The sequence below is a fragment of the Xyrauchen texanus genome, chromosome 23, assembly GCF_025860055.1.
Source record: "Xyrauchen texanus isolate HMW12.3.18 chromosome 23, RBS_HiC_50CHRs, whole genome shotgun sequence".
NCBI lineage: Eukaryota > Metazoa > Chordata > Actinopteri > Cypriniformes > Catostomidae > Xyrauchen > Xyrauchen texanus.
Window position 1 is genome coordinate 36,150,237 of NC_068298.1, and position 125,100 is coordinate 36,275,336.

Here is a 125,100-nt window from a genome sequence, read left to right on the forward strand (position 1 = left end):
AACGCACGTTTCAAAATCTGCACTGACCTCTCTGCAGCTCCATTTGATGCAGGATGGTATGCAGGTACAGCAGTGTGTTTGATACCGTTTCCCTCCAGAAACTGTGTAAACTCCCTCGACACCAGCTGTGGACCATTATCTGAGACCAACTCTTCTGGCAGTCCATACGCAGAGAACAGGCTTCGCAGCACTACAATGGTGTTTTGAGATGTGGTGGAAGACATGGGGAAAACTTCTAACCACTTTGAATGGCTATCAATAACCACCAAAAAATACTGTTTATCCTTCTCTGCAAAATCAATGTGAATTCTCTGCCGCACTCTTTCCGGCCACCTCCAGTGGTGCAGCGGTGCGACTGCTGGCATTTTCTGAACAGCTTGGCAGATAGAACAACCTTTCACCAGCTCTTCAATTTCCCCATCACAGCCAGGCCACCACATGTAACTGCGAGCGAGAGCTTTCATGCGGCAGATACCTGGGTGCACATGATGAAGGTCTTCCAGTAAACGCTGTCGATAACCTGGGGGTATGATGACTCGCTGGCCCCAAAGAATGCAACCTTGTTCCGCTGACAACTCCTGCCTGCGTATGAAAAAAGGCTGCAGTGCTTCCTCCTGAACATGACTGGGCCATCCATTCGTTGTGTAGCTCCACACTTTGTTCAGTGTAGGATCTTTTAAAGTAGCTCTCTCAATGTCTTTCGCACCCACTGGTAGTTCCTCCATGTGTGAGAAGTAAAAAATACCTCCCTCTTCTCCTGTGTTGTCGAATGAGGCAGTGGGTAGGCGAGACAGAGCATCAGCGGATCTCCTGTACTCAATATCATAGCTGTATGCCATGAGGATGAGAGCCCAGCGTTGCATCCTTAATGCTGCCAACGTTGGAACTGCTGACTTTGGTCCAAGGATAGTTAACAGCGGTTTGTGATCTGTAATCAGTGTGAACTTCCTCCCATAGAGGTATTTATGGAATTTCTTAACTCCAAAGATGATAGCCAGTGCCTCTTTCTCGATTTGGGCATATTTTCTTTCAGCCTCCGTTAACGTCCTTGATACAAAAGCTACCGGCCGTTCCTCTCCATTGTCCATGACATGGGAAATTACCGCCCCTACTCCATAGGGTGACGCATCACAGGCAATCCGGAGTGGCAACCGTGTGTTGTAATGCACCAACACCCTACTTTGCTGTAATAGCTGCTTTGCATCTTCAAATGCCTTAGCACACTCCGAAGTCCAAACCCACTTTGCTTCTTTTCTCAACAAGTTGTGTAGAGGGTGGAGTAAGGTGGAGGAATTTTGCAGGAAACGGCTGTAGTAGTTAAGAAGCCCTAAGAAAGACTTCAGTTCTGTGACATTAGTTGGCTCAGGCGCTTTGTTTATGGCTGCCACCTTTTCATCTGTGGGGTGCAAGCCATCCTGGTGAATGCGATGTCCCAGATACTCCACACTGCTCTGAAAAAACTGACATTTTGACAATTTCACATGAACACCATGATTTTCCAAACGTGTGAGCACTTCATCCAGTTTTCTCAAATGATTTTCCTCAGATGAAGCAGTGATGAGAATATCATCCAGAAAACATGTCACATGGTCCAGCCCTTGTAAAATCTGGTCCATTACAGACTGAAAAATCGCAGGTGCACTGGAAACACCATAGCTGAGGCGATGAAATTTGTATAGGCCCTTATGAGTGTTGATCGTCAGACACTTCTCTGATTCCTTATCTAACATCAGCTGCTGGTAAGCATGAGACAGGTCAAGCTTACTGAATGATGTTCCTCCTGCTAAAGTAGCAAACAGATCTTCGGTGTTAGGCAGTGGATATGTCTGCTCTTCTATACACCGATTAATACTGACCTTGTAATCGCCACAAATCCTAATTGTTTTGTCTGCTTTTGGCACAGTTACAATCGGAGAGGCCCACTCACTCTTGAAATCACCTCCATTTTCTCCAACCTGTCCAACTCCTTCTCTACTGCTTCCTTTAATGCGTAAGGAACAGGGCGAGCTTTGCAAAGGATTGGTGTAGTGCCTGGTTTTATGCGGATTTTGGCTTTAAAACCCTCTATGCAGCCTTGTTTCTCAGAGAAAACTGCCTTGTGGCGCTGTAACACCTCGTTGACTCCTGGGGTCCACTCTGCCTGTGTGAACACCCTGTGCACTGTGAAAATCTGTTTCCAGTCCAGGTGTAGTTCCTTAAGCCAGTTCCTACCAATCAGAGCTGGTCTACTTCCCTTCACAACAACAAGAGGTAAGGTAACTTTCTGTGTTTCATACTGCACTGGTATCTTGATGTATCCTAGAACAGCGATACATTGGCCTGAATATGATTTCAGCTTTAACTTGGGGGCTGGTTTTAACAGGAAATGGTTCAGATTTGTCTGGTAGTAATCCTCTGAGATCACTGACACAGCTGACCCTGTATCCAGCATACACTCCAAAAAGTTCAGCCTCTTCATCCCCTCTGGATGTATTTCCTTCTTTGAGAAATGGCTTTTCCTTTTCTACATGCACGTGCTATGTGTCCAATTTTGGAGCAGGAATGACACTTTTCATTTTTGAATCTGCAGTCACGTGCTGAGTGTCTTCCACCACATCGGTAGCATGTCTGTGATGTCCCAAAATTACTTTTTTCTCCTTTTTGGCCTTTGCTTTGAGCTTTATTATCATTATGTCGTCTAAACTGTCCTTTTCTCCCCTTTTCAGAAAACCCTGCACTTGACAAGGCATTTACCTGATGAGCCTGGCTGTGTCCAGAAAACTCCATCGATTTCTTTGACGCCAGCTCCATTGCTACTGCAATCTCACAAGCTTTTGGGAAAGTCAGATCCTTTTCAGACAGCAATCTGCGCTGCACTGCATCCGAGCGTAATCCACTCACGAAACGATCTCTCAGCGCATCATCCAAATACTGTCCAAACACACAAGTAGCTGATAACTGCTTCAAAGCTACCACATAATCAGAGACAGTTTCCCTCTCTCTGGTTACACTTTTGGAACCGAAAACGTTCCGCGATTACAATCGGTGCTGGCTTGTAATGTGTGCTCAGTGCTCTCACCAGATCAGAATACTCCATAGTACTCGGTACGGTCGGCGACACCACATTTTTCAGCAATTTATAAGCATCCGCCCCAATCACAGAGAGAAACACACACACCTTCTTTTCATCCTTGATTTCGTTTGCCAACATCCACTGTTCCAGACGTTCCAGATATGACTCAAAATCCTCCTTCGCGTCATTGTATTCATCCACGCGACCGACTGGCACAGCCATTTTAGATTTTTTTTTTTCGAGGCTAACTGCTAACTGTTAATCCACACATGCCTGGTTCCTTCGAAAAAAACTTATTTTCCTTTTTCCACGACCAGTGTACGGTTCCTTTTACAATGCAGTGCCGCAATGGCATTCGTTTAATATCCTCGTCGCCATTTGTAGTGTTTTGTGTTCGGGACAATAATCAGACCAAGGAAGAAGTTCTCAAACGTCTTTACTCTTCAACATCCTAATACAGACTTCCAAACTACCGAAGCCGGTTCGCTCAGGAAACGTCAAAACTCGTTTCTATAATAAACCGTAATATAATTACTGCATTTGCAATACTGAGCCACGAGATGGCAATCTCTACCTGTTAATTACACCAATCTATTACACAGCAGAACAGTAAACAAAGTTTAATGGTAAACTTAAAACCAATATAAACAAACATACAATGTGACTGCGTGTGTCTCTCTCTCTCAAACCAGCATCTATGGCCACCTCTTTATCTGTCTCTCCCGCTGATTCAGCACCGGCCGTGCTCCATCATGGCCTGGCCACGCCCTCCTCCTTGTCACAATCTGCTAAAAGGAAAAACTGGTTAGTGTCCACATACCGATTTCTTGCTTCAAAAATATTTCATTAGCTTACACTTCCTTGCAACGTTTAGACCATTAAGTATTTGTCAGGCCAAAAATTTTAATAAATAAATTATAATTTTTCTGCTTTCAACAACTTGTGCAGGTCTGTGACTTAATTAAAAAAATTATTAAGCTTAAGAAAACAAGCAACAAACATACTTTGGAAATCTCAAAACTGCAACAATATAAAAACACTCAGAAGTCATGAATATTAATAAACATGTTACAGTAACTTCACCTGACAAATTAAGCTTATAAATACATCGCGATCCATACACATGACAACTGTTTGATTCATTAAAGCATGACAACCAATATAAGCTTAAACAACCCTACCAGAAAACATATCCAAGCATTATAGCAGGTAAACATCAACATTTCACCAAATAGTTCAAAAGAGTTAGAAATCCATTAGGAGATTGATTTCAAACATCAATATCATTATTGAGTGTGTACAAAAAAAATCCATGTTCAAAACGCTGTCCTTGTCTTACTAAGCCTACAATAATGATTTTTTTTTTAGAGCAGTCGGGCAGATTTGGCAAGAAATCGCAGTCATGTCTGTAAGTTCAGAAAGAGGGTCCAGCTGTGTCTTGTCTCACATGAGTGTCGGGGAAGTGGGAAATTAGTGCAACAACTGTTAAGCAGCGGCATGAAATAAATCTCCAAATTGATTTTTTAACTTTTGTTTTACTTTTTGGTGAAGATGTTTACCTGCTATAATGCTTGGATATGTTTTCTGGTAGGGTTGTTGAAGCTTATATTGGTTGTCATGCTTTAATGAATCAAACAGTGAAGCAGAGACTAATGAAGCAGAGCTGGAACTACAAGCCTGTGTTGTCTGCATTGATTGGAGTGTTTTTGAGGCTGAAGGTTCCAATCTGGACAAGCTCACAGATACTGTTGCATTCCTACTAGGACTTATTTAACATTCAACATTGACAAACCATGGTTTACAGCAGAACTCAGGCAGCTTTGTCAGGCCAAAGAGGATGTTTACAGAGGTGGGGGTAAAGTCTTGTACATTCAGGCCAGGAACACACTGAATAAGGAAATCAGAGTGGCTAAAATAAGCTACTCTGAGAAGCTGAAAAACACATTTTCAAATAATGACCCTGCATCAGTTTGGAGTTGCCTGAAAGACATTACTTACTTCAAGAGACCTTCCCCCAACACTGTAGGGAACCAACAACTGGCTGATGACTTGATTGTGTTTTACTGTAGATTTGAAAGGTCCAATCTCACACCCCACACCCGCTCTGACCTTCACTTCACACAAACACCAACACCTCCTGCAACCCCCTCCTGCAACCCCCTCCTGCTACTCAACCTGCACTTAAGGTCTGTGAAGAAGAGGTGTGCCATGTCTTACAAAAAAAAAAGACAAGGAAAGCACAGGGCCCATTTGGTGTTTCGCCTGCTTGTCTTAGATCCTGTGCTGACCAGCTGGCCCAGATCTTCGCACAGATCTTCAATAGATTACTGGAGCAGTGTGAAGTCCCATGCTGCTTCAAATACTCAATCATCATTCCTGTCCAAAAGAAACCAAAAATCACAGGACTTAATGACTACAGACCCGTCGCATTGATGTTTGTGGTCATGAAATCATTTGAGAGAGTGGTGCTGAAGGACATCATCTAGACCCTTTCTAGATTCCCTTCAATTTGCTTATCGAGCAAACAGGTCTGTGGAGGATGCAGTCAAAATGGGATTGCATCATATCCTGCAACATCTGGACAGACCAGGGACAAAAGCAAGGATACTTTTTGTGGACTTCAGTTCAGCTTTCAACACCATCATCCCAGCTATTCTCCAGACTAAATTACACCAACTCTCTGTTCCCACGTCTATCTGTCAGTGGATCACCAGCTTTCTGACGGACAGGCAGAAGCTAGTGAGACAGGGGAAATTTACTTTCAGCACCTGTACAAGCAGCACAGGTGCCCCCAGAGATGTGTGCTATCCCCACTTCTCTTCTCCCTGTATACAAATGACTGCATCACCAAGGACCCCTCTGTCAAGTTCCTGAAGTCTGCAGATGACACTCTTCCAGCCCAGGTTTTCCCCGACTTCTCGGACCTGTGAGGGAGACAAGGGGGAGGGAAAATAAAAAGAAAGAAAGAAAGGGAAAGGCCAACATGGATCGACAGCGGGAGACAAAGAGAAGAAAGTGAAAAAAAAAACGTACTCGCCGGTTCTCTGATACACCATAGCCTGCCTCTAGTGGATGACAGCCACTCCTCCCTGGATGGATCGGAGGTAGTCCTCTGGCCCCTGGCAGACGGAATGCCCCACAGATTTTTAGTGGATGGTGGGGGTCTCCTCCACCCCTGGCAGCGGCCTGACCACTGCAAGCGGTCAGTAAGGAGCCCCTTCTCCCCTCGCGGTCGACGGTCTTTCCTCCGCTTTCAGGTGGCCGTTCCCCGGCAGATGGCCGCAGCTGCTCCTTTGGGATGGATGGTAGTGGCAAGGACTCTACTACGGCACATCCCTCTTCCTTTCCGGGTTTCGGCACCAATGTAACAAGGTAAAACGGGCAAGGATGAGGGGAGAACCGGACGAGGCATCAAATTAATATTTAATTAAATAAAAACACACAAACATAAATACATACAGGGCAGCTGCCTTTAGTACTTTCTCTTAGTGCAAAGAAGATGCTTTTTGTTGCTGTTAGATAATTTTGTCATCCATTGTATTTAATTTATTTGTTGATCTGCAATCCCTGTCTCGATACGGCTCAGCTGAGGGAAGAAAGAAATGACACAAACTCGACGTTTATTGTGTCAGCATTCTGTTATATGGTCCACAAAACCACATTCCACTGGACCCTCACCAATGAAATAGTTATTTACCTTATATGGGGGTGACATACATGTTTCAGTTACATGTGAAATGTGAGAGACAAGAAACAGATTCCTTAGAACATCTTTAGAACAGGGAGCAGCTGTAGCTACCCAACAAAAGAAGTGTAAAAGAGGCCTTCATTATTCCACATTACATCACCAGAGAAGTTGTTGAGAAGCATTAATTATTCCACAGTTGCTATTTAGACATATTGTCTATCTATCAATTGGCAACGAAAAGTTTGAAAACCCCTGATTTAGATTTAGATCACTGTAGTTTCACACCCCAAACTGCAGGAGGCAGCAAACACCTCTTAAGTTTCCGCCTCAAACCAGTAAAGAGCGCCGTTTATCGTGCAGGTTGAGACGAGTTCATCTTGGCGTATTTTGTAATTCAATGACATACTGTTAACAATTCTGCCAACAATTAAATTAGTAATACCGTGAAATATTTGGTTAAGGATACATCACGTGACTTTGCTTCGGTTGATCTAACGAAGTGTCTTTTGGGATTTTTATCAGAAGGTATGTGAGTTGGCTAGCTGGCTAAGCTAGCAGCATCACAGCTGTTTCGTTTTCTTTAGTTACGCAAAATAGTTTCTCCCCATTTCTTATGTAGACACACTTACTTAATTTACATATTTAACCTTTGCACATTGAAGCCCATTGGGGTTGACAGTTTTTTGTCATTCGTTTTGACACATGACTAGGAAGAAATGAACTGATCGTAGATTGTAATGGCTTTAAATGTGTCGTTTTATCACACATTTCAGTATAAAGCGTACTGAGCTCATGTCTAAACGTTAAAACTATGCAAGTAGTGTTGATAGGACATTTACTGCATGCATACTCGATTTCAGATATAATCAACAGCAGAAGAGGGACTGTAATTCAGATCACATAAGAAAAGAAAGAATACGATGTTAAAATGCAGTCTAAGTACAATATAGTGTAATACTGAAAGATTGATCAACGCATCCTGTATTTCCCCTCTAAACAGGGTCATCTCCAGTATGGCAGATGGAGAGGGGTTTGTGGTAAGAGTCAGAGGACTGCCCTGGTCCTGCTCTGTAGATGAAGTTCAGAGGTTTTTCTCAGGTATAAGTCCACCTGCAGAGCTTTAAGCTCCATATTTCTCATGCAAGTCTCATTTCTCATTTTTTTATTCATTCCCTCTCAATTTCATTACAGAGTGCAAAATTGCAAACAATGGGACAAGCATACATTTTACGTACACGAAGGAAGGGCGACCAAGTGGAGAGGCGTTTGTTGAGTTTGAATCAGAGGAGGATCTTAAAATTGCTGTCAAGAAAGATCGTGAAACCATGGGTCACCGCTATGTGGAAGGTAGACAGCAGGGTTTGCTTAAGTTACAGCAGGTAATTAGACATCAGTAATAATTCACAAACACTAATAAATGGTTTTGTGGTTGTAGTATTCAAATCCAACAATGTTGAGATGGACTGGGTTCTGAAGCACACTGGACCAAACTGCCCAGACACAGGAGGAGATGGTCTGGTTAGGCTTCGTGGTCTGCCCTTCGGATGCAGCAAGGAGGAGATTGTCCAGTTTTTTGCAGGTATGTGTCTTGGGTAGTTTGAATTCCCCTTCTTTAAATAATATACAAACATCTAAGGTTTGTAATAGATATTCCCATAGTTATGCTTATATTTAATTTTTCCAAATGAGATTGATCTCAAGTGAATTATGATTTGGTGAAATTATTTTGAAGCTTTGATATTGGACCAACTTGGAGGACCAAGATGGGGGTCACTGTTTTGTCCCAATAAATATGTTAAAAATGTAGATATAATCTCTTCAATTATACTGACTCAGCCCTTTTGGCATTTCATAAAATACCTTAGAAAGAAACAGTATAATGCGCTTATTGGGGCTCACTAAGCAAACAGACATGGGTTGAAATTAATGACCAATAAGCATTTGATATAAATGGTTAGTTCAACCAAAAGTGAAAATGCTCCCATTGTGCCATCCCAGATGTGTATGACTTGCTTTCTTCTGCTGAACACAAATTAAGATTTTTAGAAGACTGTTTCAGCTCTGTAAGTCCATATAACACAAGTGAATGGTGGCCAAAACTTTGAAGCACATAAAAGCAGCATAAAAGTAATTCATACTAGGGATGCACCTGGATCGGTATCGACTTCGATATTGACATGTTTAGACAGATTGGTATTGGTCCGATGAGCCCGATCCAAATCCGATACTGTGTGTTACTCATGTACGCTACTGTCAAGCTCCAAAACTGACATAAAAGAACCATAAAAGCACCATTTAAGTTGTCCATATGACTATGGAATTTTATTTAGTCACTTGAAGACATGCAAAAGCTTTATGAATCGCAAGAGGCTGTGTTTAAAAAGTAAATATACACAGGTATATCACTGTCATGACTGCTATGTTGCTCAGAACTGCACCCAAGATTTTCACCCACTGTTGCACTGTATATGTTTGAGTGAGAATAAAGAGATTACATTTTTTGAGGTAGTATGCATGCGCAGCACTTTAGTGAATGGTGCTGCTCTGTTGACACACAAACATAATGTGCAGACAGGTGGTAAGGAGGTTGCGGCTATTTTTCAGCCCTCAGAGCTCATGGTTATTTTCATAGGTGAGCGGTACTCACAAACGACATCACAGATGTAGATGCAATAATAATAATATGCATTTAGAATGGCACCGGAGCATCATTTTACCAGATTTGAATAAGAATCGACTACTGTGAAGTAGCCCACAAACTAGACAACATACAGGACTTCCTGGAGTGCTAGGGTCGTCAAAATAAAAGCGCAAGACTTTTAAAGTTAAAGGTGCACAACTGAAATATAGTACTTTGTATTTTCAAATTCTAAAAGTTAATAATAATAGCAAAAATGATCATTAATTAATTGTTTACAAATTATAACAATATTTAAGTTGAATGAGTTCCAAAAAAATGTCTTCTGAAGTGATGTGATAGGTGTGGGTAAGGAACAGGTCAATATTTTAAGTCCTATTTTACTATAAAACTTGACATCAGCAATCTCCTTTGTGATGATGATTTCAAGCTCGATTAAACTTCCTATAGCGTCATCTAGTGCTCTGCGCATGCATCAATCACTAGAAAGTGTAATCGAGGCACCATGTACAGTGAAAAAGATACATTTTGGTCTGTTCTAACTCTAAATCATTTGGATCACTTCAGAAGACATTGATTTAACTACTGGAGTCGAATGGAATACTTTTATGCTGCATGTATGTGCTTTTTTTTTAAAGCATCAAAGTTCTGGTCACCATTCACTTGCATTGTATGGACCAACAGAGCTGAAATATTCTTCTAAAAATCTTCATTTGTGTTCTGCAAAAGAAAGTCATACAAATCTGAGATGGCATGAGGGTGAGTAAATGATGAGAGAATTTTCATTTTTGGGTGAACTGTCCCTTTAAGTGACCCTTTTACTTCCTCTTGCAAAAAAGTGTCTGTTGTGTCAGAAAAGGTTCAAGTATATTACGGCTTGGTATGCTTACATAGTATGATGTTTCATTTGCCATAAAGAGACGCCCATAGAGAAATATAAATACTTGTTAATGGGCTTTTGACTTAATTTGTCCCCCACTGGGGTTATCTGTCCTTGGGTTGAAGGGTTGGAAATCGTGCCAAATGGGATAACATTGCCGGTGGACTTCCAGGGGAGGAGTACGGGGGAGGCCTTCGTGCAGTTTGCTTCACAGGATATAGCCGAAAAGGCTCTAAAGAAACACAAGGAAAGAATAGGGCACAGGTGGGGATGGCTGGTTGGTTGCCTGGATACGTTGCTTTTCTTATGGTGTTCACCTCACAAAATCATCCACTGCAGAAATGGCAAGACATTACTGCATAGCAGTCAATAGTGATACTGACCAAAGATAATTTGATGGCATATTTAAAAAACAAAAACAAAATACGAGGAAGATGAAGCCTTGAAAACTCACAGATCAAAGATTATGTGTAGACACCATTAGTGCTGAGTGAACCATAGATGTAGAGAGGAAAATGCAACAAAGCTTAGTCTATTAGGTTTGGGAACCAAGAATGGGCTCTTTAGAACTGGTTCTATTTGGTAAAATTAACAGAACTGAAGGATTTTCATGATGTTTGGTGATAAATTGGTGTAGTTACTGACTGTGTGTTCACAGACAATGTGTAGTTAAAGCTACACATTAAGGCTAAGACCATTTAGCCTTTCAAAGTATGCTTTTTTGACCACATGCCCACACGGACGTGTTTGACGTATGTGCACTACGACAACTTTATGATTCTCTTTTAGTACAGTCAATGCAAGGCATGTGCAGAGTTGACGATGGTTCTATTTAATTTTTTGTATTTTACGTAATGTATATTTAGGACCATTTATTCAATTGCAGTTATACCGCCTTTTAAACTCTGTGAAAAGTCATTCATCGACTGCTGTGGGCTGAAAATGCAATAACATTTCTCTTTTTGCTAATATTCCTTCCTCAAATGCTATAAAAGAATCATTAATGGAACAGGTAAGGAATCGGAATCATTAAATTCCTTACTATTCTCATCTCTATTGGTCTAGATCAGTGTTTCCCATCCAGGGTTAAGGGTTACCCAGTTTGTACTTATGCAGTTTCCAGTAGATAATTGACAAGATTTCGATATTTAAAAACCACATAAATCAGAAATATGGGTGAACTATTCCTTCAAAGCGCCTTGGCTGAGAATGCAAACTGTATACATGGAGAAAGAAAAAGAGAGAATTAATGTAAAAACTTCAACTTTAACCTGTTGATACCCATTTGGGAATGACGTCACTCTGCTTACATTTAATATATAATTTACAGTCTATAAATGTCATTGATGTTAACAAATTATACATCTTTTCAAAGGTCTAGGGTTCAACATTGATTATCGACTTGTTTCTTACATAAACCCATTGATTCGCTTCAGAAAACATTAATTGATCGATTGGAGTCGTGTGGATTACTTTTATGCTTCCTAAATATGACTTTGGACCGTCAAAATGCTGGCACCCATGTACTTTCATTATAAGGATCTACAGAACTCTATCTTCCTCTAAAAATCTTCATTTGTGTTCTGCTGAAGAAAGACAGTCATAAACATCTGGGATGGGATCAGGGTAAGTGAATAATGAGAGAATTTTCATTTTTGGGTGAACCATTCCTTTAAATGCAGAAATAACCCAAACACAAGAAAAAGTAACTAATTGTCTGTCAGACTGACGGATAATGCTAATTATAGCGCAGTCATTATAGCGCAATGTAGAAACCTACGTGCCCACAATTAATACCCATCATTAATACCCACATACAGTGCTGTGAAAGTATTTGCCCACATCCTGATATCTTCTGGTTTTGTGTAAATCTCATACTAAATTGTTTCAAAAATTCAAACAAAATCTAACATAAAACAAAGGCAATCTGAGAACACAAAATACGGTTTTTAAATGATACCAATACCAACAGGGCCTGTGTGAAAAAGTATTTGCACCCTTAGTTACTAAATCCCCAAATTTATGAAACCACATTCAAAATGGGGTTCAGCTGGACTAGACTCACCCAGACCTGATTACTGCTAGCACTGTTCAATCAAATCAACACCTAAATGGAACTTTTTTAGCTGCATGAAGTTGGCTAAAAGGCATAGTGTCACCCAGTAGCACAGTATGCCAAAGGTCAAGAGAAGTTCCAGAAATTATGAGGAAAAAGGTGATTGAATTACGTCAGCTTGGGAAGGTTTACAAAGCTATTTCTAAGGCTCTGGGACTCCACAGATCTACAGTGAAAGCCTTTATCTCCAAATGAAGAAAACTTGGCACAGTAGTGAACCTTCCCAGAAGTGGCCGACCTTCCAAAATTCCTCCAAGAGCACAGCGATAACTCATCTCTCGCATCAGTAAAGGTCTGTTCATGACTTCACAATCAGAAATACAAAAAATGCTATCCATGGAAGAGTGGCGAGGGGAAAACCACTGCTAACCCAGAAAAACATTAAGGCTCTGAATTTTACCAAAACACACCTTGATGATCCTCAAACCTTTTGGAAGAATGTTCTGTGGACTGATGAGTTGAAAGTGGAACTGTTTGGAAGACAGGGGTCCCGCTGGCTTAAATCAAACACAGAATTCCACAAAAAGAACATCACACCTATGGTCAAGGTGGTGTTGTGATGTTGTGGGGATGATTTGCTGCTTCAGCGCCAGAGCGACTTGCATTAATTGAGGGAAACATGAATTCTGCTCTCTACCAGAAAATCCTAAAGGAGAACATCCGGTCATCAGTCCATTAGTTGAAGCTCAAGTGCAATTGGATTATGCAGCAAGAGAATGATCCAAAGCACAGGAGTAAGTCCACCTCTGAATGGCTCAAAGAAGCAAATTTATAGTTTAAGAGTCACCTAGTCAAAGTCCTGACTTGAACCCGATTGAGATGCTGTGGCAGGACCTTCAACAGGCAGTTCATGCTTGAAAACCCTCCAATGTGGCTGAACTAAAGCAGTTCTGCAAAGAAGAGTGAGCCAAACGTCCATCACAGCGTTGTGAAAGACTGATCTCCAGTTATTGGAAGCTTGTGGTTGCAGTTGTTGCTTATAAAGGTGGCACAACCAGCTGTTAAGTTTAAGGGGGAGGTTAGTTTTTCACATGGGTGATATAAGTCTTTGATAAAATGTTTGCTTCAATAAAAAAATATAGATTTGAAAACTATATTCTGTGTTTATACATGTTGCCTTTGTTACATGTTATATCTTGTTTGAAGATCTGAAACAATTTCATATGAAAAATACATAAAAATAGAAGAATCAGGAAGGGGGCAAATCATTTATTCTCATATCACTGTAATCAAGTGCTTTTTGTAGAGGTCGACTGAAAGTGTTTGCAGATATTGGGAACTAAGGTGGTAGAAAAAGCAGATAACTGATTAATTGGCACTTAATTTTTTTAATGGATTTATAGATTGTTAAAAAAAATTCTAAGTATTTACTTAGAATGATGAATACAGACACAGAGGCTACAAAATGAATAAACTACCAGATGCAGTTTGTGCACCCAAAATCCCAATACTAAATAGAAAAAAATGTCGATTTGGTGCATAACATGGGACTTTTAAATATAAACAAGCCAAAAATACACAAGGAACACTCAGATTGAATTGATGGAGGCATGGCTCTATTAAAATGCTTTATATTTAAAGGGAAAATTAAATGAAATGGTTTATTTTTCGCACACATATTGGTGCACTGAGGCGCAGGTCGACTAAAATGCATCAAAACAGTTAAAGACGTCCAGCTAGTGCTTGTTTACATACACCAACAATTAAAAATAGCACAGATGGGCGCAAGAACAAAATGCTGAGCAGCTGAATGGCATCTCCGTTTGTGAATTGTAATTTGATACCACGTCTTTTAAAAGAGGCACGATAAACATGACAATGGTCAAAGACGTCTGTGTTATGTGTGTTATATAGTCCAGATGGGTCTCATTTAATGTTCAAAAATAGTTGGTCTCTCTAGGTCTGTGTCTCTCCATCTTTGTTTACGTTACAAACTGAACGCCAGTGGGCGGGGCTAAGGGTTAGATGACGCATGTTATGGGGCATGTCAATTAAACTGAGCAATATCTCGTGACATTGAGTACACAGATTTCGAAAACGTACGTTTCAAACAGGTGGGAACTATAAATGCTCTTTTTAGACTGGGGAGGAACTTTTGAGTTCTCAAATTTTACAGTATGTTTTTATAGTACAGTTATCTCTTAAATGTCTAAATATGAAGGGAACTTTGATTTTCCATTTCATGACCCCTTTAAGTATTTATCAAATTAAGCTATTTATAGGCTACACAGATTAAGAGTTTTGTGTAAATGTATATTTCAGTAGAAGAGGTTTACATAAGAAGTTGGAGACACAATGTATGTGCTGAAGGGATGTATCCATATAGTCACATTTTTCTGAAGATAAAAGTATGAATAAATGTAGTCAATAATGAACTATTTAGATTTAGCCGCTGTTATACTGTAGAATCCTCCATCGTTGGCCACGGGGAAAAACAGAGGAATAATGATAATAAATCAGTATAGAACAGCTGTATCAGTTAAACCAAAATATCATATACCTGCGATGACCTTTGATTTGGCCCGCTATTCCATATATGACAGTAGGGGTAAAAATATATGACCTTGGCGCAGCTCTTTATCACATTAGTTAAGCCAGTGGTTCTCAACCGGTGGGGCGCGGGTAGGCTACGATGGAAGGGAAAAAAAACTGGAAAAAAATTTTTTGGGGCACATTTTTTTATCACTAAACTACTGTCATAAAAAGTTATAGTTTTGTATATACATAACTCCTGAATAAAAATTAAAATGTGTTTGGACTGATTTAAAAAAAAAAAAAAAGTTTTGAACAAATTTGATTGGTTTGTCGATAGTGAGCGCAAATGCAGGTGATAAGCTTAAGCGAGTCATTGAGTCGTTCATTCAAACGATTCGTTCAAACGGCCGATTCTTCAAGAATGAGACAGATGTTTGTGAATGGGTCATTGAATCTTTGACTCAACCGATTCGTTCACAACACTGAATCATTCAAAACACGATTGAGTATTGCTATGAGATGCGCTATGGCTATGCTGTGATCTTTGTTTGGATTCATCGGATCTATTTTCGCTGCTAAAATAGACCAAAACAGTCATTATTTCGTCTAAAATGTAAGTGACTTAATATTATTAACTTGTTTGTTGAACTGTCATATGAAATCAGTCTCACATTTTCAATCGTGAGGTGATGGTAAATTAAGTGATGGTCAATTGTCAGCTCTCTTGGTCATCAGGTCGTGTGATGTATGTTGCTGAACTGTATTCAAATGTTATAAATATAAAAACACCACATTTTGAAATTTAACTGCAGTATGTCAATTTAGTTTATTTGTGTGTGCTGCACTCATAGACTTTAGAAAACGGCGCTCATTTGTTTGATTTCAACCTGTCTTTGCAAGGCCGCGAAACTCATATTTTGATCCTTGCAGACAAAGTGCACGCCTTCACACAAAAACTAGACCTCTGGCATGTTCCCCAGCCTTGCAGACTTTATCACTGATGCAGGCACGTCACACGATTTCTCCTCCCCATTTCAATCAGCGTCTGAGCACCTGTCAGCAATGAGAAAACAATTTGCGACAATGATTATCGCTCTTTTGCGTGGGTTCGAGATCCTTTTGTGTGCACAGCAAACGAGCTATCAATTGATATGCAGGAACAGCTTATTGAGCTGAAGAGTGACAGTAGACTGAAGGAACTCTTTAGCTCCTGCCCTCTTTCGTCATTCTGGGCAGCATTGATGCAGGAATACCCTGAACTCTGTGACGTCGCCTTGAAGATTCTCCTTCCTTTCGCGTCGACATATTTGTGTGAGGCAGGATTCTCAAAAATGGCTGCACTCAAAACGAAATACCGCAATCGTGCACAAATCGAGGATGATTTGAGGCTATGTTTATCAAACATTGAGCCAAGAATTGAGGATCTTTGCAAGGCAAAGCAGGCTCAGGTCTCACATTAACATCACCTACCAGCAAGCTTTTGTAAAAAATGCAGATGATGCCTACTATTAGGCCTAGTAATAATAACAATAATAAAACATAAATTAATATCAGAGGTCTGGTGCCAATTCCCAATTATAGCAATAGCCTAGTAATGATAATAGGCCTACTGATGATGATAATAATAATAATAATAACAACAATAAAGCATGTAACCTCATATAATTATATAGCAATAGCCTAGTAATGATGATAGGCCTACTACTACTCATATTAATAATAATAATAATAATAATGCCTGCAAGCTCACATTAGAAGTCTGGTGCTACTGCCAATTATTATTATTATTATTATTATAATAATAATAATAACAATAAAGCATGGGGCGGGGCGGGGGGCACTGGGGCCCCAACTGCAATGAACCAGCTTTGGGGGGGCCCAGCTTGCAAAAGGTTGAGAACCCCTGAGTTAAGCCGATTGAAGTTTTTATTTTTTATATTATGAACTCATAAAGGAGGGGAACCAGGGCAACTTTTGTATCAAACTGTTATATTAAAATATAATGCAGTGTTTACTTTCAGCCACGGCACTCAAGCAAGTTAGATATTTGGCCCTTTATAGGAAAAAGCTTGGGCACCTCTGTTCTAAATAATATCAGTAAAAAGGAACACATTTCTGGTTTATCGTCAATGAATGGGACATGAGCCTCATTAATAGATTAAATTACAGTGATGTCACAAAGGCAATCCTCTACAGCTTTCTGTGTAGCATATGAGCAGTGCTGTGATTTATAATAAGCATTGAACAATTTTGTATTATGTACTTTAATATTGCTAAAAGTTATAAAGTTAAGGGATATCTATGGCTAATGGAGAATAAATATATGTATGCTCTTTTCGAACTATTGATAAAACCGGTTTTAAGTTGCATTATATTATTTTGTTGGACATATGGATTCATACAGTAAATAAAGAAAAGAAAAACATATATATACACAACATTTAACCTCCACCATTACCCCTCCCAATCCCCAACCCTCAGCAAACATTCCTGTGGTCACACATGAGTATATACAAAAAACAAAAAAGAATACACTCACCTAAAGGATTATTAGGAACACCTGTTAAATTTCTCATTAATGCAATTATCTAATCAACCAATCGCATGGCAGTTGCTTCAATGCATTTAGGGGTGTGGTCCTGGTCAAGACAATCTCCTGAACTCCAAACTGAATGTCAGAATGGGAAAGAAAGGTGATTTAAGCAATTTTGAGCATGGCATGGTTGTTGGTGCCAGACGGGCCGGTCTGAGTATTTCACAATCTGCTCAGTTACTGGGATTTTCACGCACAACCATTTCTAGGGTTTACAAAGAATGGTGTGAAAAGGGAAAAACATCCAGTATGCGGCAGTCCTGTGGGCAAAATGCCTTGTTGATGCTAGAGGTCAGAGGAGAATGGGCCGACTGATTCAAGCTGATAGAAGAGCAACTTTGCCTGAAATAACCACTCATTACAACCGAGGTATGCAGCAAAGCATTTGGGAAGCCACAACACGCACAACCTTGAGGCAGATGGGCTACAACAGCAGAAGACCCCACCGGGTACCACTCATCTCCACTACAAATAGGAAAAAGAGGCTACAATTTGCAAGAGCTCACCAAAATTGGACAGTTGAAGACTGGAAAAATTTTGCCAGGTCTGAGGAGTCTCGATTTCTATTGAGACATTCAGATGGTAGAGTCAGAATTTGGCGTAAACAGAATGAGAACATGGATCCATCATGCCTTGTTACCACTGTGCAGGCTGGTGGTGGTGGTGTAATGGTGTGGGGGATGTTTTCTTGGCACACTTTAGGCCCCTTAGTGCCAATTGGGCATCGTTTAAATGCCACGGCCTACCTGAGCATTGTTTCTGACCATGTCCATCCCTTTATGGCCACCATGTACCCATGCTCTGATGGCTACTTCCAGCAGGATAATGCACCATGTCACAAAGCTCGAATCATTTCAAATTGGTTTCTTGAACATGACAATGAGTTCACTGTACTAAAATGGCCCCCACAGTCACCAGATCTTAACCCAATAGAGCATCTTTGGGATGTGGTGGAACGGGAGCTTCGTGCCCTGGATGTGCATCCCACAAATCTCCATCAACTGCAAGATGCTATCCTATCAATATGGGCCAACATTTCTAAAGAATGCTTTCAGCACCTTGTTGAATCAATGCCACATAGAATTAAGGCAGTTCTGAAGGCAAAAGGGGGTCAAACACAGTATTAGTATGGTGTTCCTAATAATCCTTTAGGTGAGTGTGTGTGTGTATATATATATATATCTCGCACACATTTATACCTATACCTTTCTCTCCACTGTACCTCCTCGAGAGCTCTCAAAAAACTCCATCTATCTGTTTTCAAAATAAATGCAAAGGCATTTTGGGGTGGTAGCAACTGCACTTTTGTCTCAATCCTTTCAAGAAAATTTCAAATCTACCAACCACTGCTGCGTGCCATTTGGGTCTTATTGGAGCAGACACGTTCATAATAATGGTGATCCGTGAAATAACATAATTTAGGTAAAATCCTGAGTTTGTCCTTATAATTTTTAGGCATTTTCAGCTCAATTTGAATGAAGCGCTCTTTGAAAGCAGTTCTTTTCTGGTTTTAACAGAGCATGGAAGGACCGCAGCCGAGCGTTTGTTTGTAAACTTAATTTATAGGACTTTGGGGTACATAAGACAAAAAGGTTGGGAAACACTGGTCTAGATATCTGAATGTGAGCAGATGCAGGTTTCACATTATGATTTTTCACTGATTAACATTATCAATGAGAACCAAGTGTTTTGGGGTTATCATCGCAGGCAAGGCCTTGATTTAACCAGAATACGCCAAAACCGCCACATCAGCACTAGCTTGGAGACTCTCAAAGATGACTAGGGATTTCTTAATTATAATGATAACCATTATCTAGCAAAAATGAATCTCTTGTCAGATGGCCACTCAGCACTAAGTGTAATGTAATAGGAATCTGTCAGTGTTTCTACCAATGTAAAGACTTGAGATCATGAGGACCCAGTAAAACAGGTAATACTGAGTGCTTTACTCTCTGCTATTACTGTGGTAGTCTAGTAAGACCAGACCACATTAAAACAATACCAACTGCCTTTGGGCGACCATAAGTAAAGTTCTTCATAATAAAGGGTTGAATGAAACTCGATCTGTAAGGGTTCTTTTATTCTTTGTCTCTTTTTTTTTGGAAACTTACATGAAGTCAATGAATGGAAACACTGACAGTAAATTAGTGCCCAGAGTTATTCTGTCTACACCAGTTGAAACTGCCCTTATTTATGCTGCACGCAGGAATGCTTTCGTCTCTTGCTGATAGATCCTGGTGCCATCACGCATCACTCTGCGTTTATGTTCTTAGGTACATAGAGATCTTCAAGAGCAGCCGCGCAGAGGTGCGCACACACTATGAACCGCAACGTAAGGTCATGGGGATGCAGAGACCAGGCCCCTACGACAGGCCGGGAGGAGGCCGGGGGTACAACAGCATGGGCAGAGGAGCCTCCTTTGAGAGAGTGAGGCGTGGAGGATATGGTGGAGGTAAGTAGTGGTGTGCTGAGGCCTAATAGTTAATAGAACTGCTGTAGGTTCAAACCACAGAAGGGGCAATTCATGCACAAGGCACTCCTTCGGAAGAATTGCCCTGTTAGTAAAACTATAGTAAAATATTCTAAAAGCCGTTTTGGATAAAGCATTTGCTTAATGAAGAAATTAACGATGCCTTTTCTGCTGTTCAGACGAATCATTAACAAGCAACACTAAGACTATTGAACACACTTAAGGTTTGATAATTGATAATCAGTAATTTGAATAATGAACTTTGGCATTTAACATGTCCTGCATTATTTGAAGGGTACCTCAAATCGTGTGGCTGATTGATTACTTTTCTAGTGGTTAGACTTGTGATTTTTTTGCATGGTGGTCAATAAATTGAGTAAAATAAAAATGTGTGTGCTTGTTAAGTGAAGTAAATAATGAAAGGTTTATCAGGCAGAATAATTGTTAGAGGCCAAGCACCTAAGGTATGGAGGCACTTATTGCTACTGTTAGTTTTATTATTCCGTTTCCGCTCTTGAAGACAATGGGAGCCCATAGAACCGTATGTAGGAAAATGCTGAAATTTGGCACACTGAAAGGGGTGGGTATGACTAAACCCCACACAAAATTTGGGGTCTCTAAATCAGACAGAGTTTCACTTAAGTTTTGCTTATATCTTTGTCTAGCACTCATGCAGTCCCTCAATGGGTCGCATCGTTTTTAAGTTAAGGCCACTCGATTTTCAGCCTTTTCAAATTCCTCCTATAACGTCTGTCCGATTTGCTCGAAATTTTGCATGTGCCATCTAGAGACACTCATGACTCAAGTTATGAGATTCATGATAGACCAAACCATTCTCATATATCCAATCTACGTATTTTGTTGGTGCAGCACTCCAAAATGGATGTCAGTCTCTATCTTTGAAACGCTTTAGCATATTGACACACAACTTGACAAATGCCATTACAAGCATGACATTGGGGTACCTGTACAGTTTTGGCACAGCACCACCTAGTGGTCAAGAAATATGAAACATATTGCTATTTTTGCTTATGAACTTATGAATAGTTTCACCTAAAATCATATGACTGGTCGCTTTAGATACCTTGGGGCATACCAAGTTGAATGAGATCAGAGACTATTTAGCAGAGAAGGGCCACTTCTATTAAAATGACTGGGAGAAATTGGAACACCCAACCATGGATCTATAGCGCCCAACAGTCAAAGGCTGTTGAAAGGAAGTCCCTGTTTTACAGGTAAAAGAGCCAATCGCATTTTAGATTCAGACATCACCTGTCAATTCATTCGAGAACACGCATACGCATTAGCTATACAAGCCGGGAAAATTTTGTTTTTAAGCTTGATATGAAGTAAAGAAGCAACATTTATTATATAAATTTTGTAAGATTTTACTGCTGATTTAAAATATGCTCTTTGATCGTAATCTTGACCAACCATTTTTGAGATTACGGTGTTCCCCCATTCAAGTAGATAGGAGCTGCACTGGCATGACTGGAAATAGCCACCCGGAATCATTCCAAAGTTGGCCGGCAGTGGAATGGGACTTGCTGGAAAGACTTTGATACCCAATTTGCCATGGTCGGCCATTCTTCCTGTCTGCCATTTTGAATTTCATTGAAAACCTACTGTTTCAAAGTGCTTCTAGGCACATACTATTTGCAAGAAATTTGCCGTGAATCATCTAGGAACACTCATGACAAAAATTTGGAAAAGCTTTTTGATAGACCAAACTATTGTCATGTAATCATAAACTAATTAGATTGCAAGATGTCCATAAGTATCTGAAGCTGTATCTCATGAATGCTTAGGCGTATTGACATAAAACTTTAAATGTGGTATTGTGACCAAGCCCTGACAATACCATAACAATTGGTGACAGCAACACCTATTGGTCATAAGGTGTGAATTCCTTTTCTACATCTGTTGGCCGTTCCAATTTCTCTTATTAATTTTAATAAAAGTGGCCTGTCTCTGCTAAATGGTCTCTGGCTTCGCCCCGTAATTTCTGCTTGCAGCTATAGTTTTAACTTGTTTTGCTCTTGTTTGCTTTCAAGATGGGCGATATGCAGATGGTGGCAGCTCCTTTCAGAGCACAACGGGTCACTGTGTGCACATGAGAGGCCTTCCATACAGAGCCACTGAGACTGACATATACAATGTGAGTCCTTATTCATTCAAAATATTTTATTGATTCATTAATTTGTCTTTTAAAGCAAAACGTGTTTGATTAACCCTTATGCACTGTTCATCATTAAATATCATGTTCCACTTGTTCCCTGTCTAAAGTGACCGTAAACAATATACGTGTGACTTTATTTATTTATTATGAAAGAAATGTAACAACTCCAACTTCAGTCATGTTAAAGCACTAAAGTTGTGCATTTTGGGTATTTAGACATTATTTTAATTTTTTATTGAAATAATCTGTGTGATTCTGTGTGACCTCTGTGATTGCCAACAAGGGTTTTGCCACCAAGTACTATGTCATATTTTGCAGGGGGGGGTCGAATACTTATTTCTCTCATTAAAATGCAATTCAATTTATAACATTTTTGACATGCGTTTTTCTGGACTTTTTTTTGTTGTTATTCTGTCTCTCACTGTTCAAATTAACCTACCATTAAAATTATAGACTGATCATTTTTTGTCAGTGGGCAAACGTACAAAATCAGCAGGTGATCAAATACTTTTTTCCCTCACTGTAACGTTTGAAAGCTTACAGTCTCAGGAATCAAACTGTGCTCTCCATTTCTAAATAAATAAAAACCAGATGAAAGTATAAGCACCAGATGGCTGCAGAGAGCTGCTACTTAATCCCTGATCGAAGAGATGATTTCTAGATTTTGTCACAAGTTCTGCATTTAGATATACACTCACCGGCCACTTTATTAGGTACACCTGTACATCTACTTATTCATGCGATTTATCTGATCAGCCAATCGTGTGGCAGCAGTGTAATGTGTAAAATCATGCAGTTGCAGCTCAGGAGCTTCAGTTAATGTTCACATCAACCATCAGAATGGGGAAAATATTTGAAAGTTCATAGTGCAGAACTTTTGACTTTAAAGGGTGAAATACACCTGGAACTCTTATATTGAAATGTAAGTGCTTCACTGCTTCCAGCTGATCACTCAAACAGATAAGGGAAAAAATAAACATACATGCAATAATCAATAATGTATTACAATATTCAATATTATATCATCATCATCATCATCATCAACAGGTGATCATTAGTGATCGCTTGTCAAATTTTTATATGGCCTAATGATTGCGAACTGCTCAGCAACTGCTGGAAACATTCCATGCGTGGAGAAAATACAGTGACATGTTTTCATTCTGAAAGACGCAGCGCATGCATTTATTTAATTGAATCATACAGTTGAAGTCAGAAGTTTACATACACCTTAGCCAAATACATTTAAACTCCTGAGATTTAATCATTGAAAACATTCCCTGTCTTAGGTCAGTTAGGATCACTATTTAAAGATGTAAAATATCAGATTAATAATAGAGAGAATTATATATTTCAGCTTTTATTTCTTTCATCACATTCCCAGTAGGTCAGAAGTTCACATACACTTTGTTAGTATTTGCTAGCATTGCCTTTAAATTGTTTAACTTGGGTCAAACATTTTGGGTAGACTTACACAAGCTTCTCACAATAAGTTGCTGGAATTTTGGCTCATTTCTCCAGACAGAACTGGTGTAACTGAGTCAGGATGTGTAGACCTCCTTGCTCGCACACGCTTTTTCAGTTCTGCCCACAGATTTTCTATTGGATTGATGTCCAAAAGTGATGCCATTTTTGTGGAATACCCATTTGCAACAGAACTTTAACTGACTTTTAACTGAACTGAATTCACTGATGTCTTGAGATGTTGCTTCAATATATCCACTTAATTTTCTTCATGATGCCATCTATTTTGTGAAGTGCACCAGTCCCTCAGCAAAGCACCCCCACAACATAATGCTACCACCCCCATGCTTTAAAGTTGGGTTGATGTTCTTCGGGTTACAAGCCTCACCCTTTTTCCTCCAAACATAACGTAATTGAACTGTTTGGCCATAATAACCATCATTATGTTTTCCTCCAAACATAACGATGGTTATTATGGCCAAACAGTTCAATTTGTGTTTCATCAGACCAGAGGATATTTCTCCAAAAATTAAGATGTTTGTCCCCATGTGCACTTGCAAACTGTAGTCTGGCTTGTTTTGGAGCAGTGGTTTCTTACTTGCTGGGCAGCCTTTCAGGTTATGTCAATATAGGACTTGTTTTACCGTGGATATAGATACTTGTCTATCTGTTTACTCCAGTATCTTCACAAGGTCCTTTGCTGTTGTTCTAGGATTGATTTGCACTTTCTACACCAAACTATATTCATCTCTAGTAGACAGAATGCGTCTCCCTGAGTGGTATGATGGCTGCGTGATCTCATGGTGTTTATATTTGCGTACTATTGTTTGTACAGATGCACATTGTGCTTTCAGGCATTTTGAAATTGCTCCCAAGGATGAACCAGACTTGAGGAGGTCCACAAATTAATTTTTTGAGGTCTTGGCTGATTTCTTTTGATTTTCACATGATGCCAAACAAAGAGGCACTGAAGGTTGAAGGTAGGCCTTAAAATACATCCACAGGTACACCTCCAGTTGTCTCCAATTAGCCTATCAGAAGCTAATTGTCTAAAGGCTTGACATCATTTTCTGGAATTTTCCAAGATGCTTAAAAGCAGTTAACTTAGTGTATGTAAACTTATGACCCACTGGAATTGTGATACAGTCAATGCAAAGTGAAACTATCTGTCTGTAAACAATTGTTGGAAAAATTACTCATGTCTTGCACAAAGTAGATGTCCTAAATGACTTGCCAAAACTATAGTTTGCTAATATTAAATCTGTGGAGTGGTTAAAAAATGAGTTTTAATGACTGTACTGTAGAAGTGTACTATGTAAACTTCTGACTTCAACTGTATTCTTTTGAAGTTTGATAATCACATTAGGTAATATCATGATTCCCATTTTCTGCCCCCAAATTTATGACCGCTTTAAATAATTAAGACTTTTGTTGTATCATTTAAGACTTTTATGATCTTACATTTTGGAAACTTAATTTAAGACATTAAGACTTCTTTAGGATCCACAGGAACCCTGATATAGAGAAAGCATCACTTATTTATTTCAAAATTCAGTAAATCAATAAAGTAATTCAATATAAATGTTAAGAAAATGAACATGAATGTGCAGTGATAATTCATACAGAAGAATAAACATTTTCATTGTTACAATTCTATATTCAAAAAAGTAAATGAAGTGGACCGCAATAAAGAAAATCAATAAAGTTCAGCAACAAACAAATTCATAAAAATGATCAACAAACAACACGCATATGTGCTTGGACTTGGGATGCAGATTGCTTCCAAAAATTACCTGAAATGTAAATTAAAAATGTATTAAAAATAAAAAACGGGAAAAAATCACATGTACATAAGTATTCACAGCCTTTGCTGTAACACTCAAAATTGAGCTCAGGTGCATCCTGTTTCCACTGATCATCCTTGAGATGTTTCTACAACTTGATTGGATCATGCTGTGGGGATGTTTTTCAATGGCATGAACTGGGATACCAGTCAGGATCGAGGGGAAGATGAATGCAGCGATTTACAGAGACATCCTTGATGTAAACCTGATTCAGAGCGCTCTGGACCTCAGACTGGGGCAAAGGTTTATCTTCCATGAGGACAATGACCCTAAGCACACAGTAAAGATAGCAAAGGGAGCGGCTACGGGACAACTCTGTGAATGTCCTTGAGTGGCCCAGCCAGAGCCCAGACTTGAACCCGATTGAACATCTCTGGAGAGATCTGAAAATGGCTGTGCACCGACACTCCCCATCCAACCTGATGGAGCTTGAGAGGTCCTGCAAAGAAAAATCTGCCCAAAAATAGGTGTGCCAAGCTTGTAGCATCATACACAAAAAGACTTGGCTGTAATTGGTGCCAAAGGTGCTTCAAAGTATTGAGCAAAGGCTGTGAATACTTATGTACATGTGATTTTTAATTTGATTTTGTAATTGGTAAATGGTCTGCACTTATATAGCACCTTTTTAACCTTAGCGGTATTCAAAGTGCTTTACACTGCGTCTCATTCAGACGCACATTCACACACCAATGACGGCAGAGGTGCCATGTAAGGCACTTTTGACCAGGAACAATACAAGTGTAACTTTTTCTACTTGCCACTTAGACTGATCTAATCGACTCCAAATTCTTTGTGTTCAGATATCAAATAGACGAAAAATCACCAAGTCTCGTACCCGTCAGATAAAGGAAACGGTTTTATTGAAGAAATTAAATTGATTTAGTTAAAAAATGACAGAGTGCATGAGGGTTAAGGTTTCTGATTGATTTATCATCACAGCTTGTTTAAAAATAGTGTGCTCTTCAGTTTCCTTGTTTGACCCCATCTGTTGACTGTCTGTCACCATGTTCTCTTTAGTTCTTCTCTCCGCTGAACCCGGTGCGTGTTCACCTGGAGATCGGCCCTGATGGGAGAGTAACAGGCGAGGCGGATGTTGAGTTTGCCACGCATGAGGACGCTGTGGCTGCCATGTCGAAGGACAAAGCCAATATGCGTAAGTGTTAGGGTTGGGAAGCGGCTGGATTTTTATTTTTTAATACTGGAACAATAATGGTTCTTGAATGTTTGCATTGAATGATTCTTATAAGCTAATTATTTTCAATAAATCAAACTCTAGAGGCTGTTTAAAAACACCCTCTCAGTGACTTTGTCACGGTTATGTAGCATAACTATTAGGAATTGCTGACAATGTTTTTTTTAACATGTCTTTAAACATTAGATGAGAGTGCTGCTTACATTTAGGAGCAGTTTACACTTAAGTTGCAGTAGAGGAGTATTCTGGAGTCTGATTGCCACACATAATTCTTATGCAGAGCACCGTTACGTGGAGCTTTTCCTAAACTCAACAGCTGGGGGCGGAAGTGGAGGATATGGTGGTCAAATGATAGGCGGTATGGTTAAAGCCTCCTCATGAGATGAATATCTCTTACAGTGAATACACTAAACCAACTATTTCATGAATGCATTATTATTGCTTTTTAGGCAACCAGTCGTCTTATGGACACAGCAGCCAACAGATGGGCTCTGGCTACAGCAGTGGTTATGGTAACCAGAGTGGCATGGGGGGCTACAGTGACTACAGTGAGTGTCAGCTCTTCCGTAGCTCTGCTAGCCGGTGCCATGCCAAATCCTATCGTCCTTGGACCCCTAGGGGTAGCAGTTTGTAATGCCCGATTAAAAAGCCTTTCGCGTTATCCTGTTGTAGCTGATCAGGTAAATACAATCATAATTAAACAGTACTTCAATAGCAATAATATTATTTTTAATAAAGTTTTTCTGGATATTACATTGATGATAGCAGTATGTTTCTGTTGTGATACCTAAACTTTTATAATAAATGTGTACCCTTTGACAAGTCAACATTATTATGCATTCAGAGGTTTAATGATTTGAGAAGAAAACACTGAGCACCAAACAATCAAAATGTTTGTAGAATTTTTTGTAACTTATGCTGGCTAATCGTTTAGCTTGCTAACTGATATTTAATTTGACCAATTGTACCTTAATTTATATAATGTAATTTGAATACAAGATGTATAATTAAAAAAGAAAAAATTTTTATGCTGGTTAAAACTACATACAAGCAATATTTTGGGATTTCTAATTGGGCACTTAATAGAATACCCAAAGGAAGTTGTTCCAGCTTGTATAAACATTTAGGGGTCCAAGTGGGGTAGAATTTGACACATCACTGAAGACCCTTTCGCATGACTCGAGTCAACGTTCTCCAACCAATGCATTGATTTTTATGAAGCGAAGAGTTAAGCTATAGCAATAAACACCTGAGCTATGTTTTGCTTAGGTTAAGTATTGAAGCGTACAGGGCCTCTTACAGGACAGGGGGGATATTTTTCTGAATTAGTTTTGCATTTCCACATAATAAATTTGACGTTTCCTCGCAATACAGCTATCAATTCCTAATGAAAATTAACCATGCTTTTACTACAGTAACTATAGTTAAACTAGTTGTTCAAAGGTATTGCGAGGGAACCCAAAATAATTGCAAGGAAGGCAAAACTACTGCCATGGAATGCGATGGAATGCAAAACTGAGGGAGCGCAAAACCTATTTCAATGGGAATGCAAGACTTATTTCAAGGAAACGTAAACTGTTGTGAGGGAAGGCAAAATTATTTCAGAAAATAACTTCTTTCCCTGTTCTCTAAGGGGCTTCATAGTAGCAAAGAGTTCAAAGTTGAAACAATTTTACCTTAAACCCTGTTTGCCATTAACCTTTTGACCCCGTTTCCACCAGGTATTAAGATGCGTTTAGGAGATAAGATCACATGTGATCAGTGTTAAATACAGGTTTAAACGGGGTCTAAAACATTTTGTGATCGGATCACAAAAACACATGTATGTGGTGAAAAATGCATTTGACCGCATCACATTGATGTGCAAATGCTAATCCGTCCTATATGTGTCCCAGCATCAGCAAAGCACCTCGCCTGCCAGTCAACCAATGTGCCGAGTTTAAACTTTGCTGGTTGCGAGCAGAAAATAAAACAAAGTGGATTTTATACACTATGTATGTAAGTATGAGAACTTCACAGATCATCTTGATGTGCGTCTGATATCAACGGACATCTGCAGCTCAGGTTAATGCAACTAATCCACTAAAATAACGGACAATTCTGCTCAAAATGTTGCTTTTGTGCTTAAATTTCAGCTGCATCTGGGAGAAATAGCATGCGTTTTTTTTTTCTTCACACTTTGTCTTTTCGGACTTTGTTTTGCGGTTTATCACGCAGAAACACGCCAACATAATGATTGATGTATGTCATCATGAAACAGAGTCCCTTCCCTCCAAATCTGATCACAGGTGGTCACAGGAGACCCATTTAAATGACCAGGTGTAAACAGTGATGTGTCTCACCTGATCACATGCATCTTAATACCAGGTGGATACAGCGTCTTTGATGCACAGCCAGTAATTGCCAAACATGATGTATCATTATGTAGGTAGTGCCGGCACATAAATCAAAATCTAGATAACACTGAGTTCTGAGCATCCCGAGACAGTAAAGTTTTGCGAACAAACGTACAAGTCATTTCTTTTTTGCAATGTTTCAAAGCAATCACCTGGACATTTTGTGTTCTGAGCTCAAGTACCTAACTTCTTTTATTTGTATTCACTATTATCACTTCTCCGCTTTCTAGTAACCTTGTAAAATTGCCATACGCCAACACTTTTGATGTGCAGGTCAAAGTGGCGTGACACTTGTCAAGAGGTGCGTTGAAGCCTTTTGTGTGAAAGGGACTTGAGAGTTGAAGTTGTGATTTTATTCAGCTCATTTATGGTGCACTGAGAACTCCCTGGTTCTTAAATCCATATTTCTCCCTCTTGTCAGGTGATCAGGGCGGAATAGGCAGCAGTTACTATGGCAGAGGCAGCCGTGGATCGATGGGGATGAACAGTCTTAACAGCGGCATGGGGGGAGGCTGGGGCATATAGTCTCAGTATTAAGGGCTGCTGGTTTATAACCTACAACAAACCTTAAGTTGAACAGTGACCTTTTTCATTCATTTTGTTCTTTGTTTCTTTCTACTACAATGTTGGTTGTGTTTGGAGCTGTTCTTTGTATTGTTCACAAGCAAACTTCTTTTGCCTTATTGACACGATTGGGGATACTTAAGAAACTACCCTTCTTTTTGTAAAAAGATTAAGTAAATTACGTTAAAGAGAAACACTTGCTGATATGGTGCCTGTAAATCTCATTTTATATTTAAGAGGTGATCTTTTTTCCCCCACTATGGGCCAATTTATCTATCCCAATCGATAATTAATCCAAAAATGAAAATGTATTTAACACACTCTCTTGGTGTTGCAAACCTGTATGACCGACTTTACGCCATGGAACACAAGATGTTAGGCAGAATGTTAGCGACTCCGAATACAAAGAAAGTGAATGGTGACAGACTGAACATTCTCCATAACGTCTTTTGTGTTCCTCGAATAGTCACCTGTGTTTGGGACAATGACAGAATTTGCATTTTTGGGTGAACTACCCTTTAAAGTACATGTTGACGTTATGTATAAGGAGGTTTCACTGACTCCGTGATTGTAGCTCATAATTTCTCAGTTTTCTCACCAGCAAAGATGTCTTTACATGTACTAAATGCTTAATTCAGACCAATATTTTGAAGAGTGTTATGTTTAGGAAAGACTTTTTGTATTATTCTAAAGCATGGCTTAAAGAGGGGTTTCATTTACATGCATGTTACTGTTGTTTCGCAGCATTTGCTTTTTTCCACGTGATGTACCAAACCTGTGATTTCAGTGTAATGCACAAAGTGAACATTTGTCTGATTCCTCATTTCTTCACACATGGATTTATACTTCTAAGGCAGTGTTTATTAAACAGTACACAATTCTATAAAATCTCCATCTCCAGAATTTTCAAACTTCATTACCACTTGCATCAGAGCAGGAGATGACACATTTTCATACAATCTAAAATATACTTTATATTCATAGAAGTTTAAAAAGCAACATGTAAAACAAAAATCTTTGTTTGACTAGTATGGGAGTGTGAACCTTAAGTTGGAGAAATTACAATCAAGTTGCTCTTTAGTCTTGCAAACTGTCAATACTATAAATATAACTTTTCCAGAAAATGTCAGATTCACCTACTGACTTCCGATATGAATTGGTCCCCATTCTTGACACGTCTGACATGTATGAGCCCTTGCCCAGTTATAGAACAAGCATGTATATGATGCAAGATTAGAATTCAGTTATGTCTCCTTGCATAGGCATCGAGTATGCTCCAATTAGAACTTATAAACCATCATGTTGTGGTTCAGGTGAACACCTGAAAGGCTTAATGTGTTCGTTTTCTCGCTATGTACATAGGCAATCATTTATCTTAACGTTACATTTGCTGTCTGATCTGTCTAACTGAATGTTTGCATATGATTTTGCAGCAAAGTTTTCAATCAGAAGCCAGTGGTGGTCAAAGAAATTAAACAAGTGTTTTCTGTTGGTCTTAAAATAGCAAAAACGGAGATCTTTAGCGTTGGCCTGTAGTTCTGTCCACACATGATGATGTTGTCAGGAGACAGTGGTACTCCTGTGGAGGAGGGAATGGCAGACATCACATACACGGACAGGTCTGGGAAATGATGGTAGAGCCAGCTCATTACTGGAGCAGCTGTTGCAGTAGATGTCTCCACAGTTTCTGCAATGGTGCTTCAATGAGAACGACAAGAATGGAGTTACACACTATAGGCAGAAACTGCATCTGAGCATGGAGTGTTACTTGTAGGGGTAGAAAATTGTATCACGGTGCATCTATTAGAAATTTAAGAATTGATTATTGTATATTAATATACAATGATTTTGTAACGTATGCATCCAGATGGATGCTGCGGAGTTTTGCTTTCTCTGTCATTTTTCAAAACTGTTTGCATCCATTTGATCAACTAAATTGTTGTTGCCTTCTACCCTAATTATATATCTTAATATATTGTTTATATTGCTTTTGTATCTCCATAAAACAGTTTAACCACTAATAGAACTTGCTTAAATGTGATTGGTGGACAGACATTGGCTGTGAAGGAAAACACTCACTAATTAATTCTCTTTATAGTGAACGCTACAGAATAGGGAGTGATTGCAGACTGTTCTGAATGGACCTAACCAGTGGATTACAGCCACCTGTGATTGGTCAATGACCAGCCATAAAAAGATAAAACGTGTATCTTTCGCAGTGTGTTGCAAACAGTCCTGTATAAAAATGCGATTTAATTCTCGTGAACGGCTAGACAGGCAGAGTCGTCTCAGTTTAGCCTTCTGGTGCCTCTTTCCCTATCCCAAAATGTAAAGGGCTCACGGTTACCACATCCGGTGCTACTAATAGACAGTTTTTCATTCTTTGACCCTGCTCGATTAAAACCTGGATCGTATCTGCATCCACATTTCATCTGTAATTACTGGCAGTGTTGTGTGTAATGCATTACTAGGTAATTGGATTACTCTTTCATTTTTCAGTAATTTAGTTACTTCTGATGTAATTGTGTTAAATACTGTATAGACTAAATAATTCTATATAAAACAAAAGTGAATTTAAAATAAAATTTAAAAAATGTATTTCTAATGTTAAAATATATGTTTTGTAATTTAACGCTTCCCCCTTAAATTCTTTGGCCAGTTCATGAATAATTTATTTGATTTTATATGATTCATTTGAAAGACATGAAACTGTACTTTTAATTCTATCTTGTATTTTGTTATCTGGTCGAGGGTGATAAGGGTTTTTAAGAAAGTAATAAGTAATGCAATTACTTTTAAGTACAGTAATCTACACTGTAGATGAAGTAGTTACTTTTAGTAACTTACCCAACACTGATTACTGATTATTTCACGAGGCATTGTGATGCATCGTAATCGTTAGGTAGAGAATCACAATCAAATTGTTGTCAGAGCGAATTGTCACACCCCTAGTTACTTACTTTCCTCCGAGATATTGAGAACTCTTTTTGGCACTGTTTGCACTGTGTGGCTTCATCGTCTTTTAGCCAGGCATGACCCTGAAAAACAGAAAAGAACTTATCAATTACCATTACCTTCATTTTAATACTGCATTGCTGAGAAACATTTGGACAGAATTGGCAAGCTAGGTAAATGCTAGAAATTAACTATGCATCTTAATACATTTTTAATGTAATCTATATTGTAAGACAAGGTTTTGAAACTCTTGTTAAGAAGAGCACAACCTGCTATTCATTAGTTTTGCTGTAACCTCTATTACATTCATGTTTACTGGCATTACTGTGTTAACTACTGGCAAGATTCACTAAAAAGATGCAGCTGATGAAGAGTCATTCGTTTGGTAGGAAGCGCTGTAAAAGAACCAGTTTATAAGAGTAAATTGTATGTTTTGCACTGTGGATAAAAAAAAAAAAACTGCTCATAAGATAAAATAACCAGCAGCCATATCACTCTGCAGCTCTTGCCTAGTTGCCCACTGAATCTAAGCAGTGTTGAGTCTGGTCAGTACCTGGATGAGAGACCTCCTGGGGAAAACTAAGGTTGCTGCTGGAAGAGGTAATAAAGAGGCCAGCAGGGGGAGCTCATCCTGTGGTCTTTGTGGGTCCTAATACCCCAGTATAGTGATGGGGATGCAAAACTGTAAAGGATCCGTATTTTGGATGAGAGGTCCTGACTCTCAGTGTTCATTAAAAATCCCAGGGCACTTCTCATAAAGTGTAGGGGTGTAACCCCAGAGTCCTTACCTAATTTGCATCATCTATTATCCATCCATCAACTATCCATCATGGCTACCTTATAATCCCATTTATGTATAAATTGACTCCATCACTGCACTCTCCTCTCCACCAAAAGCGTTCTGGTGCGCTATGTGTGCCGTTGCATCATCCTGTTGGATACTGCACATTGTTGGTGGTTGAAGAGAGTCCCCCAATACTATGTAAAGAGCTTTAAGTACCTAGAAAAGCGCTATATAAATGCACAAATTAACATTATGAAGGTTACATTTATATAGCACTTTTCTGACACTGCTCTCAAAGTGCATTACACAGGAAACAGGGAACTCTCCTCCACCACCACCAGTGTGCAACATCCACCTGGATGATGTGATGGCAGCCATAGTGCACCAGTATGCTCACCACACACCAGCTGTTGGTGGAAAGGAGATAGTAGAGTGATCGAGCCAGTTCACGCATGGGGATTATTAGGAGGCCATGACTGATTAAAGAGCAACATGCAGGTTGAATTTATAACTGAATTAATACTTTATATTGTCTGCAGAGGTCTTTTAAAAACACATATGTAGAAATTACTAATGAAATCTCAGTTGATGTAGAGATTTTGATGAAAATGTGCTAGGCTCTGGAATACGCCTTTCCCGCTATAGCAACTCGTCATATGACGTACGGCGAGGCAAATAAAAGAGCTCGCGGTCAGCTCTCATTGTGGGTGTTGATGTAGTTAGAGCAGTACAGAAAGTTTTAGAGAAGCCACAATGGTAAATTATTGTGTTTGTGCTGGTTGCACGAATTCCAGCCTGTCAGGACATCGTGTCCATCATTTTCCTTCTAGGAAAAACAAGGCTTTTCGGTCTTGGGTGCGTTTTGTGCAGGTGAAGAGAACAGACTTCACTGCCGCGTCTGTTACCACACACTCGGTCGTTTGTGGCGCACATTTCACTCCGGAGAATTATCGACCTGGAGATTTGTTGGAGTCTCGGATGGGATTTCGGAGTAAGGACCACGTGAGGCTGATTACTGATGCTGTTCCCTCGGTGCACTCGATGGAATCAAGTCCACCGTCAAAGTTTACACCGGATTTTGGCGCGGGCGGGATTGGAGGACCAAGTGCTAACGTTAGCAGAGATTCTTTGCAACGAAAACGAGCACTTAGCAGAGTAAGTCTTACTTTTAATTATATTAACTCTTAATTTGTGTAATTTCGTAATAATAGTATAATATTTTTATATAATATATTTTTTATAATATTAAATATTTTATATTTATTAGTATAATAATACAGAGAGAGGGAGAGAGACTGAGCTTTAGGACAGGTTGTCATAACGTAATTGTCTGCCTTCTGAAATGAATTTAGTAGTTTATTGGCAGGAAGCTAGCCCAACTCTCCCGTTTCCCCCGCATTTCAATTCAAACTGTTCTCCCGCCGCCCTCCCGTCTGATTTTGTATCCCCGTAGGCTAACTTTATACTCTCCAGTAAATTACTGCGGTCAAGCCAGCCGCCACTTCGAAATGAGCGGTCAAACTAGCCGCACCTATATTTCGCGGTGCGCGTATACACTGGTTATTGCGGTATGACCGTCAGAACTACTAGAGACACCTTCTCAAGGTGTGAACCACAATGTTTCAGGACATTCTGATGTTGAATTCCAAAATAAGAGCCCCCCAAACTCGAATATTAGATGTTTTGTTTACACATTCAGAAAATCATAAAAATAAAAGTCCTAGTTTCCACAGACCAATTTCACCTCAGGTGGGGAGGACACCTTCTCAAGGTGTGAACTACAATGTTTCAGGACATTCTGATGTTGAATTCCAAAATAAGAGCCCCCCCAAAACTCATATATTACCTTTTTTGTCCATACATTCAGAAAATCATAAAAATAAAAGTCCTAGTTTCCACAGACCAATTTCACCTCAGGTGGGGAGGACACCTTCTCGAGGTGTGAACTACAATGTTTCAGGACATTCTGATGTTGAATTCCAAAATAAGAGCCCCCCCAAACTCGAATATTAGATGTTTTGTTTACACATTCAGAAAATCATAAAAATAAAAGTCCTAGTTTCCACAGACCAATTTCACCTCAGGTGGGGAGGACACCTTCTCAAGGTGTGAACTACAATGTTTCAGGACATTCTGATGTTGAATTCCAAAATAAGAGCCCCCCAAAAGTCATATATTACCTTTTTTGTCCATACATTCAGAAAATCATAAAAATAAAAGTCCTAGTTTCCACAGACCAATTTCACCTCAGGTAGGGAGGACACCTTCTCAAGGTGTGAACTACAATGTTTCAGGACATTCTGATGTTGAATTCCAAAATAAAAGCCCCCCCTAAACTCGAATATTAGATGTTTTGTTTACACATTCAGAAAATCATAAAAATAAAAGTCCTAGCTTCCACAGACCAATTTTACCTCAGATGGGGAGGACACCTTCTCAAGGTGTGAACTACAATGTTTCAGGACATTCTGATGTTGAATTCCAAAATAAGAGCCCCCCAAACTCGAATATTAGATGTTCCCCTTCTGTCGCTCTCTCCACGCTTAACTAGGGGTCTCTCGAGCGCCGATATCCACCTCTGATCTATGAAAAAAGGCCAATGAGAGTTGGCAGTCAGTATTTGCATGTCCCGCCCCCGGACATACGGGTATTAAATACGGGAGTTCATTCAGGATTGTTCTGAGGAGCCAGAAATGGTCTGGCTCAGCGACGTGGCGGGGGAGACACAACGTCTCGTTCCCTCCATCAGGGAACGGAGGTTACATACATAACCTAGACGTTCCCCTTCTGTCGCACTCTCCACGTTGTGTCAGAGAAGCAACACTAGGGGTCCACTTATAAAGTGCCATGCGCTGAGCCGTGTACGTGAACTGCTGATACAGCAGCGAGCAGGTATTTTTACGTGCAGGACGACCAACTGCATCAGGCTGCACTTACCCTTCCCCAATGCCCCATTCAAGCCATCAGACTCCTTATCCTACCCTGGAGGGGGGAACAAGGTGATGGCCGCCAACCTGGGAACGGGCCAGCCTGGCTGGGCCTCTTTTCTCTCTATGTTTCTCGCATAGAGCAACTACGGCCGGGGCCCTTACACGCATTGAGGGAAGGGGGTCTTAGCCCTTCTTTCAGGGCGGAGAAGACCCTGCGGAGGCCACACCTACCCGGCAGGGGAGGCAAAAAGTGGCAAATACATCAGATGGCCTAACTTAGGACCTATGTGGAAAAGTTGGTGCCCAACCTCGTGGGGGCGTGGGTAGCGAACAGCACGGCGACCGAGGCAGCTGTAACTGCCTAAGGGAGACACGGGGGTCCGCTCGTGAGGGGACAGTACCGTGGCATTACACACAGGGGGAGTCCGAACAGAAGGCCTTATCTGTGGAGCACCTATACCAGTACAGGGTAACTTGAGGTACCCGCAGTGGCTTGGGTCGGCGAGTTCCTCCGCTGAACTGCGGACCCACGAGGGCTAGGGAGGAGTCAACCAGCGACCCGAAGATGGGATCTCCTGGGAACGGAGGCGCACTGTTTTCCCTCGGTTGTGGGAAAGGGCGCTAGGCGCAAGCGATTCACCCGGTCAGATCGTCAGCGTGCTACCGAGTTCTACGGGCTCGGACCTCAGAAAACACGGGACGATACTGACTCAACTCGGAGATTGCAGAATCTCGAAAAAGTGTTAGGTGTTGCCCAGCCCGCTACTCTACAGATGTCTGCTAGGGAGGTGCCCCTGGCCAGTGCCCACGAGGACGCAACACCCCTGGTGGAGTGAGCTCGAACCCGCAAGGGGGGGCACAGCCTGGGTGTGATAAGCCAATGAAATGGCGTCGACAACCCAGTGGGCGAACCTCTGTTTGGAGACAGCGTTCCCTTTCCGCTGTCCCCCGAAGCAGACAAAGAGCTGCTCAGAGCGTCTAGTGATAGATACGCAAAGCACATACTGGACACAGCAATGAAAGGGCTGGGTCTGCCTCCTCCCGGGGCAGCACTTGCAGGTTCACTACCTGATCCCTGAAGGGTGTGGTAGGAACCTTGGGCACATAGCCCGGTCGTGGTCTTAGGATCACGTAAGTGTCTGCCGGATCGAACTCCAGGCAAGTGTCGCTAACAGAGAACGCTTGCAGGTCCCTGACCCTCTTGATGGAGGCGAGCGCGATCAGCAGGGCGGTCTTGAGAGAGAGGGCCCTGAGTCCAGCTGAATCTAGCGGCTCGAAGGGGGGTCTCTGGAGGCCTGTGAGGACGACCGAGATATCCCAGGAGGGGAACAGGTTAGGCCGGGAGGGAGTCAGCCTCCGGGCACCTTTGAGGAACCTGACAATTAAATCGTGCTTACCAAGAGACTTGCCATCTACCATGTCGTGGTTAGCCGCGATGGCGGCGACATACATCTTGAGGGTGGAGGGGGACAGCCTCCTCTCAGCCTCTCCTGTTGAAACACGAGCACTGACCTAACCGCGCACTTCTGTGGGTCTTCGGCTCGGGAAGAACACCAGTATGCGGACAGATGCCACTTTAGGGCGTAAAGATGCCTGGTCGAGGGGGCTCTGGCTTGGTTGATAGTATCTATGACAGTCTGTTGTAGGCCGGCTAGATCTTCCGCGTCCCATCCAGGGGCCAGACGTGGAGGTTCCAGAGGTCTGGGTGCGGGTTCCAGAGCGTGCCCCATCCCTGAGAAAGAAGATCCTTCCTCAGGGGAATTCGCCAGGGAGGGGCTGTCGTGAGGAGCGTGAGGTCCGAGAATCAAGTCCGGGTGGGCCAGTAGGGGGCCACCAGAGTGACTTGCTCTTCGTCCTCTCTGACCTTGCATAGCACCTGTGCAAGAAGGCTCACTGGGGGAAATGCGTACTTGCGCAGCCCCGCGGGCCAGCTGTGCGCCAGAGCATCTGCCCCGAGGGGAGCCTCTGTCAGGGCATACCAGAGCGGGCAGTGGGAGGTTTCCTGGGAGGCAAACAGGTCTACCTGGGCCTTGCTGAACCTGTCCCAAATCAGCTGAACTGACTGGGGGTGGAGCCTCCACTCTCCGCCGAGCAAGCTCTGTCTTGACAGCGCATCCGCTACCGCATTGAGGTTGCGAGTTGCGAGCAGTGACTTGAGTCGCTGCTGGCTCCAAAGGAGGAGACGACGGGCGAGCTGTGACACGTGGAGGGAGCGTACTCCGCCTTGGCGGTTTATGTAGGCTACCACCGTGGTGTTGTCTGTCCTGACTAGGACGTGCTTGCCCCGAATTAACGGGAGAAACCTCTTCAGGGCAAGAAAAACAGCCAGCAGCTCTAGGCAGTTGATGTGCCAGCGCAGCGGGCCTTGGTTCCACCGGCCTGCGGCTGCGCGCCCGTTGCGCACGGTGCCCCAACCCAGTTGGAGGCGTCGGCTGTAACCAGAACACGTCGGGACACCTGCTGCAAGGGTACTCCTGCCCGTAGAAAGCAGAGGTCTGTCCAGGGTTTGAAGGCTTGGCGGCAGGCAGTGGTAACTTTCGCGGCGCCATGCTCGTCTCGGGACTCGAGTCTGGAGCCAGTGCTGAAGTGGTCTCATATGCATCAACCCCAGCGGCGCGGCCGCCGCGGAGGATGCCATATGCCCCAGGAGCTGTTGGAAACGTTTTAGAGGGACCACGGCGCCTGGCTTGAAGGAAGTGAGGCATTTCAGCACTGACTGAGCACGCTCGTTGGAGAGACGTGCTGTCATTGAGACTGAGTCTAACTCCAAACTGAGAAAAGAGATGCTCTGGACCGGGGTGAGCTTGCTCTTCTCCCAGTTGACCTGAAACCCCAAACGGCTGAGGTGCTTGAGCACCTGGTCTCTGTGCGCGCATAGTAACTCTCGCGAGGGGGCCAGAATGAGCCAGTCGTCGAGGTAATTGAGTATGCGTATGTCAGCTCCTCGGAGCGGGGCAAGAGCCGCCTCTGCGACTTTCGTGAAGAAGCGAGGGGACAGAGACAGGCCGAAGGGGAGGACTTTGTACCGATACGCCTGGCCGTCGAACGCGAACTGCAGGAATGGAAGTACGCGTCCTTTAGGTCTACCGCTGCAAACCAATTTAGATGCCGGACGGCAGATAGAATTTGTTTCTGCGCTTCGCAGCGGTGCGGAACAGGTAACATGGCGTCGATAAGCAACGTAGGCCCCGAGGGGGGGGCGGGTTCGTGACTGAGGAGGTGGTCTGATGCTGGCGTCCTCTGGACTCGTCTGAACCGGCCGGCCGGGGGAACAGTCGTGGGGCTGAGGGCGGGGGCACCGCGTCCAGGGAGCTGGGACTGTTGAGGCCTGAAAGTAGAGTGCCGTGAGAACGGCATTTGAGGGCCACATGACCCAGAGACAAAGGAAATAGCTCTTTTATTGAGAATTTGGGTACCGCAGCCCCTGTTGAGGGGTGCGGCAAATGAAAAAACACAAGATTCTCCTCCTGGCCCTCCACCGGGGGACGGAGCGGTCTTACCACCTCCGGAGCTAACTTCTTGAACTCTGGGTACGTTGTCTAAACGCCTGGGAGCCTTCCGGGTCCTCGAGGGGGTCCGTGAGAGGTTTGCTCGACGCTGGGGCTGAGAGCTGGGCCCGGGTTGATGCGGAGCGGAAGGTCTTCTGGCCACGGGAGGACGCCCTCGGCGAGCAAACGGGGCATGGGCCGTGGCGGCAGGCTTGCGGCGAGGCATGATGTGGGAAATGGCCTCCGTCTGCTTCTTCACCATGGAGAACTGCTGGGCGAAGTCCTCGACGGTGTCGCCGACGAGGCCAAACTGGGAGACAGGGGCGTTGAGAAAGCGAGTCTTGTCAGCTTCACGCATCTCGACCAAGTTCAGCCATTGCTGGCGTTCCTGGACTACCAGTGTGGCCATCGCCTGCCCGAGCGTCTGCGCTGTGACCTTCGTCGCTCTAAGGGCGAGGTCGGTCGCTGAGCGCAGTTCCTGCAGCGCGTCGGGATCAGGGCCACCCCCATGCATGTTTCACAGTGCCTTGGCTTGGTGGACCTGCAGGAGAGCCATGGAATGCAGGGCTGAAGCGGCACGTCCGGTGGCGCTGTAGGCCTTCGCGGTCAGCGAGGATGTTGCTCTACAGGTCCGGGAAGGGAGTACAGGGCGGCCCCACCAGGTGGTAGGGCTTCCGGGGCATAGATGGAGCGCAACAGCCCTATACACCTGGGGAATCGCAGTGGACCCTTGGCGCATTCCGCCGTCGAGGGTGGCGAGGGCGGATGAGCAGGTGGCGGTGTGACGAGTGGAGAGGGGTGCTCTCCACGAAGACGTCAGCTCATCATGCACCTACGGGAAGAACGGGACCAGGGGGGGGCGAGGCTGTGAGCGGCGCCCAGCACCCAGGAACCAGCCGTGATGGCTGTGGGGAGGATGGAGGGTTCCAATCCATGCCCATGCTGTTGGCTGCCCGGGAAAACATATCGGACATCTATGCGTCGGCCTCTTCCTGGGCATGCAGGCCCGAAGGCGGCAGCCCAGAGGAGTCCTCAGCATCAGATACCACGCCCTCCGATTCCGCGGCAAACTCGTCTGCTTCCATCGCAAGAGGGTAGGCAGACTGGCTGTGAGGTGAGTCGCCGCCGCCTCGAGCGGGGACGGGAGTCAATGAGCGTGCCGGGGCGCGGGTGGTCCGAGGGGGCGTACCCGGCGGAGCTGCACCCGCTACCATCCCCGAATCACCTCCATCGCCAGCCGCATCATCCTCAATCCCGTGGGAAGAAGGAGCGATGCGGGGGGGCGGCTGGAGTGGCTTGCTTACGGTTGTAAGCAAACTGCGACCGCAACGTTGTCATGGTCATGTTCTCGCAGTGAGAACATGAACCATCCACAAACGCAGCCTCGGTATGATCGCTACCCAGACACACGATACAACGCCTGTGGCCGTCGGAAGCGGAGAGTACTCTACCGCATCCAGGAACAACACATCCTTAAAAGGACGTTCAACGCCGCTGTGTATTGCTCTTTTAGAGGAAATTACTCTTTTAAATAAAATCAATCTTTTATGAAAGAAAAGGACTCGTGAGAGTTCTTTATAATCTGCACTGTCGAAGCGCTCAGGAGCAAGAAATGCACAGCTGTGCAAACAGAAGAACGCCACTGTTGTGAACCGTAGAATCGGCTCCGAAGAAATTTTCTGAATGAACTCCCCTATTTGCGCTGCTTAAATACCCGTATGTCCGGGGGCGGGACATGCAAATACTGGCTGCCAACTCTTATTGGCCTTTTTTCATAGATCAGAGGTGGATATCGGCGCTCAAGAGAGACCCCTCGACCGCGAGAGAGCGACAGAAGGGGAACATCTAATATTCGAGTTTTGGGGGGCTCTTATTTTGGAATTCAACATCAGAATGTCCTGAAACATTGTAGTTCACACCTTGAGAAGGTGTCCTCCCCACCTGAGGTGAAATTGGTCTGTGGAAACTAGGACTTTTATTTTTATGATTTTCTGAATGTATGGACAAAAAAGGTAATATATGAGTTTTGGGGGGCTCTTATTTTGGAATTCAACATCAGAATGTCCTGAAACATTGTAGTTCACACCTTGAGAAGGTGTCCTCCCCACCTGAGGTGAAATTGGTCTGTGGCAACTAGGACTTTTATTTTTATGATTTTCTGAATGTGTAAACAAAACATCTAATATTCGAGTTTGGGGGGGCTTTTATTTTGGAATTCAACATCAGAATGTCCTGAAACATTGTAGTTCACACCTTGAGAAGGTGTCCTCCCCACCTGAGGTGAAATTGGTCTGTGGAAACTAGGACTTTTATTTTTATGATTTTCTGAATGTATGGACAAAAAAGGTAATATATGAGTTTTGGGGGGGCTCTTATTTTGGAATTCAACATCAGAATGTCCTGAAATATTGTAGTTCACACCTTGAGAAGGTGTCCTCCCCACCTGAGGTGAAATTGGTCTGTGGAAACTAGGACTTTTATTTTTATGATTTTCTGAATGTGTAAACAAAACATCTAATATTCGAGTTTGGGGGGCTCTTATTTTGAAAAACATCAGAATGTCCTGAAACATTGTAGTTCACACCTTGAGAAGGTGTCCTCCCCACCTGAGGTGAAATTGGTCTGTGGCAACTAGGACTTTTATTTTTATGATTTTCTGAATATATGGACAAAAAAGGTAATATGAGTTTTGGGGGGGTTCTTATTTTGGACTTCAATATATCATGCAGTGACAGGTTGTGAGGTGTGCTAAAATCTTTCTTTCTTTCGTTCTGTCTTCCTTTCTTTCTGACAGACAGACAGACAGAATAAATGAATGCATGTGAAATTGCCTTAGCAGGAATTAACTTGTTTTAGTTCTGACGGTCATACCGCAATAACCAGTGTATACGCGCACCGCGAAATATAGGTGCGGCTAGTTTGACCGCTCATTTCGAAGTGGCGGCTGGCTTGACCGCAGTAGTAAATTGCAAGGTCCAAATGTATTACTCAATATGTAGAAATCCCCTAGATTTCCCTAGAGTCCACACCGGAGAACTCGGTTTCTTCATTCGCATCCATTGTAACCTGAGCTTGAACTTGACCAGACTCCCTCGGCCATCGTTACTTCCGGTTAGTGCTTTATAGACGCGGAAGTTATTTTATCACAATTTATCTCAAAATATCGTTAATGGCTAAATATATATTACTCCAGTTCAGAAAATCTAGTTGTTTTATCATCAACATACACTATGCTATATAGGGGTGTCCAACCTGCATGTTGCTCTTTAAGTCCATTATCTCAACCGAAGGACAGTATATTTTACATTTATAGTGTCCCCATCACTATACTGGGGCGTTAGGACCTACACAGACTGCAGGGTGAGCACCCCCTGCTTGCCGCACTAACACCTCTTCCACAGTGTTCCCACTTTTTTCAAGGCACAGTTTTCCAGGACATTTTATTTGTCCAAGGGGTGTAATGTTTAAGCAAAAACACAAGAGGTTATGATGTATATTATGGTTATTGAATAGTAACTTTTCTGAATTCACACATATTATTAAAGCGTGCAGCACATGCAGGTAATAGTTATTTAATAAAATCGCAGCCTTGTGCAGTTTAAAAATCACACCACGACGTCGCAATTTTAATTTGATTATTTGTTCATTCAAACATACTTTTTTGTCTCAAATATGTAAAATTCAGAAACATTTATACAAGTGAACTGTAGCTAATGCCATGTTAATGACTGGATTGTTTCCACATCATGGAAATCATAGGGCCCTACATGTGGTACCCGTGGTATAAGCTCAGATTGTTCATTTATAATTTTTTTTAATAAACTTTCTTTTATCCCCTTTTCTCCCAATTTGGAATCCCCAATTTCCACTACTAACTAGGTCCTCATGGTGGCGTGGTTACTCACCTCAATCCGGGTGGTGGAGGACAAGTTGCCTCCGCTTCCGAGACCGTCAATCTGCACATTTTATCACGTGGGTCGTTGTGCATGACACCGCATGACTCACAGCATGTGGAGGCTCATGTGTTTCTCCGCGATCCTCACACAAATTATCATGCACCCCATTGAGAGCGAGAACCACTAATCACGACCACGAGGAGGTTACCCCATGTGACTCTACCCTCCCTAGCAACCGGGCCAATTTGGTTGCTTAGGAGACCAGGCTGAAGTCACTCAGCACACCCTGGATTCGAACTTGTGATTCCAGGGGTGGCAGTCAGTGTCAATATTCGCTGAGCTACCCAGGACCCATTGTTCATGTATTATTACATTTATTTAATATTTATTAACATCACAAGGTGTAAAGGCCGCATCAACATGCTGCCGCCTCAGGTTGTGAACTCATTTTTTTTTTTTAAATCCGCAGTCTGAATGTTGTTTAAGGTTTACAACTCCAATGTTTTTGTAGTTAACACAACAGCAATGTTAGAATGAAAAAATCATATTTTTCACTTTATCAATACAATCTGCAAAGCAGAGATGACAGCAGATGAGCAGAGAATGAACGGTACAGGGCTTCGTTCTTGACGGTCAACCGTTGACGTTGTTTCACAATGTGCATCCACTGGTAATGACAAAAGATACAAATTTGTGTATTTGACACCTATCCTGTGTCCCGATCGTTCCCATGTTTTTTGAGTGATTTATATATGAAGTGAAATTTCTAATTTTCACTGCAAATTTCCCTTAACAATAGTCATTTTTATCCTGTCATCAACTGAGCAATGGTTCAAACCAGTTTAAATATTCACTCTTGATTAATTACAACATACCAGTCTTGAATGAAGTCCTGACGGCGAAAATCAGTAGCTTCTCAAAGTATGTGTATGACACAGAACCAGCAGTGGCGTCATCTGAGGCAAGGTTGAATGACACTTGTGCTAAAAGTGCTTATCGAGAATGTCTTGTGATGTAGATTAGATATTAACCCCCATTGAAATATGAACACCCTCCTCCCTTTTATTTTTTAAAACGGATTTACACAATTCACAAGGGTCACATTTTTAGGTTGGGAAAAAACAGAATTCCAGATTAATCTGGTAGAATCACATCCCTGGAGTAATACTTTCAGGAATCAACTATACTTGTCGCCCCGTTACGCACGGTTGATTCAGTAGCGGTGCTGCAGTCAGTGCAGGAAATTAAAATAAAATGGAAGGATCTTTCGCTTTGCTGTACAAATGATCACATTAAAGGTGAATTTATATGAAGCACTTACCTTCAATGCTTTGTTGACCTCTTTAAAGTCCTCCATCTTGAGTTTGGACCTGAAATCATTAGAGGCCTTGTGTATGAAATCATGCTTTATTCTAGAACTACAGAAAGAAGGTACGATGGACAAAAGAGTTCTTACTGGCTGAGATGAAGACCCATCTCCTGTAGAGCCTTTTCCTGTTCCTCACACAGCTGCTGAAGCTGTTTCTTCTCATGTCGCAGTTCAAGCAATTCCTGCAGAAGAACATTTCCCACCTTTAAGAAACACTGTGACATGCCAAATTATTGTTTTTGCATGTAAAATTAGTTTTGGAGACAAATATAAACTGTGCCTATGTATGAATTTATTTACAAGAAATGGCATATTTTAAAATAATTGGAGCATGCAAGGTAGCATATTTGACCATCTGCAAGCCTTGCAGCTGTTGCAGTTGCGTGCGCAGCTCAGCACTGTTGTCCTGCTCTCTCTGCAGGTCTCTCTGCAGGTTCTGCCGCTGTTCTTTCTCTGTGCTGAGTTCTGACTCCAGGCCTGCCCTGCCAAAAGAGAGAACAGCAACAACATTAACACACAAGCCCAATGAACAGCATGGATCAAGGATCTTGCGGGGTGAAATTATAACCGCAAAGTGAAAAGTTAGCATGTTTACGAAAGCCTGATTCATAATACCTGTGTGTGTCCAGGTCAGCCAGACGCTTCTGCAGAGCGTTCACTTTCCCTTTCATCTCCGATAGCAGCTCATTTTGGCTTTCATCTGTGTTCTTGCGCAAATTCTCTGAATTCTGAAGCCTGCGAATAAAAATGCTCCCGTTTAAAAGATTTATATATTAAAACAAGTATTAAAAGGAACAGTTCACAAAAAAAAAAATTAAAAGTCTGTCTGTATTTACTCACCCTCATGTTGTTCCATTTACATTTATGCATTTGGCAGATGCTTTTATCCAAAGCGACTTACAGTGCACTTATTACAGGGACAATCCCCCCGGAGCAACCTGGAGTTAAGTGCCTTGCTCAAGGACACAATGGTGGTGGCCGTGGGGATCGAACCAGCAACCTTCTGATTACCAGTTATGTGCTTTAGCCAACTATGCCACCACCACTCACTATGCTCCAAACCCATATGCTGATATTTTTTATCCATGAACACAAATTTTCAAATAATATTTAGACTAATTGCACTAATTTGCTATGCATTAGACTACAGCTAATGCATAGCCAATTCAGTGACCACATCTGTCAAGCACCACAAAGAAAAACTGTTTTGTGCCATACAATAGCTTTGTGTGAGGAATAGAATGAAATTTAAGTTGCTATTCCTCTGGCGTTCCCCTGAATTAGTTTTCGAGATAATTAAAAATGAATCCGTGTTGGGTAAGTTACTCAAAAAAAGTTAATCACCACAAATTACTAATTACAACTCTACAATTGTAATCACATTACTTTTAAGTTACTTTCTAAAACACTTCATAGAACAGCTTTTGTTTTTCCACTCAATGAATTCAAAATGATGTCTATATTTCCTCATTTATTGACTAGTTACTGTATGGGGACCACGACCACCCCCTTCAACTGTTACAAAAACACAAACAGTGTACATGTTGACATAATTCAAATACAGCACTGTGATGTGAACTGTTGTTAAAAAGAAATATGCTAATACAATTCCCTTATTTGGGCATTAAAATGTGATTGGAATTTAAAGTGCACAATTATCATGGTTATTTGATCAAATAACCGTAATCAGATGATTATTTAATAAATCGCAACAGGCCTAATACTTAGAATGATAAAAATACCAACCGTGTACAGGTTTGGAACAACATGAGAGCGAGTAAATAATTGTATTGTTTGAGTGACCTGTTCCTTTAAAAAGTGCTGACATCCTGATCTCTCACCCCTGCTCTAGTTCTTTCATGGCTGCCTCCATCTGAATCATCTTCTTTTCAAGCTGTAGCGTTTCCTCCACTTTCCTCTGGGCCACTCGGTCAGACTCCTTATAGGTTTAGACAAAAAAACAGTCGTTACAATTGGTTCCAAGCAGGCCTGGACTGGCTATCGGGCATTTTCCCGATGGGCCAACACACTTTGGGGCCGATCATGGGCGGACTGGCCAGCGGGAGAACCGAGCGGGCCGGTGGTGCATCCGCGAAACTTTTGGGCCAGTTGCCATGTAAAATCCCGGGCCGATATCTCTTCCAAGTCCAGCCCTGGTTCCAAGTATGCATATTCCAAATAACATACTGTAAAAACAACCTCATGTAATACCTGCGCTTTGTTGAACATCTGCAGGTTGAGATTCTTGACCTGGTCCAGTTGTTGTCGTAGTGCGCCCAGCGTGTCCTGTTTCACGTGAGTGTCCTTTTCCAGGAGTTTCATGGCCACCTCCATTTCTTGCTTCAGACCCATCTGCAGCTCCAGCTCCTTTTGCAGCTCCTGTTTGGCCAAAATGCACTCAGCTACTGTGATTGGTTCTAAACAACATCGACACAAAATAAAAAAAGAATTCATCCCGAATTAAGCAGATGGCTCATTTTTACCTGCCGGACTAGTTTCTCCTCCTTGTACTGTTTCCAAACTACATTGTACATTTCATCCAAACCCTGACGTGTCTGCCGGTATGTTTCCAGTTCCACATGACTGTCTTGAAGAGTCACCTAAAAGACAGAGAGGGTTTAAAACGAACAGAAGGACGTTTCTTCAACTTTTGGGCACTTTTTGCACTGTGGACTTCTAGAAAATAAGTATTTTTATTTACACGCAATATATATATAGATTTTATTTTTCATTTGTCTACAAAACAATGCCCATCAGTGTCTTTAAATGCACCACAGAAGAAAATATTTTGATTTATTTGTAAATTCATGAAAATTCCCACCAGTGTCACTTCCAGCACATGCCAACTTCTATACTGTGTTTAATAGAATTCTGTAGTGGAAATTATGCTTACTACTTTCTCTTGCTAAGGCTAATTTTATAGTTAACATTTAATTAGATACTAAATACACACAATAAAATAATATTTTCACAGTTTTTACATAATTTGTCAAAATTACAGCTTGATTGAAAATGATGTTCCAATGATATTTACCTTGAAGTTTCTTTAAACATCTCATCTCATCTCATATTTCATCTAAAGCATGCTCTTCACTTACACTTTTATTTACTTGTTTAACAAGTACACTAACTTTTGAAAAATAACACTTTAGTTGCAAAAATGTTTGTGTGGTGGAAATGGCGCTACTGTTTGACAATTGTAGTATTAAAAAAGCAATTCACTCAATAAATATTGAAATGATTGTATTATTTCACCCTTTGATTAGATTACTGAAGTTTTAAACATTACATTTTGTATTTGTATAATGTATTGTCAGTTATTGAAATAATATTGAAATTGTGGGTCTGGTTAAAACAGTCAAACCTGTACAAAAATGTTACTTAGAAGTATCAAATATAAATGATGAAGGCCTGGTAAAAAGGTTCTAATTCAGTTTTAATGAGACTGTCATACAAAAACAACAAAAAAAGTCTAAATCTATTAGTCTCAATAAAAGTTAACCCCTGGGACATAAAATCTTTTTGTTTTTCAAGTACATGAAAAAAATCAAAAGGCCAGATGTCTGGTATTTTTATTTTAGAATTGTTTAAATTCTAAACATCTGTCATCTGTCGACAGACCAATATATTGGCATGGTCAATTAATTAGTCAATATTTGGCCATTGTAGGATTGTGCATCGGCCGATAACAATGAGAAGTGGGGATTCTGCTTGGAATTGTCATGTCCAAAAATCAACAGACAGCCTTGGTAACAGATTTTCTGTTTTCAATTCTATTTGATGGAATTTTTAGTAAATATTGAGTACAATACATTTTTAAGTTCAGCAATTTTGTGTACATTTTTTGCGCATTGTATTGTGTATGTATCTGCCATACACATTCATCTGTCGACCACTAATTCAACCTCCTGAGACATTTTCCATTTCCCTTTTTGATTTAACTAACAGAACCTAATAAACAAGCAAAGAAAAAACACTTCTAGAGAAAATAGTTTTCATAAAAATGTATGTCCTCATATGTGGACAGCAGGACTATAGAAAGTCAGATTGTTTATGATATTTTTCAGGAGTGTTGGTTATTCAAGTTTTTGAGATGCTACAAACATTACAGCTGATCTTCTGTAACGGTTTGGAACAATATGTATTGGGAAAAGCACAAATAAAAAAATAATAAAAATTATTTGAATTGATTTGACTTTTATATTACAATGTTTTTTCTACTTTGGCAACAAAATCTTACTGTTCTCTCTTTGTACTGTCAAACAAACAAGTGATAGTCAGTGCTGAAGCATTTTACTAATCAGAAATTAGCATAAATAATTCTGAATTAAAGTGATGGCCAGCATCGTCCAATCACAGTCAACCATGTTAAATAAAATGATACATGTTTGTCCATGTCTGCCAAACATGTTGAGTGATCCAAACATCATCTGCAGCCTGAAACTGAACTTTTGACCAATTTTTCAACACGAGAAAATGCACAGTAAATATAGAATTTCTAATGAAAAACGAGCACTATTGTCCATCACTGTATAGTGGTCATTGTGTTAAATGGCTCAAACTTTAAAATGGCATATCGGATTAAACTAGAGTCTCGAGTCTAGTCTTCTGTCTCAAAACATGTTTCAATGTAAAAACATAAGGAGGTTTCTTACCAGATGTAGTTATGTCCGTGTTTCTCCCAACAACAAACTCTGCTGTGATCGGCGCTGTATCGTTTTGTCACATGATAGTTTTGTGGCTTTATCTTTATTCTTTTGAAACTATGTGCATTTTAGCATTTATGGACTGGCCTCATTCCCTTCCATTGTAAGTGCCTTAAGGCAGGGCCCTATAAAATCCGTTTTATTTTTTCCCAAATTCCGTTTTTTCCGTTTTAATTTTTGCGAATTCATTTTTTTTACCCTTTACTGTTATTTCAGCCATAAAAAGAGTGTGCTTTTAATGTTAATGATTAAAATGTACACAAATAAAACAGGAATGACCTTAAATTTATTGAGGTAACAAACATCAGATTTACTCAGTACTTTTACTGCATGATGCAACATAACACTGCACTCTAAGTACTAACAAAATATAAATGGTTATGAACCAATGGTTATAAATAAAAGTGCTCCATTAGCTTTTTCTTTCAAGTAAAAGAATAGGACCTCTCAATTTCAGAATTATAAAGTATTTCATAAAGAATCATCTTTTCCATACAGTACGTTAAAGTGCATCAAAAACAAGGCAAAACTGTACTCAGGGCTTAGCGTCGTGTTTCTCAACTTTTTCGCCGAAAGCGGAGCTGTGGGGAGCCGCTTCGCCATTTTTTCATTGTTTTGATGGGGGAGGGGGAAGGGGAGCTGAAATGACGGAGCGGGAGGGGTTGTGTCGCCCAGATTTGCGTCCCCCGGTGTGCATTTCCCCCAGACGTACATTCTTCTCCCACACAAAAACAGAATTTCATTTCAAATGTAAAAATTCCACGAAATTCCGCATTTACACCAGATTCCGCGTTAATTTGCCAATTCCGCGATTCCGTCCGCGATTCCATGATCGCGGAAATTATAGGGCCCTATTAAGGCCCCGAAATCGAAGAACAAACAGGTTTCACAAAATCTGGCCAAAACAAAGGTGCTTTCAAGTTTGTTTCAGTGGTTCGTAACAGCCCGTCAGTGTGAACTTAGGTAAACTTCTTACAGCTGCTTAATACCTTCTTAATGCCATTGGTCGCGTTACCTGCAGTTCCACCTATGTTCAGTCAGTTTAGATCAGTCAACATGAACACACCGGCATACAGAGTTATTAGTGAGCTGGTGCAAACTTACCTACATCTGTATGAGTCTTCACTTAGACATGTTTTCCCATGAACATGTCATGTGATTTGTTTTTGTTTAATTGGTCTACAACAGGAATCAAATCCACTCAAATACTCTTAAGTGCCCATTTTGGTATGCTGCTTCACTCATGTGCCGTATGCAGCGAAAGCCATTTACACATCTGCCCAAAGAAAGATCATCATTCTTGTGTCTGTATTCTACCCATTAACACTCTTTTATACACCAATCTTTGCAAGTAGTATCAGTGTCATCATAAATTAAAACAAACGGAATGTAATGGCGCATATTATGACAGCATATAGCATGTTAGCACATTAGCTCCAAAAATGCTAAAGGTAAACATGACAATCTCAGTAGGTCCTAAAAATGCAAGTGGATGATGATCTGATATTTGAAGCACAGTCAGCACAGACTTCATTCATACGACACCAGCTGTTAAATTCATGTCTTGTAAAGCGACACAAACACTTTTGGTGTAAAAAGGTAAATATGTAAGTACTTTATTTTTAACTGTAAATATCATGCTTCCGGTCAGCAGCGGTATGCGTGCATGAGGTAATCACATTTGCACTTGAGACACGTGAGAACTGAGGCACGTGCGACACAGCCAGAAGAGCAGCGCTGTTTACAAGTGAGTAGGAGGAACACTGTACAGTAGCTTGGTTGGTTTAGATCTGTATTTATCGGTTTCTTTACTCATAATTGTGCATTTGTGTGCTCATCCTGGATGTTTCAACTGAGTGGAGAACGTGAGATAACGTCTGTATCATGGCAAAGTGTATATGTCACACAAGAGACCGCTTGGACTCCACCTTCTTGGAAGTGTTGTTTATCATAAAAAAATGCTTAAATATTTATCTTTTTTCACACCAAAAGCAATCGTGTCCCTTTAGAAGACATTAATGTAACCGCTGGAGTTGTATGGATGATGTTTATGCTGACTTCCTGTGATTTTTATAGCTTCAAAAGAGAAATCTCCATTCACTTGCATTTTAAGGACCTACTGAGCCAAGATATTTTTCTAATTTTCTTTAAATGTGTTTTGGTGAAGAAAGTAAGTCAAACACACCTGGGATATCATGAGGGTGAGTAAATAATGAGAGAATTTTCATTTTTAATGAAAGATCACTTTAAGGTTTTATATGTAGTCTTGAGTGCCCTCATATTTAAATGCTCCTCTAAATGCCTCCAACAGCAGCGTATCTGGTGTCTGAATGTTCCCAAACTTATGTCGTTGCTCAGTTTTTTCGAACTTCATTTGGTTCTGAGCAAAGAATGTAGAAGAATGTTGCTGTGTGTGTGGCAGGAAATTTATTGTAACCGCAATTTTTGCATTTTAAATAAAGGAGTCTGAATTTTTTGGTAGTAATCAACAATGCTGCAAATTCTGTTAATTGAGCTTAACTTGTATTGAACCAGTAATATTGCTTTAATATATCACCAAATACAAACTAGGGATCTAGTTAATTTTACACAATATTTACTCGAAATTCACAAAAATACTACAGAACTAGCACTGGGGGGAATGATCACTATTGTTAATCAGCCAATCAGGCAACTAACAACTATTTAGCTCAAAAGAGCACAATGAAAGAATCAGCATGCACAAAAGCATTAGTGTGTGTTTTGCAAAGTCTCACCTCCTCTTTCCTCTGACTTGTTTGGAGAATATTAGCATTTTCCTGCTTAAGTTGTTCCTGCTCATCATCCAAAGCATTGATTCTGTCTGAAGCTGCAGTCAGCTGAAAAAAAGACATCAAATAAATCATGTTTTATATTTCCCCATCTTGATGTTGTATACATAGCATTTACGAATTACATCTAATAGATTACACAGTATTTGTTTTATAGAATGAAAGACACCAATATAGTCTAAAAAACTAAACTGATTCAAAAGGTATTCTTAGTCTAGATTTTGAAGATCTTGACCTCCTCAAGGAGTTTGCAGTTGGTCTTCTCCAGGGAGTCCATCTTGTTCCGAAGATCCGTCACCATGCAGCTTAGATGTCGGTTCAGTTCTTCTACATAGTGTTTCTGGTCAAGGATGGCTGTCATTTTTGAATCACTGAGAACACAAGAGAAGAGTAAAGGACATCTATTTGTCTAACCAATGCAAGACAGGTGAAATGTTAATGACACCATTTTGATGACAGATTAGTTTTGTAATTCCGTTTAGTTACACACCAGTTTGCATTGGGTTTGAATAGAATACCTCTCTTCTCATACCGGTTATTAGCAGTTTATTGACCAATTTTGCAAAATTATCGCACATGACACAAACAATCATTCTTCAGTGGTCAACAGGACTGATCATTGTTCACTCACTCTTGTGTGGTCCCAGTTGTCTGTGGATCCTTCAAGTATAATGAGAAGTCAATAACACACACCTGTTTAAACAAGAGGACAAGGGTTTTACAGGGCCTGTCAAAATGGATATCTGATCTAGCATGATTTTGATGACTACTTTTCACCTCAGAATCCAGATCCTCTCCTTTCACACACAGATTGGCATCGAGCACATTCAGGCCCACCAGCATGCCTACGATAACAACCCCCTCCTCCTCCAATATAAGAGATCCGGGCTCATAAAACTCCCTGAGACAGAAAAAGAGGAATTTTCTCTGGAAAATGTGGAATTTAACAGCACTTCAAAACTACAAATGCTCGGATCTGTGTCATATTGCATATATTCTGTTTTCGAACTCGTCCTAGGCTGTTTGTCGAATTTGCATGAATTTTGGCACATATCATCTAAAGACCCTCGTGGCAAAATAGTTGCTTTCTGATTTTTGATTTGTCAATTAGTTAAGCAGATCTTTTTTTTGCCCGTGGCCCATAATAACTGATTGCTTGTATCTTGTGAGTGCAATGTCCAAATTTCACATCGTCACCAGGACAGTCCAATGACGCATGCCAATACCATCTTTTTATGATAGTAAAGGGTGTTATAATTAAATCAAATCAAATTAGGGTTGGGTTTTGGTTTAGTGCTCTGACTAATTGACCCGTATCTTGACAGTGCAATGTCCAAACATCACATAACTGTGTACACACAGGCACTATGACAATCTAACAAAACACACCAAATGTGTGCATTTTAACATTTACAATGCTAGGGAACGCTATAACTTAAGAAAATCAAACAAACTGTTCCAACAAAACTATTCAAATGTATCCAAAGCATTCAAAGATCTGCTTTTTTGAACTGGGCCAAATTTAGCCAATTTTTCCATAAGCCAAGGAGGAGCTTTAAAAGGTATGAACAGCCAGCATCAGTACAACACTGACTCCACACATTCACAAGCACTCACAAATTACATGCAAACAATATATTTATCTCATTAAAACGCAGCTTTTGTGGTTAAATAATCTCACTAGGACATAACGTGAACGTGCGAGAAAGGGCACCCCGTGGACTTTCTGGTGCCCCCCTAGGGATTTGGTGCCCTACGCAGACTGCGTAGTATGCGTGTAGGGAGCGGCAGTACTGCTTTGAAGTATTTCCACACCGCTGTCATCTGCCTTTGCTTGATAGCGCCGTGATTATGGCTAGATCGATTGAGAGTGAAACCTGAGCACTGAGGGGTGGGGAGGCATATATTTTCGGCTCATATTTTCTCATTCGGCAAGAAATTTCGGTGCATCCCTAACTTTGCATATATCTAGATGTACGGTGTAGTCGAGTGCATTTTCGCCATTTGTTCCAGAGATGAATAATGTGTTAAAGGGGTCATGACATGTTTTTTTTTTATTGTATTATTATGTTCCCTTAGGTGCAATTATAGTATTAATATATTTTTTTTTAAGAAAAACTTTTAAAATCTAGTGATTTATGACCTTTTCCCACCCTGTTTCTCATCCTCTGATTCAAACAGTCTGTTTTGGGGCGTTTTCCATTTAAGACTTCAGTGTTAACGCTCACTGTTATGATTGGCTAACGTCAGTGCCTATGTATCAATTATTGACGCTCCCAGCCAGAACAATATGCAAGTAAACTAAGTAAAAACACTGTGATTATTCATAATGAATGAAATTGCGCTTTAAAAAGTAGTTTAAAGTTTAAAATAGATTAGGCCTACTTACAGTTTACGTCGTCGTTGTTCCCAGAATAGTCGGCACGGACTTATCTTTGAGCAACAGTTTTCTGGCAAAGCCAGCATCATATTGAGATTTGTTCTCAAAACAGTCATCCTTAAAATGTACAGAACAAACGCTTAAGTTAACACTGCCGTGACTGGGACGTCCTCAAAAAATAAACTGCATCCATTTTTCCCTGACGCCTGGATCTTTCGGCAGCTTATTCAGAGGTTTTGTTTGACCACAGCCAGGAACAGCACATCTGTGTGGCATTGTAATTTTCCTGTGCACAAGTAGTCTCTGTCAGAGCTCGCTGTCCATCGACTGAACACTTGTGAGGCGACGGCGATACTGAAATGAGCGTAGTTGTCTTGCGCTTAAAGCGTAGTTATCTTGTGCTGGAGGCGGTCATATGCAAACGCTGTTACGTCACTTCTAACCGACACGTCACTTCTAACCATGAATCCAGAACGAGCTGTATTTTGAGCTTGATTAAATAAATGATTCGTTTAGAATGGGGAGGACGTCTTAAAATATTAAACTTGCAGGACGTTTTAATGATACAAAGACCTCTTATATACCAAAAGATCAAGGCAAATTTGGTTTCTCATGTCATGACCCCTTTAAGACCACAGTGCCCTGTAAAGTATGCCAGAGAACGGTGGTTTAGCCCTCAAAACCAGTCGCAAGATCGGAATTGTGCCATGCAAATTGTGTTCAGCATAGATTTCTTGTGTACGTTTACACGTTACCTGTCATACTTTTGCATCACTTTAGTGAATCAGGTGCCAACAGCACATGCAAATAAACAATGCTCTTAGGCGGTGGACTTTATTGCAAGTAACGCCCCACAAAGAATGTTTTGTATAATAGGACCGCTCTTACCCAAGAAGGTCTTGCCTGCTTATGAGGACTTTCATGTAATCTGCCATTTTTTTCTGCATAAAAGCCAAATGCAGCCACGCTCTTGCTCGCCCGAGCCCTGTCCTGAAAATAAACATAAAACCTCATATAAAACCTCATGAATGTAAAGAACAAATGCATGTTCTCTCTAACCCTGTAGCGAGCATGATGCTATCCTAGAGACACTTCTGAAATGGGCACCTACTTGAGTCCTGGCATATCACGCACATTGGTGGCAATGTCAGCTGACTCAGGGCACAGCTTCTCTATCAACTCCAGGGGAGCCCAGATAGCTTTATTCTGACCAATGAAAGATTTCTTCACTGCCAAAAAGGAGAGCCAGAAACAAGAAGGATAAAGAACGATTAGGAATTTCAGGTGAACACATCCTATTTTACTTCAAAATTAAAAGAATAAGAAATTGTTATTCTTAAAGACAATGCGTACTATGTTTCTGACTTATGCTTATATGTCATTTACATGTTCAGCCAAATTCTCACAAGTCCCATTTGCTGCTACTAAGGCTGAAGTATGGGATGGGTAGGTTTAGGGTAAGGTTAAAAGTGTAACAACATATGTAATTAAATGCAGGTTCTATAAATGTCAGTACAATTTAAAAACACATACAGTAGGTACGCAATATGTACATTATATCAAATGCTTAAGTGCTTTGTAGTTAAAGACACCTAATATTAAATGGGTCTGAATCTAGTGCCATCTTCCAATTCTACATTCAGTTCTACATTAATGTTGCATCTCACCTTTTAGACCATGTTTAAGGCAGTGCTCCAGAACCACAAAAAACTGCTGCAGAGGAAGATACTCAGAGTCAAGCATCCGGCCGAGACTGAGAGACGACTGGATCAGAACGTTGATGCTGAGCCTCATCATGCTGAGGAGATTTGACCTCTCCACTGCTGCAGGATCCTTCATACCTGAATAGATCCAAGACGCCATCACAACACAACTACAATAACACTTGTGCAAACACTTCCTGCGGCATCAGAATCACTAATCAGGCCACTGTGGATTGAATCACACTCTGCTTAGTCAGTGTAAATGTGAGCATATATAAAAGAGTAACTGGACAATTAAAGTAACATTTACAGAACAACAAAATAACCATAAATGGAACTTGAGGAAGTGGAAGTTCCTGCAGGAGAAAATAGATTTATACAGGAAGCAGATGCACATTCTTCATATCCTTTTTACAGTAATGTCTAATTGTAATGTGAACTGACAAATTTCCCTCATTGAACACATTTAATAATAATTAAAAATAATTTACTTCCTTTATAAAAAATTAAGGTGTGGTATTTTCTGTTTCCCTTCTTCAGAAATGTAAGTTATTGAAAAAACGTTGGACATTCTTCACCTTATAACACTGGCAGACATTTTGTTCCAAATATTAGATAGGAGTGGTGGTGGCGTAGTGGGCTAAAGCGCATAACTCGTAATCAGAAGGTCACTGGTTCGATCCCCACAGCCACCACCATTGTGTCCTTGAGCAAGGCACTTAACTCCAAGTTGCTCTGGGGGGATTGTCCCTGTAATAAGAGCTATGTAAGTCGCTTTGGATAAAAGCGTCTGCCAAATACGTAAATGTAAATATCACAAAATGACCAATAAAAAGCTTGTAGCTTGACGTACATCAGCCACAGTAAATATTTGTGAATGCCTAATCAGACTGGATAATGGTCAGATAAAGGTTGTTAGGATGCAGCTCATGAATTAACTGGACTGATTGATGCAATCACTTCAATCTGTACTTCCTTTTCAGCCTGGCAATTTAAAGTTTGCATGCTTCTGGCGTCTGAAAGAGGCGGAGCGCGCAGTATACAATCTCAGTGCTCTGACTGGGCAAAGGAGATTGGCGTCGCGTTCGCTATCGGATGCTGGCAGCGCCGATAGGGAAATGACCTGTGCTCTGAAAGGAGTACCGATCACCTTGGGAACATAGCCGTGTCTAGGCTTTAAAATGACCTTGGAGTCACTTGGTCCAAACTCAAGACACGCAGCGCTGACAGACAGCGCGTGAAGGTCTCCCACACGCTTGACTGATGACAGGGCAGTCAGAAAAGCGGTTTTGAGTGAAAGGTATTTCAAATCCACGGATTGAAGCGGTTCGAAAGGGGGCTTTCATAGTTTCGAGAACTATAGAAAGATCCCAGATAGGAACCGATGGGAGCGCTGGGGTTCATCCTTCTAGCTCCCCTGAGGAAGCCGGATGACCAGCTCGTTTTTCCCAGTGACTGGCCGTGCAGGGGTTCAGCGAGCGCCGCGACGGCCACCACATACACTTTGGCGTGGATGGGGATCTGCCCTTATCCAGCAGCTCTTTGTAAAAACACGAGCAGCGACGACACCCCACATGTCCGTGGGTCCAGGTCTCTGTCGGTGCACCATTTTGAAAACACAGACCATTTTGACGCATAGAGTCTTCTCGTGGAAGGGGCTCTAGCGTGTATGATGGTGTTTATTACCCCTTCTGGCAGAGCGACGGGTAGTCGTTGATCACCCGCGTGCAGCGCCAGCTCTGGGTGGGGATGCCAGATCGTGCCGCGAGCTTGAGGAGATCTGCTCTCACTGGGATGGGCCCGCGGCTGTCAGTGACAGCTGCGTAAGCTCCGGGAACCATGTCTGATTCTCCCAACGCGGGGCTATGAGGAGCACCGAGTGACGCGTTTCCCTGATCCTCTGCATTACCTGTGGCAATAGCGAGGCGGGAGGGAAGGCGTAAAGCGGCGGTTGGGCCAGTCCTGGGCCAGCGCGTCCTCGCTTCGAGAAAAATATTGGGCAGTGAGAGTTCTCTTCTGGCGCTAAAGAGGTCTATCTCTGCTCTGCCGAATATGCGCCATAACTTCTGGACTGTTTGAGCGTGCAAGGACCATTCCCCTGGGGAATATTGTCTCTGGACAGTGTGTCTGGGCCGTCGTTCAGGTGGCCTGGCACGTCGCGTCGCCCTCAGCGGCGCAGGTGGCACTGGGACCAACTCAGTATGCGTTTGGTCAGATGGAAGAGGTTCCTGGATCTGACACCGCCCTGACGGTTTAGGTAGGATACCACAGATCTGTTGTCCGAACGGACCAGGGCGTGGTGACCCTGAATGACCGGAGAAAGCGCTGGCGCTGCATCGACCGCTATCATTTCCAGACAATTTATGTGAAGGAGCTTTTCCTGAACTGACCATAGGCCAAAAAAACCGGAGAGCCCTCGCGAGACCGCGCCCCAACCCGTGTTGGGCGCGTCTGTCGAGATGACTTTTCGGCGAGATACAGCTCCCATCATCACTCCCGCTGATACCATTCGGCCACTGTCCAGGGCTGCAGAGCTGAAATACAGGTCTGAGTCACCTTGATCGGCTGGCGGCCTGTGGCCCAAGCCCGGCGAGATACTGCTGGTGTTTAGCCAATGCTGAAGCGAGCATGCGCAGTAAACCCAGCTGAAGTACTGCTGCGGCTGAGGCCATGTAACCTAGCACTCTCTGAAATTTTTTCAGAGGCGTGAGGCTGTTCATCTGAAAGGACGCGGCTAGTCGCTGAACACGGCGCTGTGTAGATAAGCAAGCCGTCATTACCACGGAGTCTAGTTCTATTCCAAGGAAGGAAATTGCCTGACTGGGCTGTAGTGAGCTCTTGGTCCAATTGACTGCAAGACCCAAACTGTTCAGATGGCTGAGGAGAACTGTTATGTGAGACAGAAGCTCCGTATGTGACTGTGCCATAATCAGCCAGTCGTCCAAATAGTTCAGAATTCGCAAGCCCTGACTCCGCGAGGGGTGCGGCGCCGCATCCATGCACTTCGTGAAAGTACGAGGTGCTAAAGACAGGCCGAACGGAAGGACGGTGTATTGATAAACCTGGCCGTCGAGGCTAATCTCAAGAATGGCCTGTGACGGGATTTATCTAAATCTGAAAATAGGCATCTTTCAGATCGAGAGAGATAAACCAGTCCCCTGGCGCGTAAGCGAGGAGTTTCCTGATTGTAAGCATTTTGAGCGGTCTTTTGCAAGCACCTTGTTCAAAACCCTGAGATCTAATATTGGTCTGAGGCCGCCGTCTTTCTTGGGAACAAGAAAATAACGGCTGTAAAACCCGACTTCAGCTCAGCGGCGGCACTTTCTCTATGGCCCTTTTGCATAGAAGGTTTGCTATTTCTGAACGAAGCATGCAGGCTGCTTCCGTGTTCACAATGGTTTCGAGCCGCGCTCTGAAGCGGGGAGGGCAGCGATCGAACTGTAGCAAATAGCCCTGATGCACGAGCACAGTCACGGGCACGGGACTTACATACAGAGAAGTGTTTGCTGGCCGTGTGACAGAGCGGGCAGAGAATGGGCGCGCGCACGTATTCGTGAGTGCGTTTATTGACTCTAACACTCGAGCGGGCTGTGTCCGCTTTATGTGAGTGGGCTCTGATCGGGACACGGGAAGTGTAATGCTTGTGAGTAGAGGTGAACACTGGATTGTGGGCACATTTTCTACACAAGGCTGGTCGTGTGAAAGAGCGGGCAGAGAATGGGCGCCGCGACGTATTCGTGAGCCGCTTATTGACTCTAACACTCCAGCGGGCTGTGTCCGCTTTATGTGAGTGGGCTCTGATAGGAACACGGAAGTGTAATGCTTGTGTGTAGGGGTGAACACTGGATTGTGGTCACATTTTCTACACATAAGGCATGTTTGCTCTTTACAAGATTTCTTTGGGTCGCCGTGAAAACGGCGTTTGAGTGCAGGCAAGCGGGCAGTATCACCGGCTTGTTGGCTGCTGAATCCACCACTGCAGTAGCCTGAGAGAAGGGGACTGACAGAGGGCGAAGCTTTGACGGCTGTCCGGCTGCGGCGGGACTGAGCTGTCGTTTTCTCAACAAAGCTAGGAGGACTTCGGTTGCTCAGGTTTCAAGCGCAATCTTAGGCCGAGGCCCGCGGGGCGGCGGTCTGCGGCGGCTGTCTGAGCGCGACCTAGGGCGGCCGCCCTGTCGACGCTGAAAAGTCTGGCTTTGCTGAGCTGGGCGCTGTGAAGAGGCTCGTGCAGGAGGCTGGTCACGTGGGCGGCCTGCAGAGGAGCTAGCGCGACGAGGCAGGAAGAGATTCATGGCTTGGGTGGCTTTCTGGACTTCGGTGAAACGGTCAACAATGCCACTCACCGCGGAACTGAAGAGACCGGACGGAGAGAGTGGCGCGTTGTCCGTCGCGCTCCTTAGATCTGAAACAGCCTCTGTCTGTAAGACAGCCATGGAATGCAGAGCAGATGCGGCTTGGCCGGTGGCGGCATAGGCGCGGCCAACACAGGCGGAAGTAGTTCTGCAGGCCTAGACGGGAGCACCGGTTTAGACCGCCATCTCGCGGAGGGCGGGCAAAGGTGTGATGCTACCGAATCCTCTGGATTCCTGGGCCGAGGAGGAGGCTTGGGAGCCTGACCACTCCTCGCTGTCCGAAGCCATGATGGAACAGCAACCCTTATCCTCCGCCTCGTCATCCCAGATGGCAGCAGTGCGGCTGCTCGGTGGCAACTGCGCGTCCCGGGGCGGGGAGGGTGAGCGAGACTCGAGGGAGAGGCTCGGCGAGGCAGTCGCTTCTAACACCGGTTCCGGCAGCCTTTGGGAGCGGCGCTTCTTATTGCGTGGCGAAGCGAAAGGCAGCGGCGGCTTCGGTTTTGCATGCTTCGAGATGAGCCCGCAGGGTCGACATCGGAAGCTCCTCGCAGAGGTCGCATCCGCCCGTCAGCAGGGCGAGCTCTGCATGTTCCCGTCCCAGGCAGAGAGCGCAGATGAGGTGGCGGTCTCCGGTGCTGAGAGGAGCGCGGCATGAGCCGCAGGAAGTGCGAGGCATCTTTAAAAAGACGCTCGATACTCTTTTTGTGAAGTTTGCTGAGGAACTTAGCTTGCTCTAAAAAAGGATACGTCGCCGGATGGCGTAGCTCGCAGGATGGCTAAAGGTGGCGAAGACGGCCGGCTTCTTCGAGCGCTGTCCAAGCTTGCTAGATGCCCCTCGAAAGGCGACGCGGCTTCCAGTTCAGAGATGTGAAGAGCTTCGCTGAAGAGATGAAAATCAGGGCTCCAGCCTACGAACTACGCTTATATGCACTCTAGCCACGGCCATTTTGGCCTGCAGTTGCTGCACTGCGTTGACAAATGATACAAAATTAAGGATAATTTTTTGGCTTCAATATCTCAGAAAAGATGAATCTTTCCCATAGCGTAAGCTAGCTTACGCAATACGAGAGAACCTCTCGTAAGAGAACATAAACTATGCCCTCGTAAAGGTAAAGTGCCACTGAAAATCAAATCCAGGGGAGGAATATTGCCCCATAATGTTAAAGTTAATTTCTAACACTGGACCCCATATTAACTGACTTCAAGTCAAGTCATGTGTCAAGTCAAGTGGTTTTTATTGTCGTTTCAACCATATACAGTTAGTACAGTACACAGCGAAATGAGACAACCTTCCTCCAGGACCATGGTGCTACATAAAAACAACATAGGACAAACACAGAAACACATGAGACTACACAACTAAATAAAATGCCTATATAAAATACCTATATATACCTATATAAAGTGCACGTGCAAACATGTGCAAAAAGTACGGGACAGTACAAGACATTTCTGACAATGAACAGGACAATAGGCACAGTGAGAGACAGTGCAGCGCCGACCAGTACACAGTAGTGCTTCGTGGGATACTTGTAACTTCAAAAAGTAATGCATCAGATTAATAGTAGTGAAAAACTGAGAAATGGTCACTAGTTACAGCTAGCAAACTATAGATTTGTCCTTTGACATTCATATTAAATTTTTCAAATGTTTAAATGTTATCTTGATATTGAATAAAAACAAGTTCATGTCCATGTTATCAACTAGCCATTTACATGGCTCTCCAAGGTACTTCAGAAATGGCATAGAATTACTATAGTATGTGACATTGTTCTGGGCAGCAGTCTAGTTTGTTATCAACATCAACATCATTCCAGTTGTCTGACAGAAGTACTGTCAAAAACGTACATCAAATGGTAACGGTACTTTGATACTATTGTACTGGATGACTACCATTTGAATACTCTGCCGCAGCTGAACACCGCCATGCACTCGCGTTTGATGTCGCGCCGGTTACCTGTGAAGGCAGTAGCCACTATTAGTGGTAGTAACTCGGTCAACTGCATGACACAGGTTGTCATGTGCGGTCAACATAGCGGCGCCCATGAGGAGGGTTTAAAGGCAGAAATATAAAACTTATAATTTTATAAAATCACTTTCATTATTTTTCTGTTAAAACTGGTAGGCCTATATATTTTTTTTAAATATTATTTTAACAGTCCTTTTAATGTTTACGTTGTAATGTCGTCAACGAAGTTGTAAAATTGGCTATAACTTTACACAGAAAAGCTTAGTACGTGATTGTATCACACTAAAATCATGTTATCGCGCATATAGTTGACCTTTTGTGCCTATACTTTTGAAACGGAGTATTTTCACGTTTAAGGATTGACCCCATTGACATCCATTAAAGTGCCTAATTGTAACCCAGATGTGTTTTTTTTTTTTAAGGAGCGATGAATTGAAATTAATTTTGTGGTAATCAACATTTGCCACAAATGCTGTCGATTGAGTTTACCTTAAGTTGAACCCGGAATATTCCTTTAACTGTATATGACCACTGACGTTTTCAAAAATGTAGCTAGTGAAACTGCTTTCATTTTCCTTATGTCAGACTGTTGACCAGGTGTCATACCTGCAGGTTTAATGGTGTCAGAGATTTCACAGCTGTGTTGTTTTGCGTCAGACTCCTTTAATCCAGCGCTGTAGTTATTCACACTGCTCAGAGTTTCCGTCGCTTTACGAGCAAAGGACAGAATCGACGCCGACCAAGAGCTGTCTGTCGGCTTGACATTCCGGACCTCGTCGCTATCGTTCGCCACAACAATTCGCACAGATTCCGCTTCCTCCGGTTCTTCTGCTTTGTCAGGAGCGTCTTCACATCCAACTTTCGTCTTTGGGTTCTCGTCTGCCATGTTTACTTCAAACCACGTGACTTTAGACCAGAGCAATCGTTTCGCTTATGATCCATAAGAGACAAATCGAAGGACAGAAACACTTGTAGTGAGATTTTGTGAGATTTTTATTTTCAGCTACAACAATGTTTCTGTTTACAATAAGCAACACAAATCATTCACAAGCGACTTCTTTAATTCCTCTAAACTTGAGAACAATAGCGACGGCAGAAACTTTTGGGTAGATGGACTGAGAGAAAATATCCATTGCAAACTTTTTATTTATTTACTTTAACAAAGTTACACCCAGGCCACTAAGTGTCAGTGTAAGCAACCTAGTCTAACTACCGTTACTTTTGGTTTATTTTAAAGACCAGACAATTAGTACACACTAAGGCGAATTCCAATCGAGAGTGAACATCCCTGTGCCCTACTCACTACAAACAAGTTCTCAATGTGGGCTCTCTAAAGAGATCATGGCATTACAGTTTAAATGCACCCTTCACTAAAAGTGTTGTGAAAAAATAAGCTTTCTTACTTTCGTTTGGATAGGCTCTTTGAGTGGCGTCCCCTTCCCAAAGTGCCCTTCAAGTGCGCAAAAATGCTGTTTGGAAAACACTCCAAAATAATTTTTCTTCCTGGAGCACCAGACAAAGGAGAAAATGTAGAACTGCATCTTAATCAACATTTATTTTAATGTTTGAGAAATGTTTGTTAAAAAAAAAAGTTTCCTTTAAAAGCTTGATTTTTAGTAACCGTCTGTATCTAATCTCACCCAGAAATACATATGTTTAGATATGCGCAGAGTTGCCTACATGAAAACGAAAATTCTGATTAACATAGGCATATGCCAGCTAGGGGTGGGAATTAGAATTTGTGAACCAGATAATAGACCTTTTTCACACTCCAGGTTTTGGAACACAGAAGTAAACGTTTGCCAGGTAAACTTTGACAGCCATGAATGGGAGACCACAGCAAATATTATTTGTACTTACCCATTTGCTCCAAGACATTGGTCAAAAACTCAAATCGTGCTAATTTGTCATAATAAACTGAAAATATGTGTCAAGCCTTCACAATTTTTTGACAGTAAATACAATATAAAATACACAATTTGCACATAAATATCAAGGTAACCAATAAAACTGGGTTTGATAGCAAGCCACTATTTATGTGTGTACCTAAATGGTTTTGATTAGTTAATGGTTCAATATTATGATCCATAAGGTTCCTGCACATCTAATCAGCACACTGGGTTTAACTCTCTTAACAGGGGTTTAAAGTATCCACTAGATGTCAGTATCCAATGTGTTTACCTTATTTGAACAGTTAAACACTGCTTATATTTTAGGGCCCAAGCATTTTGATACTATGTTCAATGTGTTGTATATATAAACCAGAAAAAGATATCTCTGTGTGTGTGTCGCAATGTAGTTTTAGATATTCAGACAACCATTCTTTGAGGATTTCAAGGAAATTGGTTTGTACTAAAAAATCTCCTGATGTCCTGATGATTAATAACTATTGTGCTGGATTACTGTAGTCCACTAGGTGTGATACTGAATTTGTGCAGTCTGTTTTAAGGATTATTAAGATTTATTAATCAGATTTTAACTTGTAAAACATAATTTAATATCTCTTTGTGAAGCTTTTCATTGACTCAATCATTCAAGAGCCATAGAGGAAATTTTGTTTAGTCGATGTTGCTGTATTTGGCTAATCAGCTTCATAGTGGAAACAACTAGATAAACCAAGCACAGCTGCTTTGGACTGAAACTATACCAAATAGAATTTGCTCTGGCATCCATCTGTGATATCTTGAAAGTTAATTAGAATTAAAAAAAAAATGTTTTTTCAAATTATTCAAATTGTATGATTTTTGTTTTAATCTTTAACAAAATGTAGGCCTACATATTATGAATAAAGCATAATTTGAAGTATATAATTAAATTAAATACTTCACATTTATGCTTAGTTTACAATAATGTAGATTAATTCAAGATTATTCAATTCAGTTTGATGTAAATTTGTTATACAACTGAAACTAACTGAAATATTTTGTATAGTGTATGTTTAAACCAGTGAATTAAATGTATAATTTGAGTGATTGTGTTTTTGGAATCTGCATTTCCAGACCCCACAAACTGTAAGACTACTGAACCAGTTGCACATCTCAAAAGAAAATATAATTACTAAATGTCACCCACGTTATGTTCTATCTTCTTTTCTAGGATTATCATCTCAAACCAGTGAAAGCAAAAAGAAACACCATACAGATATCTGATAACCATTTCAAGGACTATCAATCGGTTTAAGGAAGTGACATCTTTGTTCCTTGAACATATCCTGCTAGTTGTCAAACTCTTTCAAAACAACAATGGAAGTCGCTTCAATCATAGTGACTTTAACAAGTTTCACAACACTAATGTTAAAAAGATTGTAATAGTTATTATTAAAATGTGGGCCATATTGTTCGGTGGCTGGATGCTCTCTAGATGCCTGGAACTAACGGAAATGTAATTCTTTGAAAAAAGCATCGACAAATGCACGCATGAACCACTTCACTGAAGCGAGACGGCTGGAAATGTGCAGTACCAACAACTGTAGCACCCATCATATCTCTGGTAGGTGAACAAAATTTATGACAACTAATTGTATGTTTGAGAGGTAGAGCTCTAAACGTGACTACAGACCGCTCCCATTATAATGAATGAAGCTGCACAGGTCATATACTGTTACATTTAGTCATTCAGCACGACATACAAATTAGGAATACAAACGCATAAAAAAAACCCTGTCCGCAGGTCACGCAGACAGCTTCATTGAAAGGCTTCATTGATTATCATAGAAGTGATCCAATATTCCTTTCTGCTGTGGAAATAATTGTGAGCATCTAAACTACGATACAATTTGATCTCCTCTCTCGCGTAGTTGCTCAGTATCAACACCATGTCTGGATATGTCACTTCAGGAAATGTTTGATGTTCTTAGAGAAAATATGTTAACCAAGGGCCTTATTAAAGGATCCAATAATGATACCAGGAATTCACCCGGGCCAGTAGTGTTCCTTTGTGATTGTTTGCATCCTTGAAATGGTCTATATGGCACTATATGCAAATCACACTAATAAAATAGGGACTATGTGTTTTCACTGACATAAAAAAAACATCATACTTGTATTTAAAGTATATGCAACATAGGCCTATCAAAACCGTAGGCTTTTCAAAAGTAAAACGAGAAAGAAACGCTTCAATAGTAAGTTCAAGGAGTGTTTCACGGTTTTGTTTTTACTAAACACTAAGGGATTTAAACAGGTACAGATATCAACCTATGCTCAAATATATGAACTATAATTTTAACGGCATACATTTCTTCATATATGGCCATTTATAAAGAACAAAGAATAAAAAATGGGTTAATGTATGAAAAATCTCTAGTAGGCTAGGCTATGAAAATCTCTAGTAACACGCAATCTGTGGGCGTCGCCTCAGGACTATTTAAAGCACTGTCACTTGAAGGAAGCTCAGTTCTCAACCTTCACTCTACAGAGACTTACGTTCAGAGACTTGAAGACACTTAGTAACAAATCTATGGTGGATTTAAAAGGAATTTTAAGAGCGAGAAGGATTTTATATTAACAGCTGAATCCATTGACGTTATCACCAGACGGGAAAATATGAATTTGTCAAATGTTTTGCGACTTTTCGTGTATGCCCTCGGTGAGTATAATTGAGGACACGGTGCTAGAATGTCACAACCATGTGGACTTTATATAAGTGCTAAATGTATAGTTTTTGTATGTGCTTATATATATTCCTTATGGAAATTCATGAATTAGCTTTATAGTTTCAAATAGTTCTATTCAATGTCATTGAGCCGCAGTTTTAAGAATATTCTGGGATATATTTATTTTTGACCCATGTGTTCACTCGTTAGCTCAGTGTCTGTGCATGTTTGTAAATGAAGCCTCTCAGTACCCTCTACGGGTAGTAGGTAATGCTCACAACCTATTCTTCATTTTAAAACATCCTTATTTGTATGCTAGCAAAAACTGCTTGCACACTACACCTTTCAGGATATCAGGACTCCAAAATGCATGCCAGAAAAATACCAAAAAAATGTTAGTTTTACTAGCAGCCCTATAGTGCTGAGACAACCAGTGCACATAGCAGTTACATTGTTGTAACAAATCCAATGCATGACCATAATCTAAACTATATTTATTATATCTTAGTTATTTATGCTTTGACCTTTTCAGTGGCTGTGTCATCGGTGAGTTGTGCATCTGTAACGAGGTTTGAGAGCCAGAGCCCTGTACAAACAACTGAGATAGATGTACTGAATGAACGGAGGTCTTCTGTGGACAACAAGGAGGTGGAATATCACGATGAAGAGGAATATTACTATGATGATGAAGAGGACAATGAGTTTTCTGGGGAATATGGTTTGCCTCTAGGTAATGAAGGACTTCTTTTCAAAACTCAGAATCAGAATGATTGCGGTTCGCGTTAGTGGTCTACTTACTATGCTGTTGTGTCCGTATCAGTATGAATAAATGGCAATTTTCTCTCTCGACAGTTGCGTTTTCAAGCAAACCCAAGGATCCAAGTGCCGTTTTGAATGCAGAACCACTTGAAGGCTCAAAGAGCAAGGGCCAAGGAAGGAAGAGAGGAAAAGGAAAAGGCAAGAAGAGGAATCCTTGTCTGAAAAAATACAAGGACTTTTGTATCCACGGGACCTGCCAGTATCTGCAGGGCTTAAAGGGGCCTTCATGCATGTAAGCACTTGACTTAGTCATCTTTCCTGCTGTGTATGTTTATGTCTAGTTCCATTTTATTTCAATAGTTCAGTTTTCAAATTCTCCAAGAGAATCAAAGGTGTGAATCAAGTGTTCACATTATTCATTCTGACCGTATTACCTTTTTCACCAGATGTGATCAGGGCTACTCGGGAGAGCGATGTCACTTCTTCTCGTTGGAATTAAAGACGAATGAGGGAGCGTACAACCGAACAACGGCGCTGGCTGTGGTGGCTGTGGTTCTCTCTACACTATGTCTCACTATCATTGGACTTCTACTGGCTCTCAGGTTTGATTTCCATCACCTTCTTCAGTTTTTAAAAGCTGCTAAATGTCATAACGCTTATCAAACTGTCAAAGGAGTGCTCATTTTCGATAACTTTTCTGTCACCCAGGTTTCACAAGCGAGGTGCATATAATGTGGAAAGTGAGGAGAAGATTAAACTAGGAGCTGCGCCACACCACTAAGAGACTGGAGAGAATGGTAAGTGGATAACGTCACATTCTACATTAATGGTATCCAGTCCGATTTGACTCAGTCGCTTGATATTTGGATTCCTGTTTTTTATTATATTTCAGGCAACTGTGTGGAAATTCTACCTCAAAATAAAGCACCGAAGTTGAATGTTTATGTGGAACAGCGAGCGCAGCGTGCTGGACAAGAGGATAGAGTGACAGTGTTTGTTGTTTGAAGGAATCACAGCACATCTGTGAAAGGTCTGACTCGCGAATGACTCGCTAAAATGTTCACAAGAGTGTCCAGTCAGCTGAAAACTTGTTTCGAACTGGAACTCTGACAGATGGGCTTGGTCTGGAACAAACACTAAGCTGTTTGGACATTTTAGTTGTATACAGAATGAGAAGGAATGCACGCCTCTGGTTTGGGAATGTAGTTTGGGTATTGGGGGCGAGGCATTGTCTGGTATAGAAGAAATCTCAACCGAAATAAGTATTCTTATAAGCATTTTTGTTCAAGGAATGTTCCAGTTAATACGAGTTTAGCTCATTCGACAGCAAAATATTGATTACTTGTTATATTGTGCCACAAATGCTGTTGATTTAAGCTTAACTCGTATTGAACCTGGAATATTCCTTCATTGTCTGTGTATTTAATCTTTTTAGCTATGCTTTAATTTATTTATTTATGTAAATATTGATATTTATTTGGATTTAGACCAACCTTGTCCAGCCCTATGCACTGGCAATGTATTTGACAGTCTCTGTTGTATGTCAATGTAATATTTTATTTATTAAAAAGCAATTGTAATAGGCTCATGTGAGTACTGAAAATGGTAGACTGAAAATTGAAATAATATTTAAATCGTTTGCAATTTTGATATTTTTGGAGCATTTAATGAAGAGAACATTTTATTATCATTTTAATCTCCAGGACAGTGTTAGAATGTATTTCAGCAAACTTTTAAAAGAAGTCATATTTCAATTTTTATTTAATTTTTTTAAGAGAAAGAAAATAAATTAATTGTTTGGCCAGTATAATGCTAACACCGTTAAACAACAGTGTGCAAAATATGAAATGTGAATTACATGTCCTAATCACAAAGCTGTCTTTGAGTAGTTCATCATTTCTGTTTGTTTGTTTTGTAAATCCAACACTAGAAGAGATAAAGACATTATTTCTTTCTCACTGTCTCATTATATGTGTGCCGTATTTTGAAATGCTCAAACAGGAAAATTAAGGCAAATAAATAAAACTTTATAATTTAAAACTAATTTTTTTGTACTGTATTTTCAATGCAGACGCTCAGTATATTCCCAAGGAGGAAGATACAACGAGTCATTTACTCATGAAAGCAGTTAAGACCGGTTTCCCATTTTGAGGATATTTTTGAAAACTGGAATAACAACATGTATACTGTATTGTCCTAGTTTGACACAAGAAGAAAAAAATGTGTCTGGTCTGCCTCCTATTAAGTTCCAAAGATTTTTCTTTCATGTGAAGTGCACCTGTATCCTGAACATGTGGTCAATGGTCATTTACATGTACAATACATTCACAATAAACACTCTTTCACTACTAGACGACATGTGACTCCTCACCTTGCATCACTAGCATTACTCGCTTACAACATCATTGAAATTGGGCTTCCTTGAATTAAAGTTACAATACTTCTGTGCTGGCCACACCTAAACAATCTAAACTTCCATTTTATGTACCAACAACAACAGCACCCCACTTCCCTTCTATAAAAAAGAGATTTGTGACAGACTTAAAAAGATTTCAAAAGGAAGCCACACCACAGAGCTTATTTCCTTTTAAATGTTTGAAGTGGTCTGGGATCTTTTGTTGACTGTATAACCTTTGACCCTAACTGTTAAAAACTAATGTCAAAACTTCTGTCGCAAACCACCTTTGGAAAATTCAGAAATGAGTCTGTGGGGCTGCATACAAACATAATGTAGGCCGGGCTTAAGGAAACTAAACACGACCTGTGTCTAATTTAATGAATGACTCAGGCTATTTGTTTGTAAAGCTACTTGGGGGTGACATCATGCATACAGGGGCATCAAATGATCAGGTCTTAGGGTAATCGGTTGTATGGCAAGACATTCAATCTTTATCACAGAACTGTACTAGCCACGATACTAACTGATATCATGAAGGCGAGCACATTTATTGTTTTATACTTGTGTAAGCTGATCGCCCAGCTTTCTGTCATTGGATATCGTATGGTCAGCTGACCGAACTAGCAGGGGATTCGAGTAGCTCATCACACCTTCGGTTGCCAATAGCCCGCTTTTAGCGATGACATCATTCTCCAGTCCATGTGCTTTACGAGCTACTCAATCTAACTCCACCACATCTGGTTGGAATACTGTATTGGGTGAACTGAAGTCTGGACATATGGGTTTGTGTCACACCCTGGCAGTATGTCGAGCTTACAATTCATAATACTGGGCTGTGCACAGGCTGATTTTTCAAGATAATTAAAATTTCAAGGGAGGTCATTATGACATACACTCATGTAGCGGCTCTGCCTTTAAGACATCTCTATTGCTCTACTCTCAGGTTGAGCAAGATGACTCAGTTGAGCAACATTTATTGTTTGCCAGTAAAAACCTGCCTCTCTTAAAACCTATTTCTTGTGCAAGGTGTTTCCTGCTTGTTCAAATTGCAACAATGGATCATTTCCATTGTACAATGGAAGTGCGCACTCTGACAGTTGGAAATCTCATTAGGCCATCAGCTTGAGTTAAGGCCGGTAAATGGTTTATATCAGTTCCCTAAGAATAAATTGCGCCAGCAGCACTGTTTATTTGTACGTCTACGTTGCTTTGGTGCCCGTTTCACTGAAGAAATGATTCAAATCAGGTTGCAGCGTAAAAATGTGCCTACAAATTTGTTCTGAATGCAATTTGCAAGGTGCAATTCCTGATCTTGTGTGTTGGTTCTAGAGTCCTTGAGTTCTGAGATAGTGCAGCATCACTCCACCACTGTGATCCGGACTCGAAGCGATGCGTTATTAGATGCTGTGTAAGGTGAAAAGAATGTCAATATTTAAAAGCACCTCTCAGACTTGTGCTAAATGTGTTGCACTCTGTCTGACGTCCTCTTTGAGCAGCCGATACTGAAGCAATGGGCTCAGATACATACACTTACCGCAGTAAGCCAAAGTCTGAGCCGCAAATGCCGCTTCTCAACCGAGTTCTGCCGAATACCACTACCACCTGGGAATATAACCATCATACATACAGCTATAATTAATGAAAAACACTGGTACCTCCACTACTTTTAAGCTTGAGTATCTCGGTAGTACGTGGCACTATTATACCATGCAACACTACCTGTATTAACCTTGAACTGACTATTGAAGTGTTTCTTTTCTCATTTTTCTTTTGAACTGGCTAAAAATCTTAATACAATTTAAGCTCAATCTACAGCATTTGTGGCATAATATTGATTACCACAAAAAATTATTGTAACTTGCCCCTCACTTTCTTTAAAAGAAAAGAACAAATCTGGGTTCACAGTGATGCACTTACGATGGAAGTGAATGGGGCCAATTTTTAAACATTACAATATTCACTGTTTCAAAAGTATAGCCACCAGAAATAAACAATATGTGTAAACATGATTTTGTATGATAAAATCACTTACTAACCTTTTCTGTGTAAAGGTATAGCCAATTTTACAGCTTTGTTGCCATGACGATGTAATGTCAACAAATCCTAAAACCCCACAATGACTGTAAAGATTATGATTTAAACAACATTACAGCTCAAATAATACATGAGTTTTAACAGAAAAATTAATGTAAGTGCTTATATAAAATTATAAGCTTCACATTTCTGCCTTTTAAACCCTCCAAAACTTGGCCCCATTCACTCCCATTGTAAGTGCCTCACTTTAACTTTTTTGCTTTTTTTAAGAAAAGGAGGACCGATTCAAAATTAATTTTGGGGTATTCAGCATTATGCCACAAATGCTGTCGATTGAGTTTAACTTGTATTGAACCCCAAATATTTGCTTAAAAAGTTTAAAATGGAACGCGTTCTAGCTGTTTGGCTTATATGTATTTGTTGCGCACTCGTGTCCTTAGTGTACTTCGGAGACAACATTGATTTAAAATTCTTTAAAAATAGTTTTTAAAATTCAGATATCATTCGAATTTTGGTAATGTTTAATTGAGTTTTGTGTATTTTTAAATTTACATACAAAAGAATGACAATAACAATTTAAATACTCACCCTGCAGCCTTTCATTTAACTCCTGGTTAAACTGAATTGCAGGTGGGTAGTGAATAAGACACGCAAATGCAGCACAATTGTTAAGTGAATTTGCCTCTATTATACTGGATATCTTTAAAAATGTGAAACCAAGGGTGTCACGCCAATGTGGGGAATTGTTGGGTGTTTTTGGTGTTTGTTTGTGCTTGGTTACCTGCGTGTGCGTGCCGAGTAGGGTGTGAGTAAGGTGTATACTCTATCACTGGCAATGCAGAACACCAGCTGCCGTAGACTTGGACACACTGTCAATCTGTTGGTGAAATACAAGCTCTGATGGATGAGGTGTTGACAGAGTCATTGTGATTCAACACTAAAGATGACTGTTGGAACAGAGTGAAGTGCTCTTTCACTATTTACAGCTCCAAGAATATCTAGGAGACTGGGCTTGACTGAACGTTAACAGAAATGTGGCCCCAAAAAACTAGAAAATCAACTATTTTTGACATTTTCTAAAGAAAAAAAAAGTGGGGCTTGCCCATGTAAAACATGCTAATGTTTTTGGAGTTGTAGTAAGGTTGCTGAGTGTTTATTTTTTAGCTAAGACATTGTTACGCTGGTTGCTTGGGTGTTCTGGGTGTTTTCTAGGTGGTTGCTTGATGGCACCATTTAAAAGAACACATTTGATTTATTATAGAACTGACATTGAAAAACAAATAGTTCCGCTAATGGATGCTGATTGGTCAGTACAACATTAAATAAAAAATATTGTTTGTGCATGAATGAAACATGAATGAGTCTTTAATCATGCATCTTATTGTGGATATTCATGCTACTGATTTTCCATGCATTTAGACTTAGACAGGCGACAAAATTGGCCAAAATATCCCATAGACTTGGATTGGACATGGGACCATAGTTATATCTAGGCACTAGAATATCATAGAGGTTAGGAACAAACCCCTTACCCAAGTATGGCCAATAGATGTAGTGAAGCTTAGCAAACACCAATAATTCTGCCTCAAATGTATTCATTTATCCATAGCACATGACATTATCGGAGGAAATGGATAGGTTTTGCATTATGAGTAGGAATGGAATTGAATGCTAACAGTGGTCACACTTTTACAATATTATCTAAGAGGACAAATCTACATAAACATAACCTCTTTCATATACCCTGTGTCTGTCCCTGGAGAGCCAGACGTCCACTCCATCTCTCCTGATGGCTCGGATGAGCTGCCAATAGATTCTTTTGCCATGACCACATATCACTGGACAGACACTTGTGTATCTTTATCACGTTATTAAATTCTAACCCATCTATTTAGATCCCAGGAGGGTCCGAACAGGATTAAATGTCAAATGTGAGAAGGGATATGATAACGCTGGGAGGAGTGGAGCACAGAGGGGACAACAAGTAATCTCTTTTTTGCTCTAGATCCTGCGCAAACAAATTCAATTGCTTTTTCAGTCGATTCTATCAATAAACGTTAAGGAATCTACTAGTGTTCCAGGGCTGTGGCTTGTGCATTGCCTTTTTCACCACATTGCAGAATTCAGCCAGAAGGGAGGGATGTCTTGACTCATATAGCTACGACCCCCCATATAGCCACCCATTTCCAGTAAATGCAGTTGGGGAGGATTTGGCCAAAGCGTGCACGCATTTGTGGCAAAACAGTTCTATCTAACATTAGATCTTCTACTGCTGTGTAAATCTTGACTTTAAATGCATCTGATGGCTGGAATCACTGACCTCATTTACATGCACACCATTGTCTGATTAAGGCCCATGTTCTGGTCAAGCTTTATTCAGAAAAAGAAGTTTACATGCTTCACAGCTATTGGAATACTCCACATCCAGTATAGGCCACATCAACACTAATCATTTTCAGGACTTTCAAATATGCTCTCGATGACATATACTTTGGAAAACATGATGTTAAAAACTGGAAATGGAGGTTTCAACCTTAAACAGATAAGTGTGGATGTGACAACGATCAGCATATTCCAAATAAACTTAGACATGCACATTATTATCTGCTATTTTCTTCAAGATGCACTGAAGATGCCCACTATGCCCACTCTGCTTTTTTAGTTAGGTTGCATTTATGGCAAATCAGGTGTGTGCCTTTACATGACACATACATAACAAATATGATTAATTCTGATTAATATAGGAATCTTTTTGTGCATGTTATGTCAATGACAACATTTACATTCACATGAGAATTTGGTTAATATTGTCATATACATTTGAGTCTTGTAAACACATAAACCTGGTTGCCATAACCGGATTAATATTCCAGTTTTTAGAAATCTGAATAAGACAGCCAGCATATGCTTGTATTAATCGGAATTCTGTGTCAGTGAGCACTTTAACTTGCATGACATTACACTAATTATGCTTAATAAGCCGACAGTGTTTAAGGTCATATAAAGGCCTTAAAAATGTTCCTTTTCAGGCTCAGGTTATAAACAGTTTATGCAAATTGCAAATGTAAATAATAGCACATTTTTCACCCGATTTCACTCTGCATGTGAACAGCTTTACCTTTGCTATTTTATTCGAGATGTACTGAATATGCTGCTCTAGCTATTTATTATGGCGCATTTTTAGACAATTTGTTAATATAGGAATATATTACTGTGCAAGTAGACCCAGGTAATTACAGTGTGTGCATGTGTGCGCATGAACATTTTGATTAGTAGTGCCATATTCTGATCGTAGTGTAGCGTAAACAAGTAAACGGGATTTCCATAACCTGATCAAGACAATAATCCAGTTTTTCACAATCCAAATATGACACATGGCATATGCTTGTATTAATCGGAATTCTGTGTCACTTAGAATATATTCAGTTCATTTAAATCTGTGTGTATACAAATGGTAAGCACTTATATAGCACCTTTTTAATTCTTAACAGTATTCAAAGCACTTTATACTGCTTCTCATTCACACACACATTCATACACCAATGGCAGCAGAGTTCAGTGTCTTGCCCAAGGACACTTTGGCATGTGGAATCATGTGGGCCGGGATTCAAACCACCAACCCCGCGATTAGCAGCCGACCTGCTCTACCAACTGAGCCACAGCCGCCTGATTACAAACTACATAGTAAAGTCAAGCTATCAAAAAGAAACACTTTGAAGTAAGAAAAAAATATTTTTTTTACAAACATTACAGAAATGGAAATAAATCAATATACATATGATAGCACCATTACAGTTTCATGACCAACATTCTGAAATTCCTTGCACTCTTGTTAGCTGCTGTCAAAGATGTGAATGAGAATTAATGAACTGATAAATTATTGAGCAGAACTATTTAAAATGAATGAAAATAGATGGCAAGAGCAAGTATCTCCATTTCAATTAAAGAAAATCTTTTTAATAAAAAGACCTTAATCGGTAACTAATAAGCATGTATATGTGGTCTGTGTTCTGTCAGGTATCAGCTGTGGTTGACAAGAGTCTTCTAAAGCAGAGTGAATCATTTAACCGCTATGTCTGGCTATGTTGACAAGTTCTACATGATACTGTCACCACCAGAATACTATAAACAGATTGCCTTTGTCTTGGTATTTCCAACCCCTTTCTCTCAGTACTTAAATGAGGTGCTACAAAGGCCAAATGTAAGGGTCCTGCGCTCTCATTTGTGCAGTTTCTGACCAGCGAGCCACAAAGAGGTGGGAGCTGTAGTCAGATCCTGTGGAATGTAAGGAGGGGATTTTTCATTTGGTGAGCTCACTGTTCTACTGTAAAACCTCTCATTTACAACAAAGAGACTTGGAGAGGAAGAAAGAATCATGAACATCCTTTATAAAGCAGGAGTATGAAGCAATTCCTTCTACAGAATTACAATAAATTGCAGCCCTTTTTATTTGCATCTAACCCTGTTGCAAAGATGAGCGTAGCTGGCCAGTAGGGTATGTTGTGTTTTGAAATCGAATCGGTTACCTTACGTAACCTCGGTTCTCTCTAGAAGAGGGAACGAGTATTGCGTAAGCTAGCTTACGCTACGGGAAAGATGAATCTTTTCTGAGATATTGAAGCCAAAAAATTATCCTTAATTTTGTATCCATTGTCAACGCAGTGCAGCAACTGCATACCTTGAGCGGGCTAGCTAGCGAGCTCATAGGTTGCTCTGCGACAACTGCTGCAGCCTATAGACGAACTTGAGTGAACTTGCGTCCAATGACAGGCGCCTGCGCCTTCACTGCATCAAAGCCCGCCAAAATGGGCGTGGCTAGAGTGCATATAAGCGTAAGTTTGTAGGCTGGAACCCTGGTTTTCATTGAATGAAGTGAAAATCGCTCGTGGCACGAGCACGGCCGGCTACGCAATACTCGTTCCCTCTTCTAGAGAGAACCGAGGTTACGTAAGGTAACCGATTCGTTCTCTTACGAGAGGTTCTCTCGTATTGCGTAAGCTAGCTTACGCTACGGGAACCCATTGTCAACGCCGTGCGCGCCAAGCATCCACTGCATGAGCCCCGGGGTGGGGGACCCGGGGAGCCCTTGTGAGTGGGGAAATAATATTTGGCCTGCAAGAGTGCGGGCCAGTGTGTGTGTAATACATAAGCACATAGTGGGAAGGAAAAGACAGAGCGGCGGTGCCGGTCTGTGTGGAATGTGTCCCATCAGTGCAGCTCACCAGGGGAGCTGTAGCGTATTAAACCGCTAGTAGTTTCGCCTGCAGGGCGGGCACTTCCAGATTGTAAAATCTGACAAAGGTGGAGGGGGAAGCCCAGCCCGCAGCCACACATATGTCATGAATGGAAATCCCGCTGGACCATGCCCACGAGGAGGCCATGCCTCTAGTGGAGTGAGCCCTAATGCCTAACGGGCATGGTAGGTCCTTTGACGCGTACGCGGCAGCAATAGCGTCCACTATCCATCTAGACAGTGTCTGTTTCAAGGCGGCGAAACCCTTGGTGCACCCTCCGAACAAAACGAAAAGCTGCTCAGAGCGTCTGAAAGAGGCGGAGCGCGCAGTATACAATCTCAGTGCTCTGACTGGGCAAAGGAGATTGGCGTCGCGTTCGCTATCGGATGCTGGCAGCGCTTATAGGGAAATGATTTGTGCTCTGAAAGGAGTACCGATCACCTTGGGGACATAGCCGTGTCTAGGCTTTAAAATGTCCTTGGAGTCACTTGGTCCAAACTCAAGACACGCAGCGCTGACAGACAGCGCGTGAAGGTCTCCCACACGTTTAACTGATGACAGGGCAGTCAGAAAAACGGTTTTGAGTGAAAGGTATTTCAAATCCACGGATTGAAGTGGTTCGAAAGGTGGGGCTTTCATAGCTTCGAGAACTACGGAAAGATCCCAGATAGGAACCGATGGGGGGCGCGGGGGGTTCATCTTTCTAGCTCCCCTGAGGAAGCGGATGACCAGCTCGTTTTTTCCCAGTGACTGGCCGTGCAGGGGTTCAGCAAACGCCGCGATGGCCGCCACGTACACTTTGAGCGTGGATGGGGATCTGCCCTTATCCAGCAGCTCTTGTAAAAACACGAGCAGCGACGACACCCCACATGTCCGTGGGTCCAGGTCTCTGTCGGTGCACCATTTTGAAAACACAGACCATTTGGACGCATAGAGTCTTCTCGTGGAAAGGGCTCTAGCGTGTATGATAGTGTTTATTACTCCTGGCAAAGCGACGGGTAGTCGTTGATCACCCACGCATGCAGCGCCCAGCGCTCTGGGTGGGGATGCCAGATCGTGCCGCGAGCTTGAGAGAGGAGATCTGCTCTCACTGGAATGGGCCACGGGGCTGTCAGTGACAGCCGCGTAAGCTCCGGGAACCATGTCTGATTCTCCCAGCGCGGGGCTATGAGGAGCACCGAGTGACGCGTTTCCCTGATCCTCTGCATTACCTGTGGCAATAGCGAGACGGGAGGGAAGGCGTAAAGCGGGCGGTTGGGCCAGTCCTGGGCCAGCGCGTCCTCGCTTTTCAAGAAAAATACTGGGCAGTGAGAGTTCTCTTCTGACGCAAAGAGGTCTATCTCTGCTCTGCCGAATATACTCCATAACTTCTGGACTGTTTGAGCGTGCAGGGACCATTCCTCTGGGGAAATATTGTCTCTGGACAGTCTGTCTGGGCCGTCGTTCAGGTGGCCTGGCACATGCGTCGCCCTCAGCGAGCGCAGGTGGCACTGGGACCAACTCAGTATGCGTTTTGTCAGATGGAAGAGGTTCCTGGATCTGACACCGCCCTGACGGTTTAGATAGGATACCACAGATCTGTTGTCCGAACGGACCAGGACGTGGTGACCCTGAATGACCGTGAGGAAGCGCACGAGCGCGTACTCGACCGCTATCATTTCCAGACAATTTATGTGAAGGAGCTTTTAATACCATTCGGCCACTGCCCAGGGCTGCAGAGCTGAGATACAGGTCTGAGTCACTCTGATCGGCTGGCGGCCCGTGGCCCAAGCCCGGCGAGACACGCAGGTGTTTAGCCAATGCTGAAGCGGGCGCATGCACAGTAAGCCCAGCTGAAGTACTGCTGTGGCTGAAGCCATGTAACCTAGCATTCTCTGAAATTTTTTCAGAGGCGTGAGGCTGTTCATCTGAAAGGACGCGGCTAGTCGCTGAACACGGCGCGCGCTGTGTAGATAAGCGAGCCGTCATCACCATGGAGTCTAGTTCTATTCCAAGGAAGGAAATTGCCTGACTGGGCTGTAGTGAGCTCTTGGTCCAATTGACTGCAAGGCCCAAACTGTTCAGATGACTGAGGAGAACTGTCCTGTGAGACAGAAGCTCCATATGTGACTGTGCCAAAATCAGCCAATCGTCCAAATAGTTCAGAATTCGCAAGCCCTGACTCCGCAGGGGTGCGAGCACCGCATCCATGCACTTCGTGAAAGTACGGGGTGCTAAAGACAGGCCGAACGGAAGGACGGTGTATTGATAAACCTGGCCGTCGGGCGAATCTCAAGAATGGCCTGTGACGGGGATTTATCTGAATCTGAAAGTAGGCATCTTTCAGATCGAGAGAAATAAACCAGTCCCCTGGCGCACATGCGCGAGGAGTTTCCTGATTGTAAGCATTTTGAACGGTCTTTTGCGAGCACCTTGTTCAAAACCCTGAGATCTAATATTGGTCTGAGGCCGCCGTCTTTCTTGGGGACAAGAAAATAACGGCTGTAAAACCCCGACTCAGCTCAGAGAAGGTGGCACTCTCTCTATGGCCCTTTTGCACAGAAGGTTTGCTATTTCTGAACGAAGCATGCAGGCTGCTTCCGTGTTCACAGTAGTTTCGAGCACGCTCTGAAGCGGGAGGGCGGCGATCGAACTGTAGCAAATAGCCCTGTTTTATTGTGCTTAACACCCATTTGGAAATCCCTGGGATAGCTTTCCACGCTTTGAAGCGTAACGCTAGAGGGTGAATGGCCAAGTCGCCCTGATTGCTGCACACAGCGAGCTGAACAGAATGTGTGAGCGCGCTTACTGTGCTTATGCATGACTGCTCGCAGACAGCAGGGACAGGCTGTTCTGTGAGTGACTTCCCGATTGAGGTGAATGGGGAAAGAGTCACATCTGTGAAGTGATGCGCGAGCATAGTCATGGGCATGGGACTTACATACAGAGAGGTGTTGCTGGCCGTGTGACAGAGCGGGAAGATAAGGGGCGCGCGCACGGATTCGTGGGCGCGTTTATTGACTCTAACACTCGAGCTGGTTGTGCCTGCTTTATGTGAGTGGGCTCTGATAGGGACACGGGAAGTGTAATGCTTGTGTGTAGGGGTGAACACTGGATTGTGGGCACATTTTCTACACATAAGGCATGTTTGCTTTTCACAAAATTTATTTTGTTCGCCGTGAAAACGGCATTTGAGTGCAGGCAAGCGGGCATTATCACCGGCTTGTTGGCTGCTGAATCCACCACTGCAGTAGCCTGAGAGAAGGGGACTGACAGGGGGCGAAGCTTTGACGGTGGTCCGGCCGCGGCGGGACTGAGCCGTCGTTTCCTTAACAAAGCTAGGAGGACTTTGGTTGCTCAGGTTTCAGCGCAATCTTAGGCCGAGGCCCGCAGGGGGGCGGCGGTCTGCGGTGGCTGTCTGAGCGCGTTCTAGGGCGGCCTTCTTAGGGCGGTCGACGGCCTGTGTGAGGAGGCTTGTTAGTTCTTCCTCGACTCCGGCGCGGGTCCTGCTGGATTCCTGGGCCGAGGAGGAGGCTTGGGAGCCTGACCACTCCTCGCTGTCCGAAGCCATGATGGAACAGCAGCCCTTATCCTCCGCCTCGTCATCCGAGATGTCAACAGTGCGGCCGCTCGGTGGCAACTGCGCGTCCCGGGAGGGCGGGGAGGGTGAAAGCGAGGCTCGAGGGAGAGGCTCCGGCGAGGTAGTCGCTTCTAACACCGGTTCCGGCAGCCTTTGGGAGCGGTGCTTCTTTCTGCGCGGCGAAACGAAAGGCGGCGCGGCGGCTTCGGTTTTGAGTGCTTCGAGTCGAGCCCGCAGGGTCAACATCGGAAGCTCCTCGCAGAGGTCGCATCCGCCGTCAGCGAGGGCGAGCTCTGCATGTTCCAGTCCCAGGCAGAGAGCGCAGATGAGGTGGCGGTCTCCGGCGCTGAGAGGGGTGCGGCATGAGGCGCTGGTGGTGCGAGGCATCTTAAAAAGACGCTCGTTGCTCTTTTGTGAAGTTCGCTGAGGAACTTGCTTGCTCTAAAAGGATACGTCGCCGGATGGCGTAGCTCGCAGGATGGCTGAAGGTGGCGAAGACGGCCGGCTTCTTCGAGCGCTGTCCAAGCTTGCTAGATGCCCCTCGAACGGCGACGCGGCTTCTGCAGTTCAGAGATGCGAAGAGCTTCGCTGAATAGATGAAAATCAGGGTTCCAGCCTACGAACTTACGCTTATATGCACTCTAGCCACGCACATTTTGGCGGGCTTTGATGCAGTGATGGCGCGGGCGCCTGTCATTGGACGCAAGTTCACTCAAGTTCGTCTATAGGCTGCAGCAGTTGCCGCAGAGCAACCTATGAGCTCGCTAGCTAGCCCGCTCAAGGTATGCAGTTGCTGCACTGCGTTGACAATGGATACAAAATTAAGGATAATTTCCCGTAGCGTAAGCTAGCTTACGCAATACGAGAGAACCTCTCTTAAGAGAACTGGTGTTCCCACCAGACTAGTTCAACTAGCAAGACTTTCTTGGCCAACCAGCTTCAAAGAATGTATGTTGTTCAACTATACTGTTCGACCAGCTTCACCAGATAAGTATTACTGGTTAAAAAGATTTGTCAAACATCAACCTGTCTAATCTATTCATGCCATTTAAGTGAAAAATGTCAGCACAGAAATCAAAGTGTTGTCTCTGTCAGTGTCACTATTGAGAAAAACAGTATCTGCCCACTTTTTCAGTTTTTCCATATAGATTCCATAAAAGTCTTCAAAAAATGGTTGAAGCCATAAACCAAACCAATAAGAAGAATCCCTACATTACTAACTTTTGAAGTGAAATCGTATTTGAAAATCCGACAAAAATATTGAATGAACTACAATCCCATGAAGCATTGTGAATTTAGTATCTGAATTAAAACAGTGGAAAAATACAGTATACAACTATTGATTTAAATTTGTTGATCATTAGTATAGAAACAATATATTTTAAATTTATTGCAAAATATTAATATTCAAATTTATAAATAGTTTGAGATTGTAGCAAGACAGACTCAATTGCATCATCCACAGTGTGTCATGTGAGTGGGTGTTTGCTGCAGAACTGTTTTGGCGCGGTTCGTTTGCCGCAGTTCTCTGAATGGAGGATCTTACTCTTCAGGTTTGACAAGTAGTGTAGTTCTTCAGCAGGAGTTACAAAATTAAATAGGGTTTTTAAAACTTAAGATAAACTAACACAGACTGGTGGCTTCAACAGCAGCTTATCCTATTGATTTACAATGTTTGAGCTCACGGTAGGTCTTGCTTTGAAACATGATCACACGGGAAGTCAGCATGTTGTTTCTGAGAGTTCCAGTACCCTAGGATCGGTCGGTCACATTATGCCAACTCACTGACAAGTGGCATCTGCCATAAGACATTTTTTTATCAGCTCAAGTGTATTTTCACTTGTGGCGGAAGTGTGTTGCATCAGCAGTGTGGAACATCCGGGTTTCTCTAAAACATTACAGTTGTAGGGGGAAAAGTTTATAAATTACGCATTCCTCTTCACTGTATCACAGCCTGTACAGCTGAAAACACTTTGCTTCACAACTCGCTTTTGGCACCCCTCTGTGGACATTTCACCTGGAAAATGTATCTCACACGTGCCCATACGCCCAACAACACATAATGCTTTTGCCACTGGGGGCAGTGTTTTTAATTTCGTTAAGCGCAGACCGATTTTAGCTAAAGAAAAGTCAACCTCCTGTTTCCGATTTCACAGTTCATTCTAGTCTTTACTGGTTTATAAGTTATTGTAAATAAAATCACTTCCGCTATGGAATAAACGTATATTAAGAAACATTCCGTAATTGTTGCATTGTTAGCCTCTTTTCTTAATAAACTTCTATGGTAGGGGACCTGGGTAACTCAGCGATTAAAGAAGCTGACTACCACCCCTGGAATCACGACTTCGAATCCAGGGCATGCTGAGTGACTCCAGTCAGGTATCCTAAGCAACCAAATTGGCCCAGTTGCTAGGGAGGGAAGAGTCACATGGGGTAACCTCCTTGTGGTTGCTATAATGTGGTTCACTCTCGGTGGGGCGCGTGGTGAATTGGCGCTGGTGAATTGTGCGTGGATGCCACGGAGAATAGCGTGAAGCCTCCACGGTAACGAGCTCAACAAGCCACACGATAAGATGCGTGGTCTCAGACGTGGAGACAACTGAGATTCGTCCTCCGCCACCTGGACTGAGGCAAGTCACCACGAGGACTTAGAGCACATTGGGAATTCAAAATTGGGGAGAAAAAGAGGAGAATTTTTTTTTAAAGAAAATAAACTTCTATGGTAAGTGAAATGCCTCCTCTAGTTCCAGAACCCTCAACTTTCAACCTTTGCAATAAGCGGATGCCATAATTGAACCACAAAACCAGATTCAGGAGTCATCGACTCTGGTTTCACAGCACAGGGTTTTGGCTTTTCTTCCAGGCATGAACAAGGGCTGCCTCAGAACAGTTAAAAGCCATCGTTCTGTTTGCTCTGCACTCTGCATGATTCAAAAGCTGACTGGATAGAAACATGAAACAGTTTTATTGCTAACGCTCACTTAGAATCATTAGATTATTAAAAATGATGCCGGTACAGGCTGCTTACTCAGCTGTGTCTCCTGGGGAATGTGTAATGGTGAGTCACAGCACCCAGCCTTTGTGTTTCTGGAGCTGACAGGAAGATGAGTGGGCCCCGGGGACAATGAGGGTAGTTTGATAATGTAGTTTTATACAGGTCTGGCCCTTCATCAATGAACTTACATCAAATGCTCACCACATCATGTGCAATGTTATGTTGATGCCTTTAAACACTGTATGAATCAACGGATGGTATGGCTCAGTGGTCTTGAAAGTGTAGAAGCTGAATCGCAACTATGAACAGTTTAGCTGCAATTTAAAGTGCAATTACTAAATAAACATTCAACAAAGTGGTTATAGTGGTAACATTGACTTTCTTACAAGATAAATGTTGAGGGTCTGTCTGTTCTAAATATGGATCTGGAGTTATGATCTCAACATCATAAAAGCTCTAAACATAGATCTGTGAATGTGCCATGTTTATAATCAGATATTGGACCCAAGTGTGTTATCAGACAGTTTGACCCACAAGAAATTGTGTCTGTGGGTCTAATTCATGTTCTACGCACATCTGAAGCCTTTTTGAGGGTGATCCACCAGGAATTGGTGGCACAGTAAAAAGTGGGTTGAAAAATAAGATGGCTTATTGGCGTAAGATGAAAATGTTGTTTCAGAAGCAAGTTATTACATTTTGGCAAACAATTACGAAAAAAAAACCATTTGTTTTCTTTGGAATAACGCACACTGATTAAGACCAGGAACATGTATTGAGATAGTAAATAGGGTCAATTTTGATTTAATGGTGACTTGATGATAAGCCATTGAATGTTTTAGACCACCTGCAAAAGCAGAATTTGAAAAAGAAACTAAATATGAAATGAAACAAATCTTCATCTACTAATAAAGCTGTACTGAAAAACAGAACCAAGTATAAGGAAGAAGAATGCAAAGACAGACTTTTATTGGTCGTCATTATTGCTGGTGATTAAAGACTGTGCAGGTGGACTGGTGGTATAATTCATACATCTGTTGAAGTTAATGGTGAGACTATACTGTATAATATGCTGGCCTATCTCACTCTGCCTCATAAAAAAACCGATGGAGATTAAAGGAATGAGCATGTTCTCTGGGTACAGTAACATTACGGGTCATTCCCTTGCATTCCTTGTGTAGGCTGGGCTGATATTATGGGATGGTGACAGAAACTAAGAAGAGGCTTTTGTTTTACTCTCCTTCCCATGCCAGCTGGCCTCTGTTACAAGAATACAAGGTGGATCTGTGCATATGCCCTTCCTTGGGTTTGTGTACAGTTATTACACAGCTCTCTGGAATACTTGATTCTGACTGGTCAATCAAGGTAGTCTGCGGTCAAATATTTGTGTATAATGACTGTTAAAATGGTGTATTTGACTGTTGTCCCTGACAACCAATCTCATACACTGTGTATTTTAAATTTTGTTTCCATTCTCTTTAACTTATGTCAAGGTAAATGGGTCATAACAGAGGTCTAAAAACTGAGAATTGATTGAAACTAAGCTGCTAAAAAGGGCATGAGACAATCTCACAGTGAAATCTGTGCTTGCATAAATGTGAAACACTGCCCCCAGTGGCCAAAGCGGTAAGTGAAAATGGAGTGTAAAGCTCTAAATGTCCACAGAGGGGCGCCAAAAGATAGTTTTTTTTAGATGTACAGGTTGAAATACAGTGAAATATACAGTATGAATCTAATGCATATTTTATAAACTGCATCCCCAAACCCAAACTCTGAACCTAACCATCAGTGGCGTAAAACTGTAGTTAGAGGGAAAAATGCAACCTCCGAATGAGCGAACGGATTGTGTGAACTTCCAGTTTGCAACACTTGATGTGAACCCGGGTCTCCCATGCTGCTGATGCAACACACTTCTGGTCACACCACAGGCGAAGGTAAACACAGAGGAGCCAATGCAAAAATGTCTGATAGGAGATAGCGCTTGTCAGTGAGTCAGCATTATGTGGCCGATCCTAGGATATCGGAACTCTCGTTGTGTGTAGCACCTGCTGCTTTGCAAATCATTCCAACATTAAAGCGGCTGAAGATTAGTTTTAACAAGATCCATTTGCAAAGATGCAGCTTTATTATCTTCAATACCTGCAACTATGGTGCAATTATAACCTAAAGTGGATTAATTATAAAGGTTAAGAGAGGGGCCTGGGTAGCTTGGGGAGTACTGACGCTGACTACCACCCCTGGAGTCGCGAGTTTGAATCCAAGGGTGTGCTTAGTGACTCCAGCCAGGTCTCCTAAGCAACCAAATTGGCCCAGTTGCTAGGATGGGTAGAGTCACATAGGATAACCCCTTGGTGGTCACTATAATGTGGTTCTCGCTCTCGGTTGGGTGTGTGGTGAGTTGTGCGTGGATGCCGCGGAGAATAGCTTGAAGCCCCCACATACGCTATGTCTCCGCGGTAACACACTCAACAAGCCACGTGATAAGATGCGTGGATTGATGGTCTCAGTTGCGGAGGCGAGTCACTACGCCACCAGGAGGACTTAGAGCGCACGGGGAATTAGGCATTCCAAATTGGGGAGAAAAGGGGAAAAAATAAAAAATAAATACAATACAAATAAGGTCAAGAGAGAGGGTGGAGAGTAGTCATATAAAACTAGATGATTACCTAGTAAAAAACTGTACATCTGTGCTGAAGCTTGATGTTTGATGAACTTTAACCTCTACTTCACCATTGAACAAACACAGTCAACAAGCTACACTGACGAAGTGCAGCCTTAATATAAAATTAGACTTAGTTTTTTTTTTAGAAACGAGAGCAATTGTTTCCCTTTTACACTCACCCGGCAGCTTGTGCTATCTGTCTTCTCCTTGTGAGATCTATTCTTGTGTGTTTTCTTTAGAGGCAGGGTTTTGCCACTTCTGGATTTTCTACAAAGAACCCTAGAAAAAAAAAAGAACTGATGAAATGATTAACAACATACAAGGCCAGAATGAATGTGCTATTCTTTATGGATCATAAGACTGATGTAAGTAATCATTAAATGCATAAGAGAGGGAATATAATCAGGGTTGGGGAGTAATGGAATACATGTAATGGGATTATGTATTTAAAATACAAAATATAAGTAACTGTATTCAACTACATCCATCCATCCATCCATCAACCGCTTATCCTGTGTACAGGGTCGCAAGGGGCTGGAGCCTATCCCAGCCAGCATTGGGCGAAAGGCAGGGGACACCCTGGACAGGTCACCAGTCCATCGCAGGGCCACACATAGACAGACATACACTCACACTCACCTCCACATCCACACCTAGGGCAATTTTTTTGGAGACACCAATTAACCTAGCCTGCATGTCTTTTGGATGGTGGGAGGAAGCCAGAGTACCCGGAGAGAACCCACACAGACACGGGGAGAACATGCAAACTCCACACAGAAAGGCCGGGGCAACCAGGGTTTGAACCCACGACCTTCTTGCTGTGAGGTGACAGTGCTAACCGCTGCACCACTGTGCCGCCCGTAATTAGAATAAAGTTACATTCAAAAAATATTTTGATTACTGAAGAGATTACTTTGCATTTCATTGTCATTTGTTTAATTTAATATTTCGTCCTTTCAGATGGAAAACATTTATACATATAAATAAGTGAAACACTTTCTTATGATTCATACGAGCAGACAGAGAAGTAAGTTTGAAGTAAGTTTGGAGCAGAAGAAATAGAAATAAACCTTGTGTAAATTGTCAGCTTTACGCTAAGCTAAAATGCTATTTCTAGACATTTACATGCAGTTACCAGACACGATCATGTTTTTATCAAGAAAATTCATGTTAGATCATAATTTCATTCTTTCTAGTAAGATCTTTGATATTAGGGTAAAAATCATATTCTTGACAATAATTTTTGTATTGTTTTCCTGTAAAAATATCTAAAAATCCTTAAAATAAGATCAGTTTGATTGATCTTGTTTAAGAAACAACACTGCATAAGATATTCATGTTTTTCAGAGAATGTGTTTTTAGCATGTGTATTTTGTCTCACTGTACTTACAGAGTTTTTATAGACAAAACAAGTGAAAAAAATCTACCAGTGCTGAAGAAGTAATCCAAAGTATTTAGAATATGTTACTGACCTTGAGTAATCTAACAGAATACGTTACAAATGACATTTTACAGGATGTATTCTGTAATCTGTAGGGGAATACATTTCAAAAGTAACTCTCCCAACCCTGAATATATTAATGTTGCATTCCATCTACCTCCGATAATCATTGATTCTTGTTTTCTCTAGGATAAAATTAAATAAATCCATCTTAACTGGTTTTATTTAAGTAAAACATTTATTAACATACTTGATTCAACCTGACTACATTAATTTACACCAACAAAAATAACTTTGGAGGATAAGATCACTTCAAAATTGCTCTTTAAGTTAACAATTGCAGGATACCATTTTTAAAAGTGTATTTCTATTGTATTCAACTTTCATTACATTCAGTACATACCACAATGTATTGTACATTCCATAATATATTTAACTGTACATAACATCACACTGTATACGGTATGTCATAGGATATCCCATTTCTACAAAAAACTAAAACTAAGTCATAGTGTATTTTTTTAGGTCATTGCATTTCTGAAAATGATTAATAAATCTGGGATAAAAGCAACCCCTAAAACTGGTGTTCAGTCTTTTCTGGAGTGTTTGGCCTGTGAGGAGAGCAGACTGAATATTATCTCTCTGGCTTGGTTTGACGTGCCCACAGTGACAAAAACCACTGCCAACCATGTTGTCGCAAATTGGTATGGAAAGCTGCTGTCTGTGTTTACAGAAGCACCCCTCCATGACACGTTAGCTGCAAACTTTCCCTGCAGGCCATACCAGAAGAGCGCATAGGAATGCCACCTACAAGCAAAGGCAATAGTGTGTAATCTGTTGCTGCGGGCTACATTCCTTATCAGATATTTATCAGAAGTGATCTTCCGGTGAGTGAGCTATTATTACACTGAGTAATGCTGTGAGTCTCAGTGTGGGCATAATGTCAACCGAGAGTTTATCCAAAAGTTGTTTTGTCACCTGCAAAGGTCAGGAACTCTGTGAACACCCACGCAAACATGCCTCCTTGAAGACGCTGGAAGTTTGGTATGACGGAGTGAATTGTTCTTTACTGCACCAATACAAAACACAGAGGCACTGTGTTCTATCACCAAGTGTAAAATATTCAAGATCGCACTCGAGGTTTGTTAATGTGTCAGAAAATCAGTGTACAAAGGTGAATGCTTCAGGAGGCTGTAATGAGGGAGGATTTTTTTTAGGTAGTCTGAGATTGTTAGTGTGCTTGGTGGTAATCTCCAAAAACATTTCCCAGTCATATTTTACCTACAAAATAATAATAAAAAGAAAGAACTTATATTTTTCTTAAAGAAAATGAAGCTTAGTTTAAGCCCATTTGATGTGTTGCAACGTGACTTTATTGTAATGATAATTAAGCAACCCCCATTCTCATTACAGTAATGCAAAATAATGAATTCAATAAATAAATAAATAAAAATGTAATATAATGAATTTCATTTAACTATTAAATTATTTCTTTTTTGGGGGATTTTCTCCCCATTTGGAATGCCCAATTCCCAAAGTGCTTTTTAAGTCCTCGTGGTCACATAGTGATTCGCCTCAATACAGGTGGCGGAGGACTAATCTCAGTTGCCTCCGCATCTTATCACGTGGCTTGTTGAGCACCTTACTACGGAGACATAGCGCATATAGACTTCATGCTATTCTCTGTGGCATCCACGCACAACTCACCTCCCTAGCAACGGGCCAATTTGGTTGCTTAGGGGACCTGGCTGGAATCACTTAGCACACCCTGGGATTCCTGGGGTGGTAGCCAGCTTCTTTACCACTGAGCTACCCATTTTCATGATATTTTCTCACATCTCCACATTCTCATTATTTTAATGCAAAAAAAAAAGAAAAGAAAAAATATATTAATTTCATAATTGTATTATTAAATGTAATAAAATTAAATTACTTTAATTGTTAATTTACTTAATTTAATTATTATATTAATTATTAAACTATACCAATTATTTATTTATACTTGTAATACAATTTTATTGAACATTTATAAATGATAATTAAGAACACCCTTTAGTTACTGTAATGCAAAAAATAAATAAATCTTATTGAATTACTGAATTATTAAATGTAATTAAAATTAATTTATTACATTATTTAATTTCATTAAATTCGGAAATTATTTAAATTACGAAAAATAAACAGTGTTTCAAACCGCTTTCCTGAGCAAACATTCCCTATCTGTCATTGGTCGAAAAGGTAAAGCCTGCTCTCAATTCATGGCAGTGGTTGAACCAGTGTTGTTATTTTGGGTTGGACAGGATTCTCAAACAAACAGCTATTTACTATTTTTCGTAAAATCAACTTAAAAAATGGATTTTTGTTAGTTGTCTCTGCATATTAGATTTGGGATAGGATAAAGAATTTTAACATTTAAAAAGTACACACTTCAGCTGTCACGATTCCCCGTTGTCTGCTCAGTGTTTCTCCCCTGTCACCTGTCCCGAACTACTTTCCCCATAATCCCCTGCCCTCATCACTGCCAGTGTCATTGTTCTCACCTGAGTTTAATTTAATCATCACCCTTGTGTATTTAAACCCTGTTGTTTGTTCATTCGTGGTCGGTTGTTGTATGTTATGGTTGTCCTCTATGTTTCTCCTGCCCGTGCTCTCCGTGGATGTTTTTCATGTTTATGATTTAATAAAACACTGTTTTAGAGTAATTTTTACTGGAATCTAATGATAATCACCACCAATAATAAAAAAAAAAACGTCTGGATGTACAGCACTAGAGTACTGAGAATTTAGGTGGAAATGTCACGGTCTGGTCAACTTGTCAGGTTGAGGTTCTACCTGGTGGGACCGTGGCAGTATCGGCCTGCCTTAGTGTTTTGTGTCAACTCTTTTGTGTGATCGCACGGGTCCGATTGTTTGGGACCGTCTTGCACAAGTTACTGACGTGCGCTCTCCGGTGATGTCACGGTCCTGTCAACCGGTCAGGTTGGGTTTTGTCTGTCTCTGTCAAAGCATGTTTATGTTTTGCCCTTATGTGTTTCAGGCAACGCTGGCATGCCAAATCAGTGTTTCCATGGGAACCCTGATTGTTTCCATGGGAACAGTGATCATTACAACCTTCAGCTGCGAGCGACACCTGCCTCTTGTTTGTTCTTCTTATTAAAACCCCCTTGTGTGTCATGTCCGATATCAGATCATTGTGGTGTTTACTACTTTGGTGTTAGTCACTGTCTACATGAAAGTATTGTCTACTGCTAATTATTAACTGTGCTCTTTGTGTAGTTGGAGCGGCTCTCGTGTTGGTTGGTAGCCTGTCTATAGAGGTGAGGTTTCCCTTTAGATCACCTTCGTCTGTGATCATTTGCCCAGTATTCCTGTGGAGGAGGATTCCTCGGTTCTCTGCTCGCATCTTGGGGGAGAAAGTTCTTGGGCTTTACTTTGTGTTGTCTGAAGAAAGACCTTTTGAGTTTGATCAATAAATCCAATTGAACCATTTCCTCTGCTTTTGGATCTCACACTGTGACAGAAAATGCTTAATTGTCATGAAAATAAAATTCTTAATGGTCCTAAGACTAAATATAATTTTTTTCTTTTGATTTTTGGGGTGAAATATTACTTTCACTTTTTTTTATGAGATGCACCCACATCATTGAACTCCTACAACTGCTGTCTGGGAAGCCTGTCATCAATAGGTTTCTGTCATAAAAAGAGGCTTCTTTGTAGTTTATCACGTTGACGCCTAATAACTAATACTGAAACAGATGTTTTGTTTAGTCGTGTTGTTTCTGTTGCTCTTAGTATCACAGAACAGATGGACTTTGCCCTCTTTCTCCAGACTTTCCATTTGCCATAGGCAAACTGAAATGTATTATAACGCACTATAAACCTGTAAGACATGCATATTGCATAAATCAAAAAGTTTGGCACAGCTCAAAGACAAAACCTTGCTGTGGCTTACCCTACACTTCAGTCATCAAGAGCAGCTGTCCATAAAGACGTAAGCCAGGGCAGTGAACTATATCAATGCTCCACACATTTTTCCTGACCTTGAGACAATACTGCCTGAGAAATTCCACAACACAGTGGCAGGACTTACAGAGAGAACCTTCCAACAAATGCTGCATTTCATACTTTCTTAAGAGTGCTCATTGAGAGCCAACACACACAATACAACATGTCCCTTGACAGTCATTTTTTTCCATTGCTGACAGCTTTGTTTTGCCACAGACAAGAATGTGAAATGTGTGTTAATGTCAGATATAACTGTAGACGAAGATCTGAGGTTACATGGCATATGACATTACGTTTTTATTCTTTATTTAGCAGACACTTTTTTTATCCATAGTGCAATCTAGGACTAGAAGGATTAGTTCACCCAAAAATAAAGATTCGGTCATTATTTACCCATGATAAAAATACGTGACTGTGGTTCAATGTTTGCAAAATGATATTAGGAGGTTCATGACACATATTGCAGCATTTCCGAGGTGAAATGTCCACTGTGTGGGGCTAAAAGTGAGTTAATTATTCTCCCAAACAGATGAGGTTAAGGTTAATGCTAAATGAGTTTTTAATAAAAAAAACCTACCTACCCACAACCTTAAACCTAAACCTAACTGATAGTGTCATAAAAGCAAAACGTAATTGCTTAAGCAGCCTCATATTGTGGTGCTTATGACACTTTTGGCTCTCGGATCTCATGCACTTGCACTTTGCAATGCATCAGTTGAGCTTCCTCAAAATGTGATTGCACTCGAACAAGCTACAGTAAATAGTCAATGCAAATGGTTGTGCAATGCAAATGTTAAAATGCACCACCTTACAAGCCCTCCGCTATAGTAAAAGTGATTAGATGTCATAAGATAGCATTCTGGGAGGAACAGGGTGAAAAGTAAGTGTTTATGAACTGTTAATCTGCCTTTTTACTCTTGATTCGTGTGAAAGTGAATACAAGTTATTGCTGTTGTTGCCTATAGCGCCTGATACGTACAATGAACCACCTTAAAATCATTTTGAAAACATTTAGGTATAGTAAAGTGACTCTTTGAGACCAGGTTGACATAAAAGTATCATAGCAGTAGTCCATATGATGATATTCCAAGTCTTCTAAAGCCATAGCTGTATGTGAGGAACAGACAGAAATTGAAGACATTAAACATTCGCTGAAAATTTGACCCTCAATGATGCCAAAATGTCATTGAGGTTCTTGCATGTGTTATAACTGAATGTGGCGTGCAATTTGATGAACAATGACATTTAAGATGATAAACACATATTTTGGGGTTTGAACCTCCATCCTTTGGGGTACAAGTCCAGATCTTTAACCACTAAGCTAACCACATTTTTTTTTGCACAGCACCTGAAAGAGCTTACATTTATTAGGTGATCCCACCTGTTAGCTTTAGTTTTCCCTTCATGTTGTTAAGGAGATCTGTATGAAGGAGCTCCATGATCATCATAATGTTTTGGGTGGAGGGAAGGATCTGCCTAGGCATGCTGGGTGCTCCCTCGGCTTTGCAACACTCTCACAACTCTGGAATGCTGTCCAAAATTTCCCCAAAGCCCAAAATGAGGCTGGTTCTTTTTACAGCTATTATTCTCCTAAACATCCACAAACAGGTTGTTTGTTGGTTTCTCTCAATAAATAGTTCCTGTAATGATGCTGCAATGCTGTTGTGGAATATATTGCACATTCCTTTGTGCCCACGACAGCACCTCGGACATGAATCCACCAGGTTTTAGATAAGCGCTCTGTAATCATATGATCTGACAGGCAAGGTTGTTTATCCAGAAACAATTAGAAGTAGTAACAATAGAGTATGCTGTTCTTGTGTCTGAAATGTAAAACAATTTAAAAAATTTGACTAGGAGATTTGGTCTTGTCAGACATAACTAAAGGTCTCAAATCCTTTTTTATTTTCCTCAAAGGGAGGTCTAGAAACTGTAAAATCATCATGATGTTTGCAGTTTTATTGTTACACAGCTTTTCATTTTGTGAAGTGCAGTGACAACTTACTCTCATAGAATGAACGTTACTATAACTACATTTTCGCAAACTGATTTTTACGTGCAGCATTCCACGTTTCATCAGTTTCCTGCTGAAATGAACACTAGAGGTGCTACAAAAACTGTGTTTTATTCACTTTCACACAAATAACAACTAAAACAGGTGATTATTATTTTATAAACACTTATTTTTGCCACTATTACTCACACACGGTTGTGTTATGATATAGAAACACTATACATTTATGAAAAACAATTCCTTTTTATTGCTTGTATTGCAGACTCACCAACATTTAGTGAGTCTGTAATACACTTTTTTCCCCTCACACTTTTTTCAATGTGATTGAGTTGCACTGTAACTCACCTGATAAAGTATTGGACTTTGGACTCGGAAGACCAAAGCTCGAGCCAAGCCAACCACGCAAGCTGACACGTGAGACAAGAGTGTCAATCTATGTGGTTGCTTTTTATGAGGCTTTTGTATTAGTACACTATTGGTTAGGTTTATGTTAACGTTTTAAGTTAGGGAGGTACATTTTACTCGTTCAAACCTCCATATAACATGCACCTTAAAAATCTCGTCCAATTACGACACCATTTCACTCTTTTTTGGCTCCCCCCGCTGGACATTTCTCTTGAAAAATGCAGCGAAATGTGTAATGCAGCACGTAATTTCCTTTTGCAAAATATTTTGCCACAGTCATGTAATGTTCATGAGATCAGGCTATGCGGTGAAGTGCAACATTATTTTGCATAACTCAACTTTAAATATTGAACTTTGGCAAATAACGAAGAACTCAAATCTTTTCTCAGTGATAGGACTTATAATTTTATAATTTGTAGAAATGTTATCTTTGTGTCCATGCTGGTTTCATAGATTTCTAAAAAAATATATATTTATTGACTAAAAAGTATTCAAATGATTTCTTTGCAGCTTGAACACACACGAGTGTACTGTACATGACTAAATCATTAATCATTAAATATAATGATATTTTGGGTAAGTTTTCTCAGGGTTATTCAATATTGCATGAACAAAACATGACCTTTCATAACAAATCTAAACATTAGTTATATATATATATATATATATATATATATATATATATATATATATATATATATATATATATATATATATATATATATATATAGGCTTGGACCTGTGCCACACTAGGGACATAAATATCATAGAAACATGAGGTGTGGGTCTTCTGACTTGAGCCATTAAGTGACCACCTTGCAACCACCCAGAAAAGATTAGCATCCACCTAGACCATTCTGTCATAGTGTTGGCGATGCACCCACACATCAACACACTGGCAACCACCCAGAATACCCAACACTGTGTTGGCGAGTTTTGCATAGGCAAGCAGACATTTTCTACAGAAAATTTTCAAATCTACTTTTTTGAATATAAGTAATTGCATAAACATAGATCAGTAAAATGAATATCTGATCTAATTTCAAGAAAGACTTTAGCCTACTTTAGCATTGAAATTCAAACTGGTCTTTAATTTAAGATATTAAAGTCTTTGCAGTTATTGGTGATAATTAACCGGGTCATGTCAGAACTACTTAATCTTGTTTACCCTGTAGAACCAACTCAGCAAAACACTAGCAACTAAACCACTGGTTACTTCCAGCACTGTATTTAGGAGCAGACGCCTGGCCGAGTGTCAGAGGATTTCATACTCTCATCATTGTAATGACTCCCAAGAGTTTACTTTGGCCCGGGGAAGAAAATTCATGTGTGACATACTCCATCAATCACATCCCATCATTCTAGAGCTGAAAGCCATGCAACCATTCCTTCATACCTCTACCTATAATGTGCCATGGTATAAATAAATCTGTATTTTTTAAATCAGTGTTGCTACCGAAATGCAAAGGATGGAGAGTTTCATCTTCAGACATGTGCCTGTTCGTTGAGATCATCTTGCTGTTTTATCATCACACATTTAAAATGTGAAGTGTGCAATTTCTACGCCACAAGCGTCAGTTACCAAAAGGATTTCTTTTTTTTTTGTACTGTTTTCAAACAGGTTTTCTGGACACTCCACCTGTCTGTCATTGGATGGATTAACAGATAGAGCCACAGTGTTTACACTTTCAGGGAAATCAATCTACAAATGGTTTACTAATAGTGATCTCTGCTGGGACAAGAGAAGACAAGAGAACAAAAGAGTAAATGGGGGGAAAAAATATACTGTTGTGTCAGATAATATACAGTAAGTGACTAAGGTCATTTTGTTCACTCTGTCTGCCGATGTGCCTCTATGACCTGATTGTACAAAAGTCTTCTGGCAATCAGGGTGTCTCTGTGGCGTGAAGGGTGATGACATCTAATTTTAGCACCTATCAGATGGGTTAAAGTGACCCCCTCACCCCCAAGTCCTCACTGTTTGTGCAGGAGGGTTATTTGATGTCACTGCTTGTGGTTGGGGAAGGAGTGACATTTGTATTATTGGCAGTCTTGCTGAGATTGTGAGAGGGATTTATTGAGCATTTATTGAGCATTCAAACACTGACAAAGTTCTCCAAGTCAAGGCTTTTTCTTCAAGAGTTTTGAGAATCCATTGTATTACACTATGACGAATTATTCTATTTCTTCAATGGTTTTAACACTTTTTTCAGGAGTTGTTTGCTTGCAAATGTGACTTCAAATTTAAAACATGTCATTTTTTCAATGTTAAAATAATTTTTGCTATCCCAGTTTAATTTGTAGTGACAACTAAAGTCTCGTTTCCATCCAAGGTCCCAATTTAATTTACGCAAAATTGGAAAATCACCAAAACAATTTACAAGTACCGCAGCGTTACCATCCTATGTTTAAGAGACTAAAATTAGTTGCAGATATTCCAAAATGTGCATAACAAATACATGTTAAACCCAGCTTTTAAGCAAGCAGAAAGTAGCTACTTTTGCTTTGTTTGAATGTCACCACCCAATTAACACAGTATGCATACTGTAATACACACATGCTGGCTAGAATAAATCAGCATCCAGTCATTAGCTCACTCTTTTACACAAATACACACATAAACATATAAATCCAGACAGACAGACACACACAAACACACGAGACTTAACAGTAAACATTCCTCCAAATACCCACAAACAATCGAAGACTTAAAATAATCAGACATGTAAACCTCAGACTAATTAGTGGAATAATGTCTGGTTGGAGAAACACAAAATCACAAAATGCTCACAGTGTATAACCCAAACAGTTAAATCTGGTATGAGGCCTGCGTGGGATCATAACTGCTGTAATGCCCCTCTATACAGGCCCCTCTTTGGTCACGACCTGGGCTCAGTTCTGCTTGAGTGATGGACACTCCCCCCTATGATAAATATAACCCGGTCCCTCCTTATTATCATGGCTGGAATAGCATTAGGTAGCCGTCATGCATCCGATATACAAGCCACATAAACACACACAGATGCTGTGAGCTGCCAAAGGCACAAGTCTAAACTCAAACCCGCTGGAAACAAAAACTATGTGGTCGCATGTTTTGCGTAAGAGGACAGTGAGTGAGAACTAAATATGATGCTGGAAAGGTTGTTGCAAACAGACTATTTTACCCACACTGTGCTGATTAAAGCACTGACTCACAGTTTGGTTGCCCACTCTGGTGAATTATCCGAAGGAAGAAGGAAGGGTTTTTATCAGACGGGTGGAAGGTTGTTTATAACAGTGACCACAGGAAATTGTTGCAGGAGTCAACGGTGGGTAAACAATGGCCACATAGGAAGGAAAAACTACAAATGAGATCACAATATCTTAATATGATTGTTCCCCTCACACGTGTCCTTCAAACTATCTCAAACTGTGTTCAGATTTGAATATTAATGCACACATTTCTCATCAGGTGCTCCCAAGGTCAAATTGTCTATTTTTAAGGTCACTTTACAATAAGGTTCTATTTGTTAACATTAGTAATAGGTGTCAAGAATTATCAATGAGTAATATTTTTAACAGCATTTATTAATCTTTGTTCATTTTGATTTACTGCAACAACAACAAAACAAAACAAAAAAAAAAAAAAGAGTATTTTTGTATTTTTTCAGTAAAAATATCTAAACATACTTAAAACAAGATACATTTATTTGAGAAGCAAAATGACAAGAAATGTGGTCTTCACTCCCAAAAATTTGGTTTCTTGTTTTAAGCATAAATCCCACAATATTTTATTAGATTTCTCCTAAAAAATACTTTTTTGTTTCTTGTTTTAAATAATTTTTTTATATTTTTACTGGGGAAAAAACGAAGTAAAAGTTCAAATAAATTAATATTTTAAATAAAAACAAATACTTTTTGTTAGATCATACTATATACGTTAACATATTCAACTTTTAACGTAAAAAATGTTTGTGTATGTTGAAATTAATATAAACTAAGAAGAATAAGTGCTGCAATAATAATAATAATAATAATAATGTATTAACTAATCTTCATGAATACAACCTAATTGTATAACATTATAATTTTTATATTCCTAAAAAATATAAAAGACTGATATTTCTGGTCTGATAATGAAGTTCATAAATTATGCAATAGTTTAACACTGTGCTTAGATTTCATCACAAATTACATCATACTGACTAATGCTCATTACTTTCACTGTATTTACTCTGTCCAAAGCCGTGTAATGATTGTTTCTGATAAAATAACATTACTTAGCAGAAAATAGAAAGTGTTTTGAGGCGATAACGAAGTGATTTATAATGCCAAACACAGGGAGTAATAAAGAGAGTGAGAGGTTGAAAAAAAAACAAAACAAAAAACAGAGAAGAGCAAAGGGCAAATCAACCTTGAATTACTAACGACATATACCTTAGCTTAGTGCAATGGTGTGTCCCACGGTGAATGCTGTCATATCACAGGAATCTCAATGTTGTGTCACCGTGAGAGCATCGCCTTTCTTTGCTTTCTCACCATTAAAAGTTGAAAAACCATTCAAATGTTATTTATTGATTATTTGTCAAACTTTTGAATGCATCCTCCTAAAATAAAACCTTAAAATAATATGTCAAATCATGACATCACCACCTAGTCCTTCAACACATGCCTTTGACTTTACATTTCTCACATGCCTTTGTATTGTTTTACGATGTCATTTTTTTGACAAGTGTCAATCTTAATGCCTTCATTTCTTTGTGCCGTGCTGATCACATGCCATGCATCTACTCTGACATCAAAGTGAGGGAGTGGGCATCAACAAAAAACTGTTTATTGTTGTAGTTGGTGGAAGGAGATACCAAACATAAATGTGTCCGTCATTCTTTCCTCAGCTAACGCCTCCCCTACAGATAAGGGTTTGTAGTAACCAACCGTGGGCATCTTTAAGAATAACTAGTGAGAAACATGTCAGCATAAGACAACATATCCAGATGTCCAGTGATTATGGAGGACACATACATTACCACTGATTAGTGTTACGGTACCCATATGATCACGATCACTGGTAAGTTACTCAAAACAATTAATCCACTTCAGATTAATAATTACTTTTCTACATTTTTAATCAGATTACTCATTACTTCATGGAAATAGTAAGCACAGTACTAATTACTTTACTTTAAAGTTACTTTCTAAAACCTCTACTGACACCTTTGTGTACATTTTTTTGTTTTTCATAACAATTATTTAAAAATAAAGTCGCATGTAGCTCAACACTCGCGTTTCTCCTTTAAAACATCCTTCAAATGTCACCAACATGCTAACTAATGTTAAATGTAAATAATATTATTATAAGAAATATGTGTAACCCAAGCAATGTACAGTAATTGTAACAAATTACTGTATTATTATTGTAAGAGTTACAAATTACTTTGAAAACATAATACCTATTGTGTTAACACTGGTCGTGATCAGAAACTAACATATTTACTAGATTAGAACTAACACAATCAGCCTCATCTCAAAATAAGTATATGACAGGGCCTGCTGAGCGCCTCCAGCCAGGTCTCCTAAGCAACCAAAATTGGCCCTGTTGCTAGGTAGAGTCACATGGGGTAACCTCCTCATGGTTGCTATAATGTGGTTCTCACTCTCAGTGGGGCACATAGTGAGTTGTTCGTGGATACCGCGGTGGATGGCATGAAGCCTCCACAGTAACACGCTCAACAAGCCACCTGATAAGATGCATGGATTGACGGTCTCAGACGTGGAGCTAACTGAGATTTGTCTTCTGCCATCCAGATTGAGGTGAGTCACTATGCCACCATGAGGACTTTGGGAATTGGGCATTTCAAATTGGGGATAATAATTTTTTTATTTTGCAACAGTTTTGCAAAATGACATTACATGGTTCATTACAGGTTTTGTGCCAGTTCCGAGGTAAATTGTTCACTAAAGGCGAGTGAAATGTTATGAAATATGCTATTTACATACCAGTGCAAATATTGGCAGATATTATTTATGGTAGATGTAATTGGTAGATACTATAATGGTAGATACTAATTGCACCCTGGTGCACATAGTGTCAGATACCATTTGCACCCAAATTTAAATACTAACATACAGTATAGGTATGCAGTGTGTTTATTTAGAGTCCCACACATGTAGTGTAGCCGAGTGCGTCTCTCTCACTCTCGAACTGGTGTCTCCGGCTCCTCTTTATCTTGCTCTCCCGCTGATCATCTGATTCAGATGATGGACCTGCCACACCCTTCTCCTCGTCACACTCCTCCCCTGACCGATTAAGGCTGGGGCAACAACAGAATGACTTACTTCCCCCCTATCTCTGGAGGGGAGATGCTGCCCTTCTATCTCACCGTTCTGTTAGCCAGTGTTCCACCCTGCCTTCTGGGAACCTGGGGGAGAGACGAGGGGAGGGGAAAAAGGTGAGTGGGAGACACAGAGAGAGAGAGGAGAGAGAGAGAAAACTTGCTCACCAGTCCCTAGACATGCTGTCGCCCAGTCCTCAACCGCTCCTCTGCCCTCTGGTAGATGACAGCTCGCTCCTCCCTCGGCGGACAGCAGCGAGCCCTCCGACACCTGCCGGACAGAACCGCTCCTCCCCTTCTTGATGGACGGCAGTAGTTCCTCTGGCTCTAGGCAGCCGGCAGCGACCACTCTGTCTCCAGGCAGACAGCCGCGGCTGCTCCTCTGGTGGACGACAGCGGCAAAGACTCAGCGACAGCGCATCTCTCCTCTCTCCTGGGTTTCGGCACCACTGTAACAGTTAAGGATGGGCAAGGAGGAGGCAGGAACCAGCTGAACAGTCAACGTAACTTTTAATATCAAACTCAACATTAAACAAACATAAAGAAATACACACAATTACACCGGGGTGCAAATAGACATTCCGAAAAAAGCAAACGTGACAAGAACAATGCTGAATGAAATATCCTGAAGCAACCACGTAATTTTGTGGTATTTTCTAAGACACTTTGGGCTCAAGTGTTCAATTTAGCTACCATGCAATCTATGGCACTCAAACAAGCTTGACAATGTAGTTGGTTGTGTTGTACCAATGTTAAAATGTATCACCTTTGTAACTGAGTGTTTGGATGTAAGTGTTTATGAACTGATAATCTGCCATTTTACTCATGATTTGTGTGAAAGTGAATAAGGGTTATTGTTGTTTTAGTGCCTCTAGTGTTTATTTCACCAGGAAACTGTCACAATAAATTCAATGAGCCAAGTAAATATGTAGGTATGAAAACATGATTCTATGAGACCAGGAAGACCAACAAAATGCTGTGTGCCAGTGTGATAAATATTTGAGTGCAGGTGCATCAGTGCAAGTGACAAACTTATTTATAATTCAATTTGTTTGCTAATGCATGTTATCTAATCTACAAATCACGTTTCGCAATGCGTTTGACTGCTCTTCATTGCTTTCTATCTAAGTCAACAGAGAAAGTGCTCAAAAGATTGTTAAGGAGGTGTCCACACAGGAAATTAGTCTGTGTTTTTATAAGTAATGGTCTAAGTATACATGCCGGGACATCTTTGGTCATTCTGTGACATCTTGCAGTTTTTTTAACATCTTGCGCCAGGCTTATAAATGCTGCATTTCTAAGACAGAGTGCCAAGTGAGGGAGCGTTCACACAGGGCCGTTCACCCCCGAGTTAAAAAATGTGAACTTAAGGGCACAAGTCCTCCAAAACAAAAATGTTACATCTAGAAATCTAGACATCCTCATTTGTCTGATGATGTGATACAAGGCACACTTGGGAAAGGGTGATATCATAGGTGAAGTCAGCATTTTGGATACACAGATCCAAAAGTAAAAGCCATAGACACACTTTTTCTACCCATTAGTCACCGTGATGTGACACAGCCAGTCAGAGACCATTATGTCTTTATCCAGACATATTTAATAAAATAAAAATCCAATAATATGAGATCCTGAGTGTGCCTGTCAGCCATGCAGTACTGGGATGGGGATTCCCCCATCGGAACAGTGTCCATGGAAACAGGGTTTCACTTTTCACAAATGGACATTAAAAACATGGAACGATTAAGCGTCCTGTCTCTTAGCCAGCAATAAAGCCTCTTACGTTTTATGTGAATCGTCCCCAGGAAAATATTTGCCCATCTACACTGCGTTGCCATGACACGTATAGTAGCTCAATGTTTCCTCACCTTTGTCCCGTCATTGTTGATAGCTCGGTGGGGTAATTCTCTCGCCACACAGAGGCTCTCTGGTTGCGATATCTCACTAAAAATTCCATTCATTCTCCACGGTTTCAGGCCTCACTGAGAGTTCAGAGCCCTACAGAAGACATGCTGAAAGAAGTGCTTGAGTGCTTACATCATCAACTAACATTCAAAATATGTTCCTTATGTTCTCCACGAAAGGGAAAGTGAATCTGTCTAGTGTAAACCAGTCATAACTTTATGTTATGAGGTTGTTAAATGTTTCCCTATATATATACATACACTCACCTAAAGGATTATTAGGACACCTGTTCAATTTCTCATTAATGCAATTATCTAATCAACCAATCACATGGCAGTTGCTTCAATGCATTTAGGGGTGTGGTCCTGGTCAAGACAATCTCCTGAACTCCAAACTGAATGTCAGAATGGGAAAGAAAGGTGATTTAAGCAATTTTGAGCGTGGCATGGTTGTTGGTGCAAGACGGGCCAGTCTTTCACAATCTGCTCAGTTACTGGGATTTTGTGACCTCTAATATAGATTAAAGCTCTAATTATTTTCTGATCACTCTTTTCATATAACATTTTTAAGTTATTGATTACTCTAAATCCTCTTCTATTCATTGTCCTTTCGATCAATATACAGTATCTCACAAAAGTGAGTACACCCCTCACATTTTTGTAAATATTTGATTATATCTTTTCATGTGACAACACTGAAGAAATGTGAAGTAGTGAGTGTACAGCTTGTATAACAGTGTAAATTTGCTGTCCCCTCAAAATAACTCAACACACAGCCATTAATGTCTAAACCTCTGGCAACAAAAGCGAGTACACCCCTAAGTGAAAATGTCCAAATTGGGCCCAAAGTGTCAATATTTTGTGTGGCCATCATTATTTTCCAGCACTGCTTTAACCCTCTTGGGCACAGAGTTCACCAGAGCTTCACAGGTTGCCACTGGAGTCCTCTTCCACACCTCCATGACGACATCACAGAGCTGGTTGATGTTAGAGACCTTGTGCTCCTCCACCTTCCATTTGAGGATGCCCCACAGATGCTCAATAGGGTTTAGGTCTGGAGACATGCTTGGCCAGTCCATCATCTTCACCCTCAGCTTCTTCAGCAAGGCAGTGGTCGTCTTGGAGGGGTGTTTGGGGTCGGTATCATGCTGGAATACTGCCCTGTGGCCCAGTCTCCGAAGGGAGGGGATCATGCTCTGCTTCAGTATGCCACAGTACATGTTGGCATTCATGGTTAATTGGGCCTAATTTGGACATTTTCACTTAGGGGTGTTGAGTTATTTTGAAGGGACAGCCAATTTACACTGTTATACAAGCTGTACACTCACTTTACATTGTAGCAAATTGTCATTTCTTCAGAGATGTCACATGATAAGGTAAAATCAAATATTTAAAAAAATGTGAGGGGTGTACACATTTTTGTGAGATACTGTACATCACACAGAGTCTTTAAATGTCTTTCCTCTATCCGGTTATGTCCTGGGTGGTTTCTCCAATATTAAAGCTCCATTATAATTCAAACTGAGAGTTTTTAAATGGCTTCCTCCTATATTAAAGCTCCAGTAATTATATAAATGATTTCGGAGGAATACAGAATAAATACAATAATAAAAATGTATTTGCCAGGCAGGATTAAAAACGTAAGTTACAAAATCAATCAAAGCCAATTTCACACATGATCAGAATAAATAAACATTCCTAAAAATAAAAGACAAGTCAAAGAAACATACCTGGCAATGGAAAAAACTACATGCAATGACAAAGCATGGGAGATCTGGCTACAGACTTCCCTAAGCTCTTGGCCAACCTTCCTTAAAAAAAAGTGATTCTATTGTTATTTCAGATGTGTATGTTTGATGTTATCCAGGATTTGGTTTACAATTTAGGGGTTTGAAGGTGGACCTTTGAAACTTGTGATTAAGTAGGTCTTTTGAAGTTTTCAAAGAATCCATCTAATCCACATACAGTATTTGGTCTCTGTGAGAGACCTAGGAGGTGTTATGCCTCTGATAGAATGCAGTATTTTACTCTTAAGTTCTTAAATCTTACTTGTGATTTGACTTTGCTGAAAGGGAATGAGACCATTTTACCAGTTGCACTGAGATTTCTTGAATGATACCAACATGTACGATCAGAAAACATTTACATTACAGAACAGGATAAAGTCATAAATTAGTTTTGGTGTCCTTAAAGGGAGGAGGTGAGAGAGAGGAGATGTGAGTGACCTGATTTGAGATCTGTGTTTGAGATCAGATGTGAGATTTGTGTTTTATGGTCCTTAATCAGTAGGGTGCGTTGTCTCAGGTGGAGATGCTCTTTTGTGTGAGAGTTTTATGACATTTTCTCTCACAGAGCCTTTTGGGTGTGCCAGCCTAACATTGACCATCGTTATGTTTGGAGGAAAAAGGGTGAGGCTTGCAGGCCGAAGAACACCATCCCAACCGTGAAGCATGGGGGTGGCAGCATCATGTTGTGAGGGTGCTTTGCTGCAAGGAGACTGGTGCACTTCACAAAATAGATGGCATCATGAGGAAGGAGAATTATGTGGATATATTGAAGCAACATCTCAAGCATCATCCAGGATGTTAAAGCTCTGTCGCAAATGGGTCCTCCAAATGGACACTGACCCAGAGCATACCTCCAAAGTTGTGGCAAAATGGCTTAAGAACAACAAAGTCAAGGTATTGGTGTAGCCATCACAAAGCACTGACCTCAATCCGATAGAAAATTTGTGGGCAGAACTGAAAAAGCATGTGTGAGCAAGGAGGTCTACAATCCTGACTCAGTTACACCAGTTCTGTCTGGAGGAATGGGCCAAAATTCCAGCAACTTATTGTGAGAAGCTTGTGTAAGGCTACCCAAAACGTTTGACCCATGTTAATCAATATAAAGGCAATGCTAGCAAATACTAACAGTGTATGTAAAATTTGTACCTGAAATAATTCATTCTCTCTACTATTATTCTGACATTTCACATTCTTAAAATAAAGTAGTGATCCTAACTGAATGTTTTCTAGGATTAAATGTCAGAAATTTGGAATAATTTAATTTGAAGGTATTAGACTAAGGTGTATGTAAACTTCTGACTTCAACTGTATGTATGTATGTGTGTGTGTATATATATATATATATATATATATATATATATATATATATATATATATATATATATAGAAACATTTATATTTCTGTGTTGGTGTTGTGTTGTTTGGCAAGTGCACAGCCAAAGTGAAAAGGTGTGGTTATGTATATCTACAAGCTATCGTAGCTTCCTACGGTGTAGGTTCGATGCAGGGGTGCAAATCTGCCTTTGGTCCACATCCACACTAATCGGTTAAAGTTTGAAAATGCATTTATTATACTACATTTATGCCTTTTACAGGGGCGGACAGGCTGTAGGGAGCACTGTGCGTTTTCCCGGTGGGCCGCTGGGTAATTTGGGACGTTGCTTCAAGTACCGGCCCATCCTGCAAGCGATATACACTCACCTAAAGGATTATTAGGAACACCTATTCAATTTCTCATTAATGCAATTATCTAATCAACCAATCACATGGCAGTTGCTTCAATGCATTTAGGGGTGTGGTCCTGGTCAAGACAATCTCCTGAACTCCAAACTGAATGTCAGAATGGGAAAGAAAGGTGATTTAAGCAATTTTGAGCGTGGCATGGTTGTTGGTGCCAGACGGGCCGGTCTGAGTATTTCACAATCAGCTCAGTTACTGGGATTTTCACGCACAACCATTTCTAGGGTTTACAAAGAATGGTGTGAAAAGGGAAAAACATCCAGTATGCGGCAGTCCTGTGGGTGAAAATGCCTTGTTGATGCTAGAGGTCAGAGGAGAATGGGCCGACTGATTCAAGCTGATAGAAGAGCAACTTTGCCTGAAATAACCACTCGTTACAACCGAGGTATGCAGCAAAGCATTTGTGAAGCCACAACACGCACAACCTTGAGGCGGATGGGCTACAACAGCAGAAGACCCCACCGGGTACCACTCATCTCCACTACAAATAGGAAAAAGAGGCTACAATTTGCAAGAGCTCACCAAAATTGGACAGTTGAAGACTGGAAAAATGTTGCCTGGTCTGATGAGTCTCGATTTCTGTTGAGACATTCAGATGGTAGAGTCAGAATTTGGCGTAAACAGAATGAGAACATGGATCCATCATGCCTTGTTACCACTGTGCAGGCTGGTGGTGGTGGTGTAATGGTGTGGGGGATGTTTTCTTGGCACACTTTAGGCCCCTTAGTGCCAATTGGGCATCGTTTAAATGCCATGGCCTACCTGAGCATTGTTTCTGACCATGTCCATCCCTTTATGGCCACCATGTACCCATCCTCTGATGGCTACTTCCAGCAGGATAATGCACCATGTCACAAAGCTCGAATCATTTCAAATTGGTTTCTTGAACATGACAATGAGTTCACTGTACTAAAATGGCCCCCACAATCACCAGATCTCAACCCAATAGAGCATCTTTGGGATGTGGTGGAACGGGAGCTTCGTGCCCTGGATGTGCATCCCACAAATCTCCATCAACTGCAAGATGCTATCCTATCAATATGGGCCAACATTTCTAAAGAATGCTTTCAGCACCTTGTTGAATCAATGCCAGGTAGAATTAAGGCAGTTCTGAAGGCGAAAGGGGGTTAAAACACAGTATTAGTATGGTGTTCCTAATAATCCTTTAGGTGAGTGTAGGTTGCCGCCCTGGGCTCCAACATGCCCGCGCAGACCATATTACAATGTGCATATTCAAAACACTAGAAAGTCAAGATAATAGAACTACTATTAATTGGAAAACTGAAATTACTTTTGATTTGAAATTGCTTACATATCGTTGAACATTGCAAACAGTAACGCTAAGAGCAGTACATAGTCATTTGCATAATTTATTCATAACGTAAAGTATTATTTGGAGTGGAAATGCGGCTTGCTAAATAATTCTCACGCCTCATAAAAATGCAGAAAATAAGTCATGAGTCTTTGAGGCTAATTTTTTTAAAGGATAGCAGAAACAGCACTTGTCAAAGCATTGGGTGTTTCACTTTTTCTCAAGAATAATCTGAGGAAGGAATTAAAACACAGCTGATATAAAGATGCAACAAACTCATAGTGAAAATACAAGCAGTTAATCTACAAAATATCGGCAAAGTTCTTGTTGTCCTCTTGTACTTGTTTCCACAACCGCATATTAACTAAGACAATAGTTTATTTGCACTTGATTAAGATCTTTAAAAACTTTGAAGAAATGCTTTCCCTTGTACATCTGTATGTTGGGAAAAAAAGTTTTCTGACATGTTATTTGTCTGATCTATAAAGTGCTTATTTTAGTGCTTACTCTAAAAAAATCCACTCATCACATTTACAGTGGTTTTATGTTTTAAAGTTATGACTTATGTGATTTTTTTGCACTGTGGGGCCCATTGTCATGACTAGCCGTCAATAGAAATTTATTTTCTTTTCTTTTTTTCAAACACAGAAATTAGAAATTGAGCCAGAAAATGAAATCAATTAGCTGGTGTGTTATGGTGCGGTGTGTTGCAGGCCGGCTTTGGTGGGCCGCTCTGGGACAGAAAGTCCAGGGACACTTTTTAGTCCCAGTCGGCCCTTGGCCTCTCATCTACAAACGGAATGGCTTTCAAGAACAAGACTTTCGAAAACGTTCTCCAAAACTGCACACTTTGAAAAACGATGATGTTAAGAGACTAAAAATGGAGTTTCCAAAACTTAAACGGATTAGTGTGGACATTGAATAAGAAGCATGTGTCAAGCCCTCATCCCTATCCATATTGAACAATGCAGTGTCTATGTCATTAGGGGCCATCGCTGATAATCGCTGGTAATCTTTACCTGCGCTAAAGCTCAGGTCCAGGCTGCATCCGTGTATAGCCTGCATGTGTAATAACTAAAGGCAATGCACATTTCTGGAAGGGAACACTGGATTGACACAAGGTTGGGCAAGAGTATCAGTGAAAAATGGCTTAAATTTTGGTCTGTTCCTCACACAAACCCATTGTGTGGACTACATCTATTTTATGGTCCTTTTTGGAACTTGAACTGTTGTTGTATGGCAAAAAAAATATATATATATTTTTTCCTTTTTGTGTTCTCAAAATAAAATGTAAAAAGGTATACAGGTTTGGAAGGTTTTGAACAATTTTCATTTTTCGGTGAACTATCCCTTTAACAGTTGCCTCAGGTGTCCCTTGATGACACCATATTCACACTGTGTACAAATTAGGTCGACGTCTGGAAACCGGAATCAGTCAAAATATGAAAAATATGTGGATACCAGACCTGATGCAATAAAACAGCTCTTCTGTGAAATATAATCAGGTGACGGTTGGGCACTTCTCTGAAGTGTGTTAAAGTTTGTGTGTGACAGCACCACATGCTGGTACCTTAGCAAACATTGCAAACATTGCATCTATGCTCCGCCTTCTGTTGGAGCTTTGCCTGAAGAAGGAAGCATTGTTTGGCACAGTTGTTGCTAGGTGACATGATGACTCGTCCGGAAGGTCTGCGGAAATACGTTTCCTAATCCAACCTGCGTACCTGGTCCATCAAACTCGCAGGTATACACTTTTGGCAGGTCGATTCATGCCTGCGCTCCTTGCTGATTTCATCCCCGGAATGTGACCATATATGGTCTTTCCCTACAACGAAAACTTGACACATGCTAAAGTTACTACTTCTACTCTGTTTACGAGTAATTAGCTTTTATGTAGCAAGAACGTTTACACACCTCTTTCTCCAAGAGACTGTTTCCTTATGATTATTTGGTCCCAGGTCTGGATTATTTGGTCTAAGGGCACAATTGTGATAAGGGTTAAAGGTCAAGGGTTAATCCCTAACGTTACATGGAATTTGGACCATCATTTGCATTACCGGCCCAGCGACCTATGCTGCCCTCAAGTCATGTTGGAATGATTGTATTTAAAAATGAGAACACATGAATGCCACCACAATGTGTTAAACTACAAAAATCTATTTCTGATTCTGTATAAAATATCTAAACATCCTTAAAACAAGATTTGCTTAAGAAGTAAAATAAAAACAAGGAATTAATGGCAATGGGCTAAGAAAAATAAACTTTTTCCACTTCAAATTTGTAATGTTCTTTGAAATGTATTTGTTCTTATTCGATTGGTAACTCATTTCCCCTCGCTTTAAGCATAAACCTCATTTTGCTTCCCAAATAAATGTATGTAGTTGTAAATGTTTTTTTAACAAATTTTGGATTTTCTTTTGATCCAGACTTTCTGAGTTAGGGGCGTTTCTAATCAAGAATCATTTTGGAAGCTTTTGTATTGATCATAGTCATTTGTAATTGTAAACGCTGACAGTCCAGTCTAGATTATATGCATTTTGTGTTCTGTTGAAGATGAAAGCTTGGTAGACCCCCCACTAATTTAGACAGTTTATGAGCTGACAGATTTGTGTGCCAAAACTACATTTCCCATCATTCTCTTTGACAGGCACAAGAATGATAAAACACACAGATAAAGCACCAAATATACACCATTTCATTTTCATCATCTTCTCAGTAGTTTCAGTAGTGTGTTTGTTGCAATTGTCCTCATGTTAAATGTACTCTCTGGAGGACTTGAAGGCAGCACTAGCCACTCCACTAACACCACCCCATTTTAAATGTATTTGAACATTTTTGTTAGCAAGGTGAAAAAATAGCATTCCTGCTTTGAATTGATCGACTATGCTACATTGACATGTGAACTGTTTGAATATTGAAAATCTTGCATCTATCTAGTTCCCCAGTTGACTCCAACATGGAACAGCACGCAAGGATAGATGTTTATGGTAAAGGTTAGTATGCCCCAAGAGACAATCTCGTTTTTATGTCCACTCTACTCTCCTTGACTGAATAAATTCATGGGAGGAATTGAATGTCTAGAAAGCCTTTGTTTTCAGCCAGACACCCTACAAACAGGGTTAGCCCCTCACACCCCCACAAAGCTGTCTGCCCACACAAACAGTTACACTCACTTTCTTCCATCTGCCTTTCTTACAATATCAGACGAGTCAGGAAATCAAATGCAGTCATCTATGGGTGCGGCTGCAGTTTGGGAGTAGTGAGAAGACTGGACCGTTTGCCTGATTTAAGTAATTTCCAAAAAACTAAACGTGAATGCTAAGACGATAGTAGTCCATGATGTCACTCCGACAGCGATGTTAAACACCCATATGCATGTTCAAACTTCACTCCAGCATGCTATTCAGCTGACAAATTATCTTAGAATTCATGACACTCAATTTCGTTTTAAAATAACTCCCTATAAAAGTTTATCTAATAAAAAGAGTTTGTCTGCTTGAAAACTGTTTGTCAGTTGTACTTGACTGTATGTGGCAGCTCTGTGATTTGATTATTTTTAATATTGGCCAAAGTGTCCGGGGAACCAGCCTCATTGAAGAGTCCCTCTTATTGCACTTTGAAAATTTAAATTGAATTATTGAAAATAAAACAACAACAAAAATATATATAAGAAATGACATTGCAGATATGAAAAATGAAGAAAAATTATACGAGAAATTAAGTTGACATTTCAAGAATTAACACTTTATGTGTGTAATATGTTACAAAAGAGACGATAAGGTACAATGTCATGAAGTCAACAACAAGGTGTTCAGAAGACATTGTTAATGCCAAAAAGGGTCCAGAATAGATAACTTTTACATTATACCAATTTATCTATTTTATATCTGCAGATGCTTGTTTCTGGGGCCCTCTATGGTATCCATGGTAGTTAGAGACCCCAGGGCACTAGCCCAACTGGCCCGGACAATAACCCATCCATGGTTTGGGTATGCATTTGGTTATCAGGCTTGTATTTTTTTTATTTTGTTCTCTCATAAAAAATCGCTGAGAACAAGCTGTAACTATATGGACAAATTGAACTTGTCCACTAGATGTCAGCCTTTGACTTAAAAGATGGTCCACCAGTGGTCCTAAACTCCAGGTGCTGTAGCTGGCAAGTGTGTCCTCCCAAAATGGGAGATTGTCATGTGATTTGTCAACATGAAATAGTTTAATTTGAAAAGTTGGACACATTTCTATTTCCTCTTGGCTAAGGTGTGATAATATAATTATTGCGGTAATTATAGTATTTATGTACTGTATATGGATTTTAGCTTTACAATTATTCAAAAGTCTTTTGTAGCATGTACAGCTTACATGACATTATAAGATCGCATTAGAAATAAAAAAAAAATACCAGATATGTGGATTTTGTACGCAATACATTTTTAATTTGGTACATCCGTGTGTAAAAAATAGTAACTGGCAATCTTCTGATGATAGAAAACAAATTTGAAGCAGTTTTGATACTGAAGAACCCTGGTGGATCTTGCTTTCACATTCCTTTCTAGCCAAATTCACAGCGTTCTTTTACTTGCACATTCCAGAGTACATGAAAGGCTTTGCACAAAGAAATTCATTTATGCCATTTAATGCATTTTAGAATGAATGTCTGAACAGAGAAGTGAAAATTCCAAATACTGTACATTGTTACAGCTGTAACAAAATAAATCCCCAGAAATACATAACTTGTAACAATTAAGGGTATTCAAGGAGGATATTATTAATTGAACCATGCATATAAATGAACCATTTAATAAATACAGGACTACTATTGAATAAGCTTGGCCTATAGATACATAAAAGAAAAGTGAATAATTCACGTAATTTCACTTTATCGTTTGTACAGTACACAAAATAATCCCAACTATATGTAAAATGTTAGAAAATAGTCATTTTTGAAATTTTGTATTTAACATTGTAAAGCAGTTCAATGGAAAGGAGGAGGCGAGAACCGGCCTGGCGATATAAACAATATTTTAATGGTTAACTTAAGATAAGGACAAACACACACACACATGAAGGACATGTCCGTAAACGATCTCTCTCTCATTGCACCACCATCCACAATCGGCCTTTATCCCTCTTGGAGGCTTAATTAGCCTGATAAGGGACTGGGTGTGTGTAATCACGACCCGGCCCCGCCCTCCACCCTGTCACATTCCTCCCTCGTTCTCTCAGGCAGGGGAGCCCCCGGCATGACGTACAAGCCCCCACCCCTTTCCCTGGGGTAGGGCGTACCCTAAGTCCTGTCTGCCGGCAGGTCATCCCCGTCTACCTGGATGAGGGAGGGGACAAGGGGAGGGAAACAGAAATATTAAAAATGGGGGGGGTACTTCCTGTAACAGTGTAGTACCCCCCCAAAAAACACTGTAAAATTTAAACGAGAGGGAAAAGGCCAACGCGGATCGGCAGTGAGAGAGAGATGAAAAAAAAAAACACTTATTCGCCTGTTCTCCGATACGCCGTAGCTTGTTCCTCGACCACTCCTCCACCCTCTAACGGACGACAGCCACACCTCTCCGGGCAGATCGGAGGCAGTCCTCCAGCCCCTGGCGGACGGTATGCCCCGCCGCGTTCTCGGGGAACAGAAGGGGTCTCCCCCGCCCTTGGCAGCGGTTCTCCCACTCCAGGCGGTCGACAGCGAGCCCCTCCCCACTCGCGGTCGGCGGTCTCAGACCCCACCGCGTTTCAGCGGCCGGTAGGGGACTCCTCCGCCCCTGGCAGCGGCCCTGACCGCTCCAGGTGGTCAGTTAGGAGCCCCTTCTCCCTTCGTGGCTGCTCCGTTGGGGTGGATGGTAGTGGCGAGAAATCTATTACGGCGTATCTCTCCTCCTTCCCGGGTTTCGGTACCAGTGTAAAGCAGTTCAATGGAAAGGGGGAGGCGAGAACCGGTCTGGCGATATAAACAATATTTTAATGGTTAACTTAAACAAAAGACAAACACACACACATGATGGACATGTCCATAAAAGATCTCTCTCTCTTGTCGCACCACCGTCCGCAATCGGCCTTTATCCCTCTCGGAGGCTTAATTAGCCTGATAAGGGACGTATAATCACGACCCGGCCCTGCCCTCCGCCCTGTCAGAAACACGTTTAACATCTTTTTACAGTTAGTTTGAAATAAAATCAGCAAAAACAACAATAATTCTGCAACCTTATGGGCGATTCAGACTGAACACATTCTTGCACTAAAAAAGCAAAATGCAGATGTCTTAAAGAAGGTAAAGGGTCTTAAGATTACTTTTTAAAACCTTAAAAATGCTGTGCACCAGCACGAAATGCTGCAAAGAAGAAAAAAGAAGACAAAAAAAACAACAGCAGCAAGATGTGGCACAGTTATCAAAGATGTCTGTCCGTCATATGTTTACATAAGAGAAGAAAAAAAATCAGTGCAGATGAATGCAAAAATGCGCTCAGTGAGAACAGCCCTATAGTCTTCCAACTGAGAAACCACAACTTTTGATTATAATTGTCTAGAACAGATTTACAATGTAAACAGGCCACATCCTTCTACTGTAATTTCATGCTCTTCTTCCTTCAGAAGGAGGTATGCTTGAAGGTGGCTTGTGGTAACAGTCTGAAAGGGTAGAATTTGGACTTGTATTCATCCAAGTGGGAATGTAATACATGCTTTCTAAATAGCTTTGATCCAGTGATGAGTGGCCTTTTGGATCATTTTTTGGAAACTGTCTATCAGGGCTTCCATATCTTAAGGAAGTCTGGTGAAGTGTTGTGGGGACAGCAGGCAGCTCAGGATGTCGTACTTGCTGGGCACTGCTGGGCATTGCTGGGTAAGATGGCATTGCATAAGGAGGATAATGTGGTGCATACAAGCCTGGATTGTGCAGAGAGGAGTATGGTTGTGCAGCTGGTGGGTAAAGCCCAGAGTGGGACATTGCCTGATGTGGTATTAGAACTTCCACATACTGGCCCAATTCTGGATCAAACAGCATTTTTCTGAGTGGCTGCATTGGTACCTCGATATAAAAGTATTTACCAGTCTCAGGATCAAGAAGTACACGACGAGGTCCTTGGCCACAGCTGAGTCCACTTGGATTCTCTGGATACAATACACTGGCTCCACCTTGACCTTCATTCCCATAATCGTGAACAAAGGATGGTGGCAAATCTTGGGGATTAAACAACTGAGGTCTGGAATCCAGAGTAGACATGTTGGCTGAATGAGGGTACTCGTGATATGGTGCAAGACCTGCTACTTGTGGAGGGTGATGATTAGCTGGATGTCTGTCCCTGTGCTGCCCAGAAGCTGTTGATTGGTCATCACCATAGGGTTGTGTATTTGCAACAGGACAGGCTCTTGGGTGGTGCAAAGGCTGAATTAAAGCTGGGGCATGGGAGGTATTTGGTGAGACTCTTGGGTAATTTGGGGCCTGGCCATCTGGCCTGCATTGATGAGGACGAACCTGAGCTTGTGGAGGAGCTCCTGGACAGGTGAAGACTTGGCCTGGAGACTGACAGGCTTGTGGAATCTGTTCTTGTGAGCTGTGGTTGGGATTACCTCGATGTAAGTGAGAACATGATGTACAGGAACACAGAGACTGCTTAGTGGTTGTATGAAACCTGTATGGCTTTTGTGGGTGCAAATCTGACAACCGTAGTGGGCTGAAACTCTCTCGCTCATCATAGCTGGGGGGGTCATCAGTAGCATAGAAATGATAGTCGTCTGTGTGAAATCTGTTATTAGGTGATGCTCTTGACACAGGTTGTGTGTGGCTATGGGCCTTTGAACCTGTGGGCCTCACGGCTGGATTGGAAGCAAAATAACTAACTAGAGCTGACTGGTCTTGATTAATAGATGTAGTCAGTTGCTGGTGAGTGCTTCTGTTTGAAGACTGCTGTTGATCCACACTGGACAATGTAATTGTAGTGGATTTCTGCACAGAACTTGGCGCTGTTGTCAATGGAATGGGTGGTGGTTTGCAGCTTGAAACAGCCGATAGAGCCAATCGTTTTGTATTGCTTGATGAGGTCTGTTGATCCTTGAATACCAGTGTTGCTGGCATCTCATTTTTCTTTGAATCACCAGTTAATTTGGGTTTTGAAGGCACAAATGTCTTTAGCCTATCACTGGATATTGACCTAACTTGTATGGGTAACTCAATCTCTTTTGATGCAGTTGTCACAGCATTATTTTTTGTATTATTTGAAAAAGACCTCACCTCTGGCTTAACTAATGTTGTTAGGTTAGTTGGCATTTGTGTCATAGTTGTGGTGGAAGTTATTTTCTTATTTTCTTCCTCCTTTGTTTGTTGTACTGAAGATTCTTCTGTCAGCATTCTGTTGGGACTCTCACTTTGTTCTTTTGGCTTAAAGTGAGGGCCATCATGACAATGGGATGCCCTCAAGGAACTGTTGCCAAGAGGTGTTAGACTGCAAGACAATGCTGTATTTTCTGTGTTTACTTGTGCTTCACTTGAGATATCTTCTGATAAACAGGCCTGTAAAGGTACCTCAAGCCTGTTCACATGTTTAGCTAAAGCACTCACACTAATAGTACGAACATCACAAACTCCAATGTCAGCCTGCATTCCTTTCTCTTTAAGTAGCATGGATACCGAGTGGCTGCTGCTGCTTGCAGCTTCTATTTGAGTGGGGTCAGTGATTTTAGAGTCAAAGGTATTCTTAATTGATTTGGTTGTGCCATCTGGCAGAACCACCAATGCTTCCTTCTCCTTACTGGGTGGTCGTGGGGGCATCCCTTGCTTAGTACTCTGATCAGAGTAAATGGAAGATCTCTCATATTCATTTAATCCATCTAAGGTTGCACACTGGGAATCTGTCGCTTTATGTTCAGAAGGCAGTATCTTTGGCAAAGAGGCTTTGGATGTTCTTTCAGTGATTTCAGTATCTCTGCTTGCCTCTGCACCCTCCCTCAGTTGTGATATTTTTGATATGTCAACAGCCTGTGTTTCATCTTGCAACTGGATTGCTTTACTGCCTGATGTTTGCCTGTTCTTCCAACTAATAGCTTTGCATTCAATGCGCAACGCTGGAGGAGTTTGTGGTGGCTTATCTCTTTTCTCTTGAATTGGTGTGTCTTCTGCGGTAGCGGTTGTATTCAATGCTTTGAAAGACAGGTTGTATGTGTTTTTAACCAATTTCCTTACATCCCTAACTCTATGTATGACAGATTTTGTTTTGCTGTTGTCATTATCTTCTTCACTTTCTGTAACTACCATAGATTTGGTGCTTTTATTTTCAGCAGATTCTTCAATGGACTGGGATTCACACATTTCTTTGGACAGTTCCATGTCAGGGGATAAAGAATCTTTCAGAGAAGACTTCTTTTTCTCTTTTATAGTGGAAGGTTTAAGAGTTATTTCTGGGGGTTTTGACATAAATACATTCCTACCACCCCGTTGTCTTTGCGTTTCTGGTGTCATTTGGCACTCTGTGTCTCTGCTTATTGTTCTGTTCTGCATGCTTACTGCTTGAGTGGCAACAGCAGCACTTGTGGTCCTGGCACTGGCATTTGCTGAGTCACTATTGTACCTCTTTCCTTGGTTGCCACCTTCTCCCTTCTTTCCATCATTCTTGCAGACTTTGTCTTCAAATGGAATAGCCATTTTAGGCCTGATTTCATCCCTCAATAAGTTTTCCTGTAGCCCAGCTTCCCCAGTGTTAATGAACGCAGGTCTGAATATTGGTTTTGGAGGAACTTTTGGGGCACACTTCTTCAGCTGCTGATATGTATGTCTCTCCTCTCTGTCAGAAAAATCTTCAGATAAAAGAATACATTCAGAATGCTGGCTAGAACTTAAGCTATGCTTCTCCATGTTACTTGGTAGACCTTCAAAGAAGCTGGGACTGATACAAGAATGTTTGTTTTTATCTTCAGATGGACTTGGGTCTTTACTACATGATGTTTCTTTTTGTGCATCCTGCATTTTCTTTGACACCACGCTCTTGATAATGGAGGAGGCCATTTGGGTCTTAGAAGAGGCATCATCTAAAGACACAGACTTCTGCAATGTCCTTTTCCTAAAAATTTTAGATGAATTTGGGTCCTCTCTGGACATGACCTCCTGCACAGAAGCTGGTGTGCTGTGTTGACGAAGGATGTCTTTTGAGCATGAATCCAAAACATTTTTAGCATTTTCTTTGGTTTTTGATTCATCTGTGTTCCGCCTTAACAGCTGTATCTGCCTTTTGGGCACTGTCCTCTTTCCTCTGCTGGACACTTCCTTGCTCTCTAATGCAACATCCACACACTCAAAGCTCTCCATCTCAAAGCGTTTCTTCGTGTCTGCGGCATCACAGGGTAAAAATGAGGAACTGTGTATAAAGTCATCATTTTCATGGAACGTTGAGCCACTTAAATCTGCGTAGGCCATCCATGCAACAGCACCAGGGCTATTCATGGTTGATGGCTGCAAAACATTTGTAGATGACCTGTGGCTTGAATTGTTCACATCCAAATAATCCACATGAGGGTTAGATAGGCTTCTGAAGGCCAGATCTGTAAGCCATTTTACCTCATTGTCTGCCTCATCAAACTCACTTCCCATGCTGGAGGTCTCAGCAGTATTCTCTGTAGTAAGATAGCCTGCACTGCTGTATATATCCTGGAGAGCTGATTGGACCCTCTTGGCGCTACCCTTGTCCTCTTGTTGTGAGCCCTGTCTTCTGAACTGATTCTGTTGCTGCAGAGTTGTTGGGTGTGACTCAAAATAACAGCGAGCTGGAATTTCCAACTTTGGGTCTCGACTTGATGGAGTTGGTCTGTGGTCTGCAGGCCCTTTACTATTTCTGGAACTGAATGACAGCTCAACCTGTTCCCCTCTGTAACTACTCTCACCCATAGTCTCCTCCCCTTCTCCCAATATATGTTGCTCTCCCTCCCTCTTTGCACTTTCTTTCTCCCTGCTTGGCTTCCTGTCATATTTTCCACCACTGTCTCTACGGATAGCCCTCGGGCTTTCCCTCAATGCTATAGGCACTTGGCAAAGCCTCTTGTCACTACTGGGAGAATCATTCTTTAAAATTTCTGCCCCACTGTTACTGTCACAAACCTCCAAGCATTGTTTCTCTACCACAGATTCCACTGGCATTGACAGAGATGAGGCATATGGACTTCGGGACTTTGGTGCTCCAAACTTGTTTGAATCAGCTGTGTCGTCATCAACAATTTCCTTATTTTTTTTGTGATCCATTATTGGTGATCCAGGATTTAAGGGTTTAGGTGGTAAATCCTGCAAGATCTGCATTTGCCTGAAAACTTGTGGTCCGATGTCTCTACATTCCTCTAGGACTGATTCACTGGTTTTGAAAGTCTCTAAGCAGGGAGGGTCATCTAAATGACTGCTATTTATTGGGTTAGGGGAAGGAAGATTCAATTCATCACAGATAATTGATAAAAGTTTATTTTCTGTCTGTTCAAAAGGGATGGAAGGCTCCAGGTTTAGTTGAAGATCAGGGGATAATGTTGTATCTCTGATATGGTTAAAAACAGATAATGAAGGCCTTGATCTGCTCCCTGGTGTTAACAAAAAATCCCTTGAGGTAGCCAAGATGGAGGCATCATTTCTAATATGAGCCTCAGGTGAAATACCACTGTTATCAATCCCTGTGACGACAAGGGAAGATGGTGAAGCATCAGGTTTAGTTGAATTAATATTTCTCTCATTTGAAGGCAATGGAATAATTGTATAACCCAGAGGTGAGTGAATTATTGCTGGTTCTGGTGAGTAAGCTTGAACTGAATGATCAGGAGAAGAGCAGACATTGCTGTTATCAATCCCTGTGACGACAAGGGAGGATGGTGAAACGTTGGGTTCAGCTGAATAAACCTTTCTCTCATTTGTAGGTGATGGCATAATGGTATTACCCAGATATGAGTGAATTATTGCTGGTTCTGGTGAGCAAGCTAGAACTTTAGAGTGTTTAGGAGATGAGCAGATATCACTGTTTTCAAACCTTGTGATGATGGGGAAGGATGGTGAAGCTTCAAGTTCAGCTGAATTAACATTTCTTTCATGTGTAGGTGATGGACTAATTGCCAAAACATCAACTGGTGAAACAACACTATATGTGATGCCTCCAATCACTGGGGATTTTGTATTTTGTGACAGAACACTGCATGTAATTGTCTTGATTTCAGGTGAGCAGGTGACTGATCGCAGATTTAGTGAAGGTGCTGGAGATGTTGGTTCAGGTGTAAGGTAGTTTAGTCTGCTGTTTGGAGTGGAGGTAATGCTCCTTAACTCAGGTGTGGAATCCCTACTGTATGTTGGTGTTACTGCATAATCAATCCTTGTCACGACAGGGGATGATGGTAAGTCATCAGGCTCTATTGAATAAAACTTTCTCACATTTGTAGGTGATGTGCTAACAGTATAACTCAAAGGTGAGTGAATTATTACTGGTATTGGTGAATGAGCTGGAACTGAATGATCAAGAGAGGAGCAGATTTCACTGTAATAAATACCTTTGACAACAGGGGAGGATGGTGAGGCTTCAGGTTCAGTTGAATTCATATTTCTCTCATTTGTAGGCGATGGACTAATTGTATAACCCACAGGTGAGTGAATTATTGCTGGCTCTGGTGAGTAAGCTTGAACTGAATGATCAGGAGAAAAGCAGACATTGCTGTTATCAATCCCTGTGAAGACAAGGGAGGATGGTGAAGTGTTGGGTTCAGCTGAATAAACCTCTCTCTCATTTGTAGGTGATGGCCTTATGGTATAACCCATATATGAGTGATTTATTGTTGGTTCTGGTGAGCAAGCTAGAACTTTAGCGCATTTTGGAGATGAGCATATATCACTGTTTTCAATCCTTGTGATGATGGGGAAGGATGGTGAAGCTTCAGGTTCAGCTGAATTAACATTTCTTTCATGTGTAGATGACGGAATAATTGTATAACAAATTGGTGACTGAATCATTATTTGTTCTGGTGAGCGATCTGAAACCAAATGATCAGGTGATGAGCAGATATCACTGTAATCAATCCCTGTGATAACAGGGGAGGATGATGAGGCATCAGGTTCAGTTGAATAAGCCTTTCTCTTCTTTATAGGTGATGAGCTAATGATATAGCCCATAGGTGAGTGAATTATTATTGGTTCTGGTGAGTAAGCTGGTGCTGAGTTATCAGGAAATAAGATTTCATTGATCTCAGGTGATGCTAGTCTCTCTCTAACATCTGCAGCGACATATATCTGATTGCATGAAAACACCAGCTCTTTTGTTTCTCTGGAAGAGGCTGACACAGTTAGGGAATCTATTTCCCCATTATCATTTGTAGGAGGAGTAGATACAGCTGAAGATGCACTGTAGGTATTTTCCAAGCCTGGAAACTCTGAGGTATTCCCCACTTGATTTGAACACAAATGCAGCAGCTCAGGTGAAGATTTACCTGTGGACACAGGTGTGAAGCTAATTTCATTGCTTACAGGTGAAGTTACAATTACTTTGAGCTTAGGACTGATACTGGGCACAGGTATGAAATTAATATCTCTGTTTTCAGGCAAAGTAGACATTTCCTGAATTGGGCTACAGATACGGACTGTCTGAGAAGTGTTTGAGCTTTGTGATGGGGTGACACTATTAATTGTCTCTTTTGCAAGGTGGAAGCTTTCCTCGTGTGAACTATGAAAGTTCATACTTTCTTTGTTCTCAGAAGAAACCACATTATTTAGCTCAGGTAAAGATTCTTCCAAACTTATTTGTGTAGAGGATGCACAGTTAGTAGACTCATATATGGGTACGTAGCCTTGTCTTTCTAAAGATATGTTTGTACTTGTATGTTGACATGTTGCAAAAATTCCTTCTTGGTCAAGAAAGGCAGACTCTCTGTCCTCTAAAGAGGAGGATGTTACACTAGTTTTACCTGAGGGATCAGAAGGCTCCTTTGCTGGATTTATCAGACTAGTATCTGGTGTTGAATTAATATCCTGTAGTCCGAACGCATTTGTATTTTCTATTTTATTCACTGGGGTAGAGCTCACTGACACTTGGGGTTCTGCCCAGTTATCTGTTTGTGAAAAGTCCTCAACATTCACTTTAGTTGCAGGTGGTGTGCCCTCAAGTGGGTTAAGTCCATTTTTGGAATCTGACAAGATGGTTAATTCAATTGGTGGTGAACTTGATTCCAAGCTCTCAGAAGTGGAAAAATCCTTTAAATTTGGTGAAGTTGTGTCACCTAAGTCATATTCATTGGCAGTGTGATAAGACCCTGAAGAGTCATTGGCATCTTCTGTTGGAAAACGCTGATCCACTTCCTTCCTGACAAATGTGGCAGATGCATGGCTACTTGACAGTGATGGAGACTCACAGTCATCTCCAAAAATGTCACAAAGGCAGGTTGTTTCAGATATGGTACTACGATGGCTGGGGATAGCAGTGATGTCAAAGATCTCTACACGATTCGGGCCGTCACGATTTTGCAGGTTGAATGTGTGTGGAGCACTGCTAAGAAACGAGTAGCTATCTCTTTCTAGAACCCAGCGTTCCATTTCTTCACTCCAGATCCAGGAGACATTGGGTTGTGTCTTTTAAGTTGTTTATTACGGCCTCTGTCCTTTAGAAACTGCAGTGTACACCGTTGGTTATTCAGCGGTTTAATGTTTTTAGACCTGAAACATATCATTTCCAAAACTAATATTGTTATTTTTTCTTTACATTGTGTGACATAATGAATTTGTCAGTCATTGAGTTGCAGGCTCTACAAATTTCAGAGAATGGGAAGGTTTCTAGACAGAATGTTTTATGCTTATCTGTATATTTTCAAGGAATAAAAAATTTGCTCAGCATGCTCTTTCAGCTTTAGGCAAAGTTAGTTTGTTGTAACTCAGTCCATTCTATTCTATTTATAGTTACTATAAACAAATTAACCCATAGTAGTTAGGCTACTGTTTGCTCACACAAAACTGTTCCTAATATAAAATCTAAATAGAATCTTTCAACTACTATAAAAGACATTAATCATGCAGACTTATTAGCTTTGCTGGTGTACAGTGAAACAAGTTAAAATACACATGCAAAATTCAAGCCATATTGAGTGACGGCTTTATTCAGAGGAAATAAAAATGCTTATAGTAACCAAGTAGATACTTGCCTTTTTCTGTTGTTTTTATGTGGCCAGTTTGAATGGAATAGCATGCTAGCCCCTCCAGAGTACTTTCAGCACTGTACCATGAGCTTAAATGAGGCTCCAACAGGGGGTCCTGGTTTCAGAGTGCCAAACTGACCCTTCATTAAAATGGGCCACTCAGCACAGATATGTCCAGCCCCTAGTCCACGGAGCCTGGCTATTTCAGACATTAACTGACATCACTTTGGAACAAAAAAGAAAGAAATTTGAACTTGTTGACCCTGAACTGAAGCTTTAATACTGCTTGGACATAGGTGCCCATCTCTACCAAGCTTAATAGATTGTTACAACTAGCAGCAGGTGCTGTGTTAGCATAGACAGCGTCTGTGAATGGAATCTGACACGCTAGGCCAAGACAGTCATAGGGGCTCACTAATTTTAGTCACCTACTATCAGGGGAAACTTTGCTTTCAGTGGCTGCCTAGAGATGCAGAAAGGACATAAATCTGCAGCTTTACAAAGTGTACCCCTTTTCTGTATATTTATACAGTTTCTAGTATCAGATTATTGTGTAGCGCTTTGACAAAATTCTTCTATGAATTAAGCTTGAAATACGAGTTTATACAAGCTTTAAATTTGCAATAAGCAGATGATTTCAGTGAATTAATGTAGTTACATTGAATTTGAGGCTAAATATATCCCCTTTCCTACTATCACCCTTTATTTATAGAGTATAGCAATGGATTTCATGCAGTTACAGACTAGTCCATCATTTTATAGGGAAAACATGTTTAGCACCTCTGCAATGTGGGGATTTAGTGTTCACACACAAATCCAAAAGCACAGTAGCTTGTTTGACAATACTTCCAGCAACAGGTCTTTGATCAGTGCATGGACTGTGCAAACAGAATTCTGAACAGCTAAGCATTACAGCTAAGAGCCCTACACCATGTACATTTAGATTCTTCAGAAAATTATGACAAATTTAAATAATTCATAATATCAACCAGGTATAATGTGCTTAAAAGTGCATTTGCATCAGAGGCTTTTAGAATATATATATATATATATATATATATATATATATATATATTTGGTCAGCTGGCATTTTTAAAGCATATATGGGATAAATATTCTACTGAAGGGCCACACAAGTTACCGGAAATTACAATTGCTAAGTAAGCTAACACAAATGTCAGTTTTTAAGATACCCAAGTTATTATATAATTTTATTGTTCATATTTGTTTTATTTTGTTTAGGTTTGTTAGTTTTTATTGTATTTTAATGTCCTTTCAGTTTTCACTCTATGACGGTTTTATTGGAGTTTTTTATTTTATTTGACTTTTTGCACTAGTTGTATGCCACTAAATATATTAGGACCGTCTAGTGTTTTCACTATCTAATGGCATTGCAATTTAATGAGTTTCATGTGTAAAGTGGCTAAAACAGCCTTTGTTGTGAAAATTAAAAAATATGAGAAGAAAATTCAAGGATTTAATGGAAAATGGGTTGTAAAAGTTTTAAATAATCTAACATACAGTGCATCAAATACTCAAATTAATTTGTGGTCAGTTTTCATTTTATTTAATTTGTTTTGGAATAATGAAACTTATTTTAGTTTCAGTTTTTACAACCATGTTTCAATTTTGTAGGTTTATTTTAGTTTAAAAATGTATTTAATTCAGTTTTCATTCACAATAAATATAACAATAAGACCTTAACTTGTTATTTGTCCCCATCTAGTATCCTGTGCATAAATGCTTGCAGGAAATCCCCCACCAGAAACATGAGACAAAGACATCTCTATCTTCAGGTCTCAAGTGTATTTAGATACTCATGTCAAATATGCAGTGGGCAGAAACTGCCCCACAAATAAAACAGGCATAGGAGGTCACTTGACAATTGTACACCAGGCAACCTTTCAAGTAAGTTACTGATTACATAATCATCACTTAAATA

The 125,100-nt window shown here is 41.1% G+C and overlaps 4 protein-coding genes across 5 annotated transcripts; 2 read left to right on the forward strand and 2 right to left on the reverse strand.

Moving 5' to 3' along the window:
* Positions 1-7,088: 7,088 nt before the first annotated feature.
* Positions 7,089-29,550, forward strand: hnrnph1 (heterogeneous nuclear ribonucleoprotein H1). 2 transcript variants are annotated; one of them, XM_052154908.1, is made up of 11 exons: positions 7,089-7,265; positions 7,741-7,838; positions 7,932-8,087; positions 8,176-8,319; positions 10,384-10,522; positions 19,716-19,894; positions 21,967-22,070; positions 26,414-26,549; positions 26,869-26,946; positions 27,038-27,268; positions 29,406-29,550. In XM_052154908.1, the coding sequence occupies exons 2-10, from the start codon at positions 7,754-7,756 to the stop codon at positions 27,220-27,222; spliced, it is 1,206 nt and encodes a 401-aa protein (XP_052010868.1). In that variant the 5' UTR covers positions 7,089-7,265; positions 7,741-7,753; the 3' UTR covers positions 27,223-27,268; positions 29,406-29,550. The 2 variants fall into 2 exon arrangements, with proteins under 2 accessions (XP_052010868.1, XP_052010867.1); XM_052154907.1 differs by having other exon boundaries at positions 27,038-27,136; positions 29,406-29,528.
* A 1,542-nt stretch (positions 29,551-31,092) lies between these two features.
* On the reverse strand, positions 31,093-63,777 carry LOC127663353 (RUN and FYVE domain-containing protein 1-like). The gene is made up of 17 exons (XM_052154902.1): positions 63,497-63,777; positions 56,534-56,707; positions 55,978-56,095; positions 55,755-55,856; positions 53,264-53,387; positions 53,118-53,179; positions 52,722-52,857; positions 52,433-52,534; positions 47,454-47,570; positions 47,182-47,349; positions 46,812-46,909; positions 45,586-45,705; positions 45,323-45,452; positions 45,058-45,152; positions 44,923-44,971; positions 32,509-32,586; positions 31,093-31,246 (listed from the first exon to the last, which is right to left on the reverse strand). The coding sequence occupies exons 1-17, from the start codon at positions 63,774-63,776 to the stop codon at positions 31,109-31,111; spliced, it is 2,091 nt and encodes a 696-aa protein (XP_052010862.1). The 5' UTR covers position 63,777; the 3' UTR covers positions 31,093-31,108.
* A 3,519-nt stretch (positions 63,778-67,296) lies between these two features.
* Positions 67,297-70,281, forward strand: LOC127663364 (proheparin-binding EGF-like growth factor). The gene is made up of 6 exons (XM_052154916.1): positions 67,297-67,474; positions 68,014-68,211; positions 68,334-68,532; positions 68,687-68,842; positions 68,949-69,037; positions 69,133-70,281. The coding sequence occupies exons 1-5, from the start codon at positions 67,432-67,434 to the stop codon at positions 69,019-69,021; spliced, it is 669 nt and encodes a 222-aa protein (XP_052010876.1). The 5' UTR covers positions 67,297-67,431; the 3' UTR covers positions 69,022-69,037; positions 69,133-70,281.
* A 42,594-nt stretch (positions 70,282-112,875) lies between these two features.
* On the reverse strand, positions 112,876-122,562 carry LOC127663479 (uncharacterized). The gene has a single exon (XM_052155079.1). It carries the CDS (start codon positions 122,560-122,562, stop codon positions 114,607-114,609), a length of 7,956 nt encoding a protein of 2,651 aa, XP_052011039.1. The 3' UTR covers positions 112,876-114,606.
* Between the last annotated feature and the right edge of the window lie 2,538 nt (positions 122,563-125,100).

Bases quoted from the DNA above. Each gene is read 5' to 3' on its own strand.
- hnrnph1 (XM_052154907.1), top strand. From the start codon at position 7,754: ATGGCAGATGGAGAGGGGTTTGTGGTAAGAGTCAGAGGACTGCCCTGG. The intron at 8,088-8,175 runs GTAGACAGCAGG...TTGTGGTTGTAG, and splicing joins GGGTCACCGCTATGTGGAAG to TATTCAAATCCAACAATGTT. The intron at 10,523-19,715 runs GTGGGGATGGCT...TTATGTTCTTAG, and splicing joins AAGGAAAGAATAGGGCACAG to GTACATAGAGATCTTCAAGA.
- LOC127663364 (XM_052154916.1), top strand. From the start codon at position 67,432: ATGAATTTGTCAAATGTTTTGCGACTTTTCGTGTATGCCCTCG. The intron at 68,533-68,686 runs GTAAGCACTTGA...CTTTTTCACCAG, and splicing joins TTAAAGGGGCCTTCATGCAT to ATGTGATCAGGGCTACTCGG. The intron at 68,843-68,948 runs GTTTGATTTCCA...TCTGTCACCCAG, and splicing joins GGACTTCTACTGGCTCTCAG to GTTTCACAAGCGAGGTGCAT.
- LOC127663479 (XM_052155079.1), bottom strand. From the start codon at position 122,562: ATGGAACGCTGGGTTCTAGAAAGAGATAGCTACTCGTTTCTTAGCAGT.
- LOC127663353 (XM_052154902.1), bottom strand. From the start codon at position 63,776: ATGGCAGACGAGAACCCAAAGACGAAAGTTGGATGTGAAGACGCTCCT. The intron at 52,535-52,721 runs GTCAAGATCTTC...TCTTTTTTTCAG, and splicing joins ACTGCAAACTCCTTGAGGAG to CTGACTGCAGCTTCAGACAG. The intron at 47,571-52,432 runs GTGAGACTTTGC...TCTGTCTTTTAG, and splicing joins CAAGTCAGAGGAAAGAGGAG to GTGACTCTTCAAGACAGTCA.